The 143,886-nt window shown below is 43.6% G+C and overlaps 6 protein-coding genes across 12 annotated transcripts; 4 read left to right on the forward strand and 2 right to left on the reverse strand.

The window, feature by feature from the left end:
• Window positions 1-4,914: 4,914 nt before the first annotated feature.
• LOC129858147 (polycomb group RING finger protein 3-like) lies at window positions 4,915-50,492 on the reverse strand. The gene is made up of 10 exons (XM_055927152.1): window positions 50,352-50,492; window positions 25,823-25,926; window positions 23,907-24,024; window positions 23,318-23,414; window positions 20,041-20,096; window positions 19,577-19,684; window positions 16,187-16,275; window positions 13,539-13,676; window positions 11,481-11,561; window positions 4,915-10,046 (listed from the first exon to the last, which is right to left on the reverse strand). The coding sequence occupies exons 2-10, from the start codon at window positions 25,835-25,837 to the stop codon at window positions 9,999-10,001; spliced, it is 750 nt and encodes a 249-aa protein (XP_055783127.1). The 5' UTR covers window positions 25,838-25,926; window positions 50,352-50,492; the 3' UTR covers window positions 4,915-9,998.
• Window positions 50,493-53,753: 3,261 nt separating this feature from the next.
• LOC129858145 (solute carrier family 49 member A3-like) lies at window positions 53,754-65,617 on the forward strand. The gene is made up of 10 exons (XM_055927149.1): window positions 53,754-54,171; window positions 59,620-59,778; window positions 60,329-60,545; window positions 61,006-61,082; window positions 61,207-61,344; window positions 63,127-63,243; window positions 63,392-63,544; window positions 63,700-63,857; window positions 63,948-64,060; window positions 64,641-65,617. Exons 1-10 carry the CDS (start codon window positions 54,013-54,015, stop codon window positions 64,928-64,930), a joined length of 1,581 nt encoding a protein of 526 aa, XP_055783124.1. The 5' UTR covers window positions 53,754-54,012; the 3' UTR covers window positions 64,931-65,617.
• LOC129858144 (nuclear cap-binding protein subunit 1) lies at window positions 60,208-80,669 on the reverse strand. 4 transcript variants are annotated; one of them, XR_008759983.1, is made up of 24 exons: window positions 80,500-80,668; window positions 79,104-79,192; window positions 78,868-78,968; window positions 78,606-78,762; window positions 78,379-78,486; window positions 75,408-75,529; window positions 75,098-75,167; window positions 74,599-74,814; window positions 74,381-74,478; window positions 74,194-74,257; window positions 73,996-74,106; window positions 73,614-73,741; window positions 73,438-73,512; window positions 73,194-73,297; window positions 72,745-72,867; window positions 72,551-72,653; window positions 72,267-72,360; window positions 67,718-67,821; window positions 67,425-67,542; window positions 66,861-67,004; window positions 66,559-66,672; window positions 66,262-66,468; window positions 61,180-61,326; window positions 60,208-60,887 (listed from the first exon to the last, which is right to left on the reverse strand). XR_008759983.1 is itself a non-coding variant. In XM_055927147.1 (22 exons), the coding sequence occupies exons 1-22, from the start codon at window positions 80,531-80,533 to the stop codon at window positions 66,355-66,357; spliced, it is 2,388 nt and encodes a 795-aa protein (XP_055783122.1). In that variant the 5' UTR covers window positions 80,534-80,669; the 3' UTR covers window positions 65,589-66,354. The 4 variants fall into 4 exon arrangements, 2 of the variants coding, with proteins under 2 accessions (XP_055783122.1, XP_055783121.1); XR_008759984.1 differs by lacking the exons at window positions 60,208-60,887; window positions 61,180-61,326 and adding an exon at window positions 65,589-65,656; XM_055927147.1 differs by lacking the exons at window positions 60,208-60,887; window positions 61,180-61,326 and having other exon boundaries at window positions 65,589-66,468; window positions 66,861-67,001; window positions 80,500-80,669.
• A 45-nt stretch (window positions 80,670-80,714) lies between these two features.
• Window positions 80,715-84,085, forward strand: LOC129858146 (thiosulfate sulfurtransferase/rhodanese-like domain-containing protein 2). Of its 2 annotated transcripts, none has more exons than XM_055927150.1 (9): window positions 80,715-81,143; window positions 81,245-81,537; window positions 81,643-81,751; window positions 81,845-81,967; window positions 82,667-82,772; window positions 82,894-83,009; window positions 83,124-83,282; window positions 83,397-83,535; window positions 83,709-84,085. In XM_055927150.1, exons 1-9 carry the CDS (start codon window positions 81,006-81,008, stop codon window positions 83,933-83,935), a joined length of 1,410 nt encoding a protein of 469 aa, XP_055783125.1. In that variant the 5' UTR covers window positions 80,715-81,005; the 3' UTR covers window positions 83,936-84,085. The 2 variants fall into 2 exon arrangements, with proteins under 2 accessions (XP_055783125.1, XP_055783126.1); XM_055927151.1 differs by having other exon boundaries at window positions 81,042-81,132.
• Window positions 84,086-86,297: 2,212 nt separating this feature from the next.
• On the forward strand, window positions 86,298-117,249 carry LOC129858143 (protein transport protein Sec24B-like). Of its 3 annotated transcripts, none has more exons than XM_055927142.1 (24): window positions 86,298-86,766; window positions 87,486-88,157; window positions 88,291-88,455; window positions 96,836-96,952; window positions 98,975-99,058; window positions 99,277-99,404; window positions 99,947-100,131; window positions 100,412-100,514; window positions 101,098-101,224; window positions 101,327-101,436; window positions 101,549-101,661; window positions 105,463-105,581; window positions 105,883-105,938; window positions 106,122-106,328; window positions 107,875-107,998; window positions 108,135-108,293; window positions 108,521-108,694; window positions 108,931-109,041; window positions 109,120-109,295; window positions 111,886-112,023; window positions 114,848-114,952; window positions 115,230-115,322; window positions 115,756-115,859; window positions 116,333-117,249. In XM_055927142.1, exons 1-24 carry the CDS (start codon window positions 86,673-86,675, stop codon window positions 116,445-116,447), a joined length of 3,579 nt encoding a protein of 1,192 aa, XP_055783117.1. In that variant the 5' UTR covers window positions 86,298-86,672; the 3' UTR covers window positions 116,448-117,249. The 3 variants fall into 3 exon arrangements, with proteins under 3 accessions (XP_055783117.1, XP_055783120.1, XP_055783119.1); XM_055927144.1 differs by lacking the exon at window positions 86,298-86,766 and adding an exon at window positions 87,196-87,299; XM_055927145.1 differs by lacking the exon at window positions 96,836-96,952 and having other exon boundaries at window positions 86,299-86,766.
• Window positions 117,250-128,520: 11,271 nt separating this feature from the next.
• LOC129858151 (homeodomain-only protein-like) lies at window positions 128,521-138,837 on the forward strand. The gene is made up of 2 exons (XM_055927156.1): window positions 128,521-128,947; window positions 138,516-138,837. Exons 1-2 carry the CDS (start codon window positions 128,798-128,800, stop codon window positions 138,591-138,593), a joined length of 228 nt encoding a protein of 75 aa, XP_055783131.1. The 5' UTR covers window positions 128,521-128,797; the 3' UTR covers window positions 138,594-138,837.
• The last annotated feature ends 5,049 nt before the right edge of the window (window positions 138,838-143,886 follow it).

The raw sequence follows: 143,886 nt of genomic DNA on the forward strand, positions 1-143,886 counted from the left end.
ATTGCTTAGTTTGGCCGGGTGGCCAGCTCTAGCAAGAGTCTTGGTGGTTCCAAATGTATTCCATTTAAGAATGATGGAGGCCACTGTGTTCTTGGGGACCTTCAATGCTGCAGAACTGTTTTGGGAACCTTCTCCAAATCTGTGCCTCAACACAACCCTGTCTCGGAGCTCTACTGACATTTCCTTCAACCTCGTGGCTTGGTTTTTGCTCTGACATGCAAGCGTCAGCTTTGGGACCTTATATAGACAGGTGTGTGCCTTGCCAAATCATGTCCAATCATCAAATGAATTTACCACAGGTGGACTCCAATCCAAGTTGTAGAAACATCTCAAGGATGATCAATGGAAACAGGATGCACCTGAGCTCAATTTCGAGTCTCATAGCAAAGGGTCTAAATACTTATGTAAATACGTATTTTTATACATTTTTATATACATTTGCACAAATTTCTAAAAACCTGTTTTCACTTTGTCATTATGGGTATTGTGTTTAGATTGATGAGGAAAAATGTATTTAATACATTTTATAATAAGGCTGTAATGTAACAATGCAGAGAAATTCAAGGCGTCTGAATACTTTCCAAATGCACTGTATGTGCTTTGAACAGTAATAACAGTAGAGAATTGTGCAGGAGGGGATCGCTGACATTTTACGGCCTTCTAACCAATTGTGCTATTTTGTGTGTTTTTTCACATTGTTTGTAACTTATTTTGTACATAACGTTGATGCTACCGTCTCTTATGAACGAACAGCGATTACTCACCTCGAACTGGACAAAGATTTTGTCTTTAATGTGTCTGACGTGAAGGATATAAGTTTGCTCCCAGACAAGGCCCAAATCCCGTCATTCACATGAAGAAAATAAGTAAACACAGGGGGCGCAGATGAGGGTGCCTTGTGAGAATTAGTCGGTGAGTGGGTAACACACTTCTACCATCCGTTCTATTGGCCTTTAAATAGGTCAACATTCACAAAGTTGCAGGGCCAAATGGATTACCAGGGTGTGTACTCAGAGCATGCATGGACATTTTCAACCTCTCCCTGACCGAGTCTGTAATACCTACATGTTTCAATCAGACCACCATAGTCCCTGTCCCCAAGAGTGCGAAGGTAACCTGCCTAAATGACTACCGTCCTGTAGCACTCACGTCGGTAACCATGAAGTACTTTGAAAGGCTGGTCATGGCTCAAATCAACACCATCATCCCGGAAACCCTAGACCCCCTCCAATTCGCATACCGCCCCAGCAGATCCACAGATGACGGAAGCTCAATCGCACTCCAAACTGCCCTTTCCCACCTGGACAAAAGGAACACCTATGTGAGAATGCTGTTCATTGACTACAGCTCAGCGTTCAACACCATAGTGCCCACAAAGCTCATCACTAAGCTAAGGAGCCTGGGACTAAACAGCTCCCTCTGCAACTGGATCCTATACTTCCTGACGGGCCACCCCCAGGTGGTAAGGGTAGGCAACAACACTTCACGGACAACACACTGCCACTCTGATCCTCAACATGGGATCCCCTCAGGGGTGCGTGCTTAGTCCCCTCCTGCTCTCCCTGTTCACCCACGACTGCGTGGCCAAGCTCAACTCCAATACTATCATTAAGTTAGCTGACAACACAACGGTGGTAGATTTGATCACTGACAATGATGAGACAGTATATAGGGAGGAGGTCAGAGACCTGGCAGTGTGGTGCAAAGAAGGTGATCGTGGACTACAGGAAAACGAGGGCCGAACACCCCCATTCACAACGACGGGGCTGTAGTGGAGAGGATTGAGAGTTTCAAGTTCCTTGGTGTTCATATCACCAACAAACTATCATCATCCAAACACACCAAGAAAGTTGTGAAGAGGGCGCGGCAATGCCTTTTCCCCCTCAGGAGACGGAAAACTTTTGGTATGGGTCCCCAGATCTTCAAAGAGTTCTAGAGCTGCACCATCGAGAGCATCCTGACCGGTTGCATCAGCGCCTGGTATGCCAGCTGCTCAGCATCCGACTGTAAGGAACTACAGAGGGTAGTGCGTACGGCCCAGTACATTACCGCGGAGAACATTACAGTGGCCAAGCTTTTATATTTTTATTTTATTTAACCTTTATTTAACTAGGCAAGTCAGTTAAGAAAAAATTGTTATATACAATGATGGCCAACCTAAAGGCAAAAGGCCTCCTGTGGGGAAGGGGGCCTGAGATTAAAATTACAAAATGAATACAATATAAATATAGGACAAAATACACATCACAACAAGAGAGACAACACAAATCTACATAAAGAGAGACCGAAGACAACAACATATTAAGGCAGCAACACATGACACAACATGGTAGCAATACAACATGGTAGCAGCACAAAACATTGTACAAACATTATTGGGCACAGACAACAGCACAAAGGGTAAGAAGGTAGAGACAACAATACATCACACAAAGCAGCCACAACTGTCAGTAAGAGTGTACATGATTGAGTCTTTGAATGAAAAGATTGAGATAAAACTGTCCAGTTTGAGTGTTTGTTGCAGCTCGTTCCAATCGCTAGCTGCAGCGAACTGAAAAGAGGAGCGACCCAGGGATGTGTGTGCTTTGGGGACCTTTAACAGAATGTGACTGGCAGAAATGATGTTGTATGTGGAGGATGAGGGCTGCAGTAGATATCTCAGATAGGGGGGAGTGAGGCCTAAGAGGGTTTTATAAATAAGCATCAACCAGTGGGTCTTGTGATGGGTATAGGTGACCAGTTTACAGAGGATTATAGAGTGCAGTGATGTGTCCTATAAAGAGCATTGGTGGCAAATCTGATGGCCGAAGGGTAAAGAACATCTAGCCGCTCGAGAGCACCCTTACCTGCCGATCTATAAAATATGTCTCCGTAATCTAGCATGGGTAGGATGGTCATCTGAATCAGGGTTAGTTTGGCAACTGGGGTGAAAGAGGAGTGATTATGATAGAGGAAAACAAGTCTAGATTGAACTTTAGCCTGCAGCTTTGATATGTGCTGAGAGAAGGACAGTGCACCGTCTAGCCATACTCCTAAGTACTTGTATGAGGTGACTACCTCAAGCGTTGAACCCTCAGAGGTAGCAATCACACCTATGGGAAGAGAAGCTTCCTGCCATCCAGGATCTATATACTAGGCGGTGACAGAGGAAGGCCCAAAAAATTGTCAAAGACTTCAGTTACCCAAGTCATCGACTGTTCTCTCTGCTACCGCATGGTGGTACCGGAGCACCAAGTCTAGGTCCAAAAGGCTCCTTAACAGCTTCTACCCCCAAGCAATAAGTCTGCTGAAAAAATGAATTAAATGACCACCCTAACTATTTGCATTGACCCCCCCCCCCTTTTGTTCTTCCACTGCTGCTACTCGCTGTTTAATATTATCTATGCATAGTCACTTCACCCCTACCTACATATACAAATTACCTCGACTAACCTGTACCCCCGCACATTGAGTCGGTACCGGTACCCTCTGTAAATAGCCTCATTATTGTTATTTAAAAAAAAAAAAGTTTAAGTTTAGTTTATTTTGTGAATATTTTCTTAACTCTATTTTCTTAAAACGTCATTGTTGGTTAAGAGCTTATAAGTAAGCATTTCACCGTAAGGTCTACACCCGTCGTTGTATTCAGCGCATGTGACAAATAACATTTGATTTTGATACAGTAATTGCAGAGAACAGCACGTTACACATGTAACCCAAGTTATCCTCTGTATGTCAAAAGAAACACCTACTGACAGCGTGGAATTCGATTGTATTGGAAGTCTGTGAGAGTGGAGACCAGCACCCATCACCGTAGCCTCAGGTAAGAAACACAGGAATACAGTGATAACCTGCAGCACGGGATGGTCTCGGAGGGAATAGTAGATATGCTTACGGAGATTTATGAGAGGTGTATGAGACTCTGATAAACTGTGTTTCTTCCCGCCAGTCCAGAGGTGTATGAAGTGTTGCTGCCGGTTGGTGTGAGTGATGACAGCCATTCCCGCAGGGAGACGCACGCCCGGGGCACTGAAGATGATCCACAACTCCCCTTGGTGTTTTTACCCAGAGTTCACCAGGACTGACACTGAACACAGATTTACATCCAGCACATCGTTTTCCACATCTCTTCTGTCACCACCATATAGAACTTAAAGCTTCCTTTACCGATGTGCTATTTTTTATCTTGGGTTCGGACATATTACATACTATATACTCAATGTATATATTATACATTGAGTCATACACAATACATTCCATAAGTTGTGGCCAAGGGGATGAGGATAGGCTGATTGAGGAAGTTGCTTATGGCAACCAGTTACTGTTGGTGGTGAACAATTGCATGACCATATGACAGGGCCAACAGAGATGTGAGAATACTAACTGCACACAGATACTGTATTTACGTTAGCATTCTAACATGATTGCGCATGAGGCAAGACAGCATCTCCTTCACATAATAACGGTGAAATGGATATTGTGTAAGATATTCGTACACATTTGTTCTGTTCCGTTTAAATATTTTAAAGTAGACACTAGCAGTCAAGTAAGGAAAAACTCCCCAAAGCATCCCTTACCAATGGGGAAACACATAAGCCACATGCCCATCCTTAGAATACTAACACTTTCATTTGCAATGAAGTGCTTTGTTTTTCTTCAACGGTTCATTAGATCTCAGCGGTTACAGTATGTCTAGATAAAATGGGCAGATGTGAAATGAGACGGGGCATAACAATGTTATTGGATCATTAACCAAGTCCACACTGGAAAGACATGTCTGCAGACTTTAGGATTTCTAAGTCTTGGGTGTGAGTGATATTGGTGTCAGCATTTAGTACAGATCTCTAAAACCGTAGTATTGGTATTTGGATGGATGGACATCCCTGTGAGCAATCTCTTAGAGATCAGACAGAGCAAAGACACCACGGCGTTACAGACACTTTTAAAGGCATTTATTGATGAAATACACACTAGTTTTCAACAAAAAGCATCCTTAATATTGTGTGTAAGAAATTCCAGCCCAGTTCTCTACCCAAAACTCCTTTAATGTAGCAATGGAAACCAGTTTATTACATGTGCAATAAAGAATCATAATTCAAAAAAGAGGACAAGCGAAAAAGACACCTGAATAAGTGCCTGTGTTTAACCCAGAAACACGACTGTGGAAATTTCTGTCACAGAGACAACGGCAAAACAAGAGAAACAAAACCAAAACTAAATCCAGCCATTTCATATCCGGGTGCATTAGTGTAGTCTGAGATTCCTGGTCACCCCCAAGACCAGGAAGGCATTTTTGTGACCTGAGGAATTGACTGGAAAGCAAAACAAAACAAATTTAAATTGAGTTTTTACGCTGAAGCCTGGAACCATCTGAGAAACGTATATTGCGTTTATAACCACATTGCCAGATTTACATTTGTTTTCTTTTACCAGACCTTGACCCAAAAGGAACACAGCTTGTGTTGGTCGTTTACAGAGAGCATTGCGCAGAGGTGATCACTTAGAATAATACAAATTCATAATTTAAGCCGTACAATACTATGCATGAGTCTTGTATGTTTTAAACAAACAAAAAGGTAAATCATGAACATGGGGAAGGATATCAAATCTCTTGACATTTTTCAAAAACAAATAAGCTACTGTAAGAGTCATAACTTTACAGTACAAATAAATAATAATACAAAATTCGGACAGATTTATATCGATGACGACTACATTTATGGCTCATGAGGGCCTGCCACTGTGAAGGTTGGTAACTGTGGGCTTACTTCCCTACACGTTGAGGGAAAATATGACTGTAACTAGTTAGTCTATATCGAACCAACATTTATCTGGCTAATTAACTCACTTTGACATCCAGACCACATCCCGTTCCTCTTTCTCAGTCTAGGGTCCTAGTTGCAGGTGATCATTTGACACCTTTGAAATGGACAATTGAAATGTAAATCTCATGTTGAAGTGAAAGCCAATTCCAGACAGTTACCCCTCAATTGGCACCACCTGTGAGACTGCGATTCACTCCACTTAGGCATAGCACCGTCAAGAGCCAAGCTGCCTTTCTGAGTTAGTGCAGTGGTGCGGTGCCACCCTGGCAAGACAATCTGTATTTTTTGAGTGTTTCATCCAGACTAGCCGTCTGAGTGACCCCGGTCACACGTACGGGTCGCCTGGGTGATTACAGAGCTTTACAGGAGAGCTCAGGGAGCCAGAGTAAAAAAGAGCCATCACACTCAGAGTGAAGACTGTTATTACAGGAACAAACACGGCCATTTTGAGACCACCTGGAAAACTTTGATGTCTATCCAGGGTATCCGGTCTAAAATGACTGCCACTGTTAATTGCTCTTTAAAAAAAACTGGGTTAAAAGCCTCCTCAAGTAGCATGTCTAGTTCTGGTCTTCATAAGTGGCATTATGACAACTCAATTCGCTGGTAGTTAAGTTAAGGCAATTAGACTATTTATCAGTTGCTTATAGCTCGCCCCAACCTCAGTGTGGATAATTCGGAGATAACAAGAGGTCAAATGAGAAAAACGGAGTTTATGAGTCGAGGCCGTGGTTTCCACACTGGCAACGGTTCAGTCTGGATGCAAACCCCGATCTGCAGTGAACACTGTGGGGAAGCCTGTAAGCCTCTTAGCCTGGCTGTCAAGTGAAGCAGCACTGATGTCTCAATGTTGGGCTGATAAAAGCGTGAAGATCGATCCAATCCACTGCTTCGGTGGTGGAACCTGCCCCCACGTTACTCCACACACCTCTCAGGCATACAATTAAGGTCTCCTGGGTATGAGTTCACTTTGGAAACATTCAAACAACAATACCTCTGCCGACTTTCCTGCCACTGACTGCATCCGACCAATGCCTAAAAACTGCTAGAAGTCATAAAAGTGTAGTGAGTGATAAAGAAAAACAACTGTGGAATGAGCTTTCTGTACCAATTACATAGAGCAGAATGAAGGACTACAGCTAGGACTGGGATCCCCATGCTTTTAACTGAGGTTACTGTGGCTCGCATGAAAATACCCCAAAATAAATACACTCTCTCTCTCTCTGAAGCTGAATCATTTGGGTTTATAGCTACCCCAGCTTTTCTGTATTTTCAATAACACTCGTTCACGGTTCACAACTTTATTGACCATTCTCTCTGTTCCGTTTCCAGAGCAAGCCTGGACCGCGGGGAAAAGAAAACAAACAAATCAACAAGAAAAAGCCAGCACCTTTTTCCTCTGCACAGAGAGAGCGAGAGAGACAGTTGTGACAAGAAAAGAGGGCTCCGGCACGTAGGCACTAGGCAGGTCGTCACGAAGCCCGACTAGTGAGTGACTGAACTACTATCAGCACTCGGGAATCCACAGCACTCATTTTAACCCTCCGAAGCTGATCTGCACAAGATTGAGTTAGAGAAAAGACGTTAGCACCATACTCAGCTCCAAGAAGAGAGTAAAGAACCGCAAGCACCAGCCTTCACGGTGGCAAAGCCCCCAAAACAAGACCCCCTCGCCGCCCCCATTCTGTCCCAGAGATCACATCACAGGGTTCCTGAACAGTACTCACATGCATACAAAACAAGTTGAGAAAAGAAGATCCGAGTCTCATAACAACACCATGTAAAATGCCTTTGTTCCAATTATACCAGTTCTTAAAGGAGAACTCAACCCAAAAACTATGCAAAATGCATCACACGGGGATGATTTACGTCATTTTTAAGTTACATATCTTGAAAACTTGAGTGCCGACAAGCAAAGCATTTTTGGGACTATATCAACAATGGACTAATGAAACAAATACCAAACGACAATATTGGGGTGGAATTTTCCTTTAAGAACCCATAGATACAGCTTCGAAATAGTTACTACATCGTTTTTCTCTGATAACTTTTTTTGCAATACGTAATGATTCCATGGCTATTTTGAGGGCGTACTGGCTAATATGCTGTTCAAACAAAGCTAATGTACATGTATGGGGCCTGTAACACAAAATTCATGTCATTCACACTAGAGACAAGTGGTCAATAATGACAAATAATACATGATTAATACATGATTTGGCTCTTGGATGGGGTAAGCTAAGGTCAAAGGCAGAAGGTAGTGATAAAAACAACAAGAAATGAGTCAGACAGAACTTATGCATATTGTGTTGCCATATGCATACCAAAAATGTTTCACACTATAAGATCATAACAAATACCAAGGTGACCTGTGTATAGTCAAAGTATGGAAATTATTTAAAAAACAGACTTATATCAATATATTTATGCATTTACTGATGGGGGGACTGTTAACCAAATACAAATACATTTTGGTTAAGCTGGTTTTCGTAGAGACCTGTATGAAAGTGTTTTTTATATAGTATGCACCTGTAGAAACTTATTTGGACTGTGTACAAGACCGACAGCTTTCCTTGCATAAATACAAGGAGGGGAACGAACCATTATTGACAGAAATATTGACAGTGCACTGAGGTAATGCTATGTGAGGTCTGAAATGTTACTCTAGGGTCCAGTTCAAGGAAAGGATATTTCAGTTGCACCGACGAAAAAGGTGGCCATGACTATGAATTAAGACTGTTCCGATCCCTCCGTGCCTTGGTTCCCGTAATACACAGTTAAGCCATTAAGCTCTGAAGTACTTTCTCCCCCAACTCTCATTAGATACACTCAAATAAGCACTAAAATTAGAGCCACCTCCCAAAGGTCAAAAAGTAGATTTTGATAATATCATTTCAAAAAAACTAATTTATTTCATATGCTCAAAAGAGTATTACTCTTCAATATCTGAGTGTGCTTCTTTAACATAATGAAGAAACTCAAAGCTCTTGTGATATTAATAACATCTCAATTTCATATTTGACTATCTGTTCCAAACAGCTCTCTAGCTCAGGTCACATACTGCTGTGAAATAGATGATATCTCAGCGACTTTCATATAGCTCACCACGTGGAAATACAAGGGGAAGTCAAGGGGTTTTTCAAGCCTTTGGCACTAAAGGTAGCGATGAGATAGGGACAGAAGAAGTGGTGCCCTGCTGCACTGTACATAAAGATCACCCAGTGGAATACATTCTACTAAGGAGTAGGACGCTAACGCTATCAGAAGCTGGCTGCTTTTGTAGACGGTCTCAAATTCATATATTGCTCATACGGCAATGCAACGTCATTTCAGACCCTTTCCTTTTTTTACACGGCAGAAGATTTGATATATTTCTTTTGTTTCTCTCTCAGACAACTATCAGATGCCTTTCTATATACTGACAAGAAGTCTTCTCTGCATTAAAACTCTAACGTATCCTCCAATGCTACATTTGAGTAGCCCAACAATATAGCACTTCTGGAACTATTCCTAACAGTCTAAAGTCTCTCTCCTACTCCTTTCAATCTCTCTCATAATAACATTTTATGTACAATATTGTTATATAGAACATAAATTACTACACACTTGTTTTTGCCTATTCACAATCAACGTTCAGCAAACCCCGAAGCAAATTACAAATCAAATAGAAAAATCAGAGGACAATTCAACAACTCAATAAACAGCTTAGAAACAGTCTTATCGTGTAACTTTATATACTTTCTGTGCTCCCAAGACTCATCTGACTTTAACCTGAAAAAGAAAAAGAATGGTTAAAAATCCTCGTCCTCCCCTTTTTATCAGTTAATGAGGGTCCGAGGAGTGAAGTCTGTAGAAAACAAAAAAGACGGTAGAACGATCACCCGACATCTTGTTCATGTGTAAACAGAGCACCAGTAGTGTCTTGGTTCCATGTCTCTCACCTGTACAAAAGTATAAATATATGCTTTTTCTCTCTAATTTTTCACATATCTAGGACGTATAGTGGACAAAAAAAAGGTTGTTTTTGATCCAAACCCGCCAGTGGTGCAGTATCTGTGCTGGGGTTCTTTGTTTGCTGGCTTGTGTGTACTTTTGCTCTGGTGTGTTGGTGTTGGGGTTGGGGTTGATCGTCTCTGCATAAATAGTACGTTGCACAGTCCTGGGCCACTGGGCCAAAACAACCGTTCTGTCCGACTACAGCAAATCCATTTTGGGCCTGTAATGCAGCAGGAGGGGGGATTTCTGGAATACAAATAAAACAAATGACAGATAAAGACTGACTGAAAACCATGCAGCTGGCAAAATGTACCTCTAAAAAAATTGATAGGCTACTACTTTGTTTCTATCCTTTCTTAGCCTCTAGTATACGTCATCTGGATTTAAAATGACCAGCTTGGATCGTAACATACACTTCACTTTATCTTGGGGTTTTATGTCATCATAGCAAATCGTGAGAGAAAGGGTCTCAAAATAGTTTCCGGAGAACAAGCTGTTTTCTTAACTGAGACCCCTGTGTGTAGTGATGGGGAAAGCGAGGCTTTCTCGGTCTTTGCGAGGCTTTCTCTGTCTTTGGGGCTTTCACCAAATTGTGCCGGAAAACGGTTAATGACTCGGAGCTATTAACACGATGCACATTAGTGACATCACCTGGTCAGCAATAAAAAGCAGCATGTAACGTTCATATGGAAGTCTTTTCCAGAATATCAATCAAATCTCCGTGGCGCAGCGGTTAGTTGTGGGTGTTAATAACCTACACTTTTAGAAAAAAACTTAAAAGGATCTTCAGCTGTCCCCATAGGAGAACCCTTTTGGGGTTCTACTGGAAACCAAGAAGGGTTACCCTATGGGGACAGCCGAAGAACCATTTTGCAACCATTTTTTTCTAAGAGTGTACAATCAGCTACCATTACAAGTTTACAAGTTTACAAGTTTACATTACATCTCCATCATACGTCCCTTTTTTGCTGTGAATCCCTTTTTATGCTGTCAAAAATTGTGAATATATGGCATTATTTCGGATGCTATAGACAGAAGCTTATTCTACACTAAATAAAACAAATTGTTTGAACAACAATGTGCAAAAAGCGTGGTGTCACATAAAAAAAGGTGTAAATAATATGTCTTCGCTGGGGTTCAACCCCATTCCCTGTCATCAGTGAGTGTTCTGTTCCCCGAGACCATGACTCTACATGCTGAGCTGTTCAGGTGACGCGACAAGAAGAAAATCCTAACTACATTGTAGGCCTAAGTACGGTATCCAGTAGAGGTCGGTGTTTTAAAGCAACTTGGAATCGACGATAGCACTGGAACCACAGCAAAATCTGTGGCATTTTGCAACCCACGGTTTCAAAAACCGCGTGATCAAACGAAGCTTCGGATGCCATTGATCATGTGATAATGTTACTTTGAAACGGGCATCGGTACATTGTGTCGGATCAGTAGTGCTTTGAAACCGGCATCGGTACATTGCGTCGGATCAGTAGTGCTTTGAAAACGGAACCGGAGCACCGGTGCTCAAGCATCAAATGTCCCATCACTACCTGTCTGCACAGCTTTTCAGCATGCATATCTGTGGATGATCTATGCAGAGTACATACATTCAACAGAACCTGAAAAGCAATATTAAAATGTCAGGAGACTTATATTACCCCATTCTCTTATATATGAAAGTATTACCTTAAATCTCCATCTCGTCACGACAACAAATTTCAAAGTGTGGTCCTTCCCCAAGATTTCCTCATTGCATAAAATGTCCAGCTGTGAATGGGAGATATAAGAACACCACATTTATTACCATTTTACTGGAAGGAAAATCCCCTGCAGGGCATAAATACCTCTTAAGCTAGGGGTGTTTAATGCTGTGACAACAACCGCATGACCAGAAACATGCTCTGCTTTGATAACATTTCATATGTTGTCCTTCTGAATGTTGTCCTTGTGTCTCCCATTGCCGTGGAATTCTAAAATGAACCCTCCAAACACCACAGCTATCATTTTCCTCTCACTTTCACTCAGCGTCAAACCATCTCCGTTTCTTGGAGAGGAAAGAAAGATGGCACCGTATATTTGACGGTGGGCCCTTGGCACCTTGCGCATGGAGGGCTTTTGGAAAAGCACAAAAAGCGTATTTGTAGACAACACGAATCAAATGACACCTCGCCAATCCACTCCTCCTCCTTGGATTAAAGTTTGATATTCTGTGAGGCGGCTGGCCGCATCTGCATTCGGCCAATCAATACTCTCCCTAACACAGAGGCTGAGGGACTAAGGGGAAAGGGAGAGAGGAGAGGAAGCCAGTGTGAAGCAGCACTGCCATAGCAGCACCTACTGGTAGCTGGCTGTTCCTTCCTGTTTTTGTTTTTAGTTTTTTTCCCTTTTTGTCCCCAATTTAAGGTATCCAATTGGTAGTTACAGTTTTGTCTCATCGCTGCAACTCCCGTACGGACTCGGGAGAGGCAAAGGTCGAGAGCCGTGCGTCCTCCGAAATACAACCCAACCAAGCCGCACTGCTTCTTGACACAATGCCCATTTAACCTGGAAGCCAGCCACACCAATGTGTCGGAGGAAACACCATACACCTGGCAACCATGTCAGCGCGAACTGCGCCTGGCCCGCCACAGGAGTCGCTGGTGCGCGATGGGACAAGGACATCCCTGCCGGCCAAACCCTCCCTAACCCGGTTGACGCTGGGCCAATTGTGCACCGCCTCGTGGGTCTCCCGGTCGCGGCCGGCTGCGACAGAGCCTGGGCGGCTGGATGTTCCTTCTAACAGAGAAACAATGTTTTTTCCTTGCTGTTTTTGCCTTGGTGCCAGTTTAAAACCGTCTTGCCACATCAAGACATACAGAAATAATAGACAGCATGTATTCGAGTAGTGATTCAATTATTGATATTATCATAATATGAAAGAATGGACACAATATCCAAAGATGTGTTTGGGGGCTGGGAGACATGGCAACAAGTTTGAAAACTCATAAAAAATGATAAGACACATGGTGTGAATGACGCAACGCATTCAGCTCATGTGGGCTGCTGAAATATCAAGATGGATGCCACAATTATCTTACAGCTATACCAATATAACCCATGGGAAAGTGATGCACTGTGCTTTGACACAGCGGGGGCTGTTGACGCACACTTCCGCTGTGTGTTTGCCGTTGAAAATAGATTTTGTATGAACAATGACTCTTAATATTCAATAGACAACAATAGAGCAGCTGACAGCTGTATTGCGCTACGGACGTTGGTGATGGAAGCGTATGCGGTGAAGACCACCCACACACACTCACACACATCTTCATGACAGACAGATACCAGAGAGAAAAGGCTAATTGAACACCCAGGATCTCCCACATACAGTTATGACAGGCAACTCACAACGACATGACAGAAAGCAAATTATATTACAAGAGCTTATTTTCCCCAGAACATATGGTGGATGGTAAACGCTTTGTGAAAAATAATGACAGCAGAGAGGCTTTGATAGTGTATGTGATGGTGCATACAGATTCACTGCCTTCAGAAGACCAAGAATGCCTTGTTAAAAGTGATCACCTTTCAGTTTGAAGTGCATGGGAAGGGCTTAAAGAGACAGCTAGTCAAAACTACATCTTGGGGCCTCCTTAAAAATAGGTCCTTTATCACTGAACAAGTGTTACAGAGTCCAAGTCAGTACCAGCAGGTAAACCAGGAAAAATCCCCTCCCCCCCTTGCCGTAAAGTGTGTTAGACGTACCTCATTAAACGATGTCAGGTTAAGCTTTTTGGCGATGAATTTCTTGAGGTGAAGGACTGTGGCTTGCGCAGAGCAGCGGATCCACTTGCGCTTCAGGTCGCGGAGCTTGCTGCTGTTGCACTCCAAACAGATGCTGACCTGCAGAAGGGAAGACAAACTACAAAATGACTGAGGTGGAACTTGAATTTTCCTTTCAGGCTTCTCAGTACAGTCATGAAGGCAGACCAGATGACTTATCTTAATTATCCTGTGCTGAAAATACAGTGCATCAACCACTTTCCATCCTACGTTTAAAATACCCTTCCACATGAGACTTGCCATCCAAATGGAATAGGTATCGTTCATGGTGACTCTGTGCCATGTCATTATCTCAGTACGCCAGGAGATGGAGAGTGGCACACTTTTGGAGCATGGCAAAACAAAGATGGAGCCACAGGTGGCTTGGCAAGGCTGTGTGTGAAAGAGTCATGTTGCATTACCAGCAACAGGCCTCATCCTCAGATTGCCACACAGGCACAGACAAAGTGCCCTGGTAAAGTGGCTTTCTCATGCCATTTTCAGGTGATTTCTTGGGACCCAGGGAGGGAGTAATAGAAACAGGGTATTAACGCCACCATCTTTCTCCCTCCTTAAACATCAAGAGATCCAGAAAAAAACAAGGCTCTCCAGAGTTATGCTTTAACATGAAAATCATCTCAACTTGTAAATAAATACTCAGCAGCCATGTAACGTATCGAAAGCAAAGGCTGCTGTAAAGTGTAAAGATCGCTGTAAAGTGTAAATGGCTGGGTTTCAATGGAACAAGCAATGAAGGAAACGTTATGATGCAAATAAAGGCTTCGCAGTGAGAGAGTGAGAGACAGAGTTAATGGTAGTTCAGCAGCAGTCTTCTGGGCCATTACATTAGTGGAATCATTAGGGAACTGCCAAGCTGGTATGACTCGCAGCAAATTCACAGATATGACTGATGCAATAGCCCAGCGTATTGAGTAAAGGAAGGTCTTTGGAGCAGCAGAGTACACCTTTTCTCTCTTCTTTTGATTTGTGTACTGAACAGCAGACATCAAATGTTGAAGGAGAAAACGTGAAATGACTTGATAGATTTAATGACTAGAGATTGTTCAATATTTTACATTTCAGTCAATAGTTATGTCCATATTCAGCATCCCAAAATCACCATCCTTGGAGTTAGATAACATGGTGTCAGTCATTATGGTTTTTCTAAAAATGATTTTTTGATCACATGACCGATCAGAGTTCTTGTATCTTTTTTTATCGGGAGCTCATTTCAATTGAAAAGAACCGACACCTAATACACTCTCTCCATTGTCTGGAAATCCTGGATGTGCAAATTCAATCGTTTGTGCCTCGGCCGACGTGAGCAGACATTGCTCTGATTCATTTTTCTTTTGTGGTTCTTCTTCCTTTCAGTTTCAGTATTGTGCTGCTCTCATTAGCCTGCCTTGGCTTCCCTTCGCACCCCAAGGTCAACCTTTAGAAGGTCAGCCAGCAGACATGGCGGGAGAAGTCCAAAACCCAGCCATGCATGGCCCTCTCCTGCTGTTATTACTACTACCAACTAGGGTTGAGTTGCTGTTGTAAAACCTCACTTAAAAGAAAATGTAGTTATCGTCCTCTCCCTCCTCTTTCCTTCTGTTCTCTTTTCTGTTATCAACCCTTTCTGTATGACCTCCCTCCTCTCTGTCCTCTCTTTCACTCTCCATTAACCTAATATCCTGTCTCTCATTCCTCTCTTCACCTCCTTCCTTCCATCCGCTCTTTTTCACTCACGCCGTCTTTTTCCTCTCCTCCACAATTTAATAGCAGACTCTCCCATCCACGGTGACTTATAGACCTTCTATCTATCCTCCAAATATTTGTTTTCTTTTATCTCTTTTTCACATCCTCCCCTCAACTGTCTCCATTTCACCCTCTCCATCTCTCCTGTGTCTCACCTGACACTTGACAGCAGTTCACCCCTCCCTGTATTCTATCCACAGAGCCTAGCTACAGCTGCCCTATTAGCTATTCTTTCCACGCTCCATTCTTCTGCTGAATACCAAAAGAGCGGGACCTTGGACCCCTGGTGCAATCTCCCAGCCAAGCGTAGACGACGTGCCGCTTGGCTGGGTGTGGACGGGCATATTTTCAAAAACTGACATGTGGCTCCTTTCTCTGTAGGGACAATGGCTAAATGGTAAACAGCCAATCTCCTAAAGCTATACAGTCGTGACGAGTGTGCGGCAACTCCTTTATTGACATGACTGTTTGTGGATACGACGGCGACATGCCGCGACAATAAAAGCTCTCTCTGCATTATTGATATCATCCACAGGGCTGAGAAGTTACCTGAATACAAATGACATCAAGATGGAATTCATGTAAAACCGTCCCCCATTTTGAATGGGTTAGCTGTATGTGTGTCATGCTGGGTTGTCTACTTGTAGATTTTAGGCCTAGCATGTTGTGAACTGATAATTACAAAAGAGGTAACCTATTACCCAGGGGAATATTGATTAGATTACATTATACATTACGAGGCTCGTAATTTCATGCCACCCAGACATAGGAAATGAAAGATGAGCTTGGAGATGACTCCTTCCTGTCCTGCAGGAAATGAAGGGGGCGTGTGGTGGAAGGGCACCTACCTGCTCGTCGCTGCGGTGATAATCGTTATCCTCCTCCGGTTTCTCCTCCGCCGTTTCCTTTTTGTCCGTGTCCTCTGTTTTCACCTCGCCTGTTGTCAACCAATGAGGGAAGTAACAGTTAGTGGTAATAGAGACTATCAAGCCAAAGTTCTTTGGTTTCTATTAAATTCATAATTTGGATGTTTCAACAAATTAACAAATGTAACTTCATCAAGCCATTGCTTTCTACAAAATTACCACAGACAATTACGAGTGACCGACACTCAGAATCTGTGTTACCTTTAATCTAGTGGACAGGACATAATTGACTTTCATGCCTGCTCTCTTTGTTGGCTAAACACAAGCAATGCTCATTTGATGCCAGGAAACAGGGCATGCTTCTTTCTAATTAACTAAATGGCCTGTATTCAACTGTAGTCTCCGTTCATGCAGAGGCACATTTATTAGGCAATTACGTGGCCCAAAGTGTCAAGCAGTTTACTTGACTTGTCCCCCGTCTAAGCATATCCCTCCATTACAGGACACCTATTAATCAAGGCAAACCGATTCATTCATTCACTCATTTGCCATTGTACCAGGGGAGGGGGGCTAACATCAGACCTTTCTTTGGTTTAAATCAGCCTCAGGGAACCATTTGACCCTCTCCTCAAAAATATGGAAGGAGATGGAGAGTTGGAGCTGGAGAAAGGTTATTAGAGAGTAAGGGCTGATGGTCACTGGCAAGAGGAGAGAAAAGAGTCTTCTCCACACACCGGGGTAGCTAAACTTGGGAACATAGTCTTAGAGCGTTGAGGCCAGCTCTTGTTCAATAAACCATACTATTGTTGGCTCCAGCGATTTGGGTCACTGTGATGGAAAACACCTTGGTAGAAAGGGCCATGACAATCTCCCAATCGGGGTCAATTGAGTCAGTTCCGTGACGGCAAAACGAGGGACGTTATCTGAGCTCAGTTGATTAGGTAGCCCCTTGTTTGTGGACAGCCATTTTCTCCCTCTCTCTGATTGGCGATGGGACTGGGGCCCATCTTCTATTGCTCTCCCTTTGCTCTTCACAGCCCATCCCAAAGGGGATTGGCGGTAAGGCTTGAGATAATCTCAAGTGTAAACAGAGTGATTGCCGCTCAAGTGAGGGAAAATTGGATACGATTCACCTTCAGCCAATCTGAAAATAACTCAATGACACTAAGTATAAGGTGGACATTGTTTCCATTTTGGGAATAATTCTAGGAATAAGGCAATTGAACAGTGCTATGATTGTAAACACTGATATTATCGAGTCTTAAAGACAAGAAACTAGTGGGCTAATATGAGTACTACATGTCACAGAGAAACTGGTGGGCTAATCTGAGTACTACATGTCACAGAGAAACTGGTGGGCTAATCTGAGTACTACATGTCACAGAGAAACTGGTGGGCTAATCTGAGTACTACATGTCACAGAGAAACTGGTGGGCTAATCTGAGTACTACATGTCACAGAGAAACTGGTGGGCTAATCTGAGTACTACATGTCACAGAGAAACTGGTGGGCTAATCTGAGTACTACATGTCACAGAGAAACTGGTGGGCTAATCTGACTACTACATGTCACAGAGAAACTGGTGGGCTAACCTGACTACTACATGTCACAGAGAAACTGGTGGGCTAATCTGAGTACTACAAGTCACAGAGAAACTGGTGGGCTAATCTGAGTACTACATGTCACAGAGAAACTGGTGGGCTAATCTGAGTACTACAAATCACAGAGAAACTAGTGGGCTAATCTGTGCCACAGTGTCTCCTAACCCCTCCTGTCTCAGCCTCCAGTATTTATGCTGCAGTAGTTTGTGTCGGGGGGCTAGGGTCAGTTTGTTATATCTGGAGTACTTCTCCTGTCTTATCCGGTGTCCTGTGTGAATTTAAGTATGCTCTCTCTAATTCTCTCTTTCTCTCTTTCTTTCTCTCTCTCGGAGTACCTAAGCCCTAGGACCATGCCTCAGGACTACCTGGCATGATGACTCCTTAATGTCCCCAGTCCACCTGGCCGTGCTGCTGCTCCAGTTTCAACTGTTCTGCCTGCGGCTACGGAACCCTGACCTGTTCACCGGACGTGCTACCTGTCCCAGACCTGCTGTTCAACTCTCTAGAAACAGCAGGAGCGGTAGAGATTAATGATTTTTATGATGATTTTTAATGATCGGCTATGAAAAGCCAACTGACATTTATTCCTGAGGTGCTGACTTGCTGCACCCTCGAGAACTACTGTGATTATTATTATTTGACCATGCTGGTCATTTATGAACATTTGAACATCTTGGCCATGTTCTGTTATGATCTCCACCCGGCACAGCCAGAAGAGGACTGGCCACCCCTCATAGCCTGGCTCCTCTCTAGGTTTCTTCTTAGGTTCCGGCCTTTCTAGGGAGTTTTTCCTAGCCACCGTGCTTCTACACCTGTATTGCTTGCTGTTTGGGGTTTTAGGTTGGGTTTCTGTACAGCACTTTGAGATATCAGCTGATGTAAGAAGGGCTATATAAATAAATTTGATTTGATTTGATCTGAGTACTACATGTCACAGAGAAACTGGTGGGCTAATCTGAGTACTACATGTCACAGAGAAACTAGTGGGCTAATCTGAGTACGACATGTCACAGAGAATTTACATTTCTCAGTGAATTAGCTTTTACATAACTTGTTGACGTCGAAAAAACACATTTGTCTTCACGGAGGATATTGTCGTAAAGTCGGCATGTAAAAGAGAGAGAGAGCGAGAGAGAAAGAAAGAAAGACGAAACGAGAGATAACAAGCAAGAGAAAGAGAACACAACAGCGAGAGAAATAGACAGAACAAAAATATGACAGTGAAAGCCTTTTTGAGCCCTTGAAGTGAAGGTACCATTATAGATGCATCCATTAGCACGCGCATGTCATTCCCCGCTTCGGGGTTTGGCTCTCAGGAAATCTGGGAGCAGGAGCTGCCGCCTGTCATTAGCCCACAAGCTCCGCACTATCTTTGTTTTGCTGGGCAGTGAGTGCAGACAAGGGTTTCATTTCTGCCAGGATTCTGTCAATGTAAGTGTGTTAGCCATGGCTCAGCCCAACCTACAGCAACAGCGGGGGGTAGCACGAGAGCAGTTCCACTTCCATTTGAGAGTTAATTACAAGAAATCAGAAAGGTTATTAAGCAAGCGATTAGGTCTGCTCTGTGACGACCCTCTGGGCACGAGTTTACAAAAACCCTCAGTGTCGGGCTGGGATGGAATGCGGCCGTGCATTACAGCCACCGCCACTTTCTCACACTGATTGGGTTGGGCTGAATCAAGGAACAAGGTGATACTAAGTGGAGGAAAATAGAGGGCGGATATGTTGAGATGCGTGTGCCTGGGTTCCGGCAAGGCGAGCTGGGCCGTACCATTGCGTTGAGGATCTAGATGTTTCATGCTGCACAGCTCTCCTTTGATGTCCCCGGGCACTTCCATTCCCAGCTTCTGATAGAAGTCTCTTTGTTTTTTTATCTCCGCTGCAGGAGGGTGGAGGAGGGAATTAGAGAGAGAGAGACACAAGGGAGAATTAAGGCCTTGCTTTGGCTGAAGGTGCCTGTCACTAGGGATTCTTTAAGTCTGATATGGAGCAGTATTTTTCTCATCACAGTCCCTCAGATACATCAATGAATGCACGTGTCAAATCCTTGATAGATATTCCAGGGCTATGTGCGTTGGGATGTTAGTTATTCAGTTACTCCGCCTCAATCTCACGGTACAAACAGATTGTAAGGAAACAGGGGTGAGAGATGTGTATGGGCAGAGAATAATAGTGACAGTTAAATGTTATTGGTGAAGGGACAAGGAAGAAGATAAACCAATATGAGATAATTACCCTCTTGTAACCCCGGCACCAACTTGTAGACAATGTCTTGCATTGTTCGGTCATGGCTAGAGGAAAAGAGATATGAAATCTAGAAATTAGAAATCTAACAATTTATACTGACAGTTTAAGATATGTTATACCCTGCTTACTCTGTCTTGTTCGGAAGCTTTGACTTTACTGTAACTGACGTTGACGAGACAGAAAAGTTCATTCGTTTTGTCAAAAGATGATATACATAAATGCTGATCATACACACCTCCTAAATGTCAGCAGCACATGCTTGATGTGTGAACACCCTTAACCATTAAACAGCAAGAGTGACAGCAAAACACAGCATCTCAACCACTGCCCAGCACAGAGGTGACCATACTCTATTTCAACAGCTGAAAAGCATTGTGACTAGCAGGACCCAGTGGGGTGTGTTGTGATGTCACGAGGACCCTGGAAATATATGTGGTGTTCCTGCTGTCTGGAGTGAAGGTCATTCCATCTATTTGCTGCTCAGGACCACAATTAGCTGATTCTCTCCCCGAGGCCGGCGAGAGCCAACCGCTTACCACCGCGGTAGCCAAACTTTGCCTCGCCCAAACACAGCAAGGTGTGACAACTTTTTGACAGAGCCCTTGATGCACAGAGGTGTGGGGGTGGATGGAGCCTCAATTAGCTTTCGCTTAAATATGCAATGTGCAAGATTTCCTAATGCTCGATGATGACACATACCCCTCATTTTTGGGAGAATATGACTTCAGGAACGTGTTATATATATATATATATATATATATATATATATATATATATATATATATATATATATATATATATATATATATATATATATACACACAGTACCAGTCAAAAGTTTGGACACACCTACTCATTCAAGGGTTTTTCCTTATTTTTACTATTTTCTACATTGTAGAATAATAGTGAATACATCAAAACTATGAAATAACACATGGAATCATGTAGTAACCAAAAAAAGTGTTAAACAAATCAAAATATATTTTATATGTGAGATTCCTCAAAGTAGCCACCCTTTGCCTTGATGACAGCTTTTCACACTCTCGGCATTCTCTCAACCAGCTTCATGAGGTAGTCACCTGGAATGCATTTCAATTAACAGATGTTAACAGGTGTGCCTTGTTAAAAGTTAATTTGTGGAATTTCTTTCCTTCTTAATGCGTTTGAGCCATTCAGTTGTGTTGTGACAAAGTAGGGGGAATATACAGAAGATATCCATATTTGGTAAAAGAACAGCTCAAATATGCAAAGAGAAACATGAAGGTCAGTGAATGTGGAAAATTTCAAGAACTTTGAAAGTTTCTTCAAGTGCAGTCGCAAAAACCATCAGGCGCTATGATGAAACTGCCTCTCATGAGGACCACCACAGGAAAGGAAGACCCAGAGTTACCTCTGCTGCAGAAGATACGTTCATTAGAGTTAACTGCACCTCAGATTGCAGCCCAAATAAATGCTTCACAGAGTTCAAGTAACAGACACATCTTAACTGTTCAGAGGAGACTGCGTGAATCAGGCCTTCATGGTCGAATTGCTGCAAAGAAACCACTACTAAAGGACACCAATAAGAAGAGACTTGCTAGGGCCAAGAAACCTGAGCAATGGACATTAGACTGATGGAAATCTGTCGTTTGGTCTGATGAGCCCAAATTTGAGATTTCTGGTTCCAATCGCCATGTCTTTGTAAGACGCAGAGTAGCTGAACGAGTGATCTCCGCATGTGTGGTTCCCACCGTGAAGCATGAAAGAGGAGGTGTGATGGTGTGGGGGTGCTTTGCTGGTGACACTGTCAGTGATTTATTTAGAATCGAGGGCACACTTAACCAGCATGGCTACCACAGCATTCTGCAGCGATACATCATCCAATCTGGTTTGCACTTATCATTTGTTTTTTAAAAGGACAATAACCCAAAATACACCTCCAGGCTGTGTAAGGGCTATTTGACCCAGGAGAGTGATGGAGTGCTGCGTCAGATGACCTAGCCTCCACAATCACCCAACCTCAACCCAATTGAGATGGTTTGGGATGAGTTGGACCGCAGAGTGAAGGAAAAGCAGCCAACAAGTGCTCAGCATATGTGGGAACTTCTTCAAGACTGTTGGAAAAGCATTCCTCATGAAGCTGGTTAAGAGCATGCCAAGAGTGTGCAAAGCTGTCATCAAGGCAAAGGGTGGCTACTTTGAAGAATCTCAAATATAAAAAAATATTTTGATTTGTTTAACACTTTATTGGTTCCTACATGATTCCATATGTGTATTTCAGTTTTGATGTCTTCGCTATTATTCTACAAGGTGTGACCAAACTTTTGACTGGTGCTGTGTATATATATATATATATATATATATATATATATATATATATATATATATATATATATATATATATATATATATATATATATACACACACACACATATATATTAGCGTAGTACAACTGTATCAGTTCATCATAAGCCCAAAAGTATTTGCATTTACATGTAAGTCATTTAGCAGGCGCTCTTATCCAGAGCGACTTACAAATTGGAAAGTTCATACATATTCATCCTGGTCCCCCCCGTGGGAATTTAACCCTGGTCCCCCCGTGGGAAATGAACCCACAACCCTGGCGTTGCAAGCGCCATGCTCTACCAACTGAGCCACACGGGAGCATGTGCATGAAATATGGTTAGATTGCTTGTATTTTCATCCTCTCAGCACCAGTAGTAGTAGCAGTTGTTTTGGTCTCTGCCTCTCACACCTAGTTTGAACCTGTTCCATGATTTGTGTTAATGCACTGATGTATCTTTCACCTGTTTAAATGTTTGTCATTCATGAGCTTTTATTTTAAACAAACACCTACTCCGAGATGGGCTTTTCCATTAAAATAGGGGCATATGCCTAATGACTAAATAGCAGGTAGACATTTAAGCTGGCGAACATCCCAGTGGCCACAATACTAATCAGAACCTACTGCCCCAACACTGGACAACAGATGGACAACAGTCCCTTTAGTGTGTGTGTGTGTGTGTGTGTGTGTGTGTGTGTGTGTGTGTGTGTGTGTGTGTGTGTGTGTGTGTGTGTGTGTGTGTGTGTGTGTGTGCGTGTGTGTAAATATGCATGTATTCTGTTGTTGTGTGTTCCTCCTCCACCCCCCTCTCCTTTGACACTATATTGTTTATTGGACAGTGCTGCTGCCCCCTAGTGGTGGGTCTCTGTGCCGCACACTAACGAAACCCAACACTGAGCGGGTAAGGGGAAGGTGGTTTGATGTCCAGGCTGCTCACTCACCCGATGTACTGCAGTGGATGGCTCTGGTGAATGACAATCCTGCACGTGGGACAGGTGTTGTTCTCCTCAAGGTACTTCACTAGACAGCTTCTGCAGACTGGAAGACACGCAGAGAGACACGCCCCTTCCATGATCAGCATTATGGGTGTCTTGTTCTCCTATCTTTTTAGGTTCTAAAAAAGTGAAGCTTTTTGGAGAGAGAGCTTTTCGGACAATGTGAGTCTCGTTGCTTGGTTGTGAGAGAAATTCATTTTCACCAGAGGATTATGATGAAAGCTGTCCACTGTACACTCTACATTGACATTTGGTAAATGAAGACTTTCCACGTGTGGTACAATGGCTCCCTCTAGGGCATGACTGACCTACTACATTACTTGCATTGCCACTGACATTCACGCAAATACATCTCTATCATTACTACAACTACTTTGTGGGGGAGGTTTGCTTGATTGTTGTGACAATTACACTTTATTGCGACAATGAAAATGTATATTCTTGTATGAAAACTTATGCATGAAGCCCTCATAAAGATACAAGAGCAGCGTTACTATCTGAAGACTGTGTATGAGCGCCATCGGCAGGTACTCACAGGTGTGTAAGCACTCCGTGACAGTAGTGGCATCTATCAGGTACCCCTCACACAGGCGACAAGTGATGTGGGCGTTGATGTCCCACAACTTGATCTTCCTGGTTAGTGTCTCAGGGTTCTGGGGAGAAGAAGGACAAAAAAACATGCTGAGTCCAAACTCAAGTTGTTCCGTTTTGTTTATTTTTCTACATTCTAAGGGTAACCTCCCAATTCAGTTTTGACAAAAGACTAAAAGATAAAGACCTGTCAACTGTCCAACTCATTTGTTTCAAGGTCATGCAGAGTACTGCTTTGTACACAGTGCCTTCAGAAAGTATTCATACCCCTTGACTTAATCCCCATTTTGTGGTGTTACAGACTGAATTGTGTGTTCACACCCATCTACACACAATACCCCATAACGACGAAGTGAAAACATGTTTTTAGAAAGCTTTGCAAATGTTTTGAAAACTAAATACAGAAATATCTCATTTACATAAGTATTCACACCCGAGTCAATAACATCCCCTTTGATAACGATTACAGTCTTTTTGGGTAAGTCTCTTAAGAGCTTTCCACACCAGGATTGTGCAACATTTGCACATTATTCTTTTTCCAATTCTTCAAGCTCTGTCAGATTGGTTGTTGATCATTGCCAGACAGCCATTTTCAAGACTTGCCATAGACTTTAATGCCGATTTAAGTCAAAATTGGAACTAGGCCACTAAGGAACATCAATGTAGTCTTGGTAAGCAAGTCCAGTGTATATTTGGCCTTGTGTTTTAGGTTATTGTCCTGCTGAAAGGTGAATTTGTCTCCCAGTGTCTGTCGGAAAGCAGACTGAACCAGGTTTTCCTTTAGGATTTTGCCTGTGCTTAGCTCTATTCAGTTTTCATTTAATCCCCCCAAAAACTCCCTAGTCCTTGCCGATGATAAGCAAACCCATAACATGATGCAGCCACCACCATGATTTTGCACATCTGTCTTATTGCAAACAGGATGCATGTTTTGTAATATTTCAATTCTATACAGGCTTCCAACTTTTCACTCTGTCATTTAGCTTAGCATTGTGGAGTAACTACAATGTTGTTGATTCAACCTCAGTTTTCTCCAATCAGTCATTAAATTCTGTAACTGTGTTACGATCAACATTGGACTCATGGTGAAATCCCTGAACGGTTTCCTTCCTCTCCGGCAACTGAGTTTGAAAGTAACTTTTGTTGTAACTGGGTGTATTGATACACCATCCAAAGTGTAATTAATAACTTCACCATGCTCAAAGGGATATTCAATATCTGCTTTTTTTATTTTTACCCATCTACCAATAGGGGCCCTTCTTTGCGAGGCATTGGAAATCCTCCCTGTCCTTTGTGGTTGAATGTGGGTTTGAAATTCAGTGCTCGACTGAGGGACCTTACAGACAATTGTATGTATGTACAGAGATGAGGTAGTCATTCAAAAATCATGTTAAACACTATTATTGCACACAGAGTCCATGTAACTTATTATGTGACTTGTTAAGCACATTTCTACTCCTGAACTTATTTAGACTTGCCATAACAAAGGAGTTGAATACTTATTGACTCAAGACATTTCAGCTTTTCATTTATTTATTTTTTGTAAAAATGTCTAAAAACATAATTCCACTTTGATATTATGGGCTATTGTTTGTAGGCCAGCGACACAAAATCTCAATCCATTTTAAATTCAGGCTGTAACAACAAAATGTGGAAAAGTTCAAGGGGTGTGAACACTTACTGAAGGCACTATAGAGAGACAGACGGACGGACGGACGGACGGACGGACAGACAGGCAGGCAGGCAGGCAGGCAGGTAAACAAGCAGTCAGGCAGGCAGGTAGGCAAACAAGCAGTCAGTCAGACAGACAGAGGCAGAGACATGAAACTCCATTCATGCTGGGTGATTGTCTTGGCTTACCCCTAATGCCGCCATGTGTTGACTGGGGATGATTTGGCAGCCACGTCTCTTCCTGCAGGCACGAGGTGGTGTTAGCTCCGCATCATGGATGCCCTTTCATGTGGCTAGGAGAGAACACAGAAAGACAACATCACGATTAGAATTCTTTGTGTTCTACAGCAGTGGTGGTTCCCCCAAAGTCCCTTGTACCATGGGATAAAACAGTGTTTCTAGCCCAGGGTCCTCCAACTCCTATCCTGGAGAGCAGTGTTGGAATACCGACGTGTTACCATTGGACTGGAACAAAAGCCTGTAGTCACCCAGCAGCTATTCAGGACAGGAGTTAAAGAGGCTCATTCTAGCCTTATCCCAATCATGAACTAAACTGAGACCAGACAAATATTGGAGCACAGAATTTATCTGCCTGATATCAGGCTTATCTTGAACTGCAACCGCTTAAGAGTTGGCTGGGACCCACCATTTTTTGGGACACTGCTCTACAGACCTGAAATGAACCTGGGAAAGTGCTCAGACTATTGAAACAACATTTATACAATGAGACCGTTGTATGGAGTGGAGACGTCCCTGAATTCATGTAACAAAATAAGAACCATATTTAAAGTAACTTCAGATCCAGTAAAGCCTAAAAATAAACATCGGACCTAACATTTCCAGGAGAAAAAGTCGTGTCCCCACATGACACGAGGACTGACGTATTGCAGTACTTAGTCACTCTATTAGACAGAGGCCTTGAGATTTACTACCCATTCTGAGCCAGAACGCCACTCTATTAGAAATAGGCCTAGAGATTCACTACCCATTCTGAGCCAGAACGCTTTGAGTTGTGAGCTCCAAAAACCTCTTTGACTTGGCATGAAACGGACTCCCACTGCCTTTTCTAGCCTATTGATCTTAAATGTGAATTCTCTTTTACTCGGTCTGGGACAATACAAGTCTGCCTGTGTGCTTTTGTCTGCTCACCAGACCATGGCATTAGTCCACTTACTCCATTGAGGTGAGTGAAGGAAGGCTGCTGAGCATCTATTAGGGGTTCTCTATCACCTGGGCTGCGTACCAAATCATGTAGCACAGTTGCTGTAACAGTTGCCAGACTGTCAGGGTTGAACAAGTGCATTCAGTTGCAGAGCACTTGCAAGTGCGTTGGCAGGACGTGTTTACATCCTGCCGTATCAAAATGACCCAGGACGTGTTTACATCCTGCCGTATCAAAATGACCCAGGGCGTGTTTAGATCCTGCCGTATCAAAATGACCCAGGACGTGTTTACATCCTGCCGTATCAAAATGACCCAGGGCGTGTTTACATCCTGCCGTATCAAAATGACCCAGGACGTGTTTACATCCTGCCGTATCAAAATGACCCAGGGCGTGTTTAGATCCTGCCGTATCAAAATGACCCAGGACGTGTTTACATCCTGCCGTATCAAAATGACCCAGGGCGTGTTTACATCCTGCCGTATCAAAATGACCCAGGACGTGTTTACATCCTGCCGTATCAAAATGACCCAGGACGTGTTTACATCCTGCCGTATCAAAATGACCCAGGACGTGTTTACATCCTGCCGTATCAAAATGACCCAGGACGTGTTTACATCCTGCCGTATCAAAATGACCCAGGGCGTGGTTACATCCTGCCGTATCAAAATGACCCAGGACGTGTTTACATCCTGCCGTATCAAAATGACCCAGGGCGTGTTTACATCCTGCCGTATCAAAATGACCCAGTGTTTACATTCTGCCGTATCAAAATGACCCAGGACGTGTTTACATCCTGCCGTATCAAAATGACCCAGGACGTGTTTACATCCTGCCGTATCAAAATGACCCAGTGTTTACATCCTGCCGTATCAAAATGACCCAGTGTTTACATCCTGCCGTATCAAAATGACCCAGTGTTTACATCCTGCCGTATCAAAATGACCCAGTGTTTACATCCTGCCGTATCAAAATGACCCAGTGTTTACATCCTGCCGTATCAAAATGACCCAGTGTTTACATCCTGCCGTTTCAAAATGACCCGGGACGTGTTTACATCCTGCCGGATCAAAGGACCCAGTGTTTACATCCTGCCGTATCAAAATTACCCAGTGTTTACATCCTGCCGTATCAAAATGACCCGGTGTTTACATCCTGCCGTATCAAAATGACCCAGTGTTTACATCCTGCCGTATCAAAATGACCCAGTGTTTACATCCTGCCGTATCAAAATGACCCAGTGTTTACATTCTGCCGTATCAAAATGACCCAGTGTTTACATCCTGCCGTATCAAAATGACCCAGTGTTTACATCCTGCCGTATCAAAATGACCCAGTGTTAACATCCTGCCGTATCAAAATGACCCAGTGTTAACATCCTGCCGTATCAAAATGACCCAGGACGTGTTTACATCCTGCCGTATCAAAATGACCCAGTGTTAACATCCTGCCGTATCAAAATGACCCAGGACGTGTTTACATCCTGCCGTATCAAAATGACCCGGGACATGTTTACATCCTGCCGTATCGAAATGACCCAGTGTTTACATCCTGCCGGATCAAAATGACCCAGTGTTTACATCCTGCCGTATCAAAATGACCCAGTGTTTACATCCTGCCGGATCAAAATGACCCAGTGTTAACATCCTGCCGTATCAAAATGACCCAGGACGTGTTTACATCCTGCCGTATCAAAATGACCCAGTGTTAACATCCTGCCGTATCAAAATGACCCAGGACGTGTTTACATCCTGCCGTATCAAAATGACCCGGGACATGTTTACATCCTGCCGTATCAAAATGACCTAGTGTTTACATCCTGACGTATCAAAATGACCCAGTGTTTACATCCTGCCGTATCAAAATGACCCAGTGTTTACATCCTGCCGTATCAAAATGACCCAGTGATTACATCCTGCCGTATCAAAATGACCCAGTGTTTACATCCTGCCGTATCAAAATGACCCAAGACGTGTTTACATCCTGCCGTATCGAAATGACCTAGTGTTTACATCCTGCCGTATCAAAATGACCCAATGTTTACATCCTGCCGTATCAAAATGACCCAGTGTTTACATCCTGCCGTATCAAAATGACCCAGTGATTACATCCTGCCGTATCAAAATGACCCAGTGTTTACATCCTGCCGTATCAAAATGACCCAGGACGTGTTTACATCCTGCCGTATCAAAATGACCTCGTGTTTACATCCTGCCGTATCAAAATGACCCAGTGTTTACATTCTGCCGTATCAAAATGACCCAGTGTTTACATCCTGCCGTATCAAAATGACCCAGTGTTTACATCCTGCCGTATCAAAATGACCCAGTGTTTACATCCTGCCGTATCAAAATGACCCAGTGTTTATATCCTGCCGTATCAAAATGACCCAGTGTTTATATCCTGCCGTATCAAAATGACCCAGTGTTTACATTCTGCCGTATCAAAATGACCCAGTGTTTACATCCTGCCGTATCAAAATGACTCAGTGTTTACATCCTGCCGTATCAAAATGACCCAGTGTTTATATCCTGCCGTATCAAAATGACCCAGTGTTTACATCCTGCCGTATCAAAACGACCCAGTGTTTATATCCTGCCGTATCAAAATGACCCAGTGTTTACATCCTGCCGTATCAAAATGACCCAGTGTTTACATCCTGCCGTATCAAAATGACTCAGTGTTTACATCCTGCCGTATCAAAATTACCCAGTGTTTAAATCCTGCCGTATCAAAAGGACCCAGTGTTTACATCCTGCCGTATCAAAATGACCCAGTGTTTACATCCTGCCGTATCAAAATGACCCAGTGTTTACATCCTGCCGTATCAAAATGACCCAGTGTTTACATCCTGCCGTATCAAAATGACCCGGTGTTTACATCCTGCCGTATCAAAATGACCCAGTGTTTACATCCTGCCGTATCAAAATGACCCAGTGTTTACATCCTGCCGTATCAAAATGACCCAGTGTTTACATTCTGCCGTATCAAAATGACCCAGTGTTTACATCCTGCCGTATCAAAATGACCCAGTGTTTACATCCTGCCGGATCAAAATGACCCAGTGTTAACATCCTGCCGTATCAAAATGACCCAGGACGTGTTTACATCCTGCCGTATCAAAATGACCCAGTGTTTACATCCTGCCGGATCAAAATGACCCAGTGTTAACATCCTGCCGTATCAAAATGACCCAGGACGTGTTTACATCCTGCCGTATCAAAATGACCCAGTGCTAACATCCTGCAGTATCAAAATGACCCAGGACATGTTTACATCCTGCCGTATCAAAATGACCTGGGACATGTTTACATCCTGCCGTATCAAAATGACCCAGTGTTAACATCCTGCCGTATCAAAATGACCCAGGACGTGTTTACATCCTGCCGTATCAAAATGACCCGGGACATGTTTACATCCTGCCGTATCGAAATGACCTAGTGTTTACATCCTGACGTATCAAAATGACCCAGTGTTTACATCCTGCCGTATCAAAATGACCCAGTGTTTACATCCTGCCGTATCAAAATGACCCAGTGATTACATCCTGCCGTATCAAAATGACCCAGTGTTTACATCCTGCCGTATCAAAATGACCCAAGACGTGTTTACATCCTGCCGTATCGAAATGACCTAGTGTTTACATCCTGCCGTATCAAAATGACCCAGTGTTATCACATCCTGCCGTATCAAAATGACCCAGTGTTTACATCCTGCCGTATCAAAATGACCCAGTGATTACATCCTGCCGTATCAAAATGACCCAGTGTTTACATCCTGCCGTATCAAAATGACCCAGGACGTGTTTACATCCTGCCGTATCAAAATGACACAGTGTTTACATCCTGCCGTATCAAAATTACCCAGTGATTACATCCTGCCATATCAAAATGACCCAGGACGTGTTTACATCCTGCCGTATCAAAATGACCTCGTGTTTACATCCTGCCGTATCAAAATGACCCAGTGTTTACATTCTGCCGTATCAAAATGACCCAGTGTTTACATCCTGCCGTATCAAAATGACCCAGTGTTTACATCCTGCCGTATCAAAATTACCCAGTGTTTACATCCTGCCGTATCAAAATGACCCAGTGTTTATATCCTGCCGTATCAAAATGACCCAGTGTTTATATCCTGCCGTATCAAAATGACCCAGTGTTTACATTCTGCCGTATCAAAATGACCCAGTGTTTACATCCTGCCGTATCAAAATGACTCAGTGTTTACATCCTGCCGTATCAAAATGACCCAGTGTTTATATCCTGCCGTATCAAAATGACCCAGTGTTTACATCCTGCCGTATCAAAACGACCCAGTGTTTATATCCTGCCGTATCAAAATGACCCAGTGTTTACATCCTGCCGTATCAAAATGACCCAGTGTTTACATCCTGCCGTATCAAAATGACTGTAACGGCGATCCTCCTCCTCTCCATCTTCGGAAAAGGAGGAGTATTGAGGGAACCAAGGCGCAGCGAAGTTTGAATACATAATGATTTATTAAAGAAACAAAATAGACAAAGACGAAAACGAACTATACTGGATATAACTAACAAAATAACAAAACGATGTAGACTGACCTAAACATGAGAACTTACATAGACACGAAGAACGCACAAATAGGAAACAGACTACATAAACCGAAACAGTCCCGTGTGGTACGAAATAACATACAGACACGGAAGACAATCACCCACAAACAAACAGTGAGAACACCCTACCTAAATATGACTCTTAATTAGAAGAGAACGCAAAACACCTGCCTCTAATTAAGAGCCATACCAGGCAACCAAAACCAACATAGAAACAGATAACATAGACTGCCCACCCAAAACACATGCCCTGACCTAAACACATACAAAAACAACATAAAACAGGTCAGGACCGTTACAATGACTCAGTGTTTACATCCTGCCGTATCAAAATTACCCAGTGTTTACATCCTGCCGTATCAAAAGGACCCAGTGTTTACATCCTGCCGTATCAAAATGACCCAGTGTTTACATCCTGCCGTATCAAAATGACCCAGTGTTTACATCCTGCCGTATCAAAATGACCCAGTGTTTACATTCTGCCGTATCAAAACGACCCAGTGTTTATATCCTGCCGGATCAAAGGACCCAGTGTTTACATCCTGCCGTATCAAAATGACCCAGTGTTTACATCCTGCCGTATCAAAATGACCCAGTGTTTATATCCTGCCGGATCAAAGGACCCAGTGTTTACATCCTGCCGGATCAAAATGACCCAGTGTTTACATCCTGCCGTATCAAAATGACCCAGTGTTTACATCCTGCCGTATCAAAATGACCCAGTGTTTACATCCTGCCGTATCAAAATTACCCAGTGTTTACATCCTGCCGTATCAAAAGGACCCAGTGTTTACATCCTGCCGTATCAAAAGGACCCAGTGTTTACATCCTGCCGTTTCAAAATGACCCAGTGTTTACATCCTGCCTTATCAAAATGACCCAGTGTTTACATCCTGCCATATCAAAATGACCCAGTGTTTACATCCTGCCATATCAAAATGACCCAGTGTTTACATCCTGCCATATCAAAATGACCCAGTGTTTACATCCTGCCATATCAAAATGACCCAGTGTTTACATCCTGCCATATCAAAATGACCCAGTGTTTACATCCTGCCATATCAAAATGACCCAGTGTTTACATCCTGCCATATCAAAATGACCCAGTGTTTACATCCTGCCGTATCAAAATGACCCAGTGTTTACATCCTGCCGTATCAAAATGACCCAGTGTTTACATCCTGCCATATCAAAATGACCCAGTGTTTACATCCTGCCATATCAAAATGACCCAGTGTTTACATCCTGCCATATCAAAATGACCCAGTGTTTACATCCTGCCGTATCAAAATGACCCAGTGTTTACATCCTGTGTTTTGTTCACTACTGGGTTGTATTTACTACTTGCTTTCAATGACATTTTTCTCAAGACCTGTTCGACTCCGGACCAAGCCTCTTACAGAGACAACTGAAAGAGAGTGCTTCATCAATGAATGTACGACAATTCAAAGTTGATAAGACGATAAGGGCAATTCCACGGTACCGGAATTACGCTTTGACTCAGATTTTTCACTTTAAAATGTATGCCAAACAAAAAACATTGACTTCAAAGTTTAACAAACCATACAACTAGAGTTCTATGCACAAGGACTTTCACAAAAACACATTTACTGGAAGAACTGTGCAAATGCAAAGTTTGGTAACAGAATTACTGTAAAATCTACCTCAATTTTTTATGTGACCATGTTTTCCAGAAACTCTGTTAAATATCTGCTCCCAATTAAGATTCAAAAACATCTGCTGAAAGAATGACACCTTGAGTTTGCAAAAAATATTTTGGTTGTTGATCTACAGTAGGTGAAGTGGATTTACACCCGGTAACGGAATTATAGTAACAGTATTACATCATGGGTCCCTGATCTGTACTATACAGAAATGCATAATTCTGGATATGAATGTCATTCTCTTCATGGTGATGTATCTCGAAATAGGTACACAAACGTAGTAATATGGAATATCCTTATTTTGCATATTTGGGTATTATTCTAAACACTGGCATTTATTGTAATGGCCTCCGCCCCCCAAAAAAGACCACATTTGAAACAATCTGAACCAATCATAGACGTCTACGTTTCACAAGTTTGGACATCACAGTAGAGCACAGTACAGCCCAGCACTGAACAACACAGCACAGTAGAGCACAGTACAGCCCAGCACTGAACAACACAGCACAGTACAGCCCAGCACTGAACAACACAGCACAGTAGAGCACAGTACGGCCCAGCACTGAACAACACAGCACAGTAGAGCACAGTACAGCCCAGCACTGAACAACACAGCACAGTAGAGTTCAGTACATTGTACTTTACTCTTCTCTAGTGTGCTCTAGTGTACTGAACTATACTGTACAGTACTATAATGTACTCTACTTTCCTTTACTGTACTGTTCTCTATTGTGATCTACTGTAAGTGTACTGTCCTATGCTGTCCAAACTTGTGAAACATCGACGTCTATGATTGGTTCGGATTTGGTCCGGCCTGGGCGGACTGACCAAATTTCAACCACTTTCCAACCAACATCCACGGATGTCCAGTGTCAGTCGGTGCTCAGTAGGTAAGGCTGCTGGTTACAGTAAATGGAAAGAGGGTAGGTGGTAGGTGTCAGTAAGAGCTGGGAGAAGTGGCATTAACTGGAGAGAGAGAGAGAGAAGAGCGAGTTGGAGAGTGAGAGGGAGGAGTTGTCCAGACTGTTTTCACAGCCTTGCTTTGACCACCAGATAACAGAAAGACAAAGAAAATAGTTATGAGCTGAACATAACAGTATGCGAGTGGAAGGGAAGACAGTAGCAGGTGACCCAACAGTGGTTTGTGACTACTATGATTGGAGCCAATTTCTTTGCAGTAATTTGATTCCAGATTTTTCTGTAATTCACTTAATAATTCATAAACAAACTTGATATCTTTAAAAACACAAACAGAATTACAAGGCTGTCACGTTCCTGACCTGTTTTCTGTTGTTTTGTATGTGTTTAGTTGGTCAGGACGTGAGCTGGGTGGGAATTCTATGTTGTGTGTCTAGTTTGTCTGTTTCTATGTCAGCCTGGTGTGGGTTCTCAATCAGAGACAGATGGTAGTCGTTGTCTCTGATTGAGACTCATATATAGGAGGCTTGTTTTGAGTTGGGATTTTGTGGGTGTTTGTTACCTGTCTCTGTGTTTGTGTTCTGCACCAGATAGGTCTGTATCGGTTTTGCACATTTGTTATGTTGTAGGTTGTTTGTAGTGTTTCACTTGTGTTTGTATTAAACATGTTTAACACTAGCCGCGCTGCATTTTGGTCCTCTCCTTCACTCCTGGAAAACCTTTACAGAAACACCCACCAAACCCGGACCAAGCAGCGTGGCTACGGGCAGCGACAGCAGGAGCAGAGAAAGGAGGAATGGACATGGGAAGACGTTTTGGACGGCAAGAGTTGCTACACATGGGAGGAGATCCTGGCTGGAAGGGATCGCCTCCCATGGGAGCAGCTGGAGGCAGTTAGGAGAGCAGAGGCATCCGGAGAGAGGAACCGGAGTTATGAAGGTACGCGGCTAGCACGGAAACCCGAGAGGCTCACCCAAAAATTTCTTGGGGGGGGGGGTAAAGGGGAGTGTGGCGAAGCCGGGTTGGATACCTGAGCCAACTCCCCGGGCTTACCGTGGAGTGAGAGGGCGTCGTACTGGTCAGACACCGTGTTATGCGGTGAAGCGCACGGTGTCCCCAGTACGCGTGCTTAGCCCAGTGCGGGCTATTCCACCTTGCCGCACTGGGAGGGCTAGGTTGGGCATCGAGCTGGATGTCATGAAGCCGGCCCAACGTATCTGGCCTCCAGTACATCTCCTCGGGCCGGCGTACATGGCATCAGCCTTACGTCTGAGCCATCCGTCTGCCCAGCGCCGTCTGAGCCATCCGTCTGCCCAGCGCCGTCTGAGCCATCCGTCTGCCCAGCGCCGTCTGAGCCATCCGTCTGCCCAGCGCCGTCTGAGCCATCCGTCTGCCCAGCGCCGTCTGAGCCATCCGTCTGCCCAGCGCCGTCTGAGCCATCCGTCTGCCCAGCGCCGTCTGAGCCAGTCCGGAGCTGCCCTTCAGTCCGGAGCCAGTCCGGAGCTGCCCTTCAGTCCGGAGCCAGTCCGGAGCTGCCCTTCAGTCCGGAGCCAGTCCGGAGCTGCCCTTCAGTCCGGAGCCAGTCCGGAGCTGCCCTTCAGTCCGGAGCCAGTCCGGAGCTGCCCTTCAGTCCGGAGCCAGTCCGGAGCTGCCCTTCAGTCCGGAGCCAGTCCGGAGCTGCCCTTCAGTCCGGAGCCAGTCCGGAGCTGCCCTTCAGTCCGGAGCCAGTCCGGAGCTGCCCTTCAGTCCGGAGCCAGTCCGGAGCTGCCCTTCAGTCCGGAGCCAGTCCGGAGCTGCCCTTCAGTCCGGAGCCAGTCCGGAGCTGCCCTTCAGTCCGGAGCCAGTCCGGAGCTGCCCTTCAGTCCGGAGCCAGTCCGGAGCTGCCCTTCAGTCCGGAGCCAGTCCGGAGCTGCCCTTCAGTCCGGAGCCAGTCCGGAGCTGCCCTTCAGTCCGGAGCTGCCCTTCAGTCCGGAGCTGCCCTTCAGTCCGGAGCTGCCTTCCAGTCCGGAGCCAGTCCGGAGCTGCCTTCCAGTCCGGAGCCAGTCCGGAGCTGCCCTTCAGTCCGGAGCTGCCCTTCAGTCCGGAGCTGCCTTCCAGTCCGGAGCCAGTCCGGAGCCAGTCCGGAGCTGCCTTCCAGTCCGGAGCCAGTCCGGAGCTGCCTTCCAGTCCGGAGCCAGTCCGGAGCTGCCTTCCAGTCCGGAGCCAGTCCGGAGCTGCCTTCCAGTCCGGAGCTGCCTTCCAGTCCGGAGCTGCCTTCCAGTCCGGAGCTGCCTTCCAGTCCGGAGCTGCCCCTCTGTCCGGAGTTGTCTCCTCTATTGTAGAGGGGAGTTGGTGAAGGTTCCTGGACCATGGTCGGGGGCGAGGGTCGCCACTCAAGGGACGCTAAGGAGGTGGACAAAGACAATGGTGGAGTGGTGCCCTCGTCCACCGCCGGAGCCGCCACCGCGGACAGATGCCCACCCAGACCCTCCCCTTGAGTTTTAGGGGTGCGCCCGGAGTTCGCACCTTGAGGGGGGGGTTCTGTCACATTCCTGACCTGTTTTCTGTTTTGTATGTGTTTAGTTGGTCAGGACGTGAGCTGGGTGGGAATTGTATGTTGTGTGTCTAGTTTGTTTGTTTCTATGTCAGCCTGGTGTGGGTTCTCAGAGACAGATGGTAGTCGTTGTCTCTGAGACTCATATATAGGAGGCTTGTTTTGTGTTGGGATTTTGTGGGTGTTTGTTACCTGTCTCTGTGTTTGTGTTCTGCACCAGATAGGTCTGTATCGGTTTTGCACATTTGTTATGTTTGTAGTGTTTCACTTGTGTTTGTATTAAACATGTTTAACACTAGCCGCGCTGCATTTTGGTCCTCTCCTTCACCCCTGGAAGAAAACCTTTACAAAGGCAATGATTCTTGAAATTACAGAAGGTAAACAATTTATCTTTCTTGTTGATATTATTTGACAGGGGTCTTTATTGTCTTTTGATGTATTTCTGATACGTTTTACGGCTTTTTCTGGTCGACGTTTTCTAAGAGTCCTTTTCCACCTGTTTGACCATTAATCAAAGCCTTTGCTTTTTCCCAATGGGTGGAAAATGGCAGAAATGTGTATATATGCCTTAATTTCTCAAATATAGACTCTTAGCTTTTATTTGACACCCAAATTGACATGATCCTATGAACCTCCCATGTATAAATGAAGGTTCGGTTGAACCGCAACACCTGCAGGTTCCTGACGGAGGCACAGTCATTCAACACGACACTGGATGTCAGAGAACATCACATTGACCCACCATTGACAAGTCGATCTAGCCAATCTAGAGTGAATGCTTGTCCAAACTGCTCTGAGTGAACTGGGCCTATAACTAATGTCGTCCTCAATACACAGGCAACGTGATTGATGCTGAAATAGGTCCTCTTTATCCCTTAGCCAGAAATGAGTGTGGTAGAGGTGACTCATGACGGATGTGCAATGGTGTTTCAAGCACGCCACAGCTTTTCAATTGCCGATTCAGAGGAAAACACTGCAGGTTGATTCAGAATGTTTACGCTGTATCTAAGGTGCTAATGCATAAAACAAACAAACTCTGTAAGCGGTTCCTCTCAGGAAGTCACGTCATTGGATCTTGAGGCAAAACCACACATGTCCTTAAAACACAGCGTGAACATCCTGAGTGATTCCTTTGTGTCTTTGTCCTTTATCTGTAATGGATTGAATTTGAGCATTTCCTGGTTGCATCAAAGTCTGTTACAACACTATATACCATATATTAATAGCCATTTAGCAGATGCTTTTATCCAAAGCAACTCATGTGTGCATACATTTCCCATATGGGTGCCCGCAGTGGGAATTGAAACCATGACTCTTGGTGTTGCAAGAGCTCTAATGACTGAGCCACGCAGGACCAACCATCTCTGGTTGGATAACAGTAAAACGTCAAGATAGTCAAGGTAAGATAATGGATTCTTTTAGTTTTTTCTCCAGATCATGAATCTGAGAACATTGATATTTTATGACAAAACATCACTGTACTGTACACAGACTGTGATAAAAGTCACAGCAGTCTACTTTATTATGAGACAGGAGTGTAAAGGAGCATTTATATCTTGTTTTGCTTGGCTACAACATGAGGATCTTTGTTTTTGTAGATCTGTGTCTGGTGTCAAAGAGCCTCAAAGGTTCGGCAGCATGAAAGACGGCTGACTTATAGGAATACTAGGATCAGTTGAGTTACAACATGTCAGATCTGTTAGAGTGAGGGAAAGGTATAGCATTGTTGGACATTTTGAATTTTGAATGCACACATTATAGGCCTACTACATTATAGACATAAATGTCACATAAATGTTCCTGATCTATAAGATGAGAACATCCACATAATGCAGTATTGAGTAAAACCATAACTGCACAGTGCACCGCAACTTGTAGCTCGTATCAGTCTTCGATTTACAATAGAATTTTCAATTTCAATTTTGTATCATCTGAAAATTCAATGAAAGTGAGTTGCTAAAGTCAAATGTTGTCTCATAGAATAGCCTATATGATACAATGATAGAATAAATAAATCAAATAAACTCATTTGAATCTGGGTGAGAGGTTTTACATAGAGTTAGCCTAGTGAGGACTAGACCACACTGCCTGCTAACAGAAATAGGCTAGCAGTGGTGGATGGAGAGTGAATCCATTTCAAATCAATAACATTTTGACGGCATCAATTTTGATTTAAACAAAACTTTTCATATATGTTTGCCCATGGAAGAAGTGGTCAGAAAGTGACTTTTTGGACCTGAATGGCAAAACATTCACGAGATAGAGGTGCTCAAGTGGACCCGTTTTGCATACCCCACCCTACAATGAGACATCCATGTCTTCATCATTGGAAAAGAGAAACGGTTGAGTTTGATATCATTTAGTGTGTGGTCAAACAATTGTATTATTTCTTGAACATTTTATACATTTTTTATAAAAATTGACAGTTTTACATCTTTAACGACAATTATCTAAAAACACGTCAACTCTGTTGTAGCTTAGACCCTATTTCACATAATTTGAGGTGTTTGTGCTGTGCCAACCATCAGTTTAGAGACAACATGTTCTTGAATACAGCTGGGTGTCATTTCAATCATAGAAATAGAATGAATAGAATGGACCTTTCCCTTCAGACCACTGCAATTGGACTGGTACACCATTGAAATGTACATTTAATTGAAATTTTACCTTCTAATTACTACCACAAAGATGAACGCCGGTCCACCCACCATCGAATGTCAACATGGGGGGGCAGGGTAGCCTAGTGGTTAGAGCTTTGGGCTAGTGGGGGCGGCAGGGTAGCCTAGTGGTTAGAGCGTTGGGCTAGTAACCGAAAGATTGCAAGTTCAAATCCCCGAGCTGACAAGTTACAAATCTGTCGTTCTGCCCCTGAACAAGGCAGTTAACCCACTGTTCCTAGGCCGTCATTGAAAATAAGAGTTTGTTCTTAACTGACTTGCCTAGTTAAAAAAAAAAAAAAGGTTAAATGTAAGTCGCTCTGGATAAGAGCGTCTGCTAAATGATGTAAACATAAATGGTAATGTCTGCAGTGATGTAAAGTACTGAAGTAAAAATACTTGAAAGTACTACTAAAGTAGTTTTTGGGGGTATCTGTACTTTACTATTTATATTTTTGACAACTTTTACTTTACTTAACTACATTCCTAAAGAGAATTAAGTACACTGCTCAAAAAAATAAAGGGAACACTAAAATAACACATCCTAGATCTGAATGAATGAAATATTCTTATTAAATACTTTTTTCTTTACATAGTTGAATGTGCTGACAACAAAATCACACAAAAATGATCAATGGAAATCAAATTTATCAACCCATGGAGGTCTGGATTTGGAGTCACACTCAAAATTAAAGTGGAAAACCACACTACAGGCTGATCCAACTTTGATGTAAAGTCCTTAAAACAAGTCAAAATGAGGCTCAGTAGTGTGTGTGGCCTCCACGTGCCTGTATGACCTCCCTACAACGCCTGGGCATGCTCCTGATGAGGTGGCGGATGGTCTCCTGAGGGATCTCCTCCCAGACCTGGACTAAAGCATCCGCCAACTCTTGGACAGTCTGTGGTGCAACGTGGCGTTGGTGGATGGAGCGAGACATGATGTCCCAGATGTGCTCAATTGGATTCAGGTCTGGGGAACGAGCGGGCCAGTCCATAGCATCAATGCCTTCCTCTTGCAGGAACTGCTGACACACTCCAGCCACATGAGGTCTAGCATTGTCTTGCATTAGGAGGAACCCAGGGCCAACCGCACCAGTATATGGTCTCACAAGGGGTCTGAGGATCTCATCTCGGTACCTAATGGCAGTCAGGCTACCTCTGGCGAGCACATGGAGGGCTGTGCGGCCCCCAATGAAATGCCACCCCACACCATGACTGACCCACCGCCAAACCGGTCATGCTGGAGGATGTTGCAGGCAGCAGAACGTTCTCCACGGCGTCTCCAGACTCTGTCACATGTGCGTGTGAACCTGCTTTCATCTGTGAAGAGCACAGAGCGCCAGTGGCGAATTTGCCAATCTTGGTGTTCTCTGGCAAATGCCAAACGTCCTGCACGGTGTTGGGCTGTAAGCACAACCCCCACCTGTGGACGTCGGGCCCTCATACCACCCTCATGGAGTCTGTTGCTGACCGTTTGAGCAGACACATGCACATTTGTGGCCTGCTGGAGGTCATTTTGCAGGGCTCTGGCAGTGCTCCTCCTTGCACAAAGGCGGAGTTAGCAGTCCTACTGCTGGGTTGTTGCCCTCCTACGGCCTCCTCCACGTCTCCTGATGTACTGGCCTGTCTCCTGGTAGCGCCTCCATGCTCTGGACACTACGCTGACAGACACAGCAAACCTTCTTGCCACAGCTCGCATTGATGTGCTATCCTGGATGAGCTGCACTACCTGAGCCACTTGTGTGGGTTGTAGACTCCGTCTCATGCTACCACTAGAGTGAAAGCACCGCCAGCATTCAAAAGTGACCAAAACATCAGCCAGGAAGCATAGGCACTGAGAAGTGGTCTGTGGTCACCACCTGCAGAACCACTCCTTTATTGGGGGTGTCTTGCTAATTGCCTATGATTTCCACCTGTTGTCTATTCCATTTGTACAACAGCATGTGAAATTTATTGTCAATCAGTGTTGCTTCCTAAGTGGACAGTTTGATTTCACAGAAGTGTGATTCACTTGGAGTTACATTGTGTAGTTTAAGTGTTCCCTTTATTTTTTTGAGCAGTGTATTTTGAATGCTTAGCAGGACAATAAAATGGTCTAATTCACACACTTATCAAAAGAACATCCCTGGTCATCCCTACCGTTTTTAGATAATTGATGTTAAAAGGTTAAAAAAGTATGGATTGTTTTTATTTTAAATCCTAGAAATGATACAATAGTTTGACAACGCTGTTTGTCACCTTTCAAATGATACCAATCTCAACCGTCAAAATCTCAATCTCCTCCAGTGATGAAGACATGGATGTCTCATGGTAGGGTGGGGTTTGCAAAACGGGTCAACTTTGAGCACCTCTATCTCATGAATGTTTTATTATTTCGGGTCCAAAAAGTAACTTTCTGACCACTTCTACAAAGGGCAAATATGTATGGAAGGTTTCATTTAAAATCAAAAGGGGTGCAGTCAAAAAGTTATTGAATTCTAATGGATTTACCCTAGAGAGTTCATTTCAGGGTACAACAGCTTGAAGAGTTCAAAGTGCCCTGACTTGACCCTGAGGTGAGCCGATAGGGTGGATCATGTGTCATATCTAAGTTAATAGGAACCTCATAAAGCCTTGCCTGGTGCAGACCATGCTCATGCAGAATGACACACACACACACACACAATACTAGAGATGTATTTCTCAGAAAGAAATAAAGGCTAAGCCTGTAGGTCTACACAAACACGCGCACACACATCCAGTCATTGATGGGTTGTGTGTCAATGCTGATGATGGCATACACACAGAAACAGACACACACACACATTGGCATCACAATGAGCCCCTGTTGGCAGCCTGTGGGCAGTGGAGTGTTTGGGTCCAGTGTAGACCGGGTGCCAGCCTGAGAGTCGGACACTGAGGCCTGTTTCAACAGAGAGAGCCAGGATGCATTGGATTCACTTCAAAAACACACACACGCACGTTCATTCGCGCGTGCGCACACACACACACTGTTTATTATACCCTTCTAAATACTCTGAAGATCCTGACTCGTGAATGAGAGTTGGTGCCAGTAGGGACAGACAGACAATACAAGTGATCAAAAGTGAAGCAAGCTGCACTAACGTGATGGGATGCCAGAAGGCCTTCTTTTATGTAGTGCATTTAGGCCCGAGCTGATTCCCTGGTCAGTTTATGTACGGAGTAAGGCATTGGACAGTGGTTGCTGTAGTTTGAAAAAATGGAACCCATCTCGGCTAGCGCATAGAACACAGACATAATCAAGGAGACACACAGACATTATCAAGGAGAAGAAACCCTTACATCATCATCACGATGATGGCGCCGACAGAGATGGTCGCCTCACTTCGCGTTCTTAGGAAACTATGCAGTATTTTGTTTTTTTTATGTATTATTTCTTACACTGTTACACCAGGAAATCTTAAGTCTTATTACAAACAGCCGGGAGGAACTATTGGATATAAGAGCAACGTCAACTTACCAACATTACGACCTGGAATACAACTTTCCCGAAGCGGATCCTCTGTTTGGACCAAAACCCAGGACAATGGATCGGATCCCAGTAGGCGACCCAAAACAACGGAGCTGCAGAAGGGGCAGACGGAGCGGTCTTCTGGTCAGGCTCCGTAGACGGGCACACCGCCCACCGCTCCCGAGTATACTACTCGCCAATGTCCAGTCTCTTGACAACAAGGTAGATGAAATTCGAGCAAGGGTTGCCTTCCAGAGAGACATCAGAGATTGTAATATTCTCTGTTTCATGGAAACATGGCTCACTCGGGATACGTTATCAGAGTCGGTACAACCACCCGGGTTCTTCACGCATCGCGCCGACAGAAACAAACATCTCTCTGGTAAGAAGAAGGGCGTGGGTGTATGCCTTATGATTAACGAGTTGTGGTGCTATCATAACAACATACAGGAACACAAGTCATTTTGTTCACCTGACCTAGAATTCCTTACAATCAAACGCCGACCGCATTATCTACCAAGAGAATTCTCTTCGATTATAATCACAGCCGTGTATATCCCCCCCAAGCAGACACCTCGACGGCCCTGAAAGAACTTCATTGGACTCTATGCAAACTGGAAACGACGTACTCGCTAATCTGAAAACAAGGCTCCCTAAATTTTATCAGCATATCGAATGCTCGACCCGGGCTGGCAAAAATTCTGGATCATTGCTACTCTAACTTCCGCGACGCATACAAAGCCCTCCCTCGCAAGGCAATCAAACAAGCTAAGCATCAGTACGGAGACAAAGTACAGTCACAATTCAACAACTCGAGACACGAGACGTATGTGGCAGGGTCTACAGTCAATCACGGATTACAAAAAGATAACCAGCCCCGTCGCAGACAGCGATGTCTTGCTCCCAGACAAACTACACAACTTCATAGCTCACGTTGAGGACAATACAATGCCATTGATGTGGCCCGCTACCAAAACCTGCGTGCTCTCATTCACCGCAGCCAACATGTTAACCCTCGCAAGGCTGCATGCCCAGACGGCATCCCTAGCCGCGTTCTCAGAGCATGCGCAGACCAGCTGGCTGGTGTGTTTACGGACATATTCAATCAATCCCTATCCCAGTCTGCTGTTCACACATGCTTCAAGAGGGACACCATTGTTCCTGTTCCCAAGAAAGCTAAGGTAACTGAGCTAAACGACTGTAGCATTCACTTCCGTCATCACGAAGTGCTTTGAGTGACTAGTCAAGGATCATATCTACCTGACACCCTAGACCCACTCCAATTTGCTTACTGCCCCAATAGGAACACAGACGACGCAATCACAATCCCACTGCACACTGCCCTAACCCATCTGGACAAGAGAAATACCTATGTAAGAATGCTGTTCATCGATTACAGCTCAGCATTTAACACCATAGTACCCTCCAAACTCGTCATTAAGCTCGAGACCCTGGGTCTCGACCTGCCCTGTGCAACTGGGTCCTGGACTTTCTGACGTGCCGCCCCCAGGTGGTGAGGGTAGGAAACAACATCTCCACCCCTCTGATCCTCAACACTGGGGCCCCACAAGGGTGCGTTCTCAGCCCTCTCCTGTACTCCCTGTTCACCCATGACTACGTGGCCATGCACGCCTCCAACTCAATCATCAAGTTTGCAGACGACACTACAGTGGTAGGCTTGATTACCAACAATGGCGAGACAGCAAGGGAGGAGGTGAGGGCCCTCGGAGTGTGGTGTCAGGAAAATAACCTCACACTCAACATCAACAAAACAAAGGAGATGATCGTGGACTTCAGAAAACAGCAGAGGGAGCACCCCCCTATCCACATCAACGGGACAGTAGTGGAGAAGGTGTAAAGTTTTAAATTCCTCGGCGTACACATCACGGAAAACTGAAATGGTCCACCCACACAGACAGTGTGGTGAAGAGCGCCTCTGCAACAGCGCCTCTTCAACCTCAGGAGGCTGAAGAAATTTGGCTTGTCACCAAAAACACTCACAAACTTTTACAGATGCACAATCGAGAGCATCCTGTCGGGCTGTATCACCGCCTGATACGGCAACTGCACCGCCCACAACCGTCAGGATCTCCAGAGGGTAGTGATGGTCTGCACAATGCATCACCGGGGCAAACTACCTGTCCTCCAGGACACCTACACCACTCGATGTCACAAGAAGGGCAAAAAGATCATCAAGGACAACAACCACCCGAGCCACTGCCTGTTCACCCCGCTATCATCCAGAAGGTGAGGTCAGTACAGGTGCATCAAAGTACAGTCATCACTAACATTGAGTGGCTGCTGCCAACATACTGCCTCAAATCTCTAGCCACTTTAATAATTCAAAATTGGATGTAATAAATGTATCACAAGTCACTTTAAACAATGCCACTTTATATCATGTTTACATACCCTACATTACAGGAGGAGGGGGTAAGGAACAAACAAGCCATGTTGTTCTCTTCCATTAACTTAGTAGCACAGACCATCAGCTAAAAACTTTGTTTAAGAGAACTTTGTGGGCCTCCCGAGTGGAGCAGAGGTCTAAGGCATTGCATCGCAGTGCTAGAGGCATCACTACAGACCTGGGTTAGATCCCAGGCTGTATTACAACCGGCCGTGATTGGGAGTCCTACAGGGTGGCGGACAATTGGCCCAGCATCGTCCGGGTTAGGAGAGGGTTTGGCCCAGCATCGTCCGGGTTAGGAGAGGGTTTGGCCCAGCATCATCCGGGTTAGGAGAGGGTTTGGCCCAGCATCGTCCGGGTTAGGAGAGGGTTTGGCTGGGGGAGCTTATATTTCCACTTATGAAGTCTATCCTAAACTAATTGTTACTTTAAAGATTGTCTGGCATGACACAAACTAAACCATGGCTAGTGTTCCAGTTAAGGCTCTATGTTCAGATACACTTGACGAGGCCAGTTGGTGTTATTTAAGCTAATGGAAGGCTATGGCCTTTCAGCATTAATGTAGCCTTAATAAATAATTTTCTTGAAACACATGACAAAAACAGGATGAATGATTGTTCATCAGTTCATTTCAAGGTGTGTTTGTTATGTCTTTTGAACTGGTATAGGCTTGGTTGTAGGTGGACAGTGCATCAACAATCTCACATTTGGACATGCAGTCAAAAATTATTTGATCAAGACAACTTTCACTCGCTTTAAAAAAAAAAGGTCATTTTTGTGACTTCTAGTATAAAACAGTTGTGTTTCGGGCTGCCATGGCCTTTCGTTTTAATTAGTAAAGTACATGCCGGGCATGATCCCGCTGAATTCAACCTGTCAGTGTCAGTCAGCCTCCTTAGGTCCAAGTGGCCTCTCTACTGACCCATAGGGGAATGACACCACTGACCCACGAGTAAAGTAATAACTTGCTATAGAGTCTGGCACCTGAGAGTTCCCTTTAGGTCACTCCACCCTAAATGGGTGCAGCAGTGCAAGGACTAGTGTGATGACACAGGGTGCTTGACTGTGGATAAAGAGTTTGAAGCAATGAGAACAATGAGAGAGAGAGAGTAGAGAGCAGCCATCTGAAGGTTCTATATATCCTTCTCGAGAGCAGGAAACAAAGAAATGTGTTGTATGTAAACACTGTAATGATTTTGTGCAGTCCTCTTGCCATTGTTTAAAAAAAAACAGAGCTATGTTAAACGTTAGACTTCAACACCTCCACAAAAAGGCTGTTGTAAACTAACACGTCTTAAAACGGAACCTTCAATACAGACGTTACACCATTAGAAATTGGAACCGGCCCTATATAAGCAAGTCACAACCTATTCGGTTCATGAACACAGCCGAAACATCCAATTTGAACATTTTAGCCCGTCTGAAAGCTAACACACAGTTGAATCGTCATTGAGTCTGTATTTGGTAGACTAGCCGTTGCCCCACACAATTGTCACAGATGTTTCTCAAATAAATCGTATTTGTCTGTTACTTTGACTGAAATTAAGGGAGAACTTTACATTGCAACACAGACTAAAGTGGGAATAACATGGCAATAGTGTGGTAACAAGTTAAAGTGACACACTGAACATGTATTCCTCTCAGACGTCCAGAAGACCATAGGACGTAGGGTCTAGTGTGTGATTTGGGATTGGGTAACTTGAATTGCTTCACACAGCCTTCACATTACCAATCTCAAATTGGCTGAATTGACAAGTGTATCTGGATTCAGTCCAGTGCCCATCAGTAAGCTAGAATTCAGAGATGTGGCTAAATGCATGAATGATAGGCCATATTCCACGGCTTGGGGAAACACTAACAGGCTATAGGCCCATCTGCCAAACTTAGTAAGTAACAGCCAGTGGATCTAAAATCAGTAGTTGTTCCTTTGATCAAGCCATGAGGTCGAAGGAATTGTCCGTAGAGCTCCAAGACAGGATTGTGTCGAGGCACAGATTTGGGGAAGGGTACCAAAACATTTCTGCAGCATTGAAGGTCTCCAAGAACACAGTGGCCATCATTCTTAAATGGAAGATGTTTGGAACCACCAAGACTCTTCCTAGAGCTGGCCGCCAGGCCAAACTGAGCAGTCGGGGAGAAGGGCCTTGGTCAGGGAGGTGACCAAGAACCCAATGGTCACTCTGACAGAGCTCCAGAGTTTCTCTGTGGATGGGAGAATACTCCAGAAGGACAACCATTTCCACACCACTCCACCAATCAGGCCTGTTTGGTAGAGTGGCCAGACGGGAGCCACTCCTCAGTAAAAGGCACATGACAGCCCTCTTGGAGTTTTCCGAAAGGCACCTAAAGACTCTCAGACCATGAGAAACAAGATTCCCTGGTCTGATGAAACCAAGATTGAACTCTTTGGCCTAAATGCCAAGCGTCACTTCTGGAGGAAACCTGGCACCATCCCTACGGTGAAGCATGTTGGTGGCAGCATCATGCAGTGGGGATGTTTTTCAGCAGCAGGGACTGGGAAACTAGTCAGGACTGAGGCAAAGATGAACGAAGCAAAGTACTGAGAAATCCTTGATGAAAACCTGCTCCAGAGCGCTCAGGACTTCAGACTGGGGAGAAGGTTCACCTTCCAACAGGACAACGATCCTAAGCACACAGCCAAAACAACGTAGGAGTGGCTTCGTGACAAGTCTCTGAATGTCCTTGAGTGGCCCAGAAGGAGCCCAGACTTGAACCCGATCTAACATCTCTCGAGAGACCTTAAAATAGCTGTGCAGCAACGCTCCCCATCCAACTTGACAGAGCTTGAGAGGATCTGCAGAGAAGAATGTGAGAAACTACACAAATACAGGTGTGCCAAGCTTGTAGCGTCATATCCAAGAAAACTCAAGGCTGTAATCGCTGTCAAAGGAGCTTCAACAAAGTACTGAGTAAAGGGTCTGAATGCTGATATTTAAATCACCCCCCCCCCCCCCCCCCCAATAAATTTGCAATATTTTAACTGTTTTTGCTTTGTCATTATGGGGTATTGTATGTAGAGAACAAAAAAACAATTCAACAAGTTTTAGAATATGGCTGTAATTTAACAAAATGTGGAAAAAGTCAAGGCGTCTGAATACTTTCCAAAGGCACTGTATGTCAAACCATGTGTGTGTGTTAAACGACTGAATTTACTTACATAACCTGTTGTGTGAACCAGTTCTCGATATGTTTCTAAGGCTGTGACAATACCAGTATCGCATTATTTTTTTCCATTGCAAAAATGAAAACACAAAGCAGACCTAACTCTTCAGTCCTTTAAAAACCTGCTGGATGTAAAATATTGTGTGCTGTAGTTTGGAAAATAAATACATGTGACTCTGGTTTACAACATAATGATGTTTGTTTCCAACATTAGGGCTGTTTTCATAAAGAAGTTAAACCTGCTTTGTGTTTTGTTTCCTTGCTACGATACTAACAAGTATCGCGATACTGGTATCGTCCCGGCACTAATGTTGACATACAACAGCAACAGTCAGGGAAGTAAACTGTTACAGTTAGGACCTACTTCCCTCTACGGGTGTAATCCTAATCCCCTCTACGGGTGTAATCCTAATCCCCTCACGAGTGTAGAAAAAGTGACAGGCCAACACAGGTCTGGTTTTATTCACAAAATGAATAGGCCTTGTCATTCACCAGGTCTATAACAACATTATGTGTTACCATTTTCTTGTGTCTGTGTATGCTGACATAATTTCAAGAAGGGGTGTAGTGAGATATGGTTCAAGGGGGTGATGTCTAGTTTATGGTTCATCTGTTGTTTTGCTCTGCTGGTCACTGATTGTGGATTATCATTATTACCAACAGTCAACACACCTTGACAAAGAATGTGGTATGGAATAGAACTTTATTGAACGGACCCTAATCTCAAAATGTTGGTGGATTCCCCAAATGATTTGGAATTTGGCATTTCGGTCAAATGTATTTAGGTGGTAGGCCCTTGTATACTGACCAAAACCCCTCAACCTCATTACAATGTAATAACTACAATGTAACAACGAGGTTGATGTCATAGTGGGCTAATTACAGCGTTACCACGGGTATAAGAGCAACTTTACACATGGACTATTCTATACACTGCTGGTAATACTAGCCATAGCATCATGGACAGAGAAAACAACACAAAGATGTAGCCTAATGGCCAGTATTTACACCACCGTCGACGGGCAATCAACACCTTCATGTGGAATTTTTGTAAGGCTACTGTGTTCCTTTGTAAAGTGTGAGTGGATTTGTTAGAAAAGCCTGTTCATAACAAAGGCTGTTATGAAGAGAAATACAGCTTTCTTTATTGCTCTAATGATACTGTCTCATTGATTGAGTGGACAAGAGATCCTGATCAACAACCCTCAACATAGCCAATGAATGGCTCTCTGCAATTCTTCCCTGATTACCACATTTGCATAACCTATGTCAACCAGGAATGAAGAAGCTGTTCATGTTGAGATAGATTTATGATTTACAGGTTAAGTAACATAGAGAATATTGGCTAGTAATAAGTTGAGGATGTTTGTGCCTGCCTGCCTTTGTGATCTACCTTTTGTTATTATGCAACAGTAAAAAACCATTGAATCCCTATATAGGCTGAAGCCAGGAAAACCCACCTAAGTTTAGCTTGTTATAGCCACTTGGCTATTGTGGCTTGTCCCTCAGAGCAATTGACATATTGCTGTCCCTTATTACAAGACATCAATCTAGCTACCAAAAGAGAGAGACTTGTTGGCTCGACCCTTCACCAAAATCCCACAATGTCACTGTTCCATACAGTTAGATGGGGGCGAAATAGCTCCTAAAAATCATGAACTCTCTTTTGTCTAGATTTAATCAGGTGGCTACAACTACACCCTCGTGCATTAACACCGAACTTTCGAAGCCCGAAAGGGTTAATGGTGGACCATGGTTTTTCAAGAACATTCCAGGCAATGGGAAAGATTGGTTTGTCGCTCCAAACAACACAAATATTATGGGAGACATGTGAGCGTCTACGAGAGCTCCCGTCGTATAGAACAAAAAGAGTGCTTCACTGCTATCCACACCCTCCCTTCTAATGCACTTTTCCTTGAAAAGGATCCCGGTGTCTAACTGCAGGGCCCGGCGCCGCCATACACTACCACATAGGCACATAAAACAACACGTATAGCATGCCCATACCACCAAGCGGAAAAGACACACACAAAAATGAATAAGAACAATACAAATCGCAGCCATAAATCACCAACAGACGCATTAATGCATTAATACGCCTAAAATCCTTCATGTCAAAAGAACTAACCTGTTTAGGAACAGTACAGTCCGCTGGACATTGGGTTGAATCCGATTTAAATCCACTATCAGTAAAACAAAGAGGCGAAAATGTCCGGCCAATCCCGAAACAGGCCGAAACACCTCTTGGAGCTTTGCTGAGCATGCGCTGATTAGTCGAGGGGGAGGAGGGTTAGTCGAGGGTTGAATGAGAGTAGACGAATAGACAACATTGTATCGAGCTCCCAATTAATTTCGAAGAAACAATTATTGTTATACATTTTTTATATATTTTAGAATTACGCTAAATTCTGAGGGAAACTCTCAGAATAAAAAAATACTAAGATATAAGGGTTTAGAAAATTGGGGAATCACGATGAAAATCACAATGTAATAAATGTTGTTTTTTGGGTAAGACATGGGGAGAATCTTGTCAGAATAAGTTTCTTTGCTGTAGGCCTAATGTTAGATTTCTGTAATGCCATTACAGTCAACCTACATTTGAAACCTACATTTGAAACATCTGAGATGTAGCACATTGCTTATAGGCTACAGTAGGATCTCAAAAGTCAAAGTGCTTATGTGCTAAAAATGTACAGTAACGTAGAATGATACTGACAAATAGAGTAATATTTTTGACGCTGGGATTTTTTATTATTACTGTGTAATATGGTGCTTATAAATGGCCCTGAGGTCTTTCTTACAAGATCACACTTCCAATATGTTTGAGATGTGTTCAGTGGATTGGGTTGGTGCCCCCCCTTGGGTTGTGCCATGGCGGAGATCTTTGTGGGCTATACTCGGCTTTGTCTCAGGATGGTAAGTTGGTGGTTGAAGATATCCCTGTAGTGGTGTGGGGGCTGTGATTTGGCAAAGTGGGTGGGGTTATATCCTGCCTGTTTGGCCCTGTCCGGGGGTATCATTGGATGGGGCCACAGTGTCTCCTGACCCCTCCTGTCTCAGCCTCCAGTATTTATGCTGCAGTAGTTTATGTGTCGTGGGGCTAGGGTCAGTCTGTTATATCTGGAGTATTTCTCCTGTCTTATCCAGTGTCCTATGTGAATTTAAGTATGCTCTCTCTAATTCTCTCTTTCTCTCTTTCTTTCTTTCTTTCTCTCTCTCTCTCGGAGTACCTGAGCCCTAGGACCATGCCTCAGGACTACCTGGCATGATGACTTCTTGCTGTCCCCAGTCCACCTGGCCGTGCTGCTGCTCCAGTTTCAACTGTTCTGCATGCGGCTATCGAACCCTGACCTGTTCACCGGACGTGCTACCTGTCCCAGACCTGCTGTTTTCAACTCTCTAGAGACAGCAGGAGCGGTAGAGATACTCTCAATGATCAGCTATGAAAAGCCAACTGACATTTACTCCTGAGGTGCTGACCTGTTGCACCCTCGAGAACTACTGTGATTATTATTATTTGACCTTGCTGGTCATTTATGAACATTTGAACATCTTGGCCATGTTCTGTTGTAATCTCCACCCGGCACAGCCAGAAGAGCACTGGCCACCCCTCATAGCCTGCTTCCTCTCTAGGTTTCTTCCTAGGTTTTGGCCTTTCTAGGGAGTTTTTTCTAGCACAGTGCTTCTACACCTGCATTGCTTGCTGTTTGGGGTTTTAGGCTGGGTTTCTGTACAGCACTTTGAGATATCAGCTGATCTAAGAAGGGCTATATAAATACATTTGATTTGATTTGATTTTGATTTGATTGAATTTCACAAAACATTTGAGGAATTGGTTCCCCCTTTGCTGCTATAACAGCCTCCAATCTTCTGGGAATGCTTTCGACTGGATGTTGGAACATTGCTGCGGGGACTTGCTTCCAAGAGCATTAGTGAGGTCGGGCACTGATGTTGGGCAATTAGGCCTGACTCACAGTCGGTGTTCCAATTCATCCCAAATGTGTTCGATGGAGTTAAGGTCAGGGCTCTGTGCAGGCCAGTCAAGTTCTTCCACACCGATCTCAACAAACCATCTCTGTATGGACCTCACTTTGTGCATGGGGGCATTGTCATGCTGAAACAGGAAATCAACTTCCCCAAACGTTTGTCACAAAGTTGGAAGCACAGAATCGTCTAGAATGTAATTGTATGCTGCAGTGTTAAGATTTCCCTTCACTGGAACTAAGGGGCCTAGCCCAAACCATGAAAAACAGCCCCAGACCATTGTTCCTTTTCCACCAAACATTACAGTTGGCACTATGCATAGGGGAGGTAGCATTTTCCTGGCATCCGCCAAACCCAGATACGTCTGTCGTACTGCCAGATTATGAAGCGAGATTCATCACCTCAGAGAACGCGTTTCCACTGCTCCAGAGTCCAATTGCGGCGAGCTTTAAACCACTCCAACCGACGCTTGGCTTTGAGCATGCTCAACCGTTGTTGCTCCTAGATGTTTCCACTTCACAATAACAGCACTTAAAATTGACCGGGGATCTCTAGCAAGGCAGAAATTTGAGGAACTGACTGACTTGTTGGAAAGGTGGCATTCTATGACGGTGCCACGTTGAAAGTCACTGAGCTCTTTATAGTAAGGCCATTCTACTGCCAATGTTTGTCTATGGAGATTGCATGACGGTGTGCTCGATTTGATACACCTGTCAGCAACAGGTGTGGCAGAAATATCCAAATCCACTCATTTGAAAGGGTATCCACATGCTTTTGTATATATAGAGCACATAAATTCACTCAATAAGACGTAATAACACACTCTTATAATAACATAATTTCACTTTTCATGTAGCCTAATTTTGTCCAGTAAATAGCCTAACCACAGATCAAGCAACATTATGGACTAAACGTTCAAATCATGTCGCTGCAGAAAATACTGGTTGAATTAAGATCCTACACTTGTAGGTCAAACTCCAGGTCAAACCTAATCAATGGCACAAGATTTGCTTTTTCATTATCTTTGACTGGAGAAACATGTTGCATCACTGAATTTTGGGTGCACAGTTCACAGGTAGACCTCCACACATCCTTCACATGAGCGAGCGAGCACCAACATGAAAAGTCTCAAGTAATCAATTGCGTAACCCTGACAAGCCACTTCGAATGGCCTGCCCTACACATTGACCACAGGAGGTTGGTGGCACCTTAATTGGGGAGGACGTGCTTGTGGTAATGGCTGGAGGGGAATGGTATCAAACACATGGTTTCTATGTGTTTGATGCCATTGCATTTGCTCCGTTCCAGACATTATAATGAACCGTCCTCCCCTCAGCAGCCTCCACTGACATTGACATAAATAATCCATATGTGATCTCATATCCTTTATCTGATGGTAACTCCTCAAATTCAGCATGAACATGAATTGTGTAGTTTATAATAATTGAACACATGAATAATAAAATGTGGTGTGTTAGTGCTGGGCTAGAACAAAAACTTGCACAGCCCTGTTGCGCTCCTAACCCGAATGAGCACTGAACTCGTCTTGCACTAGGACTCAATTTGTGGGGCGAGAAAAAGGGAGCGGATTCTGACCGACTACAGTCTCTTTATTGTCCTCACCGAAATATGGGGCGGATTTGTTGACTGTCTCAGACCGGCTGGTTGGGTTTCTTTCTCGGGAAGGACAAGACAATGTATGTTTATCATAAGCGTTTTAAATCCACATGACCCTTTAACAATATGATCGTTTGAGATTCATAAAAAAAGTTTTAAAGTCTATTGCACCTGGCTGGATACTACTCATGGAAAATGAAGATAATCTCTCGGATGAATTTCGGGTGCATATTGTCGTTCCGAGTAAACCCAATCCAATACTCGAAAAACGTATTGTATTCAAAGTATACAAGAGGAGATGGTTAATTTTGTTCGTGCTGTGCTTGCTAAATTGCTCGAACTCTATGGTAAGTAGTCTACTTGTCATTTGCTGTCTCCCATATGAAGTTGGCTGTTATCTGTCAAGTAATGAATTATGTGATCTTTAAAAAAAACTTTTTGTAGCAATGTAACATCTGTAGCTAGGTTTCCATCCAATTGGCAACAGGTTTTCATGCGAATATTCTCAAATCCGCATAAAGAAAATATGCAAATTTCCCCAAATCCGCATAAAGAATATATGCAAATTTCCCCACCATTGTTGTTGCCACCAAACTGACTTGTTGCTGTTAAAAAGCAGTTCGTGAGACCAATGCTTTATATATACACTAGTTGACTGTTAGGGAGCGCTGTTTTGAAGCCACCGGGCATCCAGTTTGGCACTCCCTCCCAATCGTTAAACATATTTTGGAAGCTATAGAAATGCATTTAATAATGTCTACATTTATTTTGCCACGTTTATTCTATTAGAGACACATTAATACATACTTTTAAATTATTTTATTATACATAAAAATAAAATATATTAAAACATCTTCCTTAAAGTATTTATTTTAGAAACTACCTTTGTTACTTTCCCCAATTTTAAAGAAATTACTTAAATACATATTATTTTGGCATTAAAACTTTCAATTGAAATACGTTTGATTGAAATACTTTGCGCCACAGAGTTTCTAAACTGAGAGGCGCAACATCGAGAGACTTCCGGGAACGCTTTCGATTGGGGTTTGGAAAGTTAATCAAAGAAGTCAACAATTCTTCCTTAGTTGTTAATTTTCTCGAAATCTAAAGGCACAACGTAGGTTCTAGACAATGTATTGTGTAGCTGAACATGTTATTACTCCAACCTCGTGAAAGTGACATACTGACACATTTACATTTTTGTGAAAAACAACTTTATATCGAAGGAGTGCCTTTGATTTGACGGCCTGCACATCAAATCTAATATCTAATAATCTTGTATTTGTCACATGCGGCGAATACAACAGGTATTCGAATACCTTACAGTGAAATGCTTACTTACAAGCCCTTAACCAACAATGCAGTTAAGAAGATACCTACAAAAAAGTAAGAGATAAGAAAAACAAATGCTTAAGGAGCAGCAGTAAATCATAATAGTGGTGCTATATACATGTGGTACCGGTTCAGAGTCAATGTCAACAGCTGGAGCGAGACAACCTCGATCACAGCGACAGTGGCATTGCATTTTGGTACACCAGAAGAACATTCATTTACAAATGCAGTGCGTTCTGTGTGGTGCATACGTTGGATTTATCAAACTGCGTCAAACTATGTGTAGACGGCTTGAGAGAAATGGTAGCAGAAGGTAAATGTTGAACTTTTGTTGCAAACATATCCAGATTATGCTGCATAACATTTTGCCCAATAACTGCAAGGCAAATGAATGTACGTCTGGTGTCCCGAAATGCAATGGCACTGTCGCTGTGATTGAGGCATTAGACCCAATGATGTGTATCGAACGCATTAGCTTTGCTGGCCAACGTTGCTATGACAAGAAACATCAAACTCATCATTGTGCACTTTCACCACCACCCTGTGAAGTTCATCGTAACTTGTTTTACCTTTAGCCTAATAAGACTGCATGCTTTCCCAAGTCGTAGTGGGAGGACCACACATTACATCGCGTGACTCCAATTTTACTTTAATATGATGGTTATTATATCAATATTTGTGCATACATGCGTTTCCACCGCCATTTGTTGCATAATTCATTTTACTGACACGAAAATATCCCATTTTGTCCAGGGTATTTTGTTTTGTCGACATTTGAAAGTTTACTCACAAATTTGCTGTTTCCATCAGGCCTGTCGGGACATTATTTTTTATCGGACATCTACTTTACTTGCATAAAAATGTTGGATAGAAACAAGGTTTGTGCCGCTGATTGCTACAATGTTCCAACAATGTAACAATTTCTATAGCACCTAGAAAAGCACCTGCCATGTTGGATTTCTCAACTGTTGACGGCTAACATGTCCTGAGAAAAACTTGGCTAGTGACCTGTATTGTAACCTACAGGTTACTTTCTATCGTTTGTGATCCTGATATAATATGGTATATTATGTGATGCCTAGTTATCCCTGAAAGAGTAGCCACATTTTTGTGCCAAACATACTGCTGCAGACACACGCATCCAAAATGTGTGTTCGCCTTCACTATGAAATATAATAGCCACAATGAAATACAGTAGCCTACACTGGAATTTCAGGAGTCATCATGCAACATGAGAACTCCTTCAGCATATCACTCATTGAGTCAAAATGCATTTGGTTCAGACTTCTACAGCTATCTGACATACTGTATGGTGCACCCTAATATGTCAGAGAATGTAGCTAATGGGGCTATTGATTTAGCCCTGGGGCTATTGATTTAATAGGGGATGTGTGCCTTAGGGCAAGTGTGCCTTAGGACAAATACCCCCCAAAACCATACACACCATACACCCCCAAATCAACATTCCATCTTATTATCTGTCATGTCAACATAGTTGTTTCCACACATCATTACAGAAATCTAAAATAATCCTTTAACAGTTGTAAGTAATACCCACACTGTAATTACACGATACATGTATGTACTACCATCTATATACAGTATTTGCATTGAGGACACTTCGAATTCTACATCCATTCAAAGAGGTTATATTTAACAACAAAGGTGGAAACCTACAGTGGAAGGCTGTGCTCACATATGCAGCAGACAGTGGTGGCATTGTGCGCCAATGCCAGCTGACCTACTCCTTCATCTCAGCTGCATAAATTAGATTTTCTTGAATGTCAATAAAAGATAGAATTGTACGGAATCCCTTTGTTGTTGCAGTGTCTGCGAACAACTCACTTCCATCCGATTGGTTATGCCTCTTGTCAAGACACTGTGTATTGTGTACTGTCACACAATCACACAATGGGATGCTTTGGTTTGCCCCAGAAAAACTCAGTTATTCAAGTTGAAATTCAGGAGAGTTTTATTTGGTCCTCTTTAAAGTAAAAAAAATGTAATCTTTGAGGGAAACTGTATGGTTAACCTGCTGTGGTTGTATAGGCCTATCAATGTTCATTTGGCTGGGATGGTTGGTCTCACTTCTCAGTATAGGAATTCTCTATGTTCATTTTGACCAGTGAATTCCAATATAAATAGGCCTATGTAAACGCTTCATAGTAGCCTCTGATTTGATTAGATCAGCATAAAGCTGGGTCATGTGCGAATGTCTTGTGAGTCATAACTTCTATTTTCACGTGACTTGGCGTTCCACAAGGCAAGGTTGTGATTTACTTCCTGCTCAGTGATGTATCTTTTAATCACATGATCACATACAGTGGGGTCCGAAATCATTGACACCCTTGATAAAGATGACTGTATAAATAATTAAATATACTGCGCTATATTGTATGCTCCAAAAATGGGGAAATTATATTATTTTATACTAATAGTATTGCTCAGAGAAAGAGATTTTGTTAAACAAGTAATACTTTTTCTCTCCAAAAGGTAGGGGGTCAAGATTATTGACATACCTTTCAATACCTCACCTTGAGGTATGTCAATGAAGGGGGGGTGTCAATGTAAATAGGCTGGGTGGCCATTTGATTAATTGTTCAGCAGTGTTATGGCTTGGGGGTAAAAGGAGCCTTTTGGACCTACACTTGGTGCTGACAATTGTTTGGGCCTTCCTCTGACACCGCCTAGTTATATAGGTCCTGGATGGCAGGAAGCTTGGCCCCAGTGATGTACTATCTGCCCAAAGTTACAATGCGGAGAGCACACTGTCGGGCTGCACCACAACTCCATCGCCGCTGACCGCAAGGCTGTACAGAGGGTGGTAGGCTCAGCCGAACGCACCAGTGTGCACCCAATGGTGCGTTCGAATGAGCGCACTGTCGTGGCTTTACTTAAATTAATCTGATGACTGTTATTTATCTAATCAACTAACTATGTTTAATTGTTACCCGATTTTAAACTAATCATGTTTTAAAGAGTTACCATCTCCCAAATTAAACTCTTAAGGTCTTTACCTATCACATCCATGAAACAGTCAATGTATTCATCCTAACCTCGTACCATATCATCATTCTGAACAGTTGTAACCTCATGCATCTGCAAAAAAAAAAATGATTCAGTACTACACAAATTGGTTTAATTATGTATTTACTAGCTAACTAAATGATAACACAGGATAAACATACACACTTAATACAATAGAAAAGGTCCATAGCGGACTGACACAATATGGCAGCTTTTTACAAAAGACATGGAGAGGGCGAGAGAGAGAGGGACAGAGATATAATACTTGGGTACATTTAGAACTACTCTTGCAGTATTCATAAACTTTGCACACGAACCGCTGCCCGTTTGGAGTAAGAAATAATGTGTAAATGTCTCCGTTCGCCGTGTATCTATGTCGGAACCAAGCCTTCTTGGAAAGGGTTTGGTTGTGCCTTTCCGCGGCATGCTCGTGGCTCTGATTTGTCCAAAAGGGTCTGGACCCGTCTCTTCCACTGTTGTTCACTATCGACGATGCTCCTTTGAAGATAGGCTAGCCTGCCATGTCGATGGTTTTCATTGGGAGATGAGAGTAGCGTGCTACGGTGATTTGAGAAGAGTAGTAGAGTGGTCCCACTTAAATACGCTTTTCTAGATAGTTTACTTAGGACAGCTGATCAGCCGTACCAGTGATTGTCCGGGAGGTGAGCTTCTCATCTCTACCTCGTGTTCAGATTTCAGAGTACAAACCACTTTGGACGTGAGCTGCAGCTACACACCACTCTGGTCTGAATGTTCATTTCTTTACCAAACCTTTATCCATATATTTCATACACAGCATTAAGGGAGGAGACTTAGTACATATAGTGTATTTACTTTTCAAGTTACAGTATTTCCTTTATAAAATGTTTAATGACATCACAAAATAACAACCCATATGACATTATTATTCTTTAGATCTCCTCTGACCATTCCCCACATTCTATGTTAGAAATTGTTCCAGTATTCGCTTTAGAACGTGTTAGAGTTTCGGTGGGAAAACTGTCTGTGTAGACAAAGGAACATTCCTGTGTGAATTTGGAGAGGGATGTTCTCTGGATCTCCTCTCCTTTAATTTACAACAGGGCGTGAGGTGTCAACCCCCCACGAGCTCCCTCCTCCCCCCTCTGTGAGTGAGAGAGGGACTGGTTGAAATTATTAATTGCCGAGCTGACCTTTTTGGATCCTCACAGGACAGTCATGACAGTACCACCCTCTGTAGAGCCTTGCGGTCAGCGGCGGTGGATTGCTGTACCAGGCTGTGATGCAGCACGACAGCATGCTCTCTGCTTGTAACTTTGGGCAGATAGTACATTTGAGGAAATGAAGAACAGATATGTGTGTACAAGTAGCACTAAATAAAGATGTAGATAAGATAATGTAATACCCCATTTATTGTATATAATCAAATGTGTTTGTGCCTGTGCTTGTATCCTCAGTTATGGCTGACCTTTGCTCCAGTGGCGGACCAGTCAGCCCAGTTCATGGGTGTCACCCTGGACCAGATCAACTGGCTGTCCATCATCTATATGGTGGTGGCCATACCTTTCAGCTTTGGGACCACATGGATGCTGGACACCTTAGGGCTCCGAATCACAGTATGTACAGATCGGTCAAGGTAGACCCCATACAAGTCTCCCTTGTAAAAGAGGTCTCCTGACCTCAATGGGACTTTGTGGATAACCTGCCTTTGTCTTTGTTTACAAGCCTGTACACACACGTGTCTGTTTCTGAAAACATAATCTGTCTACTGTGAGAAGTCTATATCCAGTACTTGAAATGAAAGAACATTGCATTCAAGATCTCCATGAAAAAAGGTGTACGTGGGAAATTCAGTGAAGTGTGAATGTTTGAGTCTGAAAAATCTCAGATAGTAAGAAAGTAAGCGTGTGTGCTGTCAGTGATCCAGGAAGCCGCCAATGTGCAGATGGCACTTAGATTTTAAGCTGTTGTACAAGTTTGCACCTGCACAGAAGAGATAAAACATGATAGGAGAACAAACAGTAAAATGATAACTTAAACGAACATCCACACAAGTGTATAGTTTATTTGTGTTTTGTCCTTTCTTCCAATTGAGGAAAAACATACAAAGTCAACGCGAACTTAAATCATGCATTCTGTTCCCTCCCATGCCTGTTTCCCCTGTAGTTGGTGCTGGGTTCGTGGCTCAACATGTTGGGAGCTGTGCTGCGTTTCGTGAGCGTCCTGGGGAGCCATGTCAGTGCGGCCAAATTCCCCGTGGTGATGGGGGGCCAGACCCTGTGTGCCCTGGCTCAGCCCCTGGTCATTTTCACCCCCACCAAGCTGGCAGCGCTCTGGTTCCCAGAGCACCAGCGGGCCACTGCCAATATGATAGCCTCCATGTGTGAGTGAGCTATGGTTGCTGTCCTGTACAAGTTACTCTGTTAAAACCACCTATGTCAAGTCAACATTATTGGTTGAGTTACCACTTTCCATGTATGTTTAGTACAGTGGAGGCTGGTGGGAGGAGCTATAGGAGGACGGGCTCAGTGTAAAGACTGAAATGGAATGGTATCAAACACATCAGACATGGAAACCACATGTATGACTCTGTACCTTCAATTCCATTCCAGCCATTACAATGAGCCGGTCCTCCTATAGCTTATCGCACCAGCCTCCACTGGTTTAGTACTGTCAGTTGCTCCTCTTGAGTTCTTAGATTTTCCAGTTACAGGAACCAATATTCCTGAAAGTAGGAAGAGAATATCAGATGTCTGGTAGTGTTGGCTTCAAATACAGGACAATACCATGCCAGCCTATTTTAATATATTCCTCAGTGGCTTTTTTTCATTTTCTCCTTTCAGCAAATCCCCTTGGGGTTCTTATTGCTAGCATATTTTCCCCTATGATTGTGGGGACCACCAACAACATCTCTTCATTGGTGAGTTAAGAAAAATGACAAAGTTTAGCTAGCACCTTATGAAGATAAATTGTCTTTGACTTTAAATTGCCTATACATTTATTAATCTATTACAAACCTTTTCCTCATCCATTGATATTCCCAGCTGTTCATATATGCTGTACCAGCAGTCATCATCTGTTTCCTAGCAACAGTTGGGATCCGTGATAGTTCCCCCCCAACGCCCCCCTCAGCCAGTGCAGAAAGCTCCAACTCGGAGCCCTTCCTGGAGGGAATCATGCAGGTGAGTAGTAATCATATACACACAAAATGACAATACTGTACTACTTAATAATATCTTTGGTTACCCCTCAATTTCAACATTCACTTCTCATTATACAGTCGTGGCCAAAAGTTTTGAGAATGACACAAATATAAATTCACACAAAGTCTGCTGCCTCAGTTTGTATGATGGCAATTTGAATATACTCCAGAATGTTATGAAGAGTGATCAGATGAATTGCAATTAATTGCAAAGTCCCTCTTTGCCATGCAAATGAACTGAATCCCCCCCAAAAATTCCACTGCATTTCAGCCCTGCCACAAAAGGACCAGCTGACATCATGTCAGTGATTCTCTTGTTAACACAGTTGTGAGTGTTGACGAGGACAAGGCTGGAGATCACTCTGTCATGCTGATTGAGTTCGAATAACAGACTGGAAGCTTCAAAAAGGAGGGTGGTGCTTGGGATCATTGTTCATCCTCTGTCTGCCATGGTTACCTGCAAGGAAACACGCGCCGTCATCATTGCTTTGCACAAAAAGGGCTTCACAGGCAAGGATATTGCTGCCAGTAAGATTGCACCTAAATCAACCATTTATCGGATCATCAAGAACTCCAAGGAGAGCGGTTCAATTGTTGTGAAGAAGGCTTCAGGGCGTCCAAGAAAGTCCAGCAAGCGCCAGGACCGTCTCCTAAAGTTGATTCAGCTGCGGGATCGGGGCACCACCAGTACAGAGCTTGCTCAGGAATGGCAGCAGGCAGGTGTGAGTGCATCTGCACGCACAGTGAGGCGGAGACTTTTGGAGGATGGCCTGGTGTCAAGAAGGGCAGCAAAGAAGCCACTTCTCTCCAGGAAAAACATCAGGGACAGACTGATATTCTGCAAAAGGTACAGTGATTGAACTGCTGAGGACTGGGGTAAAGTCATTTTCTCTGATGAATCCCTTTTCTGATTGTTTGGGGCATCCGGAAAAAAGCTTGTCCGGAGAAGACAAGGTGAGCGCTACCATCAGTCCCGTGTCATGCCAACAGTAAAGCATCCTCCATTCATGTGTGGGGTTGCTTCTCAGCCAAGGGAGTGGGCTCACTCACAATTTTGCATAAGAACACAGCCATGAATAAAGAATGGTACCAACACATCCTCTGAGAGCAACTTCTCCCAACCATCCAGGAACAGTTTGGTGATGAACAATGCCTTTTCCAGCATGATGGATCACCTTGCCATAAGGCAAAAGTGATAACTAAGTGGCTCGGGGAACAAAACATTGATATTTTGGGTCCATGGCCAGGAAACTCCCCAGACCTTAATTCCATTGAGAACTTGTGGTCAATCCTCAAGAGGCGGGTGGACAAACAAAAACCCACAAATTCTGACAAACTCCAGGCATTGATTATGCAAGAATGGGCTGCCATCAGTCAGGATGTGGCCCGGAAGTTAGTTAACAGCATGCCAGGGCAGATTGCAGAGGTCTTGAAAAAGAAGGGTCAACACTGAAAATATTGACTCTATGCATCATGTAATTGTCAATAAAAGCCTTTGACACATAGGAAATGCTTGTAATTATACTTCAGTATTCCATAGTAACATCTGACAAAAATATCTAAAGACACTGAAGCAGCAAACTTTGTGAAAATTAATATTTGTCATTCTCAAAACTTTTGGCCACGACTGTACATAGATTCAGTTTTAATCATACTTCATCTAAGAGAGGTAGTGGCCTATATCTTGCATTGAATGATCCATGACTGCAATCGTATGAAACGAGCATCTGAAACCCCCCGTTTGCCTCCTGTTCCTTTGTAGTTGCTGAGGAACAAGGCTTACATGATTCTCCTGCTGTGCTTCGGCTCAGGGATCGCTGTATTCACCTGCTTCTCTACACTGCTGGAGCAGATCATGTGTGTCCGAGGGTACCCTAATGTAAGCACCCACTTATGATCCCAAAGTAACAAGATTCGTTTTTTCATTGCAAAAGAATGAATGAAAGATTATGGTCCATGATTCTGTTTTCTGAACAATATTTTCACCATCTCACCAAAATAATGAATGAAACAATGTGTTGTGTTAGGACTTTGCAGGACTGTGCGGGGGTCTCTTCATTGTGTTCGGTATTGTCGGGGCTGGTTTCCTGGGACTGTACGTCGACAAAACCAAGAAGTTTATAGAGGCCACTAAGGTTAACATGAGCCTTTCAGCGCTGGCCTGCATTGCCTTTTCAGTGGTGAGTACAGGTCAAAGGTCATCAGTCTTGTACTTCATGAAGCACTGTGATGATGAAACAGTTTTCTAAGTTGGAAGAAAATAGGATATATTTGCAGTTGTGTGTGCATGCGTGGTGTAGACAACACCTCATCCCTGTGCGTTTCCCCCTACCAGGTATCTCAGATGCGCAATCAGAGAATAGCCTTGGTCGTTGTTTGTTCGCTCTTTGGCTTTTTCGGCTTCTCCATTTACCCGGTTGCCATGGAGTTGTCTGTGGAGTGCTCCTACCCGGTTGGAGAGGCCACCTCAGCTGGCCTCATCTTCATATCAGGGTACTGTCTGATACAAGGACAACACACACTGAAGATCAAGACTGTAAATACAGGCTTATGTTAATAAGCATGTGCTTGTTTTTTCCCCAGACAGATCCAGTCAGTTATCTATATACTGCTTCTTCAGGGGTTGACCAAACCAATGGCCGACTCGCCCTTCTCTACCTGTTCTGCAGGAGGAGATGCAGCCTTGAGTTGGAGGGGTAAGTTAAGAACTGCCATGTGTATCAGCAGGATAAATTAATTGTATGCTAATTGAGGCACAATTGGTTGCCCACCTTTCAAATTCACAGGCAATTACAGCTATTAGTTGTTTTGTTAGCAGTTTAGACTTTGCATTTGTATGCAAATAACACACATGGTGGACCAAACTTGTGGCTGAAATTGAAACTGTGTTCTAAATCACACATGCTTTGCCACAGCTAAAAATATTAGTAGCAGATGCATCATGCCCATTGAAATTGAGGGGACAGGTGCCCCCACAAGCTAGTTTGTGACATAGAATGTTGCTATTACTTCCCCCTCCCAAAAAGAAATGACGTGCATGATTCCTCTGGTAAAGGAAGCAGATCCACTTTTTAGACATTAAGGCCAAAACACAGTGACGATGGATGTTATGTTGCTGCTCTCAGTTCTATTTATGGCATAATGAAATCCTCATTGATATGGGGCTTTCCTGTGGCTCTAGCGGTGTGATTCTCTCTAGAACACACACACACTGTGATTAGTTGCTGTTGGCAATGGGCTTAGCGCGTCATTGACTCTGTGTGTTTCTCTCCACAGTGCCCATGCTGGTGATGGCAGGTCTGTGCAGTGCCTTTACCTGCTGCTTTGTTATCTTCTTCCACACGGAGTACAGGAGACTGGACGCTGAGGCACAGGCTAGTGGAAAAAAGACAACTCTGACAACCTGTGACAGCATGCCAAACCGTAACAAGACAAACTCCGACGACCCGCCAGACTCCAACGACCTGCCAGACTCCAACAACAAGACAAACTCCGACGACCCGCCAGACTCCAACAACAAGACAAACTCTGACGACCCGCCAGACTCCAACAACAAGCCAAACTAACAACACACAAGACTCTGACCAAAAGGAGGAACAGGCCAGTGGTTAACTGAACTGCTGTTGAGATGACCACCTCACTGGCATCATTTCGGAAGCACGCCAACTCACAAGAGGCCAAATGTATTGACTTACCAATACATTCCTTTATAGTATCTAGACAGGCGGGTTGCCTCTCACAATGTATCAATGCGTCAGCTGGGACAGAGGACAAATTGCTCCTAGGTCTAGGTTTCCGAGACTAGTAGAAATACCCTATAAATGTCTGATTACTATTGTAAGGCAATGGTAAGGAAGGCATTTAGAATGTAACAGTAATCATCTGAAGTGAATGATTAGATTTTATGGTGGTGGTAAACTGGGCTTTCCTTTTTAATACAGGTATGCACCAAATAGCACCTTTGTCCTGAAGCAGAGCAGAGTTGAAGTCATTTCTGCTCTGTAAAAGTGGACATATTTCACATGCAAAAGAAATCCAAAAACTGAATTGACTAGAATTAATGGAATTATACTTTTGTTGGTGGACATGTTTACACCCCAAAAGCATACAAAAAGGTAGACTAGTTCATAAAACAAATCCAGATACATAAGTTGCCACGTCTGTTCCACTTTTATACATTGTGTTTAAGTGACGTTTTAAACTACTCGTAAATATACAAAAAAATAAGTTATTAAATTAACCACTTTATTGAATTCCATGTCAGTCATTGTTTTCTTTCCTTGAAGAGGTGGCTAAGAGGAAAGGAATAAGTGCAGGAAATGTAAACGTTACACAATGGCCAACAGAAGACTACAGTTTTAACTGTTTCCCAATTTCCATTCACATAAAATACATAAAAAAGAGCACTCTGGATTCAGACTCGCCTGCTGCTTTTTGCCCATTTGCAACCTCAGGTTTTTAAAAGATCCACTTTAATAGAGCCCCACAGTGGAGGTGTCATAACACCCATAAAACCTAGCGGTCAAACAGGGAAATGGTTCCAAACGTTTATCCACCATTCATTTTTCCCATAGGGAATTTGAGACACTTAAAATAAAGTCTGTTTCGTGTAGGCTGACCCTGGTGTGACGTTTTGATAACCATGTACATCTCTCGGACAAGGAGACTTGTCAATAGATATGGCTCTATTTACAGATTGAAAATGCTAACTAGCATCAAAGTAGACAGGTTTTATGGGTCATACTGTGGTACTCTATAGGACTATGAGTAATATGTGGTAAAAAATGAACAACAAAATGGAGGGGGGGGGGAGAAAAGAAAACGAAAGAAGGACCCGAAAGAAAGAACTTTAAAAAAATATGGTCATTTTACAGTTAATACCTTGAACGGCACTCACCACACAAAGTCGAAATAACAAAAAAGGTCTAACGAGGAATCCTTGATGCAAGAGCTGGCTATGTGTGTAGTATGGCGTTTGGTGTGTACGGGCTCAGAGCTGCAGGGCACAGAACTGCTGGTACACAGCTAGGATGTGGTGGTCGAGCTCGGCAGTGAACAGCAGGTTCTCCAGTGTCCCCATGTACTGCTGGATTGTCACATGGTGCTGCAGAAGGGGAAAACAAAGAACTAAATGAACATCAATTGAACCTGAATTACATGGAAAATAATTGACTGAAGAAGGAGTAGTAGCTACCATGAGGAAGATTTGCTGCAGCCTCTCGATGCAATTCTTGTACCAGGGCGTGCTGAAGTCCACACTGCCTGTCTCGCAGCGCACCAGGTGCTCCGTCAGCATCATGATGAAGCGCTACAGGGACAGAAGAGAGGAAATAGAAGCGAGAGAAAAAATAATGGTAGAACTTAAGGTTGAAAATGGTCTGTAATCATACAGAATGTCATCACTGAAAGGGCTGAACAGTGAAAACAATACAGGCAACCATGTTGCTGACAGTCTAATCAAATTCACAAAGCTTTATTGTCCATCCAGACCAGTACCTGGAAGATGACCAGGAAAAGGTTCTTCTGCTCACTCTGGGCCGACTCCACCTTTTCCTGCAGACGCTCGATCTGCTCCTCCAGCTGACCGTCCTCATCCTCACTGTTCTTCTCCATGTCTTCCTCGTCTCCACTGTCCTTCTGCTGAGATATGGAGGGAGAGAGACACGAGAGAGTCCTATTTGCTTGTATGTTAGGCTCCTCTAGTTCCTTTAATATGGTAATAATGCTGACATGTACTGATGACTTATCAGGAAACAGACTAAACTGACAAAAATGTTTGAAAGGGACAGTGTGTCCATTCAAGGCCAAATTAAATTAGTTGGTTTGATAAGATCACGTGTGACGCAGGTTTAGACAGCAAAACTAGGGCACCATTAAAAAGGTCACTACATAATCAAGAAGGGAACATTCTGCTTTGTGCAAACCTTGGGGAGGGGGAAAACTACTGGCACAATCAGTACAATATTCAGAGCAATATTGTTGGTTAATTCTTGGCTTTAAAAAGTCTAGAAGAGGCTCTGCTTACAGCCGTGGTTGCTAGGACACCCTCCTGCTGCCTACCTTCTTATGCTGTTGCCTCTCCAGCTTATCCTTGGCCTCTTCCAGCTCTTTCTGAATCTTCTGGACGTGTTTGTTCATCTTACGGATAGTGGAGTGCAGAATCTCCCACACGTAAAACCTGCCCGCCACAAGGCCACGCATGGATTATCCATGAGTTATTTCATTTCAAAACAGTTATACTGTATTAGGATAACTGAGAAAACTACTTGATCGATATTCACATTATTTAATTTACAGCAAGGGAAGACACAGCAAACGTGTGCGTGTGCACACGCAGAGGGTTTAAGGCCCACCTGGTAAACTCATGAGCCATGCTAGGGGAGAAGAGCCAGTTGGCTACGGCTGCACAATCCACAATCTGTGTACGGATCAACTTGTCCACCAGCACAGAGACCATCTGCACAAACAGACAGGTCAACCACACTGAGTTACACCAAAGACTCACCTTTCTCTATACAATCTATGGTCACGGCACAATTCACAACATTATATTAAAAGAGAACTTGTTTTTTTACAACCAAATCTCTATTTGTGATGTAAATGGCATGTTTTGTGACGTTAACGTTTGAGAAACTTACCCCAAACCAGTGATAGAAGTTAAGATATCTGAATAGAAAATGACTCAAGTAAAAGTCACCCAGTAAAATACTACTTAAGTATATTTAAAACCAAATACTTTTACTCAAGTATCAAAAGTAAATGTAGTTGCTAAAATATACTTAATTATCAAAACAAATCATTTAAAATTCCTTATATTAAAACCTCTATGGGATCGGTGTCCCCCTCCCCCGTGGGACGGTTGAGCTAATGTGACTAGCATGAGGTTGTAAGTAAAAACAAAAAATCTCAGGACATAAACACATCCGATATGGGTAGAAAGCTTAAATTCTTGTTAATCTAACTGCACTGTCCAATTTACAGTAGCTATTACAGTAAAAGAATACCATGCTATTGTTTGAGGAGAGTGTTGGTGTTGGTGGTTGAGGATTTCCCTCTAGTGGTGTGGGGGCTGTGCTTTGGCAGAGTGGGTGGGGTTATATCCTTCCTGTTTGGCCCTGTCCGGGGGTTTCTTCGGATGGGGCCACAGTGTCTCCTGACCGCTCCTGTCTCAGCCTCCAGTATTTATGCTGCAGTAGTTTATGTGTCGGGGGGCTAGGGTCAGTTGGTTATATCTGGAGTACTTCTCCTGTCTTATCCAGTGTCCTGTGTGAATTTAAGTATGCTCTCTCTAATTCTCTCGTTCTCTCTTTCTCTCTGAGAACCTGAGCCCTAGGACCATACGTCAGGACTACCGGGCATGCTGACACCTTGCTGTCCCCAGTCCGCCCGGCCTTGCTGCTATTCCAGTTTCAACTGTTTCTGCCTGCGGTTACGAAACCCCTACCTGTCCCAGACCTGCTGTTTTCAACTCTTAATGATCGACTATGAAAAGCCAACTGAGATTTATTCCTGATTATTATTTGACCATGCTTGTCATTTATGAACATTTTGAAAATCTTGGCTCTCTCTAATTTTCTCCTTCTCTCTTTCTCTCGGAGGACCTGAGCCCTAGGACCATACGTCGGGACTACCGGCCGTGGTGACTCCTTGCTGCCCCCAGTCCGCCTGGCCTTGCTGCTATTCCAGTTTCAACTCTTCTGCCTGCGGTTATGGAACCCCTACCTGTCCCAGACCTGCTGTTTTCAACTCTTAATGATCGGCTATGAAAAGCCAACTGAGATTTATTCCTGATTATTATTTGACCATGCTTGTCATTTATGAACATTTTGAAAATCTTGGCATAGTTCTGTTATAATCTCCACCCGGCACAGCCAGAAGAGGACTGGCCACCCCTCATAGCCTGGTTCCTCTCTAGGTTTCTTCCTAGGTTTTGGCCTTTCTAGGGAGTTTTTCCTAGCCACCGTGCTTCTACACCTGCATTCTAGCTGTTTGGGGTTTTAGGCTGGGTTTCTGTACAGCACTTCGAGATATTATCTGATGTACGAAGGGCTATATAAAATAAAATTGATTGATTGAGTGCACAATTATTATTGTTAATAAACCAATTAGGCACATTTGGGCAGTCTTGATACAACATTTTGAACAGAGATTGCACAATCTAAATTGTGCCTGGACTGGAATAATACATTCTGGCCTTTCTCTTGCATTTCAAAGATGGTACAAAAAAACAATGTGTTATTCTCCTACATTAATTTCACATTTCCACAAACTTCAAAGTGTTTCCTTTCAAATGGTATCAAGAACATGCATATCCTTTACAGGCAGTTAGATTCGGGTATGTCATTTTAGGCCAAAATTGAAAAAAAGGGTCCAATCCTTAAGAGGTTTTTAAGCAAACTAGACGGCACAATTTTCTTGTTTTTTTTATTTATTTACGGATAGCCAGGGTCACACTCCAACACGTCAACATCATTTAAAAACAAAGCATGTGTTTAGTGAGTCCGCCAGATCAGAGGTAGTCGTAATGACCATGGATGTTCTCTTGATAAGTGTGTGAATTGGACCATTTTCTGTCCAGCTAAGCATACAAAATGTAGCGAGTACTTTTGGGGGTCAGGGAAAATGTATGGAGTAAAAAGTAGATCATTTTCTTTAGGAATGTAGTGAAGTAAAAGTTGCCAAATATAAATAGTAAAGTACAGATACACAAAAACACTACTTAAGTAGTACTTGAAAGTATTTTTAATTAAGTAATTTACACCACTGCCCCAAACAGCAAATCACTTCCTCGTCCTTGTTGTTTAGTATGGGGCCATGAAAACACTTAAACCGCAACAAAAACATTATTTTAGAAACGGCAAAGCTCTCAGTATAGTGATGCAGGTCTTTAGGTGTTGTACACATGAAAATGTGTCATTCCGAAATAAATCCTAAATGTTATATTCCCTTTTGCGCTCCTCGAGCCGTCTTGAGCGGTTCCATTTTCCGTGGAGCCTGCTGCAACAGGTAACTGCCAAAATAAAGGAAACACCAACATGTTGTCTTAATCGGAGGGCCTGTTGTCTGGACCTCTGCCAGTCTCTAATGGGGGTGCCACAGGGTTCAATTCTCGGGCCGACTCCTTTCTCTGTATATATCAATGATGTCGCTCTTGCTGAGGGTGATTCTTTGATCCACCTCTACGCAGACGACAGCATTCTGTATACATCTGGCCCTTCTTTGGACACTGTGTTAACAAACCTCCAAACGAGCTTCAATGCCATACACTCCTTCCATGGCCTGCAACTGCTCTTAAATGCTAGTAAAACTAAATGCATGCTTTTCAACCGATCATTGCCCGCACCCGCCCGCCCGACTAGCATCACTACTCTGGACGGTTCTGACTTAGAATATGTGGACAACTATAAATACCTAGGTGTCTGGTTAGACTGTAAACTCTCCTTCCAGACTCACATTAAGCATCTCCAATCCAAAGTTAAATCTAGAATCGCTTCCTATTTCACAACAAAGCCTCTTTCACTCATGCTGCCAAACATACCCTCGTAAAACTGACTATCCTACCGATCCTTGACTTCGGCGATGTCATTTACGAAATAGCCTCCAACACTCTAATCAGCAAATTGGATGCAGTCTATCACAGTTCCATCCGCTTTGTCACCAAAGCCCCATATACTACCCGCCACTGCGACCTGTATGCTCTCGTTGGCTGGCCCTCGCTACATATTCGTTGCCAAACCCACTGCCTCCAGGTCATCTAAAAGTCTTTGCTAGGTAAAGCTCTGCCTTCTCAGCTCACTGGTCACCATAGCAACACCCACCCGTAGCACACGCTCCAGCAGGTATATTTCACTGGTCACCCCCAAAGCCAACACCTACTTTGGCCGCCTTTCCTTCCAGTTCTCTGCTGCCTATGACTGGAACGAATTGCAAAAATCACTGAAGTTGGAGACTTATCTCCCTCACTAACTTTAAGCGTCAGCTGTCAGAGCAGCTTACCGATCTCTGCAGCTGTACACAGCCCATCCAACCAACTACCTACCTCATATTTGTTTTTCTGCTCTTTTGCACACCTGTATTTCTACTTGCACATCCTCATCTGCACATACCACTCCAGTGTAAATTGCTAAATTGTAATTACTTCGCCACTATTGGCCTATTTATTGCCTTACCTCCTTACTTAATTTGCACAAACTGTATACAGATTGTTCTATTCTGTTATTGACTGTACTTTGTTTATCCCATGTGTAACTCTGTTGCTGTTGTTGTCGCACTACTTTGCTTTATCTTGGCCAGGTCGCAGTTGTAAATGAGAACTTGTTCTCAACTGGCCTACCTGGTTAAATAAAGGTGAAATAAAAAAATTGGGTGTTGGGCCACCACGAGCGGCCAGAACAGCTTCAATGCTCCTTCTACAAGTGTTTGGAACTTCCTGTGTGGAAGCAGCCCATGCTTTCAATATGCTTTGTATCCCTCATTTACTCAAGTGTTTCCTTTATTTTGGCAGTTACCTGTCAAATGGACGGAGAGGTGTTACTCGAGCCGCAACAAAATGGAATATAGCGTTGCGGATAAAGTTCGGACATAATTTCATGTGTACAACATCTAAAGACCCGCATCACTATACTGAGAGCTTTGCAGTTTCTAAAATGATGTATTTTAGGTGTTTTTGGAGCCTTTGTTCAGATTTTTCATGGCCCACATACTACACAACGAGGATGAGGAAGCGATTTGCTGTTTGGGGTAAGTTTCTCTAAAATGTGAAATTACAAATAAGGTGTCTGGACTCTTCAATGACATGCCATTTAAAAAAAGGAAAATAGATTTGGTTGTAAAAAATAAACACATTTCTTCTAACTCTGGGGAAATGAGTGTTCTAGTGTAGGTGAATGGGCCGGTTCTAACCTGTGGGTGGTTCTTCCAGACCTCGTAGACCACCCGGAGGATATGCAGCTTGCCCTCGTCACAGTCCGTCAGGGCCTTCAGGATCTCATGGAACCTGGGAGACAGAAACAGGACACTTTAGATGTTGTACACACAGACAAAGCACGTGTGTTCATTCAACTGCCTAGTAGCATAGCAATGCTACACTAAGCCTCAAGACTGAACAATGCCACCCTTTTCTGTGGCACACAGCAGAGGAGGGCACAGGAATGGAAGGTGTGGGTTGGAAGAACAGGCACACTCACTTGGCCAGGGCACTGAAGGAGTGGCTGAAGGACTTGGCAGCCAGATGGAGGAGGGTCTGCAGGAACACCTCTATCTTCAGGGGGTTGAAGCCCTCGCCCTCATCTGGAAACAGACAAAGGAGGAGTGAGTGAGAATGAGTAGAACATATCCCAATAGGAACACAGAAGATGAGTGTGTTCGGGGGCTAACTGACCGTCGTCATCTTCCTGGTTGGGGTTCGGCACGTCTTTGAGCACGGTGAGGATCTCCTCGTTGGAGGCCCGGTTCTTGATGGCGTTGCCCACCGCTATCGCCACCGCATAGCCTGGCAGCGCACCTGGACAAAGGCAGAGGTGTAGTCATGTTGTATTTCTGATGGTGCTTACATCAAAGAGTTCAACAGAAAAGGAAGACGGTGCACACCGTATTTAGTTCACTGGGATAACACGAATGTGCAGTGGTACCCCTGGGGCTTCTTTGAGGTTGACACTCAAAAGGCAACACATCTACAATACAACAGAAAACCAAATGGCAGACCAAAACTTTTCAATAAACCATGCTCACAAAGACAAGCACATTAGAGTCATCTTAGTCCCCAGGCTATGCTGAACCAACAGACAGCATCTTACAGAAATTAAACCTTTGGAGAGGCGCTGTACTTACTGTTGGCCTCATCTTGGTATTTGTAAAAGAAGATGGGGTCGGCTGGGATGAGTCCTGAGAAAGTGGGAGGGACGATGTCCACTATCCGCTGATGATAGGAGAGCCTGGAGGTGAAGAGCAGAAGCTCATTGGTCACTTTCTAGAGACAGACTTGAGGAGAGCCATCTCTATACATATCCATCCCTATGTATGATCTAAAACAAGCTGTGTGCAACACAGCAGTAGTGGATCTGAATGGAAATACCTCATGCATTTCTCCAGAACCTCCTTGACAAACTTGGGCTTGGGTTTGTCTGCATCCAGGGCCAAACAGTCCACCCTTTGGAGATGAACGTGAACAGATGAGCATTGCCGTAACCATAATAAGGAGTGATTCCAACTACATCAAATAATTCAGTTGATGAAGACAGCTGATCTTACCAGTCGTCCCAGCTCCATCGGAACTGAAAGTTGCTCAAATGGTGGGAGAACCAGTTGAGTAGTCGGTCTATGCAAATAGTGTTCATGCTGTCCAACCTCACGTACATCATCTCTGTGGCTTGGGCCAACTGGGAGGAGGCTGTTAAGGTTAATTAACTATCACTATTTATGTGATGTAAAACAAGTATCCAAGCCTGACAAAAAACAATTATGGTTGAATTACTGGTTTAAAAAAGTAGGATCTCTGAAAACCGTATTTCTGAATTTTCCCCGTGGTATTTTGTGTACCCTAGTTTACCCCGTATTCAATTTTTGGGCAGAGAAGAAAAATGCATTCCTGAAGTAGTCAAATATTGTGTCCCAGTAGCGGGGTGAAGGATACAACTTGGGGCAGGGAGCCTGGCTGCAGCTTGCAGAGCTCAATGAGCAGCGTGGTGTACATAACATCGATGTGGGGGGGACAGGGCAGCTGGAAGAGCTCTCCAAAGATCACCTGGCAGAAGACAGAGGAATGGAAGTGAACTAAGTTCCTGTTCTCCAATTGATAAAACTCCTTGGTATGAAGCAGTAATGCACTTACCTCCACAATGTGATAGTTGAGTGGGATCTTGTTTTTCCCTGGATAGCTCAGCAACTGCGCAGCACTGATATAAAAAAGAACATATATATTTAAAAAAATGTCCTCTCACATTTGCTCAATCACAAATGACTAACTCGAACAACAAGAGGACACATTAAGAAGTCCATTAGAATGTACAACAGCTCACCAGGTCTTCCTCTCTTTCCAGTGGGACTTGATGATGTTGTGAAGGTTATCCTCAATAACAAACCTCTCGACAGAGTGGCTGCCTGGCATGACAGGGCCCTGTGGTCAGGGAGAGGAAGAAAGGCTAGTTCAGAGCATTCCAAAAGGCAACCCCATTCCCAAACGTTTTTCTTTCTCTGTACTCTTGACTGGTCTGAGAGAGGGAATGGTACACGGTACCTCGGGGGCATCTGTGTAGTCGAACATGCGAAAGATAACGCGGGGCACGGGGTACTGGCAGTCGGGCATGTGGGCTGGTGGGGTGAAAGGTGGCAGGTTGTGCTGCAGGGCCTCACACAGCACGCTGTCAAAGGCAATGTACGGCCGCAAGATGTGGCGCTCCTGCCAGCGGTCCTTCTTTAGCTTTTGGATCTGAGCGTACAGGCAGTCCAGGTACTGAGGGAGAGAGAGGTGGTGGTGATGGAATATAATACTTATCAACACTGGTATCTCCTACTTCAAATCAAAGTGTATTTGTCTGCTTGTACAGGATAGAACAGATGTAAACAGTACAGCTTACAGTACAACTTACTTACAAGCTCTTCCTCAACAATGTAGTGTTCAAAGGTAAGAAAATAGAATAGGGTCTTAAATAGAAAATCCAGAATAGGGTCTTAAAAAAACACTGAGTCAATACTTGGCCAGACAAATAAAAACACAATAAATAAAAACAACTTACCTCTTCTTGTGGGTGTGGCTTCTCTGCCGTCCAAACCTGAAGCATGGGGACATGAGTCTTCAGTCGCCTCCTGAAAAACAGTAGATCGGTGTCACCGGGATCATCTCACCACTATTTAGTGCAGTTGACAAAGGCGTCTCCCTCAAAATACTCATGAATTTAAATTGCATTACGTCATTAAACAGTTCCTCAACAAAAGAGCCAGAAAGACACTACTGTAAGTCTCTCTGGATAAGAGCATCTGCTAAATGACTCAAATGTAAAGACTAGTAAATACCAAACTATAGTGGAAGACAGAAAGAAAGAGTACTTGAGATAACCGTCAATCTGGTTGAGGAGCCGGTCCATCTCTACGTCCTTCTTCTCATCAAGCTCCTTCCCAACCCAGGGGAGACTAGAGAGTACAGCATAGACAAACCAGTCCGAACGCACCTGGGAAGAGATAAAACAGTCAAAATGCACCAATAGTCACACTAAACAGTATATACACACTCAGTGGCCAGTTTATTAGGTACACCACGTTCATGAAATGGTTTGCTCCTACAGACAGTGAGTCATGTGGCCGTGGCTTGCTGTATAAAGCAGACAGACAGGCATCCAGTTACTGTTCGATTGAACATTAGAATGGGCATAACGAGTGTCCTACAGACCCCTTGACTTTTTCCACATTTTGTTATGTTACAGCCTTATTCTAAAATGAGTTAAATTCATGTTTTCCTCATCAATCTGCACACAACACCCTATAATGACAAAGGGAAAACAGGTTCATTTTTTATTTCTGCTATTTTTTTTTTTTTTTTTAACTGAAAAAGCTTATTTACAAAAGTATTCAGACCCTTTGCAATGAGACTCGAAATTGAGCTCAGGTGCATCCTGTTTCCATTGATCATCCTTGAGATGTTTCTACAACTTGATTGGAGTTCACTTGTGGTAAATTCAATTGATAGGGCATGATTTGGAAAGACACACACCTGTTAATATAAGGTACCACATCTGACAGTGCATGTCAAAGTAAAGACCAAGCCATGAGGTCGAAGGAATTGTCCGTAGAGCTCTGAGACAGGATTGTGTCGAGGCCCAGATCTGGGGAAGGGTATCAAAACATTTTTGCAGCATTGAAGGTCCCCAACAACACAGTGGCCTCCCATCATTCTTAAATGGAATAAGTTTGGCATAACCAAAACTCTTCCTAGAGCTGGCGGCCTAGCCAAACTGAGCAATCTGGGGAGAAGGGCCTTGGTCAGGGAGGTGACTAAGAACCCAATGGTCACTCTGACAGAGCTCTAGAGTTCCTCTGTGGAGATGGGAGAACCTTCCAGAAAGACAACCATCTCTGCAGCACTCCACCAATCAGGTCTTTATGGTACAGTTTGGCAGACAGAAGCGACTCCTCAGTAAAAAGGCACGACAGCCCGCTTGAAGTTTGCCAAAAGGCACCTAAAGACGCTCAGACCATGAGAAACCAGATTCTCTGGTCTGATGTAACCAATAAGTTTTATTGGGGCGGCAGGTAGCTAGTGGTTAGAGCGTTGGGCCAGTAACCGAAAGGTTGCTGAATCGAATCCCCTAGCTGACAAGGTAAAGATCTGTCGTTCTGAACAAGGCAGTTAACCCACTGTTAGGTAGGCCATCAATGTAAATAAGAATTTCTTAACTGAATTGCCTAGTTAAATAAAAGGTTACACACATCTCAGTTTTATCTCACTCTTCAAAGACTCAATCATGGACACTCTTACTGAAAGTTGTGGCTGCTTTGCGTGATGTATTATTGTCTCTACCTTCTTGCCCTTTGTGCTGTTTTCTGTGCCTGCTGCTGCCATGTTATTGTCATGTTGTGTTGCTACCATGCTGTGTTGCTGCCTTAGGTCTCTCTTTATGTAGCATTGTGTTGTCTCTTGTCGTGATGTGTTTTTTAATTATTTTTTATCCCAACCCACGTCTCCGCAGGAGGCCTTTTGCCATTTGGTAGGCCGTCATTGTAAATAAGAATGTGTTCTTAACTGACGTGCCTAGTTAAATAAAAGATTGAACTCTTTAGCCTGAATGCCAAGCATCACGTCTGAAGGAAACCTGGCACCATCCCTACGGTGAAGCATGGTAGTGGCAGCATCATGCAGTGGGGATGTTTTTCAGCGGCAGGGACTGGGAGACTAGTCAGGATCGAGAGAAAGATGAACGGAGCAAGGTATAGAGAGATCCTTGATGAAAACCTGCTCCAGAACACTCAGGACCTCAGACTGGGGCGAAGGTTCACCTTCCAACAGGACAACATCCCTAAGCACACAACGCAGGAGTGGCTTCGCAACAAGTCTCTGAAAGTCCTTAAAGGGCCCAGGCAGATCCCGGACTTGAACACTATCTAATATCTCTGGAGAGACCTGAAAATAGCTGTGCAGCAATACTCCCCGTCCAACCTGACAAAGCTTGAAAGGATCTTCAGAAATACAGGTGTGCCAAGCTTGTAGCGTTATACACAAGAAGACTCGATGCTGTAATGGCTGCCAAAGGTGCTTCAACAAAGTACTGAGTAAAGGGTCTGAAAACTTTAAAAAAAAAAAAGAATATCACATTTACTTAAGTAGCAAGAATTTCTACAAACCTGTTTTTGCTTTGTCATTATGGGTTATTGTGTGTCGATTGAGGGGGAAAAAACAATTTCATCAATTTTAGAATAAAGCTGTGACGTAACAAAATGTGAAAAAAGTCAAGGGGTCTGAATACTTTCCAAAGGCACTGTAAGTGACTTTGAGCGTGGTATAATTGTCGGTACCAGGTGCATCGGTTCCAGTATCTCCAATGGCAGTCCTGGGGGCGAAAAAATCTTGTTGATGAGGTCAAAGAAGAATGGCAAGTATCGTGCAAGCTAACAGGTGCAGTAAAACTGTGGTGCTCAGAAAGGCATCTCGGAACGCACAACTTGTGGGCACACAATCACCAACACTGGACAATTGAGGAGTGGAAAGACATTGCCTGGTGCGACGAATCACGGTTCCTGTTGCGTCATGTTGATGGCAGAGTCAGGATTTGGCGTGAACAGCAGGAGTTCATGGCCCCATCCTGCCTGGTGTCAATGGTACAGGCTGGTGGTGTAATGGTGTGGGGAATGTTTTCCTGGCACACGTTAGGTCCCTTGATACCAACTGAGCAATGTTTACATGCCCCGGCTGTTGTAGAGGCAAAAGGGGGTACGACCCAGTAGTAGATGACCGTACCAAATAAACTGGCCATTGAGTGAACTTGCATACAATTCATGGCTTTAAAATGTATCAATAACATGTTACCTGCGGAACATCCTCCTCCTGAGTGACGCTAACAAAGTTCTCAAACATGGCCACCATGGAGGGGGCAGCGATCACGTGGCAGTTCACCAGGTCACAGAGGAAGCGCACCTGGAGAGAAGAGTGTGTCAAACATTATTGAAATGCACCTGTAATTGTTTTTGAGAGACCCTTGCTAAATTTGCCTGGTGAATCTGTGGACCAATTATTTTATGGCACCAAACACTTACTAGGTAAAGAGCTTCGGTGTACAGGTTGGCCTTCAAGGTCTCTTTAAGTTGTCTGATCATGGCCTCCACAAACTCCCCGCCAAAGTTGTAGTTCCTGGCATTGAGAAGGCCCACTAGTGTTGTGTACACGGTCAGCTTCTCGGGTAGAAGTCGAGCCCTGTCAAAACAAGACACACAATTAGAATGTGGAACCTTTCTGTACTGTACCTATGACTGCACTAAAAGTATTTAAAATGTATTAGAATAACTTGGAATAGCTTACACAGCACACAAGATGCGCAGGATTTTGTTTTTGTAATTGGGGAGGTCCGCTTCCAATACACCTGCGAGACCTTCCAAGTTGCTTTCCAGGGAAGAGGTACTCTGCAAATGAATGAAGAAGTTGGAAAACAGCATATCTGGTGATTTCAGGGGTCAAATCAGACAACAGTATAGCGAGTGACAAAATGCACACATCATCCAGAAAACATACCCACACCTACTGAAAAGCCCTATTACCTTTTCTCCCACTCGACATATCAGTGATTCCAGGCGATCCTCAATCTCAACGGGCTCAGACGTTCTCCTTCTTTTGTGAGACTGGCCACCTAGAATGAGATGGACATATACATGATGGATGACGGTGAGATGGAACAGATAGTCTGAGATGGACCCTTCCTTCAATTGAACCTTTTGTGCTAACTCACTGACATGTGAAATTCTTCTCTCTTTAAAAACATTATCTTACAGTAGTGTAGCTGGCTACTAGTTAATTTCACAAATCATTATTTTGCAGATCCATTGTGGGGTAAATGGCAGAGGCTACAAGCCTGCTAGAGAGACAACTTTTTGACATCACTAGTTGCAAGCACCCCCAAGGTCTGAAATGTGCCCCAAAAACAACATTTAGTTAAAAAGGGGCCATCTGCAGTTGCTAAATCAATTTTTGGACTTATAAATGAATGATATGTACCCATTGATTCTTGACTAATATAACTTATAAACACCTCATGAGCTTAATTCAACTGCATACCCCATCAAAACCCAAAATAGAAGCTTGTTTAACTCCAATGTTTGTAAACAAACTAGATGAAAAACAAATAAATGCTGATATCATGGATGGTCCTTGCATCCATAGCTATGTCTATGAATTTGAGAGTGGTTACATTTCAACAGCCCCATCCCTCAGCTTTGTATCGAAACAGGGGCTGGGTAACCTCTTATTGTTTCAACTGCTGATTATCACTTTATCACAGTGGTTAACAACAAGACAATATATAAATGATTTGTAGGACAAATATATAATAATTAGGTGGGTGCTTACATTTGTCCCATTTCAAAATGAAAATGTAATTTTAGCATATTCCACTTTCCCTGAGACAGCCTCGGCCAGGGATCAACAATTATTGACGGCGACCCTGAAACAATTAGGTTTAAGTGTGTTGCTCAAGGACACATGTTTCACCTAATCAGCACGGGGATTCGAACCAGAGACCTTTAGGTTATTGGCTTAACCGCTAGACAACTACTTGCCGCTGGTAGGATAGGGCTACATACGATGGTGGACGACGGGTAGTTAGGTAGCTAACTAGCTAGACAATTTCTAGCTAACCGGCTAAAAGCAAGGGCTATGTTAACCCATCAGGCTAGCCAATCATGGGGTGTTGGAAAACGGCCAATGTGACTTGCAAAATACTTGGTTTGGTGTTTCACATTGATGTATGAACCGATAGTCAAATAACTTATCACGTTAGTTAATCACTATGGTGATTTAACTAGTACGCAAGGTAGCTAGCTAATTTAGCATGCTGCACATTGACTACAGAGCTAGCAGCATCAACTCACGCTGGCTTCAGCGACCGTTAAGCTAACTAACGTACTTTGGCCTCGAATTAGCTAGCTAACGACCACTTACCATCATCCCCGTCACTGTGCCGTCTTCTAGACATTTTATTATTGACACCGTTGGATTAGTAACTGTATGCTGCTTCTTATTGATTATGGTAACAGTATCTTTCGAGATAATGAGATTAGTTATCAAGCTTTGAGCTTTTCAATAGTGGTCAGATTCAAGTGAAGCACATCCGGAGCGGAGGTTGACCGGACGTACTTGGTTGTGTACTTCATTTGTCTTCCGACATGTTTTGTTCCTTGTATCTCATCACCGGTGTGGCCTAGCTAGCAACTGTTACTTTTCAGCTACATTTTTGTTGGTAAACTGGGTTTCTATGGCAATTTGTTTTGGTTCGTTAAATTATTTAATTACTGACATAGTTAAAGTATAATGGGGTAGCTAGCTATCCACTGGTGTAGCTAAGTAGGCTGGCTAACGTTTCCTAGCAAACCGGGAAAAAATGCAGTCTTGACTTGAGTCTAGAAAAAGTCTAGCTGGTTAGTTTCTTGTTTTAGCAAACCATTGACATGACAACCGATGATGTTATGGCTTGCGATGAGTTAATTAACATAGATGTTGACACCATTGCAACCCATGGTTTTAAACAAGAGAAACCCCAACTTTCTGCAACGTTACGAAGGTACTACTCATTATGTAAGAGGAGGGTGAGTGTAACAAACGTACCGTTAGCTATCTTATTAGCTAGCTATATCCACTCCGTTTATTTTCTTAGTATGCCATAATGAAAACATATCTTATCTTGCAGACATTTGGTACATTCGTGGCATCCAAAATAGCTTCGTGTCATGAGGCAGAGTCTCCAACAACAGTTTGGAATTGCTGTGGCCAGACCTTTAAGGAACCTCCTTCTATCCACAAACATGTGGCAAGGACTCATGACACTGACATTCAAAAGCTTACCAAGTCCACATTTGAGATTTTACTGAGCCAGAATGAGAAAGAAGCCGCTTCACAACAACAATCAACAGAGAAAGAGCCAGTTGACATCTTCTCCTGGATACCTGACACCAGTCACATCACCGGTGACCAACTACACAAGTAGGGCTTCCTCGTGGGCTCTTTCAGTGTTGAATCATTACAGTGGATCTTATAGTGCTCTGAAATTAATACATTTTCATGCTCTGTTTCTTGTAACCTGTAAAGTGGCCCAGGTGAGGTTCTTCTGCTCTACTGCTACTGTCCGCTGGCAGATCCACCGCTCATCTGTGCTTGGCAGAAGGCCCTTTGTGAAAAACTCCAGTTAACTGGCAAGGTAACAGTATGACAAAATCCTGGCATATAAAAATATGATGATTTTCCTTTTTATAATTCAGTACACCATTCATTAATCATACCATTTCTGTAGGTGAGGGTGGCAACAGAGGGGATAAATGGAACAGTTGGAGGCACAAAAGTGGCAACGGACTTGTACATCAAGGCAATGTGCTCCCATCCCATCTTCAAGATAATGGAAAAAGAAGACTTTAAGGTAAAAACAACATCAAATAAAATTATTTGTCACGTGCACTGAATAAAACATGTGTAGACCTTACCATGCAATGCTTACTTGCGAGCCCTTTCCCAAAAGTAAGAACATTTTACAAAAAAGGAAATAGTAATACAATAACAATAACGAGGCCATATAGAAGGAGTACCGGTGCCAAGTTAATGTGCAGCAGTACAAGGTAATAAGTAGGTAGGGGTAAAAGTGACTATGCAATCAGGATGGATAATAAACAGGGTAGCAGCTGTGTGTGTGTGTGTGTGTGTGTGTGTGTGTGTGTGTGTGTGTGTGTGTGTGTGTGTGTGTGTGTGTGTGTGTGTGTGTGTGTGTGTGTGTGTGTGTGTGTGTGTGTGTGTGTGTGTGTGTGTGTGTGTGTGTTGGAGTGTCAGTGTGGGAAGAGTCCAGTGAGTGTGCATAGAGCCAGTGCAACAAAATAAATAAGGGGGTCAATGCTAATAGTCCGGGTAGCCATTTGATTAACTGTTTCGCAGTCTTATGCCTTGGGGGTAGAAGCTGTTCAATAGCCTTTTGGTCCCGGACTTGGCGCTCCGGTACTGCTTGCCGTGTGGTAGCAGAGAGGACAGTCTATGACTTGGCTGGAGTCATTAACAGAAAAAGGCTTGGGGTAAGGTTTACAAATGTTTCTCTGTGATCCATTCACTATTGTTTTCAATGTCTCCTTAGACCAGTGATGGGGGTGCAGAGTGTTTCTCTAACCTTCGAGTTGGCGTCTACAAGGAAATAGTGCCAATGGGAGTGGACCCAGATGCCCTCTCCTACAGACTAGCAGGTAGGCCTATAACATGTGTCTCGCGTATGTCTGCGTTGGATATGTTATTTGACCTAATGGAACCAGTAACTGGTAAGGGTTGAATATGGCCCTGAGTTAAGCCTCTGTTTTTCCCACTTAGGTGCTCACCTGGAACCTGAAGAATTCCACAAAGAAGTGGAGGCTCTTTTGTCTAAAGGTGACTCTTGCAATGATACAATACTGCTGGACTGCCGGAACTTCTATGAGAGTAAAATTGTAAGTATTGGATTTGACTGCATATGTCCACTGTGCTCTGTAGGTACATTTGTATTTATCATATAGAGTAATAATAATGGTAGTTTAATGTACCAAATATTTTTTTGCTTTCAGGGGCAGTTCAGCCAATGTTTGGCCCCCAACATCCGAAAATTCAGTTACTTCCCCGATTACGTTGACCAGAACCTTGACCTCTTTCGAGACAAGAAGGTCCTGATGTACTGTACCGGCGGCATTCGCTGTGAACGCGGCTCAGCCTATCTCCGCTCAAAAGTAAGCTTACCTTTCAGTGACAGTGTCTCATGGAAACATGACAAACATGCTTCATCCAACCCAAAAGCTCAACCTAAACAAATGTTTAAAAGTATGTTTCTCTCCTACTTCCAGGATGTGTGTAAGGATGTTTATCAGCTGAAAGGTGGCGTTCATAAGTACATGGAAAAATTCCCTGAGGGCTTCTATCGTGGCAAACTGTTTGTGTTTGACGAGCGCTATGCCATCTCCTCCAACAGTGACATCATCTCTGGTCTGTATAAACTGTGAATTGCCCTTAGGACTTTCCGATTATCACAGTGCTTTTTTATGTAAGAAGTAGTCTAGTTTATGAGCTTATGTGCCAACCCAAAGAAAAAGTTCCTTCCTGTTAGAACGAGAGACCTATTCATCCATAGTCCTCTCCCCTTCCTCCTCTGTCTGCAGAGTGCAGATACTGTGGCTCTCCGTGGGACCAGTACCAGCTGTGCTCCACCCACTTCTGCTGCCAGCTGGTCCTTTCCTGCTCTGCCTGCAGACAGGGGGGCCACACTGCCTGCTGCCCCACCTGCCAGACCAAGGGCCAGGGAGAAGAGCCCTCTGCCACACCTACACAGAGAGAGGAGTGCGAGTGCACAGATGGGCGGCCCAGGATCCCCCAGGATGCATTGTGATGTTTTAAAACGTTCAACAGCGCTAAGCCGGAGACCTTACCTGGAACTTTACCCTCATGGTTTTGACAATCCTGGTTCAACAGACCCAAATGTCGTTGTGGTGACAAACAGCTAGTGTCTATTTTAATTAAAGGAATCATCAACATTGCAGTTATTTTATGAGCTTGCCTTGAATGGGTCTTGAATGGCTGAAGTAAAAAATGCACTAACATTAGACACAATATATTACATGTGACATGATCAGAAGCGTCATGTATGTCCCCGATATCATGACCTTGTATATTGTTAAATAAAAACCTATATTTAGAGATTACATATTCAATATTTAGAACATAAAAAATAGGTGCTGATTTATCTAGAAGTATACTCTGATTATTCAAAACTGATCCATCTCATCTATGGGTGTGTTCGTAAATTCAACCTGGAGTGCCAGAGTGTGCTCTGGGTGTTTGTAAATTCAGAGCGTTTCGCTCTTTGAGTGTACACTGGATGCTCAGGCCAGGGAGTAGGGTTAATCCGATAGTCAAGCACCCAAGCTAACAGGCCAATGTTGGTTAGCTTGCTAGCTACTTCCAGACAAATGAGAGAACACCTCACTCTGACCATTTCACTCGCACTAGCAGAGCTGGTTAGACTTTTCATTTTATCTAGAGCGTTGGTGACTGACTGTGCTGCTGGCAACAATTTAATAAAGTTTTTTCCCCAACATTTATTGACACACGTCATATTCAACGGGTGTTGCGCGTTCGTAAATTCATGTTATTCTGTGCTCTGGTACATTCAGACGAGAGCGCTCTGAAATAGGAGTAGATAGCCAGAGAAAATTTACGAAAGCACCCTATATCTCTTGCACATCTGCCTACTAACAAGGGGGCGCCGTTATGCGAGCTGTAGCTAGTCACATAGAAACAGCAGCTTCACACAGGGTGCGTTTGTAAATTCCCTCTGGCTATCTACTCTGATTTCAGTATTCAAGAGCACAGAATAACTGATTAATTTATGAACGTGCAACACCTGTTGAATATGACCTGTGTCAGTAAATGTTGGCAAAAAATTGTTGCCAGCAGCACAGTTAGTCACTAACGCTCTATATAACCTGGGAGTGTGGTGCCAGGTAAATAACCTCTCACTCAATGCCAACAAAACAAAGGAGATGATCGTGGACTTCAGGAAACAGCAGAGGGAGCACCCCCCTATCCACATCGACAGGACCGCAGTGGAGAAGGTAGAAAGCTTCAAGTTCCTCTGCATACACATCACTGACAAGCTCAAATGGTCCACCCACAAAGATCGTGTGGTGAAGAAGGCGCAACACCGCCTCTTCAACCCCGGGAGGCTGAAGAAATGTGGCTTGGCACCTAAAACCCTCACAAAACTTTACAGATGCACAAATGAGAGCATCCTGTCAGGCTGTATCACGGTACGGCAACTGCACCGCCCACAATCGCAGGGCTCTCCAGAGGGTGGTGCGGTCTTCCCAACGGATCACCGGGGGCAAACTACCTGTCCTCCAGGACACCTACAGCACTCGATGTCACAGGAAGGCAAAAAATATAATCAAGGACAACAACCACCCGAGCCACTGCCTGTTCACCCCGCTATCATCTAGAAGGTGAGGTCTGCAGCAAAGCTGGGACAGAGACACTGAACAAAATCTATCTCAATGTAACAGCATAACTTTATGGCGTCCCCTCGCCCCGACACGGGCGCGAACCAGGGACCCTCTGCACACATCAACAACAGTCACCCACGAAGCGTCGTTACCCATCGCTCCACAAAAGCCGCGGCCCTTGCAGAGCAAGGGCAACACTACTTCTAGGTTTTAGAGCAAGTGACATAACTGATTGAAACGCTACTAGCCCGTACCCGCTAACTAGCTAGCCATTTCACATCCGTTACATCAAGACCATCTGACTTTTAAATAGCCATCACTAGCACATTAGAGGCTGCTGTCCTATATACATATAATGGAAATCACTGGTCACTTTAATAATGGAACACTAGTCACTTTAATAATGTTTACATATTTTGCATTACTTATCTCATATGTATATACTGTATTCTATCCTACTGTATCTTAGTCTATGCCGCTCTGACATTGCCCATCTAAATATTTATATGTTCTTAATTCCATTACTTTATATTTGTGTGTATTGATGTGAAATTGTTAGATAATACGTGTTAGATATTACTGCACGGTTAGAGCTATAAAAACAAGCATTTCGCTACACCCGCAATAACACCATCTAAACACGTGTATGTGAGAAATAAAACTTTGATTTGAAAACAGTTTAACCAACTCTGCTTGGGCGATTAAAATGGTCAGTGAGGTGTTCTCTCATTTGTGTCTGTAAGTAGCTAGCAAAATAGACAACTTTAGCCAGTTAGCGTGGATGCTTGATTGCGGTTGTGAGGTCAGAACTCTCAGAGCAATCCTAATTCTCCGCAGAGCGTCCAGTGTGCGCTCTGAAAATACGAACAGACATTTTAACAGCGCACTGAATTTACGAACTCTAACACACTGGAGACAATTTACGAACGCGCCCAAATCGCCTCAATTGGGATGAACCTCATAGCTAGACAGCAAGCCGAGTAGGAGATAGCTACGGCAGGGGGTTCACAAAAAACACCAGACGAACACCTAGCTAATGGGAATAGTACTGCCCTTGGTGACAGCCTTTCATGTGTCTTTGTCACGCTGTGCCTTTCTGTTGATAAAGGACAGTGGGACCAAGAGATGTCTGCGCCGGGTTTTACGAGCCTGAAAACCTCTCTCGATCACAGCTTGAATTCAACGCCGAATGGTGGAGCAGCACCCCCCTATCAGAATGGTAAAACAGGTCGTGGAGATTATGGCCGCTAGTTAAACTAGCCAGTGGTTGAAATAACTAGCTAACTAATGTGGTTATGTGAAAGGCTGTTGATTGTATATTTGTTGCGTTTGGTAATTAGCTTAGCTAGCTAACGTTAGTTGCGTAAATTATGACATTATTACTAAAACCGACAATTCAGTTTTAAACGAGAAATCGAGAATTTCTACCTAGCTAACGTTAGCTAGTATCCATTCAAGTTTGCCACACTAGCCAGCTATCTTAAACAACCAAGTTTATTTGTTGTAATATTTGTTATGTTCACAAATTGATTTAGTATTCTTTGTTTATTTCACTAATGCAGCCAGGATCCATCACGGGGTCGATGGTGGGAGGAATTTTTGGCTAGTTAGCTACTGTAGCTAGATAGCTTACTTGGGCATTTTATATCTGTCACTAGCTAGTAACGTTAGGGCTTCATCATTACACCGGCAGCTGGCCAGTCAGATCTAAAGTATTTTACTCTTGGGTTGCTGTTTAGATGACTTTGACAGGTTTGATAATTTCTATAGAATATTTATTATGTAACGTTAGCTAGTAATATATATGTAGGTAATACTTTTGATAATAGCTGATCACACTATTTATGATAATCATCTATCCTCCTTGTCAATAATCTGCATCAATATTTAATTTACCCCAAACCCCTTTGTTCTAACATCAACTCTTATTCTCTTCAGGTCCAGGAGGGCAGACTTACCCATCCACATATCCTTTGACTGGGTACTATGGAGCCGGGCCTCAACAGCAGGGCGACCCAACCATTCCAGGACACTGTGCCCCTGCCCCCCAAAAAGCTCCCATCACGAACAATGATCACAGTGCTTACTGCCACCAGCAGCCGCTGCAGCCCAATGCTGCACCTACTGTAGCCCCCTCTGCATATGGAGCAACCCAAGGCTCCCACCCTCCCTCTCTGCCCTATGGCACCCCCACCACTCTTCCCACCTCCGCTGCCCCTCCAAACACACAACATGCACCTTCATTCCAACAACCAGCCCCCTACGCACAGCCTGGGGCCTACTATGGACAGCAGCAGTACCCTACCTCCCAAACGCAACACCACCCCCAGCAGCCAAATTTGGTTTTGGCACACCCCACCAGCCCAGGTGCTCCCCTGTATCCCATTGTCTCGTACCCCTCTGTTCCGGGAAGCAGCCAGTACGGTACATTGCGTTCCTCCCAGGCTCCCACCGGCCCAGCAGCTGTTCCCAATCTGATGGGCGCTCCCCTCCACCAGTATGCCGCAGGAAATGACACCAATCACCCAGCATCTACTGCAGCGGTTCCCCCTGGGTATAGCATGGCTCCACTCGGCCAACCAGCCACAGTCAACGGCCAGGGTAATGCAGGTACAGTCAACTTCTCGGCACTGTTGAGAATGTCCGTACAGAATACGTTTTGAGACACTTGTCAATACACTTTTCTTGTCAATTTGTGTATTTTATATATTTGCCTCTGCCTTAATTGGTTTCTTCTCCCCAGTCCAAGCCCCAGTCCTCCAGCACTATGATCAAAGTCACCAGGCACCCATGACACATGACCACTACGGAGGAGGAGTCACACACAACACTGGGGGTGCTGACAGGGACATACCACCTTTAGGAATCCCCTCCACTTCAGTTCATTCCTCCCCAGGGCATCAGCAAGGTAAATGGAGAGAGAAGAGAGGCTTTTAACCTTTTGAATTAGCCTGGATCTCTATAGTATCTGTATAGGTCATCAGCATTGACGTCATCAATGGCAGGCCCATGTCGGCCATTTTAATGCAAGTTTTATAGAATCCTGCATCGTTACATTTGTGTGGTTCTCCATCCTCACCTTGATTAAATGATTGATGAAGGGATCTGTTTTTCATCTTCATACTCTTTTTCTAGGCCTAGTCTAAATAAGTGAATTAAAGAGGTGCATTTCCATCGAAAATAACCGATGAGCACCAACATGTTAAGTTAATAGGTGCATAACAAATTGGGTGTCAAATGAAAGTTAAGAGTATCTTTGCAGAAGTGAAGGCATAGATTCATTTTTTCAACCATTTTCAATCTTAATTGGGCATAAGCAAAGGCTTTGATTTCTGGATAAAAATATGTAACGGGTATCAGAAATACATCAAAACACACTAATGTTGATGTGAACACCCCTGCTAACTAATATCAGCAATTATATTTCGTTTTGGAGAAATTGCTTACCATCTGTAAGTGTAAGAAATATTACCTTGTGCCATGTAATTCCACTATCAAAAATCCACATGTTAAGATAATTTCAATTTTGTCCCCCATGAGGGAGGATAATAAGAGTTCACAGAAGTAACAAGTAATGATAGACCTACCACTTAGTTATAGTGATTTTAGCCATTGTTTATGCATTATTAAGTGAATAAAACTCGTAGTTCTGTTATGAAATTGGTAACGATGATACCATAGAAATCAGTAACGGAATTACTGCAATTGAATTGGCTACAATGGGAAATCATAATAGTCACAAACGACAGTTGGGTCACCTGCTACTGGCCTCCCTTCCACTGCCATACTGTTATGTTCAGCTCATAACTGTTTTCTTTGTCTTTTTGTTGTCTGGTAGTCAAAGCAAGAGTGTTAAAGTAGTCTGAGTCTGGACAACCCCTCCCTCTATCTCTTGCTCTCCAGTTAATGTCACCTCTCTCAGCTCTTACTGACACCTAGCCATGAGAACACTCTTTTTCCATTTACTTTAACCAGCATCCTCACCCACTGAGCATCGACCGACCGACACTGGACGTCCATGGACGTTGAAAAGTAGTTGCAATTTTGTCAGTCCACCCTTGCTTTGATGTTAACGTCCACAGACGGACCATACTGGACCAAATCTGAACCTATCATAGACGTACAGTATCAGTCAAAAGTTTGGGCACACATAGTCATTCAAGAGTTTTTATTTTTACAATTTTCTAAATTGTAGAATAGTAGTGAAGACAAACTATGAATCATGTAGTAAAAAAAAAGAAGTGTTAAACAAATCAAAATATATTTGAGATTCTTCAAAGTAGCCACCCTTTGCCTTGATGACAGCTGTGCACACGCTTGGCATTCTCTCAACCAGCTTCATGATGAATGCTTTTTTATAAGAGTTCCCAAATGCTGAGCACTCGTTGGCTGCTTTTCCTTCACTTTGCGGTCCAACTAGAGCTGTGGTGGTCACGAAATTTCGTCAGCCGGTGATTGTTAAGCAAATAACTGTCGGTCTCATGGTAGTAGACCGTTAATTAACATAAACACATTTAGCATTTCCTGGCTTCCACGCATAGCCTACAAGCCATTTTAAAAAGTCTAATATATCCATGTAATATAGCCTACACCTTCACAATAAATCCATGATTTATTTTAGAACGGTCTAAAGAAGCATGATATGAAGAAAATATAGTCTATTTCAGAAGAACATAATAGCATACCATCAGTTGTCCATATGTGGATATGCTAAATGGCTGTAGGCTACACTAGTTAATTTAGCAGACAAGATTTGCTTATATTTCCGTGACATTATTTTATAGCAGAATACAATTGAACAAAGCTGAATAAAATATAAATATTCTCCAAACGATTTGAGGGAGTGCGCACATGCGGCTACTCTGTGTTGAGGTTAACAAAGAAATAGGTATTCCTATATGTTTAATTTAGAGTTATTAACTTTAGTTGTTCTACAAACGTTGGGCTGTATGTTTTTGATTTTTAATACATTGTAAGGCTGTATGGTGAAAAGAGTTGCTTGAAAGACATGAGCTCCAATTTGTTGTTGTTTTTCACAGGCTGTACACATTCCAATAGTCTCTCATTCACAATTTGACAATCACTTGATAATGCCTCGAATTTCACGGCGATATCCCCTTTGTGTCCGTGATGCACCCTAAAACAATCCATGCCTTTTTGCAGGCCAGAGTGCTGCGTTGTGCCCTTCTCCCTGAGTGTGCTGCGCAATCCGAAGCGCCTCTCACTCACATGGCTCTCCGTCACTTGATCAGGTCTTTCTCACAGGCTACAAGTGAAGACAGACACATCGCACATCCTTATCCAATTCCGAGGTGCATATTGAAGATATTGAAAGAACTGTCCACATTTACTTTTCGTCAGCCAACAAGATGAGTAGGCCTAACGAACAGCAAAAGCACTAGCCTATGTCAATCTACTATCCCCCATAGTACAAAGTCGACCTATTCTGTGCGAGAGATAAATATTCCAAACATAGTCTGGGACAGTTGTGGGATGCGATAGATCCCAAACTAATTCATCCACTAGCATCCCCAAACTTTTTTTATGCATTATGGCTGACGCAACAGATCAGAACGTTTAGCCTAAAATGTTTATAAACTATTTGGCTATTTCTCCACATTATAAGCGCAGCAATGTGCACATAGTAGTAGGCTATAAATGCAAATGTTCCAATAGTGGAAAACACCATTATCAAAAGTGACCGCAAATGCAATTTATTATAAAGGTGCATTTTTATGGGGGAAATGATCTTCCCCGAACTTGAAAGTCAACACGCTGATTATATATGCCAGTTAGGCTCTACATCCCTTGTAAAGCGGATTAATGTGTTTAACTTGAAGAAGATATTTGGCCACTTTAGTTGTGATCCAAACCTTATTAAAACATATAGGCTTATGGGCTAGGCTACATGAAGTGTGCGACCTATGATTAGAAAAAGTAGCAAAAAAAAGGCGTTTTTTTCTTATGACGGGCATCATTCACAACTGATAAGTGATAGGCTATTATTGTCACCCATCAGACTATTCTTGATTTTAATCTTGTCTTTACATATACTAAATAATATGTGTGAAATTTGATTTAGATTGGAACATTATCATGCACCTGGGCAGCGGGAAAAATACATTTAATTTATGCACTTAAATAGTGAATGGAAGATGCTTTTCACCGTGGTTTATTTTCATGCCAACCAGGTTGGCTATACTTCTGTTGTAAATATAAGCAATGTGCTTAATATTAGGGAAGTTGAGAATTTAATATAGTAGGTCTAGCCTATAGAAAGCTGATGGGATCCTCCTATTTTTATTAGAGGCTATCACTCTGTTTTCTCCCGCAATTGCATAGCCTATATAAATGTTGCGCAACATGAGCTCATTGGCTCTCGTGAAGTGTTTGATTATATTTTAGAATATATTTGCATTGACGTCAGAGTGACAATAGAGTGCTGAGTACCAGGCAGTTAGCACGTTTGGTAGGCTACTAATGACCAGCAGCAGCATCAGAGCTTGGAAAAGCCTAATTAGTGACTAAACAGTCATGTGGAATTTGACTGTTTCATGACTCGTGACCGCTGGTGTGGCGGTAATATGGTGACCGCAACAGTCCTAGGTCCAACTCATCCCAAACCGTCTGTTGGGTCAAATCAAATCAAATACAATTTTATTGGTCACATACACATGGTTAGCAGATGTTAATGCGAGTGTAGCGAAGTGCTTGTGCTTCTAGTTCCGACCGTGCAGCAATATCTAACGAGTAATCTAACAATTCCACAACAACTACCTAATACACACAAGTGTAAAGGAATAAGAATATGTACATATCATTATATGGATGAGCGATGGCCGAATGGCATAGGCAAGATGCAGTAGATGGTATAGAGTACAGTATATACATATATATTTTTTTTTAACTGTTATTTTACCAGGTAAGTTGACTGAGAACACGTTCTCATTTGCAGCAACGACCTGGGGAATAGTTACAGGGGAGAGGAGGGGGATGAATGAGCCAATTGTAAACTGGGGATTATTAGGTGACCATGATGGTTTGAGGGCCAGATTGGGAATTTAGCCAGGACACCAGGGTTAACACCCCTACTCTTACGATAAGTGCCATGGGATCTTTAATGACCTCAGAGAGTCAGGACACCCGTTTAACGTCCCATCCGAAAGACGGCACCCTATACAGGACAGTGTCCCCAATCACTGCCCTGGGGCATTGGGATATTTCTTTAGACCAGAGGAAAGAGTGCCTCCTACTGGCCCTCCAACACCACTTCCAGCAGCATCTGGTCTCCCATCCAGGGACTGACCAGGACCAACCCTGCTTAGCTTCAGAAGCAAGCCAGCAGTGGTATGCAGGGTGGTATGCTGCTGGCGAAAAATGAGAAAATATGAGATGAGTAATGTAGGGTATGTAAACATTATATAAAGTAGCATTGTTTAACGTGGCTAGTGATACATTTATTACATCCAATTTTTAATTATTAAAGTGGCTAGAGATTTGAGTCAGTATGTCGGCTGCAGCCACTCAATGTTAGTGATGGCTGTTTAACAGTCTGATGGCCTTGAGATAGAAGCTGTTTTTCATTCTCTCGGTCCCAGCTTTGATGCACCTGTACTGACCTCGCCTTCCGGATGATAGCGGGGTGAACAGGCAGTGGCTCGGGTGGTTGTTGTCCCTGATGATATTTTTGGCCTTCCTGTGACATCGGGTGGTGTAGGTGTCCTGGAGGGCAGGTAGTTTGCCCCCGGTGATGCGTTGTGCAGACCTCACTACCTTCTGGAGAGCCTTACGGTTGTGGGCGGAGAAGTTGCCGTACCAGGCGGTGATACAGCCCGACAGGATGCTCTCGATTTTGCATCTGTAAAAAATTTTGTGGTTTTGGTGACAAGCCAAATTTCTTCAGCCTCCTGAGGTTGAAGAGGTGCTGTTGCGCCTTCTTCACCACGCTGTCTGTGTGGGTGGACCATTTCAGTTTGTCCGTGATATGTACGCAGAGGAACTTAACTTTCCACCTTCTCCACTACTGTTCCGTCAATGTGGATAGGGGGGGTGCTCCCTCTGCTGTTTCCTGAAGTCCACGATCATCTCCTTTGTTTTGTTGACGTTGAGTGTGAGGTTATTTTCCTGACACCACACTCCGAGGGCCCTCCCCTCCTCCCTGTAGGCCGTCTCGTCGTTGTTGGTAATCAAGCCTACCACTGTAGTGTCGTCTGCAAACTTGATGATTGAGTTGGAGGCGTGCATGGCCACGCAGTCATTGGGTGAACTGGGAGTACAGGAGAGGGCTGAGAACGCACCCTTGTGGGGCCCCAGTGTTGAGGATCAGCGGGGTGGAGATGTTGTTTCCTACCCTCACCACCTGGCGGCGGCCCGTCAAAGTCCAGGACCCAGTTGCACAGGGCGGGGTTGAGACCCAGGGTCTCGAGCTTAATGACGAGTTTGGAGGGTACTGTGGTGTTAAATTCTGAGCTGTAACCGATGAACAGCATTCTTACATAGGTATTCCTCTTGTCCAGATGGGTTAGGGCAGTGTGATTGTGTTTGCGTTTTCTGTGTACCTATTGGGGCAGTAAGCAAATTGGAGTGGGTCTAGGGTGTCAGGTAGGGTGTAGGTGATATGGTCCTTGACTAGTCTCTCAAAGCACTTCATGACGGAAGTGAGTGCTACAGTGCGGTAGTCATTTAGCTCAGTTACCGTAGCTTTCTTAGGAACAGGAACAATGGTGGCCCTCTTGAAGCATGTGGGAACAGCGAACTGGGAAAGGGATTGATTGAATATGTCCGTAAACACACCAGCCATCTGTTCTGCACATGCTCTGAGGACGCGGCAAGAGATGCTGTCTGGGCCGGCAGTCTTGCGAGGGTTAACATGTTTAAATGTTTTACTCGCGTTGGCTGCGGTGAAGGAGAGCCCGCAGGTTTTGATAGCGGGCCGTGTCAGTGGCACTGTGTTGTCCTCAAAGCGAGTTGAGGTCGGGTGACTGTGGAGGCCAGGTCATCTGATGCAGTACCATCACTCTACTTCAGCCCTTACACAGCCTGGAGTTGTTTTGGGTATATAATTGCATAATTGCAAACCAGATTGGATGGTGTATCGCTGCAGAATGCTGTGGTAGCCATGCTGGTTAAGTGTGCCTTGAATTCTAAATAAATCACAGTGTCACCAGTAAAGCACCATCGCACCTCCTCCATGCTTCACGGTGGGAACCGCACATGCAGAGATCATCCGTTCACCAACTCTGCGTCTCACAAAGACACAGCGGTTGGAACCAAAAATCTCAAATTTGGACTCATCAGACCAAAGGACAGATTTCCACCGGTCTAATGTCCATTGCTTGTGTTTCTTGGCCCAAGCAAGTCTCTTCTTATCGGTGTCCTTTTTAATAGTGGTTTCTTTACAGCAATTTGACCATGAAGGCCTGATTCATGCAGTCTCCGCTGAACAGTTGATGTTGAGATGTGTCTGTTACTTGAACTCTGAAGCATTTATCTGTTCTGCAATTTCTGAGGCTGGTAACTAGTAATTAACTTATCCTCTACAGCAGAGGTAACTCTGGGACTTCCTTTCCTGTGGCAGTCCTCATGAGAGCTAGTTTCATCATAGCGCTTGATGGTTTTTGCAACTGCACTTGAAGAAGCATTATTGACGGACCTTCATGTCTTAAATTAATGATGGGCTGTCGTTTCTCTTTGCATATTTGAGCTGTTCTTGCCATAATATGGACTTTGTCTTTTACCAAATAGGGCTATCATCTGTATACCACCCCTACCTTGTCACAACACAACTGATTGGCTCAAACGCATTAAGATGGAAAGAAATTTCACAAATTAACTTTTAACAAGGCACACCTGTTAATTGAAATGCATTCCAGGTGACTACCTCATGAAGCTGGTTGAGAGAATGCCAGTAGTGTTCAAAGCTGTCATCAAGGCAAAGGGTGGCTACTTTGAAGAATATAAAATATATTTTAATTTGTTTAACACTTGGTTATTACATGATTCCATATGTGTTATTTCATCAGTATTATTCTACAATGTAGAAAATAGTTTTTTTTTAAAGAAGAAAAAAAGGAAAGCCTTGAATCAGTAGGTGTGTCCAGACTTTTGACTGGTACTCTGCTTCACAAGTTTGGATAGTGCAATACATACAGTGAGTACAGTATATCTTGCTGTATTGTACTACTTGTACTACACTGTACTCTGCTGTGCTCTACTGTGCTGCGCAGTGCTGAAACTTGAGGAGAAAGACATTCATATCCATAATTATACGTTTTTGTATAGTACAGATATGGTACCCATGATGGAATTTTGTTACCGTAAATCCGTTACCGGGCGTAAATCTTCAGTTACTGTAGTTTAATACCACCCCATTCTTACTGCAGATGAGTGAATCTTAATTCGGAGCAGATATTTATCAGAGTTTTTAGAAAACATGGTCGCATTAAAACCTGAGGGGGATTTTACAGTAATTCTGCGCAGTTCTTCCACTAAATTAGTTTTGGTAAAATGTTCAGTGGACATTGTTAAAAATTGTCTTTGTGTATAGTTTGTTCAACTTTGAAATCAATGTTTTTTTTTAGTTCTTTAGTGAGCGTGCCTACTCTGGTATTGTGTGCTCAAGCCAACAGCTGGCAGATAGTGTTGGTATAGCCTACATGATGAGATTATTCTGGACAAAAGAGCCATTTGTAAAACGGCAGCCAAGCATCGATCATTATGTCACCAGAAATAAGACCCTCGATATTTATTGTAAAGGAACATCAAACCTGTCACTGTGCACTTTCACCATCCTGTGAAGTTCATATTTTTTCTAATCTGTAGCCTATTAAACTGCATGTTTTCCAGAGTTGTTGTCCTCCCACTACCACATGTCATCGCGTGACTCCAAGTTTAAATTGATATGATGGTTGTATCAATATTTGTTCATAAGCGTTTCCATCACCATTTCTCGCTTTATAATTTTACTGACACAAAAAGATCCCACCTTGTGTTTTGTCGACGTTTGGCAAGTTTACTGCCAAATATGCTGTTTCCATAAGGCCTGTTGTGACACTTTTTTTAACTTGTACTTTACTCGCATAAAAAGCTTGTATGAAAACCTGGTTTGTGTGGTAGAAGCTAGTGAGTAGGGATGTTTTTGCAGGAGAATCGCAACCATCCTCAACAACGTGCCCACCTCACAGACACAGATTTCCTGGACTCAGTCCTTTGGCTCTGTCCTCGCCCCCTCCTCCCCTCCACATAGTTGATGGTTGTTCTGTTTTGTACCCTCTCCCACCCCCCCACAGGCATGCACTACGGATATTTAGCCAATAGTGGCGCTAGCTCTGCCAACGCCGCCGCCAACGTTGCCCCCTCGTCATCCAGCTCCGATGAGGATGAGGAGGAGGAGGATGAGGAAGCAGGTCTGCTTATAGCTTTTATTCCCAACCCAACTCCAATAACCATCAACTAACCTGACCCTCACATCAACCCATGCAGCACTTACTTTTCTTTCAATCCCAGGCACTTTGCATTCATACTCATGTCTCAAAGCCACCTCCGCCCATCTCTAGCAGCTTCTCTGCCCCCCTCTACTGCCCACCTGACGGCCTCCACGCATTCAACAGCTATGCCACGTCTTCTCCCTGTTCCCAATAGATATTGGATGTTAGTGATGAGAGCTCATTAACTGAAACCACAGTGAAGCATGTCAGTCAGAAAGGTGAATCTGATCAGTTAACCTCTTCTTGATCAAGTTAGGATAAGCCTTGATTAAGCTTAATTCGATTCATCAGTTGAATCATGTGAGTAGGGTGTAGTGTTTGAGAGCAAATTAGTTGTTTTAGGATCCGTTTTGTCTTCTTGACATGCAGGCTACGCACTCGTTCTGGTGCTGTCCAATCATGTCCTCTCAGCTCTCGCCCACTAACCATTTAGGAACGATTGCATTTCAATTACAGGCACTGATCCAACTGGTTTCTGAATTAAGAAGCGCATTTTTCTTCCCGTTGCAACTTCAGAATTGCATCCTCCTGAAAAACAATTGATTTTGCATGATTGGTTTTGCATTTAAATAAGGGAAAACACATGTATAGAGCACACATACCTTTCTGTAGCTCCCTATCTGGACCAGTCACTAGCCTACACTTTGTTTGGAACCTCTAATCTTAGCACCTAACATAGTTATGCTATGCTGATAACGATGTTATTATACTACATTTCCCATTTTGGTTATCAGCATGCACTGTACATGCTGTGTTTCAACGAGAAGGTGTTGAGTGTCCTAGGGGTGCTGGTGGGTCCCACCCTTGGGTTTTGTGTAATTGGCTAGAGGTTAACAGCTTTTTAAATATAGCAGGTCCCTTGTTGCTGCGGGCCAGCAGGCACTGGTCTCCGCCGGGAGAAGGGTAGAGGCCTAGGCATGTCAGCACTAGCTCTCGCTAGCACCTCCTGCTAAAGGTGTGCTCCTCCTCCCCATCTTACACTCCAAACGCTCTCTATCATTCCATCATTTCCATTGTCATTTTCAAGTCGCAGATGTTTGTCCCGTTTGATGAGGTCACTTATCATTCTGTCTCTCTCTGTTGCTTGGCCAACATTTTTTGTTTATGCCTACCTTTTTTCTGTTTTGTGTTGACATCTCACATGACATGAATTCATATGAGAACAAGGGCATGTCAGTCATATCATCCTTGTGTCCCCAGCCTGCCAGTTTCACTAATATCCAGATCACTTAATCCAGTGGGGTGGCAGTCAGATTTAGCTGCCTGGGATAATTGGAGCTCATCCAATGAGCTCTTGGCCTGCGCAGGCAGTGCTATCTTGGTTCACTGTCACAGCCCTCCATTTGGCCCAATTTGATTAATCAACTCCGATGTGCATGTGACTGAGACTTAAAAGCACTCTCTTATAGTGCCCCATAGCCTCTCTACCTAATTACTCAAGAGATGGAAGGAAAGGCTCTGTGTGCATGGCCTAGGGAGTTGAAGATGATGATAACAGCTGTCTGTTTCTCTATAAGTAAGTAGCCTTGGCTTATGCGAGCCGGAATGGCTCATAGGAGCAGGAGCCTATCTCCTGTTTCTGTAGCGTAAGTAAACTTGATGTACAAGTACACCCCCTGACAGGATGCTAGTCTATCGCAGGACCTTACCCACAATCTATCTCCTTAATACTGAGTGCCATGCAAAGGCTCATTGAGTCCTATTTTTACTGTTTTTGGTATGACTAGGTCCAACTCCCAATCTCAGAGCGGACACTCTACCCACAAGGCCACTGAGTTGGGTTATATGTCTGTGGCTTCACCTATTTTCCCAATTTAGCAGCTTTCATGTGTTATTTTTCTCCCGCCAGCATGTCCAAGGCCCTGCAGAGTTGTACTAATCCGTTGAAAGACAACAGCTCCTCACAACTCTGTTTCGTTCTTCACCTCCCTCCTTTCTCAGGCGGGGATAGTTCCTCAACCACCACCGGCAGTGCGTCCCCGGTGCCCAACAGCTACGACTCCCTGGAAGGCGGCAGCTACCCAGGTACACACTTTACTCAGCTCTTAACATCCAACGATACATGTACTCTGCATTGCGGAGGCATTTGAAAAATTTGACCCAAACCATCTTGACGGCAGAGCCGTCATCCAATTGAAAATTTCTTCTGCCACATATCTCCACTCAACCACAGTCCCAAATGTACTCAGCGGGCAGCTATCCATTGGTACATGCAACTTTAATATTTCTCTCTTTATTTCCAGAGTTCTCCAATCCTCCGTCTGCCGACATGCCCAAACAGCCAGTCTATCAGCAGAGGCCGGTCTCCAGGGTAGACTCCTCCCCCTCACACGGCGGGTACAACCAAACTGGCTATCAGCATTTGCCACAGGTAAGATGTTCTGGTGCAACCTACCTGGTTGTGTATGACTGAAATGATAAAAATACGATATATTTCTCATTCTAATATGGTCCCTCATGAAATACATGAAAAGGAGTTTGCCTACTAAGTCAATACCAGTGGTGTAAATTACTTAAGTAAAAATGCTTTAAAGTACTACTTAAGTAGTGTTTTGGGGTATCTGTACTTTACTATTTATATTTTTGCCAACTTTTTATTTTACTTCACTACATTCCAAAATAAAAAATCTTAAGAAATTTGTACCGTCTGGTTTATATTTAAAACCAAATATTTTTAGACTTTTACTCAAGTAGTATTTTACTGGGTCACTTATACTTGAGTAATTTTCTAGTCAGGTGTCTTTTACTTTTCTTTAAGTATGACAATTGAGTACTTTTTACACCACTGGTCAATACAGTTCTAATCCGTTCCTTTCTATCATGTTCATCTCTGTTCCACACCTGACCCTTGTGGTAATGATCTACCTATCTCATTTTACTGTGGGACTAACTGCCTCCCATTTGTCCGTGCAGCCCTTCCCTAACATGTCCCAACTGTCTGCGGCCCTTGGGGGACTGAGCGGTGTACCAGAGCTGGAGGTGGAGGCACTGCGGCCTGTCAACCTGCTGCAGGAGAGGAACCTGCTGCCCCACCGGCCCCTGGACGCCCCCGAACCCAACCTCAGCGCTGACCTAAAGAAGGCCAACTGCAGCCCGGAGTAAGAGGGAGGGAGAGTTTGTGGGTTTGAGGATATGCTGGTATCTGAGCACAAAACTCACTGACAATATGCAGCATAAACTGAAACACTTTAAATGACAGGTCTCCCAAGCTTATTGATAGGATCAAGCAAAACCCATATTGAAAACATTGTTGATTTCAAACGTACTTCTCTATCTCCACACTGCATTGTTTCTCCATAGTCTCCGCTAACTCAATGAAACATATCAGCTCGTGCCTGGCAAGGCAGTGCTAAACGCTCTTCTCTCTGGCCTCCACAGCACGTTCAGGTGTACCCTGACCAACATCCCCCAGACCCAGGCCCTGCTGAATAAAGCCCGGCTTCCCCTAGGCCTGCTCCTGCACCCCTTCAGAGACCTGGCAGTAAGACATCCAACCCGAACACAACCAGGGCCCTGCCCACAAACATCCCCTGGCTCCTAACTCCTGGTGTAGATCTGAGAGGATTGGATAGGTGTAAGGAACTGACATTTCAGGGAGCTATGAACTTGGAAAGGCAATTTGCTACATTGGAACATAACACAGAACAAATGTTGTGGAATTGACTGAATATCTTAGAATAAAACTATTGGCTATTTCTATTGACTGGTGTTCAGTGTTGATCTATACTATGCCCCCTAAATAAAACCCTGTCATTCTGTCATAGGAAGTTAAACTGAGTACAGAAACAGAACAGCAGGAGGCAATGCAGGTTGAGATGGAGGATGAGGAGGTGCAAAAATACATTGTTTTAGGTTCAGTCGAAGTGCAAAGTGGTAAAAGTACAAAAAGCCAGTCGGTGTTGATATAAGGAGGTTACAGAAAGGATTCCACTCTTACAGATGCATATTGCAGATGCAGGTTAGGTCAAATATAGAGTTTAGACCAAATCTTCAGAAATAACTTTGTAACAAACCACAGATGAACAGAAAGTCATCTTCATCACAGAATCTCTCTCTATCCATAGCAACTCCCAGTGATCACGTCCAACATCATAGTGAGATGTCGCTCCTGTCGTACCTACATTAACCCCTTCGTCTCCTTCCTGGACCAGAGGAGATGGAAATGCAATCTCTGTTACAGGGTCAACGATGGTACGGATCCCTCTATTCAATATGTGTACAAGGGCAGCACTGTCCAAATGCTGATGTTCAATAACATCTGCTAAATCACCTGAATGTAAATATTCTCCTCAGTTCCTGATGAGTTCATGTATAACCCAGTGACCCGCTCATATGGAGAGCCCCACAAGAGGCCAGAGGTACAGAACTCCACTGTGGAGTTCATAGCCTCTTCAGATTACATGGTTAGTATTCATCCATCCAGAAGCAGTTTGCCCTCAGGTCTCCATCAGACACACGTCAGACTGCAGATGTGAATTGGTTGAATGTTTTGAGTAAAGCATGTGTTCTCCCCAGCTGCGTCCCCCTCAGCCTGCAGTGTACCTGTTTGTGCTGGATGTGTCTCACAACGCGGTGGAGGGAGGCTACCTGAACGTCTTCTGTCACACCCTACTGGAAAACCTGGACAAGTGAGTCGCTTTGCCATAGAGTCCATACATAGTATTTGGCAACCTTTTAGTTCTCAAAATAAGACTCTCTTTTTGTAGTTTAGGCTCCATTTCAAAGAGGGGGGGGGGGGGATAAAATGAGAAATGTAAAACATGGCCGCTTGCATTGGCCTGCTTGGAAGTGCGTAAGAACTGTAGGAATATTGAAATGAATCTCTCTGGTACATTCTGTTTTAGCAGTTAAGTCAATCAGCATGCATACATATAAAAGACCCCTTCAGTCCCCAGCTGTGCCCTGGACACCATATGTGAAATGATCGCCCCCCATCTATCTTCAGAGTTCGTACTGTTAGGTGACCTAAACTGGGACATGCTTAACTCCCCGGCCGTCCTACAATCTAAGCTAGATGCCCTCAATCTCACACAAATTATCAAGGAACCTAACAGATACAACCCTAAATCTGTAACCATGGGCATGCTCTTAGATATCATTATGACCAATTTGCCCTCTAAATACACCTCTGCTGTCTTCAACCAGGATCTCAGAGATCACTGCCTCATTGCCTGCGTGCGTAATGGGGCCACAGTGAAACAACCACCCCTCATCACTGTCAAATGCTCCCTTAAACACTTCAGGGAGCAGGCCTTTCTAATCAACCTGGCCCGGGTATCCTGGAAGGATATTGACCTCATCCCGTCAGTAGAGGATGCCTGGTTGCTCTTCAAAAGTGTTTTACTCACCATCTTAAATAAGCATGCCCCATTCAAAAAATGTACACAGTCAGTTTGGAAAGCTAAGGCTAGCTTTTTCAAGCAGAAATTTGCTTCCTGTAGCACTAATTCCAAAAAGTTTTGGGACACTGTAAAGTCCATGGAGAATAAGAGCACCACCTCCCAGCTGCCCACTGCACTGAGGATAGGAAACACTGTCACCACCAATAATCTACGATAATTTCAATAAGCATTTTTCTATGGCTGGCCATGCTTTCCACCTGGCTACCCCTACCCCGGCCAACATCTCAGCACCCCCTTCAGCAACTTGCCCTAGCCCCCCCCCTTGCTTCTCCTTCATCCAAATCCAGACAACTGATGTTCTGAAAGAGCTGCAAAATCTGGATCCCTACAAATCAGCTGGGCTAGACGATCTGGACCCTCTCTTTCTAAAATGATCCGCCGAAATTGTTGCAACTCCTGTTACTAGCCTGTTCAACCTCTTTCGTATCGTCTGAGATCCCCAAAGATTGAAAAGCTGCCATCCCCCTCTTCAAATGGGGAGACACTCTAGACCCAAACTGTTATAGACCTATATCCATCCTGCCCTGCCTTTTCTAAAAATCTGCGAAAGCCAATGTTAACTTCTTAGTGATCCCTTTGCGCGCCGGGATTGATTTGACAACACACAGTGAAATAGCAGCGCGCCAAATTCAAAAACAGAAATAATAATTCATAAATCATAGTGTTATACATCGGTTTAAAGATGAACGTCTTGTTAATCCAGCCACAGTGTCAGATTTCAAAAGGGCTTTATGGGGAAAGCAAACCATGCTATTCTCTGAGGACAGCACCCCATCAAACATACACGTGAAAATCATAATTCAACCCGCCAAGTGCGACACAAAAGTCAGAAATAACATATAATTCATGCCTTACCTTTGAAGATCTTCTTCTGTTGGCACTCCAATATGTCCAGTAAACATCACAAATAGTCCTTTTGTTCGATAAATTCTGTCGTTATATCCCCAAAATGTCAATTTATTTGGCGCAGTTTGATTCAGAAAATACACCGGTTCCAACTCGCGCAACATGACTACAAAGTATCTAATAAGTTACCTGTAAACTTGATCCAAACATTTCAAACAACTTTCCTAATCCAACTTTAGGTATTTTTAAACGTAAATAATCGATCAAATTTAAGACGGAATCAACTGTGTTCAATACCGGACGAAAACAAAGTGGAGCGAGCTTTCAGGTCGCGCCCCAACCACAACAGTACACTTGGCTATCCACCCAGATAGGAAATGGCTACTTCTTCATTTCTCAAAGGAAAAACATCAACCAATTTCTAAAGACTGTTGACATCTAGTGGAAGCGATAGGAACTGCAAACAAGTGCTTTAGAAATCTAGATCCACATAGAAAACCCATTGAAAAGAGAGTGACCTCAACATTTTTTTTCCTGGATGGTTTGTCCTCGGGGTTTCACCTGCCAAATAAGTTCTGTTATACTCACAGACATAATTTTAACAGTTTTAGAAACTTTAGAGTTTTTTTCTATCCAAATCAAATTATATGCATATCCTAGCTTCTGGGCCTGAGTAGCAAGCAGTTTACTTTGGGCACACTTTTCATCTTTGGGAGCAATTTTCAAACGCCTGAAGGTACCACATTCATCTGTACAAACAATAGTGCGCAAGTATAAACAGCATGGGACCACGAAGCCGTCATACCGCTCAGGAAGGAGACGCGTTCTGTCTCCTGGAGATGAACGTACTTTGGTGCGAAAAGTGCAAATCAATCCCAGATCAACAGCAAAGGACCTTGTGAAGATGCTGGAGGGAACGGGTACAAAAGTATCTATATCCACAGTAAAACGAGTCCTATATCAACATAACCCGAAAGGCAGCTCAGCAAGGAAGAAGCCACTGCTCCAAAACCGCAATAAAAAAGTCAGACTATGGTTTGCAACTGCACATGGGGACAAAGATTGTACTTTTGGAGTAATATCCTCTGGTCTGATGAAACAAAAATAGAACTGCTTGGCCATAATGACCATCGTTATGTTTGGAGGAAAAAGGCGGAGGCTTCCAAGCCGAAGAACACCATCCCAACCAATGAAGCACGGAGGTGACAGCATCATGTTGTGGGGATGCTTTGCTGCAGGAGGGACTGGTGCACTTCATCAAAATAGATGACATCATGAGGTAGGAAAATTATGTGGATATATTGAAGCAACATCTGAAGACATCAGTCAGGAAGTTTGGTCGCAAATGGGTCTTCCAAATGGACAATGACCCCAAGCATACTTCCAAAGTTGTGGAAACTTGTCAAGGTATTGGAGTGGCCATCACAAAGCCCTGACCTCAATTCTATAGAAAATTTGTGGGCAGAACTGAAAAAGTGTATGTGAGCAAGGAGGCCTACAAACCTGACACAGTTCCACAAGCTCTGTCAGGAGGAATGGGCCAAAATTCACCCAACTTATTGTGGTAAGCTTGTGGAAGGCTACCCGAAATGTTTGACCTAAGTTAAACCATTTAAAGGCAATGCTACCAAATACTAATTGAATGTATGTAAACTTCTGACCCACTGGGAATGTGATGAAAGAAATAAAAGCTGAAATAAATCATTCTCTCTACTATTATTCTGACATTTCACATTCTTAAAATAAAGTGTTGATCCTAACTGACCTAAAACGGGCATTTTTACTAGGATTAAATGTCAGGAATTGTGAAATTCTGAGTTTAAATGTTCCAATCTTCCAACTTCAACTGTATATCTAGTTTTTCTCGCCAGGAAAAGAGACATGGAATACTTGAGCTGGACTGTCATTCCAGTTTTTCCCAGGAAATTCAATTGGTCTTTGTCGTAACCTAACAAAACTAGCTCTGACAACTGTTTCGATGTCTGGAAGATCTGTCACGTCAACTCCATAATGCCAAATCCATAATCACACTTTTTGACGTGGAAATGAGTTCACCAGAATTCCAGTACACATACACACGCTGACATTGTCAAAGCCGAGAGAGATTCTGCCATTTCCATTGTCCAGTACTGTTATACGCTGGAGGCTAGGGTGACTCTCTGGGGGTTCTGTCTGTTTCAGGATGCCCGGGGACACTCGCACCCGAGTTGGCTTCATCACCTTCAACAGCACCATCCACTTCTACAACCTCCAAGAGAGCCTCTCACAGCCCCAGATGTTGGTGGTCTCCGACATCGACGGTGTGTGTTCTTTCATTCAGCTTCCCTCATCCATCTTCAGGTCCACTCCCTAGAAATGTCAGTCGGTTTGTGCTCTAGCTAACATGTTGTTATCTTGCTAAACAACTGTTGGCAAGGCAACAGTGTAGTGTTGACGACTGCAGACTGACTGCATCCCCACTCCCTCAAACTTACCTGTCACTTATTTACTGATGGTTGAAATAAAACAATTTTTTTAGTGTTCTCCAAGTTAAATATCTAAGGAAATTGAATTGGAGCTGTGATACATTAAATGATTCCTATCTTGGTTCTGTTTTTGTAGATCTCTTCATTCCAACCCACGACAGTCTCCTGGTGAACCTGAAGGAAAGCAGAGCGGTAAAGGTTTTTATTTGACTGAGAATGTGTGCAACTATTTGTGTTTACCAGTGTCATCACAGGCTGGTTTTCTTGACTGGCGTGTGAGGGTGAGAATCTTGGTGTGTTTTTGACCATGTATGGTTGCTTGATTTTGACTGCTCTCTTTCTCTCCCTCTCTTCTTTCTCTCCCCCCTCTCCCAGCTGGTGAGGGTACTGTTGACCTCCCTACACAGCATGTTTAGCCAGACCAGGGAGACCCACAGTGCCCTGGGCCCGGCGCTGCAGGCTGCCTACAAACTCATGTCCCCCACGGGGGGCCGCGTCTCCGTGTTCCAGACCCAGCTACCCACACTGGGCGCCGGCCTGTTGCAGTCCCGGGAGGACCCCAACCAGAGGTCCAGCACCAAGGTATGAGTGCTGAGTCACACACACACACAGGCATGACACACACAAACACAGTACCAGTCAAAAGTTTGGACACCTACTCATGCAAGGGTTTTTCTTTATTTTTTACTATTTTCTACATTGTCGAATAATAGTGAAGAAATCAACTATGAAATAACACATATGGAATCATGTAGTAACCAAAAAAGTGTTCAACAAATCAAAATATATTTGAGATTCTTCAAAGTAGCCACCCTTTGCCTTGATGACAGGTTTGCTCACGCTTGGCATTCTCTCAACCAGCTTCACCTGGAAGGCTTTTCCAACAGCCTTGAAGGAGTTCCCACATATGCAGAGCACTTGTTTGCTGCTTTTCCATCACTCTGCTGTCCAACTCATCCCAAACCATCTCAATTGGGTTGAGGTCGGGTGATTGTGGAGGCCGGGTCATCTGATGCAGCACTCCATCACTCTCCTTCTTGGTCAAATATCCCTTACACAGCCTGTAGGTGTGTTGGGTCATTGTCCTGTTGAAAACAAATTACAGTTCCACTAAGCGCAAACCAGATTGGATGGTGTATCGCTGCAGAATGCTGTGATAGCCATGCTAGTTAAGTGTGCCTTGAATTCTAAACAAATCACTGGCGGTGGGTTTTCCTTTCCTGTGGTGGTCCTCATGTGAGCCAGTTTCCTCATAGCGCTTGACGGTTTTTGCGAATGCACTTAAACTTTTTTGACACTTTCCGGATTGACTGACCTTCATGTCTTAAAGTAATGATGGACTGTCGTTTCTCTTAGCCCTATTTGGTAAAAGACCAGGTCCAAATTATGTCAAGGACGCTCAAATAAGCAAAGAGAAACAACAGTCCAGCATTACTTTAAGACATGAAGGTCAGTCAATCCCGAAAATCTTGCGCTATAAAGAAACTGGCTGTCATGAGGATCGCCACAGGTAAGGAAGACCCAGAGTTACCTCTCCTGTAGAGGATAAGATCATTAGAGTTACCAGCCTCAGATTGCAGCCCAAATAAATGCTTCACTGAGTTCAAGACACATCTCAACATCAACTCTTCAGAGGAGACTGCGTCAATCAGGCCTTCATGGTCGAAATGCTGCAAAGAAGCCACTACTAAAGGACACCAATAAGAGGAAGAGACTTGCTTGGGCCCTGGAGGGCAGGTAGGTTGCCCGCGGTGATGCCTCTCGAGAGACTTACGGTTGAGGGAGGTGCAGTTGCCGTACCAGGCGGTGATACAGCCCGACAGGATGCTCTCAATTGTGCATCTGTAAAATTGAGGGTTTTAGGTGACAAGCCAAATTTCTTCAGCCTCCTGAGGTTGAGGAGGCGCTGTTGCGCCTTCACCACGCTGTCTGTGTGGGTGGACCATTTCAGTTTGTCCGTGATGTGTATGCTGAGGAACTTGAAGCTTTCTACCTTTTCCACTGCTGTCCCGTCGATGTGGATAGGGGGGTGCGCCTTCTGCTGTTACAGCCAAATGCCTGAGTATGGTTCTGTGATGTAAGGTTCCAGTTCTCTAAGAAGTCTATTGTGCATGTTATGTTGTGACAGGGGGTCCAACACCTGGGCCCAGCCACAGACTTCTACAAGAAGCTGGCCCTGGACTGTTCTGGCCAACAGATAGGAGTGGACCTGTTCCTCCTCAGCTCCCAGTACTCTGACCTGGCCTCACTAGGTAAGACGTGACCGCCCATTCTTTAGCTGAAAAAACCCAGACAAAATCTCATGATAAAATAGAATATAGCCGTCCTTAGGGTAAACATTCAACATCAGGCTGACCACAGCATCCTCTGTCCCTCTCCTCGGTCCAGCCTGTATGTCTAAGTTCTCAGCGGGCAGTATCTTCTACTACCCCTCGTTGCACCACGTTCACAACCCGGCCCAGCTGGACAAGTTCCAGAAGGATCTGGAGCGCTACCTCACCAGGAAGATCGGCTTCGAGGCGGTTATGAGGATACGCTGCACCAAAGGTAGGTCTCAAAGATCTAGACAAGTATGTAGTTACGATTTTGCAACAGTAAACTACTTCTAGATTATAATTTTTTGTGTGTATTGTCTTTTAGCGGTTTTATTTTATTTCTGAAAGTTACTGTTGTCACTCGCCAAAATGAACAGTATACATGTATTGACCATTTCCATATCTATTTAGTGGTTATCATTACTAAGTATGTCGGTCTCCTCTCTCCTTGGTTGACAGGCTTGTCCATCCACACGTTCCACGGGAACTTCTTTGTGCGCTCGACGGACCTGCTGTCCCTGGCCAACATCAACCCAGACTCGGGCTTCGCCGTGCAGATGTCTATAGAGGAGAGCCTGGCCGACACCGCACTGGCCTGCTTCCAGTCTGCGCTGCTGTACACCTCCAGCAAAGGTACACGCATTCGCGCACACACAGTTTCATCTCTTCAACCTTCTTACATTTAAATTCATTGTGGAAATCATCTTTGTCAAATATTTTAAATGCTCGTAGAGAAGTCATTCCACTTTTTTACTTTTACCCAAATTAATTATTTGTTTCTAGACAGTTATTTTAGTATCATCTAACAAAGACTAATGAGTCTACGCCCTTCTCTAATTCTTTCTGTGACCCTCTCTACGTCCTCTTAGGGAAGAGGCGCATCAGGGTCCATACTCTGTGTCTGCCAGTGGTGAGCCAGCTTAGTGATGTATATGCCGGGGCTGACGTTCAGGCCATCACCTGCCTCCTAGCCAACATGGGTGAGTATGTGTATATCTCTCACACACACACACGCTGTATTTGTTCATGGGACCTGATTTTTCAATTTCTATGAACAGCCATTGACCGGTCGATCTCGTCAAGCCTGTCGGATGCCAGGGATGCCCTGGTGAATGCGGTGGTGGACTCTCTGAGTGCATACAAGAACACTGTATCTAATATCCAGCAGTCTGGTCTCATCGCCCCTGCAGCCCTGTGTCTCTTCCCCCTCTACGTGCTGGCACTACTCAAACAGGTCAGTCTGTGCATTACACACACAAACACATTCTGCAGACAGGACTTTACACATAAACACATCTCGGGTTTGTGTACATATGCCCCAACACACACACACACACACACACACACACACACACACACACACATACATCTAAGGTCATCCCGGGGACGATAAAAAATAGTCTGGACGATAGAGCCAAAATTCATACAAACCCCCCAAAATTATTTAACCAATGAGGCTGATGCAACAGATCTGAACGTTTAGCTTAACATGTTGGTAAACTTGTTTATTCACATAACAGGGCTCCCCTGGTGCCACTGACTTTGGTGCCACCAACTGACAGTTATTCAATAAATAATATTGGTCACACCCTAAAATAATTTATTCAATAAATAAGTTATAAAAAGTTATTACTTCTTAAACAATTAAGTTTATGGTTAAAAACATTTTTTTAAATGCAGACTGCCTCTGCTCAGATTGCAAGGTGGGTGATGTGCATCAGGCACTGGCCTTTCTATTTTGACCATTTGATCTCAACGAACCGTGTCGACAGTCAAGCCTTGAGCCATTAATGTTAATTATCCTACATTGTATTTGTCAAACATGACCGGCGTTTTAGCCTATATTTACAGTGCATTCGGAAAGTATTTAGACCCCTTCCCTTTTTCCACATTGTGTTACGTCAGACTTATAAATAATCAATTTTAGAATTGTTTATCCCCTTATCAGTCTACACACAATATCCCATATTGACAAAGCAAAAAACAGGTTTGGAGAAATTTTGGCAAATTTATTTAAAAAAATAAACAGATACCTTATGTACATAAGTATTCAGACCCTTTGCTATGAGACTCAAAATTGAGCTCAGGTGCATCCTGTTTCCTTTGATTATCCTTGATGTTTCTACAACTTGATTAGAGTCAGCCTGTGCTAAATTCAATTGATTGGACATGATTTGGAAAGGCGCACACCTGTCTATATAAGGTCCCACAGTTGACAGTGCATGTCAATGCAAACCAAGCCATGAGGTCGAAGGAATTGTCCGTAGAGCTCTGAGACAAAATGGTGTCGAGGCACAGATCTGGGGAAGGGTACCAAAACATTTCTGCTGCATTGAAGGTTCCCAAGAACACAGAGGCCTCCATCATTCTTAAATGAAAGAAGTTTGGAACAACCAAGACTTATCCTAGAGCTGGCCAAACTCAGCGATCGGGGGAGAAGGGTCTTAGTCAGGGAGGTGACCAACAATCCGATTCCTCTGGAGATGGGAAAACCTTCCAAAAAGACAACCATCTTTGCTGCACTCCCCCAATCTGGCCTTTACGGTAGAGTGGGCAGACTGAAGCCACTTCTCAGTAGAAGGCACATGACAGCCTTCTTGGAGTCTGCCAAAAGGCACCTAAAGACTCTCAGATCATGAGAAACAAGATTCTCTGGTCTGATGAAACCAGGATTGAACTCTTAGGCCTGAATGCCAAGCATCACTTCTGGAGGAAACCTGGCACCATCCCTACGGTGAAGCATGGTGCTGGCAGCAGCATGCTGTGGAGATGTTTTTCAACAGCAGGGACTGGAGGACTAGTTAGGATCGAGGGAAAGATGAACGGAGCTAAGTACAGAGAGATTTTTATGAATACCTGCTCCAGAGCGCTCAGGACCTCACTGGGGCGAAGGTTCACCTTCCAACAGGACAATGATCCTAGGCACACAGCCAAGACAACGCAGGAGTGGCTTCGGGACAAGTCTCTGAATGTCCTTGAGTGGCCCGTCCAGAGCCTGGACTTGAACCCTATCGAACATCCTCTGGAGAGACATGAAAATAGCTGTGCAGCGATGCTCCCCATCCAACCTGACAGCTTCAGAGGATCTGCAGAGAAGAATAGGTAAAACGCCCAAATACAGGTGTGCCAATCTTGTTGCATCACACCCAAGAAGACTTGAGGCTGTAATCGCTGCCAAAGGGGCTTCAAGAAAGTATTGAGTAAAGGGTCTGAATACTTATTATGATGTAATATTTCCATTTTTTTATTTGTAAAACATTTGCAAAAAATTCTAAACCTGTTTTTTGCTTTCTCGTTATTGTGTTTAAATTGATGAGGGGGGAAAAACTATTTAATCAATTTTAGGATAAGGCTGTCACATTTCTTCTGGGAAAAAAGTCCAGTTGACTTTATTATGTAAATGCATGCAAAATAGATTTGAATATTATTCAAATGTTTGCTTTTTTTTAGAGGCAAGTATTTTAATGCGAATTTGTGGCTGAGTTGATCTATTTCAGTAGTCCACATATTAGCCTTTCAAATCACTGTGAATGACCTATGTCCTAGAGTAGAGCCATGTTGGAATATTACTTTATTTTGTATAATTTTTATTTTTTACAATTTAACCTATTTTCGTTTGGGATGCTTCAGTTTTGGACAGATGAAATTGCGCTTTGGGACGATTCTGGGTTGAGCCGGCCTTTACACATACCTAGCCCTTTTGTCCAGAGGAACTTTTGTATGTACTGTTTATCTCAGTCACTAGTTAAGTTAGAAGCAAGCTGTCAATGCCACCCCTTCTCATGAGTCTCTTCTCCCATTTCCTCTTCCTCTCCACCAAACAGAAAGCACTGCGCTTGGGGACCAGCACCAAGCTAGACGAGCGTGTCTTCGCCATGTGTGAGTTCAAGAGCCAGCCGCTGCAGCAGATCATGCGCGCGGTCCACCCCGACCTCTACCGCCTGGACACCATGTCAAACCAGGTGAGAGATCAAACCGACACTCTGCTTTTAACAACTGATCCAAAATCAGCTCTCCACTGACCTCTAGTGTTATGATGTACACAGGTGGAAAATAACTTTTTGGTCCACCAGCAACTTTGGCAGGTAGATGGGGTAAAACCTTTTTACCTGCTAAAATACACTACCGGTTAAAAGTTTTAGAACACTTACTCATTCAAGGGTTTTTCTTTGTTTTTACTATTTTCTACATTGTAGAATAATAGTGAAGACATCAAAACCATGAAATAACACATGGAATCATGTAGTAACCAAAAAAGTGGTTTTAATTTTAACCAAATTAAAATATATTTTATGTTTGAGATTCTTCAAAGTAGCCACCCTTTGCCTTGATAACAGCTGCACACTCTTGGCATTCTCTCAACCAGCTTCATGAAATGCATTTAAATTAACAGGTGTGCCTTGTTAAAAGTTCATTTGTGGAATTTCTTAACTTCCTAATGCGTTTCAGCCAATCAGTTGTGTTGTGACAAGGTAGGGGCTGTATACAGAAGATAGCCCTATTTGGTAAAAGACCAAGTCCATATTATAGCAAGAACAGCTAAAATAAGCAAAAAGAAACAACAGTCCATCATTACTTTAAGACATGAAGGTCCATCAATACGGAACATTTCAAGAACTTTGAAAGTTTCTTCATGTGCAGTCGCAAAAACCATCAAGTGCTATGATGCAACTGGCTGTCATGAGGACCGCCACAGGAAAGGAAAACCCAGAGTTACCTCTGCTGCAGAGGCTAAGATCATTAGTTACCAGCCTCAGAAATTGCAGCCCAAATAAATGCTTCAGAGTTGAAGTAACAGACACATCTCAAGACTGCATGAATCAGGCCTTCATGGTCGAATTGCTGCAAAGAAACCACTACTAAAGGACACCAATAAGAAGAAGAGACTTGCTTGGGCCAAGAATCACAAGCAATGGACATTAGACCTGTGGAAATGTATCCCAACCGCTGTGTCTTTGTGAGATGCGGTGTGGGTGAACGGATGATCTCCGCATGTGTGGTTCCCACCGTAAAGCATGGAGGAGGTGGTGTTATGGTGTGGGGGTGCTTTGCTGGTGACACTGTCTGTGATTTTATTTAGAATTCAAGGCACACTTAACCAGCATGGCTACCACAGCATTCTGCAGCGAGACTCCATCCCATCTGATTTTGGCTTAGTGGGACTATCATTTGTTTTTCAACAGGACAATGACCTAACACACCTCCAGGCTGTGTAAGGGCTATTTTACCAAGAAGGAGAGTGATGGAGTGCTGCATCAGATGACCTGGCCTCCACAATCCCCGGACCTCAACCAAATTGAGATGGTTTGGGATGAGTCGGACCGCAGAGTGAAGGAAAAACCGCCAACAAGTGCTCAGCATATGTAGGAACTCCTTCAAGACTGTTGGAAAAGCCTTCCAGGTGAAGCTGGTTGAGAGAATGCCAAGAGGGTGCAAAGCTGTCAAGGCAAAGGGTTGCTATTTGAATCTGTTTTGTTTAACAGATTTGTTAAACACTCTTTTGGTTACTACATGATTCCATATGTGTTATGTCATAGTTTTGATGTCTTCACTGTAATTCTACAATATAGTAAAACTAAAGAAAAACCCTTGAATGAGTAGGTGTTCTAAAACTTTTGACCGGAAGTGTATTTTTCACCATTATTACACCAAAAATCACAAATAATGGATGTGCATGCTTTGTAATATTTTTCTAAAACAAGAAATGTATTACTAGTTAGAAGTAATGTGGTAGGGATGTTGTAATGTGGTGTAACAATTTAGATACAATTGTATGAACAGTTCTACAACTGAACATCAAGAATCAACAAAGTGCCTACCTGCCACAAAATGCTTTGATACGGCTAATTTATTATTCGAGTATAGGCCTCTACGCTGACATTTTTTACAAGGAGCACATAAGTTGAAATTTAGGAGCACACTGAGCACAAGTTGACCTACACACTGAAGGCTGCCAAGCCGAAACATCTGTGTACACTATACCTGCTGCAGTGAAAATAATGAAGAAAACATTTGATGTAAGCCTTACATCTTTTCAGGTGCGGACCAATCACACTTTTGCTTATCTAAATTTACAGGTTTTACGAGCAACCAAACTTCTGGGAGAGGGCGATGGTCCCCTTTTTGATAGTAATTTCTTATCATTAAAACACTTAAGTTCATTAATTAAAGTTTTTGGGTAGAGCTTCATGCTCAAACAAGCACTATATACCTGCAAATATTTGAGTCATTAGATGCACTTTTTTTCCAGTTACCTCTAAGGGCGGGCCGTTAACATGGTAAGGGGACACTCCATGTCTGTCAGAGGAGAATCTCTGCTCCGCTAGCAGCAGACAGTTGCAGCAAACTCAAACTAATATTGAAAAACAATCTAGCATCTGAACAAAACTATGTAACTAGCCAAGAAGCACAAGCACAAAGTCACACTTCAGTTGCCTTTCAGGTCGATTCGACCAACTTCTACATTTGGGCTTTGGATTGAAAAAATACTTTTCTCAAATGTTCTGTGGCCAACGTGGCTGGTGAAAAGGTCATTCTTAACTGCCAATGCCAAAATCGACCCGCGGGTGGCAGGTGTTCATTTCCCATCCTGCATATAGCAAATGAGTGAAAACGGTTCTTGGTTCAGTTCTTAGATACAGTGATTCTATAATGGTGGACTGATACTGATTTTGTTATGTATTTGCAGCCTTAGACTGGTTCACAGCTGGAAACATTGGTTTTGTTTACCTGGGATGGTGACGAGTATACTAATTACTGATACTGCATGACCCTTTCTGTCCACAGGGGGCTCTCCACCTGAACGACTGCATAGTACCCCAGCCCCATCTGCTGCACCTCACGGCTGAGAAGCTGACCAGAGAAGGAGCGTTCCTCATGGACTGTGGCAGCGTAAGTCCTGCTGTGCTCTCAATCATATGACCTAAGTCCCTGTAAAGCGTACCTGTCTCTGTTTAAAGACTTTAGCCATGCACTCCTCCATCCGTTCTTCCATGATAATAACAGATCTGATGAGGTTGGATAGGTGAAGGCAGTACTGGTAGTAACTCCACTTTCACATATCCAATCATGTATAGATCAGTGATTACGTCAGAGAAGGGACTGGGGGAAAGATCCTTGTTACTGTTTTAATGTGAACTACATTGGCTGCCTTTGTTCTCTTCTCCAGGTCTTTTACTTGTGGATTGGGAAATGCTGTAATGATGTGTTCATTCGGGACGTGTTGGGATGCCCAAACCACGCTTCTATACCCCCTAACATGGTTAGTGAGGCACAGAGATTCATTAGACACAATGTGACATATCTACCGCTGTGTATAACTCAGTGTTTTATCTCCAGCTGGTGCTTCACAGCGAGTGAGTACTGTACTCCGTTAGTTCAGCTAGGGAGTCATTAACTATTCAATCATTTGCTTGTTTGGTTCTACTTTTTGACGAATGGCCGTTGCTACATCAAATAATGTGTCATACCACACAACGGAGGTGTTGCAACAACCAACCACGTACGAACTTCACATTCCAGACCACACGTACCTATTTCACTAAACCCCCCCACACACACACACACACACACGAGACGTGAAGATCTGGCATTGAAACCACTAGGTCTCTGGAGTCTGTACGCACACAGTCTTTCTTGAGGGTGCAGCAGTAGTAAAAAACATTTTTTCTCCGCATCTCTTTTATGAATACCAGACCCAAATTCCTGAGTTGGAAACCCCTCTGTCTGAACGACTGCGTGCACTTCTCGTCTGGCTACAGGACTCGAGAACCTTCAGCTCAACTCTTCACGTCGTGAAGTAAGTCAAGTGCCCCTGGTCTGATTAATTGGTGTGTGCGTTGCAAGTGAAGTGCCTTGGTCCATGTCATGTAGCAAACCATCAGTTTTTTCATGTGGTAAAAAAGGTACTGTGTGTTCAATGTGAACATGCAGCCACTGCGAGGGTCATTGATGGACGGCTAGGACGGAGGCCCCCTATAGTGAGCGTTGTTTTAGTTCATTCTAACGTCATGCCGGTGCGTTGTTGCACTATGACAGGCTGCTGTGGGGATCTGTTTCCTACCAATGTCTAAGGACCACAGGACAATTCTTCACACCAAAAGGAAGTCTTATGAACGCGAAGAGGCCGTTTTTAAGAATTGTTTTATTCCCGAAAGAAAGTCTTACAAATTCAAAGACTCTTTTAGGAATTGCAATAGACTGTACATTTATTCAGACTATGCCCTCATTCCTATTTCACATGCTCATCCATTTCATTACTTCTCCCTATAGGGACGATGCTACAGCGAAGACCAGCTTTTTCCAGCACTTGGTAGAGGACCGGTCGGAGTCGGCCCTCTCCTACTACGAGTTCCTGCTCCACATCCAGCAGCAGATGTCCAAGTAGAACACATTGAGCAGAAGGCCCCTTGAACGTGGCACATGACAAACCGAAAGCTCCCTCAGACTGACTGTAGTGAGGTAGTAGGACCACCGATGGACAACGCTACCACCCCAACCCCACCGAACCCCTAGCTCTCTGGTCAACCGCGGCCTATGACTGTGGGAGGCTGGTGGAAGGACCAAAGTGAAGATGACTTCCGGAGTTGAAGTGAAGGAATTGGCGTTTTGGACTCACGGAGCAAGTTGTGCGCTCTGAACAGGCTGCTGCTTCAACCAGCTCGATGGCTTGAACCCTTCCCCCTATTGTCTCTCAGCCACTTTCGTAGCTCCACGTAGCATCTCTCCCCAAGAGAAAGCAAGGAGAGGCTGCTACTTCATCTGATTAAGTTGACTCTTCTCCGACACGCCCCCGCATGTTGTGGTATCATAGTTTATCATACATGCTCCCCATCCCTGTTCCATTTTCTCTTCTTTTCAAACACATTGACATACGAGTACAGCATCCCCTCTCCTTGTTTTCACTGTGTGGTTTGGAGCTGCATCTTTCACCATTGTGTTTGCTGCTGCTAGTCGGGTGATTGGCTCCCCTCTGCTTAACAGGATGCTAGTCAAGTGTTTGAAGACCCTGGCCCCTCCCCCTGCTGTTCAAACCCTGTGTTGTCTAGATTAAACTGAAACCCCTGAACATTTCCCCCCTCTTGTTTTTCGAGCCGCTACCAGAAGTTGCTGTCCACTTTGTAACTAGTGAAAATAATATTTTATGTGCGATAATTTATGACGAGCTTATTAAATAAAATGAAACAGTATTTGGCTTGATGATTATTTTTCCCTCTTATAACAGTAGGCCATTTCCATATTTTGCAGATGTCTGTTCTGGTATTGCACTACAGGATTTCTGAAACTTAGTCCTCGGGACCCAAAGGGGTGCATGTTTAGTTTTTTTCCCTAGCACTACACAGCTGATTCAAATAATCAACTAAACATCAAGCTTTGATCAATTGAATCCGCTGTAGTTTTAGGGCAAAAACCAAAACGTGCACCAATTGGGGTCCCCGGGACCGAGTTTGGGGAAACGTTGGACTAAAGGATGTGCATCTGCTAAAATATATTTAATTCATGGTGTGTGTGGAGAATATTAATAGTTGTATCATGTGACCAAAACGGTTTTGCTGTGGTTGAGGGGACATGACTATGGTCAAGTGATTGGCAGGAACTTTGCATTTCTTTTCATCTTGGCTAAACACATCTACGTTTTCTACTGATTTCTTTAAGATGCCTATCACAGAGAACTGAAAGGCATATCGAAGTTATGTTTTATAAAGGAAATGGAATGACTGTTTCCTAAAGGAAAAGGATAGGAATACAAGACCTTTTACAGACTCAATGAACCACTTCGCTAATGATTATAATCATTGGTATCTATCTGCATTGTATACTTAAAAAAGCACTTAGTATAGCTGGGAACTTGTTAACATGTCTCAATGTCAATAGCATAAATCTCGAGGAGTCATTTAGCTTCATCCCTGAAAAGGAAACTAACATCCATCACTTTCTGTTCTCTGAAATTAGACCAATGGTTTGGAAGACATTCTGCCATTTTACTCACCATATCTCCTCTAGTAAACACATTTTCTAAGATTAGGTTGACTAACTTGAAAAGGGGGCATACCTCAGATGCACTCATTTAAAAATACTCTGTAGATATATGGATAATAAATTAACTGTCCTGACTCCCTGCTCCATTTGCAAACATCTGTGGTTCCCACATGGTGAACTTGTTATTTACAAGGGAAATTACTTTGTACCTCAAATATTCCATCCAATCATGCTTTTAATGTCTGCCAAGAAGGACTATGTCAAGTAGGGAATATGTTGTAGACTACTCAGATTTTAATTTACTCTTTCTTTCTACTTTTGGGTTAGATACATCATTTGATACAGTCTGGACTAGCAAGCCATAACAGTGCATGGTATACGGTTTCTTTATCACCATCCAACTGGAAACATACATGTTTTCCTTCAACTTTTAACTTTTAAGACAAACCACCAATGCCACAAATCATTTCACATAGAACCTACTTGTTACTTTTCACACAACGGAAAGCTGGCCAAACGTAATTAGATCATTGACTCAGTACATATGTTTTTTCCCTGCAGTGTTACACACACACACATGCAGGCCTTGAAAAAGCAATTCAAGTCGAAGGGTATTTCCTTTACTTTTAAACTCTACCCTGACTGTACGCAGTGAGGTGTTGCAGCACAACTCATGAGCCCCTCACCAACAAACAAAATTATATTCAAACACCCATTTTACTGGCCAGTCCCCACGCACACTTCAACACCCCCTTTCACTTACCAGCACCCCCCCCCCTTTCCCCCACCACGGTGTGTGTGTGATATCTTCATGGGGCATGATGTCAGCTTCCCATTCAGCCTTGCAACATGACTTCATTTTCCCATCTTGAAAACCAGAAAAAGAAGGGTTTATAACTTTCTATACCTGTTGTGTCTACTGCTGCAAACGTACATCTTATTTGAGACAGAAGTTTAAAGATTTTCTCCCCTCCACTCTTCAACTGAACTTATTACACACACAGGCCTCTTGTCTCATGTGGTAGGACTATCTTCTAGTGATATGCTGCTTGTAGTTTTGGGTGTAGTCTTGGCTTCAACAAAAGGTATTTTCTGTGCTTGTCTTGTAAGCGTACAATGGAGTTTTGTTTGACAGGATATACTGCAGATAGTAGCGGTAGTCAAAATAAAGACTTTTTTCTTTGTAATCCAGTGAAAAACAGTGCGGTTGAACAGTAGAAAATATCCAGATGTATCCTTTTTATCCCTATGGTAAAATAAACCTTTCCTCTTCTACAGCTAAAAGTATCTAACAAGCCATATTTATTTTAACATGGTAGCATATTATGAAAAAAAGACCTTTAACGATATTGTAATAGTTTGTTTCATGGTAGGAAACATTCTGCGTCCACATCTGCTGCTAGCTATACACAAACAAACAGTGGTGTAAAGTACTTAAGTAAAAGTTATTTAAAGTACTAGTTAAGTTGTTTTTTGGGGGTATCTGTACTTTACTATTTATATATTTGCCAACTTTTTTACTTTTACTTCACTACATTTCTAAAGAAAATAATGTAATTTTTACTCCATACATTTTCCCTGACACCCAAAGTACTTGTTACAATTTGACAGGAAAATGGTCCAATTCACACACTTATCAAGAGGTCATCCCTACTGCCTCTGATCTGGCAGATTCACTGAACACAAATGCTTTGTTTGTAAATGATGTCTGAGTGTTGAAGTGTGCCCCTGGCTATCTGTCAAACAGTCTGGTTTGCTTAATATAAGGAATTTAAAATGATTTACACTACTGTTCAAAAGTTTGGGGTCACTTTGCTTTTCTTTCAAAAACAAGAAAATGTCTTTCTGGTTAGAGACAGTTTGTGCTGTTCTGTGAAGGGAATAGTACACAGCGTTGTACGAGATCTTCAGTTTTTTGGCAATTTCTCGCCTGGAATAGCCTTAATTTCTCAGAACAAGAATAGACTGACGAGATTCAGAAGAAAGTTCTTTGTCTGGCATTTTGAGCCTGCCATTGAACCCACAAATGATGATGCTCCAGATACTCAACTAGTCTAAAGAAGGCCAGTTTTATTTCTTCTTTGATTAGCACAACAGTTTTCAGCTGTGCTAACATAATTGCGTAAGGGTTTTCTAACGATCAATTAGACTTTTAAAATGATAAACTTGGATTAGCTAACACAACGTGCCATTGGAACACAGGAGTGATGGTTGCTGATAATGGGCCTCTGTACGCCAGTGTAACGGATGTGAAATGGCTAGCTAGTTAGCGGGTACGCGCTAGTAGCATTTCAATCAGTTACGTCACTTGCTCTGAGACTTAAGTAGTGTTGCCCCTTGCTCTGCAAGGGCCGTGGCTTTTGTGGAGCGATGGGTAACGACGCTTCGTGGTTAACTGTTGTTGATGTGTGCAGAGGGTCCCTGGTTCGCGCCCGTGTCGGGGCGAGGGGACGACGTAAAGTTATACTGTTACATTGATGCTGTTGACCCGGATCACTGGTTGCTGCGGAAAAGGAGGAGGTTGAAAGGGGGGTGAGTGTAACGGATGTGAAATGGCTAGCTAGTTAGCGGGTACGCGCTAGTAGCATTTCAATCAGTTACGTCACTTGCTCTGAGACTTAAGTAGTGTTGCCCCTTGCTCTGCAAGGGCCGTGGCTTTTGTGGAGAGATGGGTAACGACGCTTCGTGGTTAACTGTTGTTGATGTGTGCAGAGGGTCCCTGGTTCGCGCCCGTGTCGGGGCGAGGGGACGGTTTAAAGTTATACTGTTACACCTATGTAGATATTCCATATAAAATCTGCCGCTTCCAGCTACAATAGTCATTTACAACATTACCAATGTCTACACTGTATTTCTGATCAACTTGATGTTATTTTAATGGACAGAAAATGTGCCTTTCTTTAAAAAACAAGAACATTTCTAAGTGACCCCAAACGTTTGAACGGTAGTGTAGATTTTTACTTTTGATACTTAAGTATATTTAGGAAATTCCATTTATTTGTGATACTTAAGTATATTTAAAACCAAATACTTTTTTACTTTTACTCAAGTAGTATTTTACTGGGTGACTTTCACTTTTACTTGAGTCATTTTCTATGATGGTATCTTTACTTTTACTCAAGTATGACAATTGAGTTATTTTTCCACCACTGCAAACAAACTTCTTTACAACACTCTTTTAATTCAGAAATGTATCTTTGCAACACTCAATGTTTGCATTACCGTGAACAAAGGAAATGGTGTTCTCTTATAGAGGTCATCAGACGCACATTTTGCAAGTCATATCAGCTGCATCTCTATGGTTTTATGGGCAGAACTAACAGCAGTGTTTGTTCAGCTTTCCAATATCTTGACAGAACACACAAACGAACTAACTAACAACTAGCTAACAACTAGCCCCCCCTCCCTCAAACTCTCCAACTGTCAGAGAGAGAAAGAGAGAGTCGGCTGCGAGTTTATTTTGATGAGCATTCCTTCTTGAACAGGCCTGACTTATGAACTTGAATCATATGCAGAACAACTTGTGAGAGACTCCCATAGAGACATGGGGCCCCACAGTTTATGAACTCTGTTGCTTACTCAGTCAATACAATATTTCCCTCACGAAGGGCAGCTTGGGTAAATCAAATTGGGTTTCATTTTTGGAATAGATAGCCTACCAAGATTATTTGAATTTCATAGCCATTTCATTGGGCTAAAACACTACATTGTTTCTTTGTTTTGGAAATACAGCAAAGGAATGATAGTGGTTCCATCTGTGTGACTATAACTATTGTTGTACTTGGCCAGCAGAGTTAGTAATAGTAAAAGACTCAACTCGGTCCCTTCCCGTAGCCTATAGTGGCCCCAGCTTGATGTCACAATGAATAAATCTGCCCAATTACGTAAGACATCCTGCCTTCGTGCTGTATATATATTAAAAAAGCTACTCTACCCTTTTCCACATCCTCTTCATTGGCCAGCTTACTGAGCTCACAGGAAGTTGCTTCCTGCCATTTGCACAAAGTCTTGGCTTCCCCGCTTGCCGGTTTATTAGAGCCTTCTTTAGTGCTTCCTCTATGAGGGAGCTGAGTGTGACACTGCCGAGAGCCAGCCAAACGGGCACGCTCAGATGCTTCTCTCTCTGTCCCCAACACAACACTAATCCATAACCCAGCAGCTTCATTTCCTCCTCCAGGTACAGGCGAATTTGATTCTTAATTTCCAGATGTTTCTGTAGGGAGGAGGAAGGAGGAGAGGACCAGACTACAAGACTGTCATGTAAGGCCCATGTGATATGGCCCGGCCTCCTTAAATAACTGCATTGGGCAGGAGCTCCTTTCACGGCAACTCCGAGGCCGTTATAGATGCTCTCTAATGGAAACAAGACGTTTGGATCCTGTGGAAATCAGGGAGTTAAAGCCAGGGGGAGACGAGCAGGAATCTGTTTTTTCAACCTCCCAGAGGCCTTAGCGATTTAGTAGTGGTATAGCCTACTACATATCAGTCCATCTATAGATTCATTTAGCATACTGTACAATCACATTTCCTTTTCTGGAAATGGATTTGGGTGTTTGTTTTAGGTTTCATTTTATTCTATTAAAAACACGGGGGGGGGGGGGATACTTGGGTGATTCAAGAGACCTGTCAATGCCATTGGGCTATCATAACAGTAGAATAATGCAATACATCTCTGGAGTGACTTGTGACAGGCCTACTATAACTGTCATAAAACTGTTATGAGAATAAATCATTGAATCATGCACTCATCAACAGGAACTCTTACAGCTGGTAGTAATTGTCATGGAATGTTATGACACAAGCATTGCTTTTCTAACCACAGCATAATGCGTACATCATGTCAGAGTCAAACCGTATAGCGTGTTCCAAACATGGTGACTTAGTTGTGTCTTGTGACATCACCCTCTCATTCATTCACTAGTAAATAACCATATCCTCTATATATAAACAAAGTATGTGGACACCCCTTCAAATTTGTGGATTCGGCTATTTCAGCCACAGCCTTTCCTGACAGGTGTATAAAATCGAACACACAGGCATACAATCTCCGTAGACAAATATTGGCAGTAGAATGGCCTTACTGAAGAGCTCAGTGCCACCTTTCCAACAAGTCAGTTCTTGAAATTGCTGCCCTGGTCAACTGTAACTGCTGTTATTGTGAAGTGGAAACGTCTAGGAGCAACAACGTCTCAGCCGCAAAGTGGTAGGCCACACAAGCTCACAGAACAGAACCTCCTCGGCTGCAACACTCACACAATTTGCTTCCAAATTGCCTCTGGAAGCAACATCAGCACAAAAACTGTTTGTCGGGAGCTTCATGACATGGGTTTCCATGGCCAAGCAGCCGCACACAAGCCTAAGATCACCATGGGCAATGCCAAGCGTTGGCTCGAGTGGTGTAAAACTCAACGTCATTGGACTATGGAGGAGTGGAAATGCAGTTGGATCACAGTGGAAATTCTCTGGCATCTGGCAGTCCGACGAACAAATCTGGGTTTGGCGGGTGCCAGGAGGACACTACTTGCCCCAATGTATAGTGACAACCGTAATGTTTGGTGGAGGAGGAATAATGGTCTGGAGTCATTTTACATGGTTTGGGCTAGGTCCATTAGTTCCAGTGAAGGGAAATCTTAACGCTACAGCATATAATGACATTCTAGACGATTCTGTGCTTCCAACTTTGTGGCAACAGTTTGGACAAGGCCCTTTCCTGTTTAAGCATGACAATACTCCCATGCACAAAGCGAGGTCCACACAGGAATGATTTGTCAATATTGGTGTGGAAGAACTTGACTGGCCTGCACAGAGCCCTGACCTCAACCTCATCAAACACCTTTGGGATGAATTGGAACACCGACTGCGAGCCAGGCCTAAATGCCCAACATCAATGCCCGACCTCACTAATGCTCTTGTGCCTGAATGGAAGCAAGTCCCTGCAGCAATGTTCCAACATCTAGTGGAAAACCTTCCCAGAAGAGTGGAAGCTGTTATAGCAGCGAAGGGGGGACCAACTCCATATTAATGCCTATGATTTTGGAATGAAATGTTCGACGAGCAAGTGTCCAAATTCTTTTGGTCATGTAGTGTATATACTAAAGGGTTCTCCTGTCTGTCATAATTCCATGGTCCCAGTGATGGGTGATTATCTTAGGAATTTGCCACCCAATATATAATGATGATGTGTCAACACAACACCTTACTTCTGACCTACATGTAGCAATAGTCTCACTCCGAGCCATAAATATATGACTCTGGTCCCAGTAAAATGATTTTTGTATTTCATTAGCTGCTGCTAAAGCAGCAACTAATCTTCCTGGGGTCGACACAAAACATGACAATAAAGAACATTAATAGACAAGAACAGGACAGAACTACATACATTTAAAATATGACATACACTTTCAGTGCTTAGTTCCCCTGACGTGAACAGAGACATTTCTCATGAATCATGTGGAGTTTTACCGAAGTTCGCTCCTAGCTCAGTTCCCCTGACGTGAACAGAGCCGCATACAGTGAGTGTACAAAACATTAAGAACACCTTCCTAATATTGAGGTTACCTCTGCCTTTTGTCCTCAGAACATCCTCAATTCGTCAGGGCTTGGACTCTACAAGGTGTCCAAAGTTTTCCACAGGGATGCTGACCCATGTTGACATCAATGCTTCCACAGTTGTATCAAGTTGGCTGGATGTCCTTTGGGTGTTGGACCATTCTTGATACACACGGGAAACTGTTGAGCGTGAAAAACCCAGCAACATTGCAGTTCTAGACACAAACTGGTGCGCCTGGTAGCTATTACCAGACCCTGTTCAAAGGCACTTAAATATTTTGTCTTGCCCATTCACCCTTTGAATGGCACACATACACAATCCATGTATCAATTGTCCAGAGGCTTAAAAATCCTTCTTTAACCTGTCTCCTCCCCAATCATCTAAACTTATTGAAGTGGATTTAACAGGTGACATCAATAAGGGATCATAGCTTTTACCTGGATTCACCTGGTCAGTATATCTCATGAAAAGAGCAGGTGTTCATAATGTTTTGTCCACTCAGTGTAGGTCCTAAATTCCTATAGCTGTCATGTCTATTGGGGGGCACAGGTGCACGTGCCCCATCAGATTTGTACTGGAAATCTGTTTTTGTTTCTTTGTTTTTTCTCTCTGTAATACTACTAGCAATTTAGCAATTTTATGAAGTTGGATTTAGCTAGCCCAGATAGGTTCCCAATCACCCAACCTCATAACCAGCTACCAAGAAGCCATTTCATGCTATCAATTGCTTGCATTTCTAAAGTCTACCAACTTTGTCGCCGACATGCCAACTCAGACAATTAGACAAGCTAGGTACTCTAACTTGATTGATAGCCTGAAATGGCTTATTGGTAGCTGGTTATGATGTTGGGAGATTGGGAACCTATCTGGGCTAGCTAAAGCCAACCTCATTAAACTCAATGTATGGAATAAGAAACATTCCTTTAAATGTTTTACCCAGATTTTAGCAGAGATGCATATTTGTTTAATTTAAAAAATAACTACCAGTCAGGAGGACAGATAGATCAGAGGTATGCTTAGATGTGCAGAAAAATAGACATATCTTTTATTTTACAAGGAATTAAAGCATAATGATTATGGCTCTAGATTGCAGGAAAAATCATACGGTAAGTTCTGCCGACGAACGAATAATTACACATGTAAAAGACGGTAATGAGTGATGATGAGTCACTCAACCTCTCTCTGTATGTGTACTAAGCACAACCAGAGGATCAATACAATGTTATTACTTTGATTTGATTAATTTGGTCTCAGTGAATAATTGTCTTTATGATACAATATCATTTAATAGTTGAATGTAATTGGACTTGAGAAAACAGAGGGCATTGTCCCATGGGTCAGGAGAGGATATGCTGAGTAGTCACATGCACACAACTCATTCTACTGGCTGGGTGGGTATAAGATATACACTGCTCAAAAAAATAAAGGGAACACTTAAACAACACAATGTAACTCCAAGTCAATCACACTTCTGTGAAATCAAACTGTCCACTTAGGAAGCAATACTGATTGACAATAAATTTCACATGCTGTTGTGCAAATGGAATAGACAACAGGTGGAAATTATAGGCAATTAGCAAGACACCCCCAATAAAGGAGTGGTTCTGCAGGTGGTGACCACAGACCACTTCTCAGTTCCTATGCTTCCTGGCTGATGCTTCCAAAGGCGGAGGTAGCAGTCCTGCTGCTGGGTTGTTGCCCTCCTATGGCCTCCTCCACGTCTCCTGATGTACTGGCCTGTCTCCTGGTAGCGCCTCTATGCTCTGGACACTACGCTGACAGACACAACAAATCTTCTTGCCACAGCTCGCATTGATGTGCCATCCTGGATGAGCTGCACTACCTGAGCCACTTGTGTGGGTCGTAGACTCCGTCTCATTCTACCACTAGAGTGAAAGCACCGCCAGCATTCAAAAGTGACCAAAACATCAGCCAGGAAGCATAGGAACTGAGAAGTGGTCTGTGGTCACCACCTGCAGAACCACTCCTTTATTGGGGGTGTCTTGCTAATTGCCTATAATTCCCACCTTTTGTCTATTCCATTTGCACAACAGCATGTGAACTTTATTGTCAATCAGTGTTGCTTCCTAAGTGGACAGTTTGATTTCACAGAAGTGTGATTGACTTGGAGTTATATTGTGTTGTTTAAGTGTTCCCTTTATTTTTTTGAGCAGTGTATTTAGGCAGGCCTCACATTCATTTTCAATTCAAAAGCACTCCCCACATCTTTGCATATCTACAGTAGGCCTGCCGCCTATATGAGGCAAGGCTGAAGTGGACATACTGCTTGTTCGGCTGGGTACATTGGTGTTCCTGAATTCAACAATGCTGCATTTAATATGGTTGCCTTTCAAAACACATAGTGGTTATTTCTATTTGAATTGTTCATATTGTTAATATACAAAAAGTCTATTCATAATCAGTGCACAATGTTTTAGACACCTGGAAAGAGACGCATCTGTTATCAGTTGCTATTAGCTGAACTTTGGATTGACCGATAAGGTTACTACAAATCTTATCAGGGATTGTGGTTTGTACAACCTGTCAAACAGGCTTTTATGTAATACAAATCACATTCATCTCTATTTTGTATTACTTGTGGTATAATGATCATAAATTGACAGGTTGATGTCTATATAACATCTATCCCAGTAATAAAAGATGTCTGTTAACCAATCAAAAAGGCTGCTCATAGGTTTATCAGTAATAACTTTTTTATGCATTTTACTTACACTATAGAATAAGGTTTAACAGGTGCAGAGTATTGCAGACACTAAAGACACGGGCAACATAATGCATATATTTAGTACCTAAACAGAAGCAAAGCTGGGGTTTTGGCCATCTTATCCAGCTGTTCAGTGAGAGTAACTTATAATTGTGGGCCAAATCTGAGTCTAAGAAGAGCATGAAAAGGAACCTTCTGTTGAAACTGGTGAACGTTTGTGTGCAAGTATTTGCTGTTTATCCCAGAGAAAATCAACACCATAAGGTAATTTCCATTGTAATAGCAAGTATAGCCAAGTCATCACTACTAAGGGAAACTGGGAAAGAATAAATAAATAAATCCTCCAGTGTCAACCTTTTGGGTGACCCAACCAAATTCACATAGAAATGTGAATATAGATTTGTTATTATCATTGAACGCAAGTCTAAGTAGTGGTATATCTGTTCTATATGCACTATTTAGATGTTTCCCTTCTTAAGTTTAGGTTTTGCTCTTTTACTCTTGGTTTTGTACAATATGTTACAATATGTTTGGTTATGGTGACGATATTTTACAGTGGTTTAGATGGTGCAATGGTTCTCTACACTATACTTGCTTGTTTTGTCACATAAACTGAAATTAGGCAAACTATTAGAATTTTAGCAACCAGGAAATGGCAGAGACATTTCTGCATAATGCACCTTTAATGGTTTGTTACAATTTCCTCTTGGGTTATGGCATCCTAAGACTCTAGGCTAATACCTCCCTGAATGGCAATGAATGATAGATTCCATTACATGTTCCAAGTAAGTAAATGTCAAGTAATGACATGTTTATTACAGTTGTAGAAATAAATTGAGGGGGAAAACTCCAAAACGGTGGGATTATTTTACACATTATTTCAAAGCATGTAGCGAATTTCATGGAACAATACTATTTGAAATAGAATAGCCTGATCTGGCAGGTTGCAGGTATAGCTGGACTTTGTTGTCCTCGTGCATTCCTGACGTCACCAGGCATATGTTGCATACTGCGAAGAGACCAGAATTGTCAGCAGTTGAGTGGAAGAAGCTGAAGCATTATAGGTATGTTATGGAAATATTTAAACTTTTCTAGTAGACCTACTTTATTCATATATTAATGTGTATGTCACTTTAAAACGTGCTCATATTTTTGTTGATTCAAACTTCAATTAAATTTCACATAAAAGGGGAGTGTTTTGTGAAACTTGCTCTGGGATAACCACTGTTGACAGTAGTAACGCTTACACGGTCCACATTCTCAGTCAGTGTGACATGCTTTTAGGTCGTTAGTTTCGCAGGGGCTGTAATTGTTAAACGATTTCTGTTTGTACTTATCTCCAGCGTTTCCTAGTTTCCACTGGTGTTTACTGGCAAACGGACGTCATTTGCATTGGAACTTCAAACACGGAGTGTTCTAATTTAGTGCCTAGGCTACGTTACAAAAACGACTTCTGTGGCTGAGAGCTCTTTTTGGAGGGAACATGGCTTCAAATGGGATAGAAAGTATGCAGTTAGCGGAGGATCAGATCAAAATTCTGGAGGAGAATTTCACCAGAGTCAGCAAGCATCCGGATGAGTCGACACTCATGTTAATCGCAGCTGAAAGCGGACTAACCGAGGAAGAGACAGCGGTGAGTGTTCACTGTTCAATTATGTTCTCGATGTTGTTTTAGGCCTAATGATAAGGTTACGCTCTCTAGGAACATCTACTTTTTCTATGAAGGATATAATGTTGCGAGGAAAGAAACTTTGCTGAGGGCGGATAGGCTGGAAGCGCCCTATAATGATTGACACCACACACTATTGCCAATACTCTAAATTAAGTTAATATTGCAAATTGAAAATCAACAACAATGTCAACAATCAAATGGCTACCTTATTTATCGTGAACAGAAAAAGCAATTCAGAGAGTTACACATATTTGGGAACCTATAGGCTATAATGTTGTTGCAGTGTGCTTTCCAATTAGTTTTTTCTTCTTTTTTTCCGCGCACCATTGAACAAATAGGCTACTATGTAGCAAGCCAATTTTCCAGAGACAATTGGTATTTCACTGAATAGGCGTAATGGGCCGCAGATGAGAGTGGTCAGCAGAATGATTGTTGTTTTGATGAGATATTATCGACCTCTATTATGCTACCGAAATATCTAGCCTTTATTTTTGTTTTTTAGTGGGAACAATGTAAACAGAGAATAGCGTGAGACGGACAGCGCTGACTCTGCGGGCGTCCACGCCTCTTTGCGCGCCTCATTCGGCTCGTATGCCATGGCAGTGCCACTGTCCCCGAAATAACACGATGAAGACATTTTTAAATAGAGCATTTACCATCATCACAGAGATTCCAAACATTCTAATAACAAATACGAACACCAGTGGTCCTAATAATGTCGGGTCACATAACAGTGTTGCCAGTTGGATCAGCTTTGGATTCAGTGAAAACATAAATTGTATTAAGTCAATATTTGTTGTTTGACTTTACTCTTGATTATGCAATAACCAAGCCATTGAGTAATCATTTGGCATGACAGAAACGGGTATAAAGTGTCATGGTAGGGCCTATCCTATATTTGAAGTTATACAGACATCTCTATCTAATAGTATTCCTCTTATGTAGAGGCTAGTTATTCTAATTCAGTATTTAAGCCGTTTTATATCCTTGTTGTAATACACAGTGTTGTTTATTGTCCTTTTTACATAGCCTAATGTAGTTGATGGAGAAACAATATGTTCCGTTTCAGGATTCACAATTACACCGTTGGTGTTGTTTTGGAGGAAGACATGTGAGCTGGGTTCATTTTATAGGAAAGTTTCAGGTACTGTGAGCAGATTTTGTCCCACATATTATTTGCATTAACAAATGAAGGATTATCAAGTACAGATCATGGCAGCCAGTATGACACGTTTCTCAAAAGGTTCTCCCTCTCTCCTCTGCAAACCGTTTTGGCATGCTCACTCCACTGCTGTTGTGACTGCGTGTTTCCATTGTGAGTGCACAAAGATGGGAGATGCCCAGCCAACTTGACTGGACAAATGTGGTTCTGGGTGAAGTGAGTACTTGGTCCTCTGACTTCATTTACAGCGGATCTTTTTAACCACCTACTGTTGGAACATGAATTGGAACATGGCGCTGGCTGTTTAATAGTCATTACAGTACCTTAAGGGAAGGGCACACCCTGTTACCACTCCCTCACCTGCATAACGAGCATTTACAACATGTTTCTACCTCTTTACAAAGTATTTTATACCAGTGGCTCCCATCCCAACCTTTGTTGAACCGTGACACACCTTGATGGGACATACTATTCTGCAGCACACCTAAAATGTCCCTGTTAATTTATTAAGTGGTATAATGACCTCTATCTCATCTGATCCATACTGCAAATCATCTATTTTCTGTAAGCAATGTTTTTTATAGATTAAATAGGCTTAATTTGAAATATTTTCCTTACACATGATGGTTAATTTGTGTGTACCCCTTTAGGAGCATCTTGTGAATCTGTGCCAGAAAGTAGTTCCAAAATAGGTATTTCGTTTTGAATGGTTTGGGCTATAGTCCAGCTGTTTTCTGCATTGTAAAGGTGTAAACACGGACACAAAGCCATGCTCAGTTTCTTCAGCAGAGGTTGTGGTATAGCTAAGCCCAAAATCATATATTAATAAATATAAGTATCTGGCTAAACCTAATCAGACTTGCCTATGCTAATGGTTTTCACAGACCAAATAAAATGATACACGTGATTTTGGTCATGATGCGCGCCCATCAAATGATACAAATGTATAAACAGCCTGAGTGCACTGGACTTCAAACAAAGATACAGATGTAACCATGGATGCAGTTTTATCATTGGAATGTGATACAAAATCTGTTACGGTGTGCTTTAGGACCATGTAGAGCGGTTGGGTAGGCTGTTTGGAGTGTTTGTCCGTCTCAAAAAATAAATAAATAAATACATATATAATAATAATTAGGACCCCCCCACTGCTAAAACCAAAGTTGCGCCCCTGGATGTAACCATGTGCCATTTAATGTATTATCTGACCGGCACAAGTGCTCCCAAGTCAAAAAAAATTATCAAGATTCGGAAAAGTTTCGCGGCACACCTGACGGTGTCACGTTCCTGACCTGTTTTACTTTGTTTTGTATTCATTTTAGTTGGTCAGGGCGTGAGTTGGGTGGGTTTGTCTATGTGTTGTATTTCTATGTGGGGTTTTGTGTTCGGCCTGGTATGATTCTCAATTAGAGACAGGTGTGTATTGTTTGTCTCTAATTGAGAGTCATACAAAGGCAGCCAGGGTTTCACTGGTGTTTTGTGGGTGTTTGTTCCTGTGTCCACACAGGACAGTTGAAGGTTAGTCACGTTTGTTGTTTTGTAGTTTTTGTAGTGTCTTGTTTTGCTGTGTTCATTAAAAGATGGCTTATTTCCCTCAATCCGCATCTTGGTCCTATCCATGCTCCTCCTCGTTTGAGGAGGAGAACAACATTGACTACCTTTACAGAAACACCCACCACAACAGGACCAAGCGGATTGAGGAGAGAGAGAAAGAACTAAAGCAATGGAGAGAAGAGGAATGGAGTTGGGAGCAAATTTTCAATGGAGAAGGACCCTGGGCTAAGGTGGGAGAGAATCGCCGCTCTCGGGAGGAGAAGAAGGCAGCCACAGCCCAGGAGCGCAGGTATGAGGGTACGCGGCTAGCACGGAAGCCCGAGAGGCTCACCCAAAAATTTCTTGGGGGGGGCTAAAGGGGAGTGTGGCGAAGCCGGGTTGGATACCTGAGCCAACTCCCCGGGCTTGCCGTGGAGTAAGAGGGCGTCGTACTGGTCAGACACCGTGTTATGCGGTGAAGCGCACGGTGTCCCCAGTACGCGTGCTTAGCCCAGTGCGGGCTATTCCACCTTGCCGCACTGGGAGGGCTAGGTTGGGCATCGAGCCGGATGCCATGAAGCCGGCCCAACGTATCTGGCCTCCAGTACGTCTCCTCGGGCCGGCGTACATGGCACCAGCCTTACAGGTGGTGTCCCCGGTTCGCCTGCATAGCCCAGTGCGGGCTATTCCACCTCGCCGCACTGGCAGGGCTACGGGGTCCATTCAACCTGGTAAGGTTGGGGAGGCTCGGTGCTCAAGAGCACGTGTCCTCCTTCACGGTCCGGTATATCCGGCGCCACCTTCCCACCCCAGCTCAGTACCACCAGTGCCTACACCACGCACCAGGCTTCCAGTGCATCTCCAGAGCCCTGTTCCTCTTCCACGTACTCTCCCTATGGTGCGTGTCTCCAGCCCGGTGCCTCCAGTTCCGGCACCACGCACCAAGCCTCCTGTGCGTCTCCAGAGCCCTGGACGCACTGTTCCTTCTCCCCGCACTCGCCCTGAGGTGCGTGCCCTCAGCCCGGTACCTCCAGTTCCGGTACCACGCACCAGGCCTAGAGTGCGCCACGAGAGTCCAGTGTGCCCTGTTCCTGTTCCCCGCACTCGCCCTGAGGTGCGTGCCCTCAGCCCGGTACCTCCAGTTCCGGTACCACGCACCAGGCCTATAGTGCGTCTCAGCCGGCCAGAGTCTGCCGTCTGCCCAGCGGTGCCTGAACGGCCCGTCTGCCCAGCTCCGTCTGAGCCATCTGTCTGCCCAGCGCCGTCTGAGCCATCTGTCTGCCCAGCGCCGTCTGAGCCATCTGTCTGCCCAGCGCCGTCTGAGCCATCTGTCTGCCCAGCGCCGTCTGAGCCATCTGTCTGCCCAGCGCCGTCTGAGCCATCTGTCTGCCCAGCGCCGTCTGAGCCATCTGTCTGCCCAGCGCCGTCTGAGCCATCTGTCTGCCCAGCGCCGTCTGAGCCATCTGTCTGCCCAGCGCCGTCTGAGCCATCTGTCTGCCCAGCGCAGTCTGAGCCATCTGTCTGCCCAGCGCCATCTGAGTCATCCGTCTGCCACGAGCCAGTAGAGCCGCCCGTCTGTCCCGAGCCAGTAGAGCCGTCCGTCAGTCAGGAGCCGCTAGAGCCGTCCGTCAGTCAGGAGCTGCCAGAGACGCCCGCCAGTCAGGAGCTGCCAGAGACGCCCGCCAGTCAGGAGCTGCCAGAGACGCCCGCCAGTCAGGAGCTGCCAGAGACGCCCGCCAGTCAGGAGCTGCCAGAGACGCCCGCCAGTCAGGAGCTGCCAGAGACGCCCGCCAGTCAGGAGCTGCCAGAGACGCCCGCCAGTCAGGAGCTGCCAGAGACGCCCGCCAGTCAGGAGCTGCCAGAGACGCCCGCCAGTCAGGAGCTGCCAGAGACGCCCGCCAGTCAGGAGCTGCCCGACAGTCCGGAGCTGCCCTACAGTCCGGAGCTGCCCTACAGTCCGGAGCTGCCGTACAGTCCGGAGCTGCCCTACAGTCCGGAGCTGCCACTCAGCCCGGACCTGCCGGAGTCCCTCAGCCAGGACCTGCCGGAGTCCCTCAGCCAGGACCTGCCGGAGTCCCTCAGCCAGGACCTGCCGCCCCTTATCCCGGTGCTGGTCCTTATCCCGGTGCTGGTCCTTATCCCGGTGCTGCCCCTTGTCCCGGTGCTGCCCCTTGTCCCGGTGCTGCCCCTTGTCCCGGTGCTGCCCCTTGTCCCGGTGCTGACCCTTGTCCCGGTGCTGACCCTTGTCCCGGTGCTGCCCCTTATCCCGGTGCTGCCCCTTCATTTAGGTGGGGTTAGTGGGAGGGTGGTCATTGGGAGGGGGATAAAGAAGCGGGGATTGATTATGGTGGGGTGGGGACCTCGTCCACCGCCAGAGCCGCCACCGTGGACAGACGCCCACCCAGACCCTCCCCTAGACTTTGTGCTGGTGCGCCCGGAGTTCGCACCTTAAGGGGGGGGTTCTGTCACGTTCCTGACCTGTTTTACTTTGTTTTGTATTCATTTTAGTTGGTCAGGGCGTGAGTTGGGTGGGTTTGTCTATGTGTTGTATTTCTATGTGGGGTTTTGTGTTCGGCCTGGTATGATTCTCAATTAGAGACAGGTGTGTATTGTTTGTCTCTAATTGAGAGTCATACAAAGGCAGCCAGGGTTTCACTGGTGTTTTGTGGGTGTTTGTTCCTGTGTCCACACAGGACAGTTGAAGGTTAGTCACGTTTGTTGTTTTGTAGTTTTTGTAGTGTCTTGTTTTGCTGTGTTCATTAAAAGATGGCTTATTTCCCTCAATCCGCATCTTGGTCCTATCCATGCTCCTCCTCGTTTGAGGAGGAGAACAACATTGACTACCTTTACAGACGGGGTTACCACCACTTCCGAATTCGCCCCCATTCATTTTCAACAGGAGCATGCGGAGCAATGCACAGGGGATTGTGGGAAGATGTGAACCCTGGTAGTGGAGAGATAGAAAAAGTTTAGCTCTGGTCTACTTTATGCAACTTGCACGCTGCCGTTAACCAATCAGGTGAGGAGCAAATGTTTGCTAGAAAATCTTCCATTCATGAAACATAGTTCCACCTGTCATTAGTTCTGGGCAACACAACCAAAAAACATGGAGATAACAGCAATGGAAGAGGGTGAAAGGATTCCTACTCCAGCTGTCAGAAAAGGGAGTAGGTGTACTAGTTAGAAAGCACAGGTTGTCGGATGACATTATGAACATATTCCCCCTAAAGAGGAAAACTATCAAGACAGACCGAGAGATAATAGCTATCTAATTAATAAAATGATGCGAAAGCCTGTCTGCAGATGAAGAGGTCCCAGTGAATGTCCCAAGAGACCCTGGCACATCCTTGTATGCTACGGGTTGTATGTGTACTTATGTTAGCAAATGTTATATCCAACAATACAGTTAATTCACACTCAATGTAGTCTACAAACTTAATACAGCTGGAGCAGGCCAATCCTTCTCCTGAAGGTATGCTGGGTGTTCAGGCTTCTGTCCCAGCCCAGCACTAACACACCCGATTCAACTTAGAAAACCTAATAAGTTGATAATAATGAGTATTATTGCTGGGCTGGAATAGAAGTCTGCTCATCCAGTAGAGTAGGAAGTGGAGCAAGGTTGGCCACCTCTGGTATGTTTATTCACCCGAAATGATGCTTTAGTAATAATAACCTACTTACTAAAATGTCTAACATTTACAAACAAGTTAGATTATTTATTTTAAAAAGAAAATATATATTTGGATTCATTCAATGTTGATTCATTGAAGTGAAGTGTTTCAACTGGTTTTAATTGTTAACTTAAAAACATTAGATGAACTAGGGTCGATGTTCATTCATCACAGATCACAATTCTACAATAAAAAGGTGTGAAAGGAATCTGTCTCTAATTTGTCTCAGGATATCAGCCATGTGAACCCATTTTGCATCTTATTATAGTGGCATGCATCACCAATGCAGCCATAGGCCTTCAGTATGAGGGCATAACTGGCCTAATGGGCATATGCAATTAATGTGCCCCATGTCAATGTACATATGAAGCAGAGAATAGCTAAACTCACACATCATTTGCATATCGATGAGCTAGCTATATATTCTCAATTTAAAATGATAGACCTACAGTTGAAGTCAGAAGTTTACATACACCTTAGCCAAATACATTTAAACTCAGTTTTTCACAATTCCTGACATTTAATCCAAGGAAAAATTCACTGTCTTAGGTCAGTTAGGATCACCATTTTATTTTAAGAATGTGAAATGTCAGAATAATAGTAGATAGAATGATTGATTTCAGCTTTTATCTTTCATCACATTCCCAGTGGGTCAGAAGTTTACATACACTCAATTAGTATTTGGTAGCATTGCCTTTAAATTGTTTAACTTGGGTCAAACGTTTCGGGTAGCCTTCCACAAGCTTCCCACAATAAGTTGGGTGAATTTTGGCCTATTCCTCCTGACAGAGCTGGTGTAACTGAGTCAGGTTTGTAGGCCTCCTTGCCCACACATGCATTTTCAGTTCTGCCCACAAATATAGGATTGAGGTCAGGGCTTTGTGATGGCCACTCCAATACCTTGACTTTGTTGTCCTTAAGCCATTTTGCCACAACTTTGGAAGAATGCTTGGGGTCACTGTCCATTTGGAAGACCCATTTGAAACCAAGCTTTAACTTCCTGACTGATGTCTTGAAATGTTGCTTCAATATAACCACATCATTGTCCATCATCATGATGCCATCTATTTTGTGAAGTGCACCAGTCCCTCCTGCAGCAAAGCACCCCCACAACATGATGCTGCCACCCCCGTGCTTCACGGTTGGGATGGTGTTCTTCGGCTTGCAAGCCTCCCCCTTTAACCTCCAAACATAATGATGGTCTTTATGGCCAAGCAGTTCTATTTTTGTTTCATCAGACCAGAGGATATTTCTCCAAAAAGAACGATCTTTGTCCCCATGTGCAGTTGCAAACCGTAGTCTGGCTTTTTTATGGCTGTTTTGGAGCAGTGGCTTCTTCCTTCCTCGTTTTACTGTGGATATAGATACTTTTGTACCGGTTTCCTCCAGCATCTTCACAAGGTCCTTTGCTGTTGTTCTGGGATTGATTTGCACTTTTCGCACCAAAGTATGTTCATCTCTAGGAGACAGAACGTGTCTCCTTCCTGAGCGGTATGACGGCTGCGTGGACCCGTGGTGTTTATACTTGCGTACTATTGTTTGTACAGATGAAAGTGGTACCTTCAGACGTTTGGAAATTGCTCCCAAGGATGAACCAGACTTGTGGAGGTCTACAATTATTTTGCTGAGGTCTTGGCTGATTTCTTTTGGTATTGCCATGATGTCAAGCAAAAAGGCACTGAGTTTGAACGTAGGCCTTGAAATACATCCACAGGTACACCTCCAATTGACTCAAATGATGTCAATTAGCCTATCAGAAGCTTCTAAAGCCATGACATCATTTTCTGGAATTTTCCAAGCTGTTTAAAGGCACAGTCAACTTAGTGTATGTAATGTGTAATGTAATGTGTATGTTAGTGTATGTAATGTGAATTCTAAGTGAAATAATCTGTCTGTAAACAATTGTTGGAAAAATTACTTGTGTCATGCACAAAGTAGATGTCCTAACTGACTTGCCAAAACTATAGTTTGTTAACAAGAAATTTGTGGAGTGGTTGAAAAACATTTTTTAATGACTCCAACCTAAGTGTATGTAAACTTCAACTGTATATAGAGCCCTTATTGCATGGAACTTCCTTCCATCTTGCATTTCTCAAATAAACAGCAAACCTTTGTTTCAAAAAAACAAATAAAGAAACATCCCGTGGAACAGTGCCTCTCCCCTATTTGACCTAGATAGTTTGTGTGTATGCATAGATATGTATCAATGTATTATGTTTCATGTTTTGTGTGGACCCCAGGAAGAGTAGTTGCTTCTTTTGCAACAGCTAATGGGGATCCTAATAAAATAACAAAATACCAAATACTGTGAGACAACTATTTTGTGTAAAAAAAAAAAGCAACAAATGATTTATGCACATCAACTGTTGATATTTTTTCCATTTATTTGACTCTTTATCTAAACAGATGCATTAAATATTTGTGAATTATTCTAAATGTGCTATGTGTAATACATAGCATAATAAAGTATGGGTGTGAGACAAGGCAAAACAGTGAAATCCAGAGATTAAATGCTTTAGAAAATAAACAAAAGAACAAAATTGAAAGCTGAAAAAAATATATATTTTAATGTCTACTGAAAGGTAGAAATGACGTTGCCTCGAGCAGCACCGCAGCTATTGCGTCTAGCGAGATGCAAGACTACGCTCACACACATGGCACGGATTGTATTCACGCTGTTACAACGTGGGAGCAACGGGACCAAAACAGCAGAGTAGTGTACCTTCGCGCTTCAACTCTCTTAGTTGTCGTGGAAATTGACCCACTATGGTGTTTACTTCGTGCGTCTACATCATATTGCTGAGCATACCTTTAAGGTTGGGGTTGGGTTTAAAATCAGATTGTATGACTTTCTGGCTGTGCCTCCTGTACATGAGTAATCTCAATAAATGCCAACCTGCAACCTCATTGCCCTCATTGACCTGCAACCTCATTGCCCTGAAAAACACCAAGGGGAAATTGCTTAGGAATATTAATGTAATTATGAGTTCGTTCAGTGTTTAACCTACCATTACTTCTCCCAGGTCAGTTTACAGATTCTGTGACTAACGCTCCAATAATAGTACTATTTGGAACTAATACCTGGTGGAACAATAGCAACAATGTCGTGGTGTGACGTCACCTGTCTCTGACACCTGTCTTGGGCTCTTTTTGTTTGTTCCAGAAATGGTTCAGGCTACGCAACGCACGGTGGAGACAGGCAGAGGGCCTTCCAGCTCAACTGGGATCAGTGAAAGACTGAAATTGGAGTGGTGAAGGAAACCTCCCCCTCACCCCGTTGCTTCTCTGACTGATCTGCCACGCCCTTACCGACCAACTCCCAGGACACATCAACCACTCATACCTTCCTTCCATCATTCTCTCTCCTTTGTATCTAAGCTATTTTCATTTAGTTAATGTGTGAAGTGTAATGCGAGTCAATGTTTTTTGCCAATATAATTGGCATGTTTACATATAATAATAAATAAACAAACATATATTATAAATGATGTAGACTGCTTTCGTGCTGCATGTTATCAGTATGAGGGGCCTTCTGAACTTAATGAGGAAGTACTGTAGGGTACAATGGCGGAAAGGTTTGGAGGGGGGGACTTTGTTGTAAGCCTTTGTTTTGTGCATCTCTCAGCAGGGAGCGGGATAACATTGGGCTTTCATGGGACTATAAAACATGTGAGGCAGCGCTCATGTTATGACACATTCAACAGGAATCAGCTGGCCCTGTAACAGGGACTTGGGGTCGATGGCTAATTTGAAGGGAAAGGCTTTAGACGTAAGCTGGGATCAGAGCAACCGACTGCCAGCAGGTGATGCCACCTACCTGTCGGTTCAGTTGTCCCTGTTTCTAGGATGTCAGACAACAAGTAAAGGAAAGAGAGGGAGACAGAAACCACTGGGCACACACTGGTTGAATCAACGTTGTTTCAACGTCATGTCAATGAAATGACGTTGAATTGACGTCTGTGCCCAGTGGGAAGGGAGTGATATCCTGCCAAAGAACCCAGGAAAATGATGGACTGATCGTGGGAACTGCCTACATAACAGGCCTGATACCAACTCATCAGGTACCTACTTCTGGTCCTAATACAACTTCCCCCTCTCTGACAGTCTGTCTGTTTGACAGTGTGTGTCGTGACAGATAGCTGTTTGGCCTGGCTGGCACACACTGCACACATACACACTGTTTTTGTTCAGCTGACTGTGAAAAAAAGAGTTCCACCCACAGAGGAAAAACAAGTGTGTTTATTTAGAGTTGAACACACCAAATGCAGAACATGAAGTTCTATTAGTCGTATGTACGGGTTACACATGGTACACACCTTCCAACTAAGTGCTTACTTGTAGGTTCCTTCTGGACAATGCAACAACAATAAGAAATCATAAAATATAAGAATACGAACATAAAGTAAATTGCTCAGTAGAGTAAGTATAATACTGTATAAGTATAATACAGGAAAGCACAATTTATAGTCCAGTATTTACACATGTTTGTGGAAGGGGGGATTGGGGGGGCAATTGTTTAAATTGTGCAGTATTTAGCAATCATAATTAGAATCTGGTAGCAGCAATTATAATGTATGAATGTATACTGAACAAAAATATAAACACATGCAACAATTTCAAAGATTTTATTGAGTTACAGTTCATATAAGACGTGGATGTCGATTATGGCAGCCCCCCGTATTCTCTGATTCAGAGGGGTTGGGTTAAATGCGGAAGACACGTTTCAGTTGAATGCATTCAGTTGGACAACTGACTAGGTATCCCCCTTTATAAGGAAATCAGTCAATTTATATAAATAAATTAGACTCTAATCTCTGGATTTCACATGAATGGTAATACAGATATGCATCTGTTGGTCACAGATACCTTTATAAAAAAGGTAGGGGCGTGGATCAGAAAATGTGTCAGTATCTGGTTTTACCACCACTTTCCTCATGCAGCGCTATACATCTCCTTCGCATAGAGTTGATCAGGCTGTTGATTGTGGTCTGTGAAATGTTGTCCCACTCCTATTCAATGGCTGTGTGAAGTTGCTGGATATTGGCGGGAACTGGAACACGCTTACACGTTGTACATGTTGATCCAGAGCATCCCAAACATACTCAATGTGTGACGTTTCTGGTGAGTATGCAGGCCCTGGAAGAACTGGGACGTTTTTCAGGAATTGTGTACAGATCCTTGCGATATGGGGCCAGTGCATTATCATGCTGAAACATGAGGTGATGGCGGCAGATGAATGGCATGACAATGAGCCTCAGGATCTCGTCACAGTATATCTGTGCATTCAAATTGCCATCAATAAAATGCAATTGTGTTCGTCAATAGCTTATGCCTGCCCATACCATAACCCCACCATGGGGCACTCTGTTCACAACGTTGAGATCAGCAACCTGCTCACCCACATCACGCCATGCACTGGAGGTACTGCCAAATTCTCTGAAACAACATTGGAGGCGGCTTATGGTAGAGAAATTAACATTACATTCTCTGGCAACAGCTCTGGTGAACATTCCTGCAGTCAGCATACCAATTGCACACTCCCTCAAAACTTGAGACATCTGTGGCATTGTGTTGTGTGACAAAACTGCTCATTTTAGAGTGACCCTTTATTGTCCCCAGCACAAGGTCCACCTATGTAATGATAATGCTGTTTAATCAAAATGCAAATTAATTACTTACAAAATCATACAATGTGATTTTCTGGATTTTTGATTTTAGATTCAGTCGCCCACAGTTGAAGTGTACTTATGATAAAAATTACAGACCTCTACATGCTTTGTAAGTAGGAAAACCTGTAAAATCGGCAGTGTATCAAATACTTGTTCTCCCCACTGTATGTGTGTGTGTGAGTGTGTGCGTGAGTGAGTGAGTGAGTGCATGTGTGATAAGGTGTGGAGAATCAGAGCAGGTGTCAGTCCAGTTCAAGTGTTCAGCAGTCTGATGGCTTGTAGATAGAAACTGTTTCTGAGCCTGTTGGTATCAGACCTCATGCTCCAATACCGTCTGCCCAACGATAAGGGAGTGAACAGCTTGTAGATGGGGTGTGATGATGCTGCGGGCCTTCCTCAGGCACCGTTTCGAGTAGATGTCCTTGAGGGCCTTGGGGTCGTGGATGGGGTAATTCCCATACCAGGTCGTGATACAACCGGTTAGGATGCTCTCAATGGTGCAGTGGTAGTATTTGGAGAGGACCCGGCATTGCATGCCTAATTTATTCAGTCGCCTTATATATAGACGCTGTTGCGCCCTCTTGACAAGAGTGGTGATGTTTTTGGTCCATGTCAAGTCCTCGTGATGTGGCTGCCAAGGAACTTAAAACTGCTGACACTCTACTGCAGTCTCGTTAATGTGAATCGGGGCATGTTCCCTCCTTTGCTTCCTGAAGTCAACAATCAACTCCTTTGTTTTGCTGACGTTAAGGGAGAGGTTGATGTCCTGGTGTATCGGAACATAAGTTGGTCATAGTCATGTGATGAGGTAGCCACGCCTGTTACTGCCCTCGGCCCAAGAGGGAATTTCCTCTTGGTCTAATAAGTTGGTTGCTTCCGTAGGAGACCCGGGTTCACAATGCCAGTTCACTGTACCGCCTCCCTATAGGCTGACTCGTTATTGTTGGACGACACCAGCAAACATGATGGAGTTGGTGTCATGCAAAGCCACACAGTTGTGGGAGTACAGCAGAGGGCTGACGACACACCCCTGGGGGGCCCCTGTTTTAAGAGTCAGTGTGGAGGAGGTGTTGTTGCATTCCTCACAGCCTGTGGTCTGCCCATCAGGAAGCTCCAGCTGAAAGCATACATTGTCCCTTCTTGCACGTCACTATTAAATCATATGATTTGTGTTGCAGCTGAAAAAAACATTAGCAAAACCATAAAGAAATGGACAATTAAAAAAAATGATACCTCACCGCTCCTTTATTGATAGGTACCGGTATCAGAAAGATAATGCTATATTGCTTTTGACGTCATTTCCGAACTACAATTCAATGGAATGAAAGGCTTGCTGGAGTGGTTGTTAGCATGCTATAAGAGGTCCACGAGGTGTGTATGGAAGTTGAATGGGCCCTGGTATTGTCTGTTGCTAAGGAGACTTAGCAGGCCTGTGTGGAATCTGTCACCCCGGGACTGGTGAGAGTCAGAGCCGGGAAGATTCACTGGTCCAGCTGGTCCTAGGAACTGACTCCAGAACTTTCCAAACTGCAACTCTGTCCAAACCGCACTTTCCAGGACTCGAGAAGCTGCTAGACTAATACGGTTCACATGTGCATCAATGTATGAGCGAAGATAGTTCTCACAAGGATTTTTGTTGTTGATATTCACTTGACTTGAATTTCAACAAAAGATGCAATTGAGGACGTCTTGGTTTGTTCTTATTGCTGGAATAAGAGGAAATGTGCGTTGAGGATGCAGCACATATTTTGCCAACGCACTATAAAAAAGGTTAACAACTCGCAGTGCAACATGAATACTGCCCTTGTCACAGACATTATGTTGAACGCATGCTAGCTATATATGCTAGCTACATATGCTAGCTACATTTCTTTGATCAGAGGGTTTTTGCATGCAGCTTTTGAATAGTCAAGGATGATATGACAACATCTAACAAGGCCGATAAGACACAGATTGGAGCATGGAATTTGTTTGCATACTTAGCAATTGAGGCAATGAATAGTTGATAGGAAAAAGATTTGTGCAGACTGAACTTCATTGAACTTCAAAAGGGTTAATCGGCAAGTTGTTAAAGTAGCTAGTTTCACTCAATAGTGATCTTCATTCATGTGTTTATAATGTGAGATATTTACACACACAACTGTTCATTACCAATTACGAAATCAGTTATGAAATCCCTATAAAGTACCCATGCACCCTTTATAAACCCTTTATAAACGTGTAGCCTAATGCGTAGTTTAAAATAGTGTTGCAGTTATCTGCCAAAACCAGATCAGTCGCACTAATACTCTGCAAGTGTAAGCATCCCATCTAGCCGGCGGGATCCAGACTGAGACAGCCTCCCCACTCACAGCCTATCAGTGTCAGAGTCAGCTGCCACAAACAGACAGATAACCAGCAGCAAAGTTCGGAGGTCCTCTCTAGGAACAGGTGCACCATAGGAACTGAGTCAACTAGCGGGAGGCACCGACAGAGAGATTACACACCCCTCCTTTCTCCTTTGCCTCCTCCACCTTCCACTAACCCTCTTTACCTTACAGTCCCAGGTCACGATCATTGGTGGCTTATCCCAGATTAGGTCCCAGTTGGACGCTTGGATCTGCTTTGAAGTCTAGCCTCTGCGATCCGTACGCCTCTCCACTGGGGCCCTACACCCATGGCGGCTACACCAACCCTCCCGCACCGTTCTAAATACACATGACCCTTTTGAAAGCCATTGTGTCCACCTTTACATAATGCTCCATGCGCCTGTAGTTGAACCAGGATTACGGTGGATTTCAAAGCGCGCTCACGGCACCCTTTGTAAATGATACAGTGGTCATATAGCGAGGGTTGGCTGGGAGGCTGACTCTTTAGAAGGAATTT

Source organism: Salvelinus fontinalis, chromosome 6, assembly GCF_029448725.1.
Source record: "Salvelinus fontinalis isolate EN_2023a chromosome 6, ASM2944872v1, whole genome shotgun sequence".
Classification (NCBI taxonomy): domain Eukaryota; kingdom Metazoa; phylum Chordata; class Actinopteri; order Salmoniformes; family Salmonidae; genus Salvelinus; species Salvelinus fontinalis.

What these genes read in the sequence shown, in the direction of transcription:
- LOC129858147 (XM_055927152.1), bottom strand. An exon ending in CATCCACTGCAGTACATCGG is followed by an intron (nt 20,097 to 23,317) that starts GTGAGTGAGCAG and finishes CTTTTCCTCTAG; the next exon opens with CCATGACCGAACAATGCAAG. An exon ending in ACCTGACATCGTTTAATGAG is followed by an intron (nt 11,562 to 13,538) that starts GTACGTCTAACA and finishes TCCCATTCACAG; the next exon opens with CTGGACATTTTATGCAATGA.
- LOC129858145 (XM_055927149.1), top strand. Translation starts at nt 54,013, where the DNA reads ATGGAAAATGAAGATAATCTCTCGGATGAATTTCGGGTGCATATTGTC. An exon ending in TCCTGGAGGGAATCATGCAG is followed by an intron (nt 61,345 to 63,126) that starts GTGAGTAGTAAT and finishes GTTCCTTTGTAG; the next exon opens with TTGCTGAGGAACAAGGCTTA. An exon ending in CCTGCATTGCCTTTTCAGTG is followed by an intron (nt 63,545 to 63,699) that starts GTGAGTACAGGT and finishes TCCCCCTACCAG; the next exon opens with GTATCTCAGATGCGCAATCA.
- LOC129858144 (XM_055927146.1), bottom strand. Translation starts at nt 80,533, where the DNA reads ATGTCTAGAAGACGGCACAGTGACGGGGATGATG. An exon ending in AGGAGGAGGATGTTCCGCAG is followed by an intron (nt 75,530 to 78,378) that starts GTAACATGTTAT and finishes ATCTCTTCCCAG; the next exon opens with GTGCGTTCGGACTGGTTTGT. An exon ending in ATGGCTCATGAGTTTACCAG is followed by an intron (nt 67,543 to 67,717) that starts GTGGGCCTTAAA and finishes TGTGGCGGGCAG; the next exon opens with GTTTTACGTGTGGGAGATTC.
- LOC129858146 (XM_055927150.1), top strand. Translation starts at nt 81,006, where the DNA reads ATGACAACCGATGATGTTATGGCTTGCGATGAGTTAATTAACATAGAT. An exon ending in ACTCATTATGTAAGAGGAGG is followed by an intron (nt 81,144 to 81,244) that starts GTGAGTGTAACA and finishes CTTATCTTGCAG; the next exon opens with ACATTTGGTACATTCGTGGC. An exon ending in AACTCCAGTTAACTGGCAAG is followed by an intron (nt 81,752 to 81,844) that starts GTAACAGTATGA and finishes CCATTTCTGTAG; the next exon opens with GTGAGGGTGGCAACAGAGGG.
- LOC129858143 (XM_055927142.1), top strand. Translation starts at nt 86,673, where the DNA reads ATGTCTGCGCCGGGTTTTACGAGCCTGAAAACCTCTCTCGATCACAGC. An exon ending in GGAAGGCGGCAGCTACCCAG is followed by an intron (nt 99,059 to 99,276) that starts GTACACACTTTA and finishes CTTTATTTCCAG; the next exon opens with AGTTCTCCAATCCTCCGTCT. An exon ending in TCCTCATGGACTGTGGCAGC is followed by an intron (nt 114,953 to 115,229) that starts GTAAGTCCTGCT and finishes TCTCTTCTCCAG; the next exon opens with GTCTTTTACTTGTGGATTGG.
- LOC129858151 (XM_055927156.1), top strand. Translation starts at nt 128,798, where the DNA reads ATGGCTTCAAATGGGATAGAAAGTATGCAGTTAGCGGAGGATCAGATC. An exon ending in TAACCGAGGAAGAGACAGCG is followed by an intron (nt 128,948 to 138,515) that starts GTGAGTGTTCAC and finishes TGTTTGTTCCAG; the next exon opens with AAATGGTTCAGGCTACGCAA.